Consider the following 144,179-nt stretch of genomic DNA (forward strand, 5'->3'; position numbering starts at 1 on the left):
GAAGGCAAAACTCTGCCTTAAGGGAGAGTTTGGCTCAAAACTCTACCTTAAGGCCTAACTTTGCTACAAAACTCTGCATTGCGTTATTTTATTTTATTTTATTGAGTTGGGGTTCCAAACCCAAACCTTATGGTATTAGGCGAAAGGGATAAAAAATTAAAGACCACCAATTTGGGGGGCAAAAATTAAAGACCAGTGCATTTGAAAGGCACTCCGCACAAAAAAATGGATAAATAATCTCTGTGTAACTGGTAAAGTTGCTGCCATGTGACCAGGAGGTCACGGGTTCGAGCCGTGAAAACAGTCTCTTGCAGAAATGCAAGGTAAGACTGCGTACAATAGACCCTTTTCTCAGACCCCGCGCATAGCGGGAGGTTAGTGCACTGGGCTGCCCTTTTTTTTTTAATCTCTGTGTTTCAATTTATGTGGCACACTTTCTTTTTAGTCTATACAAAAAAGAATGTTTCCTTTCTATATTTAGCAACAATTTAACTTTATGAAATAATTTATAGTCACATAAAAATCTAAGACTTATTTTTTTTTAATTTCTTAAACTTTGTGTCTACTCAAATAGTGCCACGTAAATTGGGACCGGAGGGAGTATTATCCAATTTTTGTACGTATTGAAAAAAATCCTTTTAAATTTTAAAGTCTTATTATCCAAATACTCGTATATCCCCTCGCATTTGAAATAATCGTTAAAGTTGTACTAACAATCTGATGCTCCATGGCTAACCCTTACGCATCAATGATTAATACTATTCTCCGCCGAGTAATAACCCTAATCGTTGCTTCTATAATAATCATCGGAAGAGTTCTCTTCACAATCTCTCTCATTATTTTTCCCGGTATGCCTAATATCCAAGTGGAATCATTCGCTGTTTCACACCTCAATCTTTCAAATTCCCTCATTACTTCCAACTGGGATCTCCATTTTTCTGCTCAAAACCCCAACAAGAAAATCACTCTATACTTGGAAGATATTGTAGCTGCTATTTTCTATGATTCACTCTCACTTTCTGATACTAATGTTCCACTTTTTTAATTTATTTATAAGGGTAATGAGACCACTCAAAAAGTTGGTTTTGCTTCTTCAGGGTCGTATGTGGAGAAATGGGCTTTTGATGCTATGAATAAAGAGATGGATGAAAAGAAAAGTATTGGATTTAATGTGAGAATGGTGGGTAGCGTTTGGTTTTGGAGGACAAGTATGAGTTATTTTTGTGTTTATTGTGGGCTTTTTACTGTTGGGGTTAGTTTAAATCACTCTTCTGGAAACTTGCTTGGAGGGCCAAGGCAGTGTGTTCTTGGGATGTGATAGTGAATTTAGGATTTCTAAAAGATGAGTGCATTATCTAAAAAAAAAGAGGAAAGAAATGCGTTGAGTGGGGATTGATTTTTGAACCTATAGGTAAATAATTTAGCTTTCAATTAAGTGCACCACTAAGCCTTTTGTAGCATGAGTTCCATAAGGTAATACTAGATATAGTTTAAAAATTATATACATAATATACCGAATTTAATCGAATGAGCATGAGTTAACGTGACCTTTTCTTACCACATAAATTCGCCACTGGTTTTGCTTTGAGAGGTGAATTCGGTTGACCTTTAGGTTACTAATTCAGTTCTTTCATTCTAGATCTTTACATTTTTTATAAATTGTATAAGCTAACTTGTTTGGAGGTTGTTATTAGCAATGTAGAGAGGATAATTCTGATTGAACTGGGTTATTGTTAAATGATATATCCAAACTGACCTTGATGGTTTCTTTATTTACATTGGTGTTAAGGTGGTTGTCGCTGTAGTTCCGAGGGAGAATGTGTTTTATAATTATGCGATTCTTGGGTTCAAAATAAGTGTACACTTAGCCTGCAAGTGGGATTCATTGAAACCATGAACAAGATCTTCAATTAAACATTGCAAACTGGAGAAGATTTTCATGTTCCCTAAAGGGCTTGGTCATTTCTAGTACAATGCTGAAGCTAACAATTGTGCTCGGGCTATATCTGCATTTGAAAGTGTCAAATGCAGGCACTGTTTCTGTTCCTAACTCTATGTTCAATATGACAATATTTTAGCTAAGTGGGCGTTTGGCCATAAAAATTATTCACTTTTTTCCGGAGTTGTATTCCGGAATACTAAAAACAAAAAAAAATTGTTTTTCAAATTTTTTTTCACTTTTTTACACTACATTTCATCAAAAACTACAATTTCAAAAATTATGACCAAACACAACTCCAACTTCAAAAATTCCAAAAAAGTGAAAAAGTTTTTGATATTTATGGCCAAACGGCCCTAAGTCATTCAAGACTGATATCATCAATTTTCAGAAACACAAGGAAGGTCTAGCCTGAAGGTGGAATGGTGGTGTATAGTTAGGCATAAAGATCCACTAAACTTCAATCTCTCAGGTGCGTATAATTTCTTTTCTTCCATAAAAGTTATGCATTAAGTTTTACTGCATTAATGTTCATGTCAACTTACCATGGCCATGTCCTGTCGAATGGTGTACATTCAGTCTAGACTTTCCTATAGTTGATGGTCCTTGGTTTCGAAGTAAAAGAAAAATCAAACCTATCCTATCTATAGAAAACTTTTTGTTATTCCCTAAACTTAGAAACAATCTGAGGGGCCCATTTAACCATTAAAACTGAAATAGTACACCTACGTGTCATGTTGATAGATTGTTTTCTTAATAACCGCAGATATGGCACCTTCAATTTGAACCACACTTGAGAGCTTCATATATCGTCTTATTAGGAGCCTTATCGTCTCATCTTTACGTACGAACATATGCAATCACGTCATGACACTGGACTACTGGAGGATAATTTAACCACCCAGTTCAATAATTCCACATAACCCAATATTTCTATTTCGAAGTTGTACAAATAGAGTTAGATATACTCAAAATTCATTGTATATGCCGGAGTTAACACTGCGTTGGTGTGATGTAATCTCACTATGCCCTTCCGCTCCCGGGATAATTTTACAAATAATCATTCAACCTTTTATTTTATTTTATTGCACCAAAGCCGTTAAATTGTAACATAAATATTACCCAATTTTGGCCAAATATCATAAAAAGTCCATAAATTATTTTTTATAACAAAAAAGTAATCAATTTTGCTTGAGTATCATATCAAATGTCTCATTTGTTTCATCATAATGACTTTCTGTGATGCTTAGTCATAGTTGAGTGACATTTTTATTACAGAAAATAGTTTTGTGAGTTTTCTAATGCTTAGATAAAATTGAGTGATTTTTTTTAATTCTGGAAAAATAACTAGTGACTTTGATATAATAAAATGAAATTTGAGAGACCATATGCCGAACGCTCCCCCTCCAGCAGCGCTTCAAACGTTCTGTTTTCATCTCTATTTATTCTTTTCTACTATCACAAACTAATACTATCCTGTAATTTGAAATAAATATTGTTAATGGAAGATATTGCCCTCAAGTACTGGAATATTGTTTTCCATATCGCTAAATTATCGCCTCCCGTTCCAAACTAAATATCTTTACTTCTTTTTAGTCTTGTCTCAAAATAGTACTTTTTAATGTTTTAATTGCGCTCACAGAAAAATTACACAAATTGTTTACTTATGCCTTGCATGTTCTTTTCATGTAACTACTTAAACATCTCATAATCAACTTCAGCATTACTATTCATTTAAAATCTATCTAAATCTTTCAGTTTGAAAAAGCACAGAAGGTGGCCCCTGTTATATTGCCCCAAAAACCAAGAAATTCGGCCCAAAAGCAAAACTAAAGTGTGAGATTATTTACTCCTTGAATATGAGTATACTGGGGTAGCAACAAACAAGGGCGGAGCCACATTGGCTCCAGGGGTCATCCAAACCCCCTCGACGAAAAATTATAGTGTATTTTTAAAGTTAAAATTATTTTATTATGTATATATAGTAGATGTTGAACCCCCTGACTTCTTCGTGTATTTACCTTTTAGAATTTTTGAACCCCCTAGATGAAAATCCTGGCTCCGCCGCTGGCAACAAGATTATTTAATTCTAATCCTTCTGTTTTAATTTATGTAAACCTATTACTATTTGGGGAGTCGACGAGGTGGTTCTTTGATCGCATTTTTCTTACATTTTTTCTTAATTACTTGGATTATAAATTATCATGACTTATAGTACTTTTTATGTAATTTCTAAATATATAAATTTTATTTTTACAAACTTGAAAAATCATTGTCGAAATTTATGGTCAAAATTATAAAGTTTGACCCTCGTACTCCGAAAAGATTCACATAAATTAAAACGGAAGGAGTATTAGAAAAAGTGCTGAAAAGACATCAAAAAAGGCGTGACCCTTTTCATTTTCCATTTTCTACCTAATTAGCAAAGCAACAAACTTGAGTCATTCACACAGAGTTTTCGATCTTCGTCTAATTACGCCAATATTCATGTGAACATGATCAATTTAATAGCAAACTTAGGATTTTCACTAAGCAGAGTTAATATGTGCGGTGTAAATTTTAGACGAGGAGGGGTCAATTGATTTCCCAGATAGCTCTGCCCCGGGACCTGATTAGTTGTGAAAATCTTCCTCTTCATTGTCACAATCTGAAGTTATTTTTCATTCATTTATTAGGGTGTCTCTGTATCCACCGTCCAATATATATCTAGGAACCTTTTCAGAAAGAAGCAAGTAGCTTCTCCTTTTATAAATCAGTAGCCAATAGGAGCAGTCAAATTGAGGTCTAGTAACTAATTACGTGACCATAATTAATACGCCATCATAAGAAAAAAGGGAAGCCTAGATCTGAGTTTAAGATTGAGATCTTAAAAAGGTAGACATTTTAAAGTGACTGCATACATACTAAGTTACAGTGTGTGTAGTATCAAGTGAAAATCTTTTACATGATCATACAACTCATATTAAGCCAAATGAATATGATGAACCATAATTCATCTAATACAGTTAGTGTTGTTAATCATGTTTGTCATGTGATCGATAAAAAGCAGAACGATAAACGACACATAAAAGCAGCTATTTATAACAATGTTAACTTTATTGTGATAATGAAAAATGATTGTGAACTAACAAGGGCTTATAAAGTCAGTAACAAGTTCTGAATGAAAAATTGGTTGCTGAAGATGAAAAAAGTATCTAGATTTAAGAGGCTGATCGAAAACTTATACTAATAGAGATGTAGATATAAACAAGAAAATGAAATTGAGGAAATTATAAACAAATATATAATTAAACATGATCGATGCGATCCTTAAAAGACAAATAATATACTATTGTTGGAGGAAATTGTAAAGAAATACTCCTTCCCTTCACTTTTACTTGTCCACTATACTAAAAATAAATTTTCACTTTAACTTGTTCACTATACTAAAAATAAATTTCACTTTTTTTTATTCTTTTTATTTGAGGAATACGGATAATTATATGACTTACTAAGTAGAGTGCAAAATATTACATTGCATTGTGTCACTTAGGACACTTTGATTGCCCAGACTAGCAAGGAGACTACAAGTGTCAACCTTGACATACTTTGTACATAGTAAACTACCCGAAAGATCAGTACTTAGTTGTCTTAACACAAAAGTAGGTGGTATAGCATATTTCTTAACACGACTAGATTTAGATTTTGAAGCCTCCTTTGCTAACAGGTGAGCAACTTGATTTCCTTCAGGAAAGTGATGTCGAATTTGCACTTGCTTCCCCCGGAGAATAAATCATCTGCAAGATGAAACGAGAATCATAACTCATAAGAATGTCGAGAAAAGGACTAAAATCATCCATAATGTTTGGGTTTGGATTAAAATCATACATATTCTTTCACATGGTGCACTAATAGTACATTATGTTTGCATAAGTGGTGCACTTTTAGTCACAATCCCAAATAAATTTAACGGAAAAGAACAAAAATGCCCCTGAACTTTTAGAAAAGGTATAAAAATACCCTTTATTCATCTATTTTGCTAAAACTACCCCTCAATTCAACTTTTTGGCTCATTTATTCCCTTTGACTAACGGACAACACTAATTTTTTAAAAAAAAAAAAAAAAAAAAAATTGCACATGACATTTTATTACTGAAAAATTGATTTATTCTTTTAAAAAGAAATCTGAAAAATCGTTATTTGTAGAATAAGGAAAAATAATTTTTCAACATCCATTTCTTTAAAAAAACAAATGTAGTAAGCCTTATATATATATATATATATATATATATATATATATATAACAGAATTGGATTTTCATTAAAACATGTGGAATTTTTTTAAGTTTGGAAAAAAAAAAATAACGGGTGGAAACCCCATTTTTTTTTTTAGAAAATTCAATTTTTAAATCTGAAAAACTGATTGTTTTTTTAAGTAAAATGTGCAAAACTAATACTCCATAATTTTCTTCTAGATTTAAAAAAAGATAGTTTTCTGGTTTTTTTTTTTAAACACAGTTTTTCCATAAAAAATTTAATTTTTTCAGATTTTTATAAAAATCCAATTTTTCACATTTTGAAAAGAAAAAAAATTAGTGTTGTCCGTTAGTCAAGGTTTTACTCGTTAAAAAAAAGCTTTCCAAATTTAAAAAAATTCCAAGGTTTCAGATTTCTTTTTAAAAGAATAAATCAATTTTTCAGTAATAAAATGTCATGTGCAATTTTTTTTTATTTTTTTTTTTAAATTAGTGTTGTCCGTTAGTCAAAGGGAATAAATGAGCCAAAAAGTTGAATTGAGGGGTAGTTTTAGCAAAATAGATGAATAAAGGGTATTTTTATACCTTTTCTAAAAGTTCAGGGGCAATTTTGTTCTTTTCCGTTAAATTTATTTGGGATTGTGACTAAAAGTGCACCACTTATGCAAACATAATGTACTATTAGTGCACCATGTGAAAGAATATGTATGATTTTGATCAAAACCCAAACATTATGGATGATTTTGGTCCTTTTCTCTAAGAATGTCCACTTTAGCATAGCAAGAGAAAAATATATATTAATTACTTTCCCCCAAATTATCTCTCAAGACTTAAGATATACACCTATAAATGTGGATATTATGATGAAGAAAATGCAATTTATTGTGAACAAATAAAGATGAATGGAGGGAGTATCTAATTTCATATTCTTGTTGCAATTATAAAAGTCTGCAGTGTGGTTGTTACTATCTTTGACTGTGTAGGGGAATTTTCGTCAAACACAAAACCAATATTCGTTTGTTGTGTTTTAATATGCGCATTTATCATCGTTATGTACGCGTGGGTTTTGGTTTACAAATAGCAATATAAAGACTATACGTAATTTATCACTGTGGTTTCGATGAGAATGTGATTCCCAAGCTCTATGTTTTCTCCTCAACCTTGCAGTCAAAATATCATAAAACCGACATCTTGTGAACTCACACCTACGTAAAAAGAAAATTTCCGAAAAAGATTCATTGAAGAACTATGACTACCAATAAAAAGATTCGTCCCTTTTCACTATTTTCAAATTCTAAAATAAACAAAATTTGACTACTATTTCAATATTTTATTTTTATTCACCATTCGATATTTGAATTGCAACATATAACATTTTCGTGTACCGTTTAACTTTTAACTTTTATATTAATGATGATTAATTAAGTCCAATTTAACTTATTAAATTTGTCGATCCCCTGAGCGAGAACGATATGAATTGAAACAAATAAAGTAAATATTTCGCAGGGACTGCAATCCAAGATATATTTTGTTTCTTTAATAGTAATATGCTTACAAGGTGGTTAAATGACGAAAAGGCATAAAATGCTTGAAAAAACAAATCCACAAAGATTAAATCAAATAGAGTGATATAAAGATAGAATAGCAATAATTACTTTATGGGTTGGTCAATTTAGCGATGATGCACTGAGTTAGGTAACTAGATAAAAATATTTAATGGTAGGGGAATTTAACTCATTTATTGAAAATTTATTAGTAGGGGATAGATTGCTCATTTATTTTGTGTAATTAGATTAGATTATGCAGAGACCAAAGCTGCCTAAAAAATTCAACTTTCATTAATAACCTAGTTTTATCATTCTTCTTTTGAGAGCATGTAATTATAAATAGTACCGTTTTACCATTAGAATCAACGCGGTGTGAGCAAAAGCAAAGAAATTTCCTTCTTAGCACGATTTTGACCCAAACACGCCATTTCGCTCAATTCCAAATTATGTCCATTCAAAAAATTTGTTTAAAGTAGGATCTTTACAAAAATAATTGACCGAGTCTGCTGCATAATATGCACAAATTAAAACTTAAGTTGGAAATATAACAATTGAAAACATATATTAACGAATTGCCTGTCAAAGACAAGACGTACTCAAGGAGATGATTTCAAAATCCCTTTATTTAACGAAGTATCTGGTGTGAATGAGTTGAACTTAAATGAAATATTAAAAATTTATATAATCGACCTCCATTTATTTGGGACTAGACACAGTTATTATTATTGTTATTACATTACGAAACGGAAATATATGAATTATCCCATGTTACATTTTGTGGCCAATTATATATGCCTCTGCCATTAACAAATCATTTCGTACTTACCCTCAATTTTAACAAATTTCCAAATGGATTTAATGTGTCACAATACTTTGTTCTTTTTTTCTCATTTTACTCTTATACATTTAATTATATAATATTAAAATTATTTTTCAGATTGAAGATTTTTCACGGTCAAGAGTAAGTACGAGATAATTTGGTGAGCACGACTATTCTCAAAGTATACTAAAAATGATAAAACTAAAATAATTTAATAGGAGTACTTTTTAATCCCTTTTTCCTATTAAATGGGGATTGAGCTCCTCTCCATTTTTCTTTTCTGCATTTTTCTCCAGTTCTACCTTAGATTAGAGATACATAACATGAGTTAGAATTAATGACTAAGATTTAATTGATTAAAACAAAACTCTAATCAAGATTTATATAATTAATAACTTATCTATAAATATATTAAAATATTTTCTCTCTCTTCCTATTTTAATATTTCATTTTTTTCAATTATGATAACTCTTTAGTGGTGATATTTTTCAGAATATAGACAATTCTTTTAGAAATATACTATTATCGATTGAATAATAGGGTATACATTATGTGAATTAGTAAGCATCATAATTGAAAAAAAATGAAAAATATCACCAATTGAATAATGGGGTCTATTTCTGCGTAGGAAAAAAAAATCAGATAAATCAGAAAAAATATTTTACTGGATAAGAAATGTAATATAGAGAGAGAAAATATTTTAATATATTTATGAATAAATTATTAATTATATAAATCATGATTAGAGACTTATTTTAGTTAATTAATTCTTAACTATTAATTCTAAGTCAGCCCATATGTATCTAATCTAAGGTAGAACTTGAAAAAAAATTGAGAAAAGGAAAATGAGGAGAGCCCCATCCATTAAATGGAAATGCAGCCGACTACGAAGTACAAACTGATAAAAAAGAGGACACATCGACTCTCTGTGTCTAAAACCCCAATTTACCCCTATATATCTACTTGTGGCACCGTGCCCATTATCAACTCCCCACCTCCACTCTCCAATATTCAAGTCAGCAAAGAATAAGCAACAAGAGCAGGACTTGTCAACTGATATATTTTGTTTCTTTAATAGTAATATGCTTACAAGGTAGTTAAATAACGAAAAGGCATAAAAAGCTTGAAAAAACAAATCCACAAGAGTTGATATAAAGATAGAATAGCTATAATTTCTTTAAGGGTTGGTCAATTAGCGATGATGCATTGGGAGTTAGGTAAGTAGGTAAAAATATTTAATGGTAGGGGATAAATTTAACTCATTTATTGAAAATTTATTAGTAGGGGATAGATTGCTCATTTATTTTGTGTAATTAGATTAGATTATGCAGAGGTCAAAGCTGCCTAAAAAAATTCAACTTTCATTAATAATATCATTCTTCTTTTGAGAGCATGTAATTATGAATAGTACCGTTTTACCATTAGAATCAACGCGGTGTGAGCAAAAGCAAAAAAATTTCCTCCTTAGCACAATTTAGACGCAAACACGCCAATCGCTCAATTCCAAATTATGTCCATTCAAAAAATTTGTTTAAGTTAGGATCTCTACAAAAATAATTGACAGAGTCCGCAGCATAATATGCACAAATTAAAACTTAAGTAGGAAATATAAACAATTATATGATCATAAAATTCCTTTATTTAACATAATATCTAGTGTGAATGAGTTGAACTTAAATGGAATATTAAGAATTTATATAATCGACCTAAATTTGATTGGGATTAGATACAGTTATTATTATTGTTACTCCCATGTTTCAATTTGTGGCCAATTATATATATCTCTGTCGTTAACAAATCGTCTCGTACTTACCCTTGATTTTAACAAATTTCTAAATGAATTGAATGGATTTCATGTATCAAAATACTTGGCATTTTTTTTCCCTCATTTTACTCTTCTACATTTAATTATATAATATTAAAATTATTTTTCATATAGAAGTTTTTTCAAGGTCAAGAGTAAGTACGAGATAATTTGGTGAGCACGACTATTCTCAAAGTATACTAAAAATGATAAAACTAAAATAATTTAATAGGATTACTTTTTAATCCTTTTTTCCTATTAAACGGGGATTGAGCTCCTCTCCATTTCTCTTTTCTCTATTTTTTCCAAGTTCTACTTTAGATTAGAGACACATAGTATGAGTTAGAATTAATGACTAAGATTTAATTGACCAAAACAAAACTCTAATCAAGATTTATATAATTAATAACTTATCCATAAATATATTAAAATATTATCTCTCTCTTCCTATTTTAATATTTCATTTTTTTCAATTATGACAACTCTTTAATGGTGATATTTTTCAGAATATAGACAATTCTTTCAGAAATATACTATTACCGATTGAATAATAGGGTATACATTATGTGAATTAGTAAGCATCATAATTGAAAAAAATGAAAAATATCACCAATTGAATAATGGGGTCTATTTCTGCGTAGGGAAAAAAATCGAGTAAATCAAAAAAATATTTTACTGGGTAAGAAAAGTAAAATAAAGAGAGAAAATATTCTAATATATTTATGAATAAGTTATAAATTATGTAAATTAATATTAAAAACTTGATTTAGTTAATTAATTCTTAACTATTAATTCTAAGTCATGCCATATGTGTTTAATCTAAGATGGAACTCGAAAAAATAGGGAGAAAGGAAAATGAAGAGCCCCCATCCATTAAATTGAAATGCAGCCGACTACAAAGTACAAACTGATGAAAAAGAGGACACATCAACTCTCTGTGTCTTAAACCCCAATTTACCCCTATATATCTACTTGTGGTACCTTGCCCATTATCAACCTACCACGTCCACTCTCCAATATTCAACTCAGCAAAGAATAAGCAACAAGAACAGGACTTGTCAACTGATAATTCCGATTCTGTAGACTGATTTTTCTATAACAAACTCAATTCTTCTTTCTTTAGATTAAACCATAGTTAGGCCAAGATGGTGACTGGTAGCTATCATCATTCTCTCTAAGTATATTTGCTCTTAAATCTCTGAAAAATTCTCCAGTTAGGTCAGGTTTCAATTTCTCAACCCACAATTAATTTTTCTTGCAAAAATTTTCAACGTTTGACATGAGTTCGTGTTTTTTTTGACAGGTGTTGTGTCGGTTTCTTGCTCTGCAAAATTCAAAAGTGCTATGAGTTTTCCTTCAAATTTCCTCTGTTTCTTTACTTCAAACTGAATTTTGCACAGTGCTGTTAAGTCCATGGGCAATTTCGAAACTTCTTCTTTCTTTACACCTTTGTGGTTTCTCTAAATATGGATTTTTATTCTAGTTTTGTCTATCAAAAAGCGTTCTTGTTACTTGCTACCCTCTTTGTCTCTGTTTCCATCTATTTGCTTCCTCTGTTCAACTTCATCCCTACATTGTTCCTCAGGTATCAAATTTCATTCTTTTTTGTACTCCCTTCGTCCCATATTATGTGACAGTGGTCGAATTTCAATAGTCGAACTAGTTTTTTAAATATTTTAAATTATTAATTCTTGTGACTTAATAGTACTTTTTATCTAGTTTTTCTATGTAAATTTTATTTCGAAAAATTTAAAGATTATATGTTCACACACGGGTCAAATTCTAAAGTTTGAATCTGAAAAAGCGAAAAATGTCACATAAATTGGGATAAATGAAGTAATTTCTAATTTGTTTGTGATTAAATCACATTCTCAGTTTTTTTTTTCTCCCTTTTTTTTGGAATTACAGATTAAGAAGGGGTCAGGCTCCTTTGAACAATTCAGAATTATTTGAAGTTGTGCCTGAAGAAAAAGACCAGAAAGAATCCGACAATGTGAAGGACAAGGAAGAATTTGAACCAAAGTTTGATGCTTTTAAGGAATTTGTTGAGTCTGTGGATTTGGACAAGAAAGACGATATGCAGAAAACTGAGTTTTGTTTTGAGTTTAAATTCCCAACATATGAGGAATTTAGTAAAAACAAGACACAAACTGGTGAACTTATCACATCTGATTTTGTACAAGGAAAGAGTATTAGCAGCTTAATTCAAGAACCTGAGATTGTAAACCTCAATGTTAAACAAATTGGTTGTGATAGTAAAAAAGAAGGCATTGAGGAAATTGAAGGAATGAAACTTATGAAGGGAGAATCTGATACTGTGTGCAAACAATTTTTGGGTGATTCAGAGAAAGATTCTTCTTCGGGTACGGATTCGGATACTGCATCAATTGGTTTTGATCATATGCGTTCACTTATGAGCAGGTTAGTAAATTCCTACAGTGATGGCTTTTTATCAGATGATGACTTTGGAGGTGGTTTTGAGCTTGATCCTTTGAATACTGATATTGATCCAGAGTTAAAAAATCTTGAAATGTCTGAAGAAAATCTTGAATCTGAGGATTTTGAGGATAGTGATAGTGATTTAGTGGAAGAGTTAGGGAAATTACAACAAAAGGAACAGAAAAATGATTCACAATTTTTATCTCAGAATGATTTTGATGAAGATTTGGGCATGGTTAAAAATGTAGAATTTGTTACAGAAGATGACAAGTTAATAGTAAATGGTCCACAAGAGTCTGAAAATCTCAAGTCAAAAAATACAGCTATTGTTGATTCTTCTGGAGATGCAAACAAATTAGAGTCCCTATGGGAACATCAAGAATTGATTGAACAATTAAAGATGGAAATTCGAAAAGTCAGAGCCACGGGTTTGCCTACTATTTTGGAAGAATCCGAGTCTCCAACTATGGACGAATTACAACCATGGAAGATTGATGAAATGCTTCATCGCGAAGATTGCATGAGCGAACTTCACAAATTTTACAAGACTTATCGAGAGAAAATGCGAAAATTTGATATCTTGACGTATCAGAAGATGTATGCAATAGGTCAGTGACAACTCTAAACTACTACGTAATTTCTTTTTATAAATTGTTGTGAGCGTATAAAAGTTAATTTTTTTTTTTTTGTAGTAGGCGCACCAAGATTAGTGTCCACGGTTATCATCATATTTCATAATCGAGTGAAAATAGAATAAAGTGGCTAACCTTTAATTATTCAAAAAGTTTAATACTGGACCCACAAGATCTTGTTAGCTTGGGCTCCTGAAATTAATAATAATATCAAATTCAATGCATTGGATCCATGATGTAAGAAACAAAGTTGGCCCTAGTGAAAAGGCTTACTACCTCCTATTTTATGTTGTCCATACGAAAAACAAAAGGTTAGATAATGATACACTCATACACATTCGACATTCTTATTTTAATGTTTATTCCATTTGAATATGTCAAAAATGTTGTTGAGGACCATACAGGTGAACAAGAGGAAGATTACGCAACAAAATATCCTTTACTGTACTTTCTAGAAGATCTTGACCTAGAATTCTAATTAAAATATTTTTAGGATTGACTGATTACGTAGCGGATCATAGTTTTCTTCCCTAAAATGCCCACCTAGTTGTCTCGCGGAATAGTTTCTTGTTTCTTTACAGTGTCAGTGTATATAACTTATAATCTTTTTTTAATCTGTTGCTGCTCTAATCCAAAATGAATTACAGGTTATCTGCAGAAAGATCCGCTAAAAGACCCGTTGCAATTACTCTTCAATCAGAAATCTTCAGGTCCAACACTAAAATCCCTTCTCTCACAAAACATTAGGATATTCAAACATAAAAGTCATGACATTGACCCAATGGTAAAGTTTATCAAAGAATTGCAGAGTGATTTGGAAGTGGTATACGTTGGACAGATGTGCCTTTCTTGGGAAATTTTACACTGGCAATATATGAAGGCTTTAAGTTTGTGGGATTCTGACCCACGTCGTATCCGAAGATATAATGAAGTTGCTGGAGAGTTTCAACAGTTTCAAGTGCTAATGCAAAGATTTATAGAAAATGAACCTTTTCAAGGGCCTAGAGTTCAATATTTTATCAAGAGTCGATATGATCTTCGTAATCTTCTACAAGTTCCTGTTATTAGAGGTTAGTATCTGAAATGATACAACTTTCTTATTCCTCTTGTTGCTGATTTTTGTTAGAGGTAAAATCTAGTGTATTAAACTTAAAAGTGACATGCAGATGACAGAGTGAAAGACAGAAACAAGGCAAGAACAAGAGAGAAAGGTGACTATTCAATTACCAGTGACGAGCTAGTGGAGATACTGGAAGAATCAATACGAATATTTTGGCGCTTTGTCAGAGCTGATAAAGATTGCTATAGTGTGATGGCGAAAGGTCAAAAGGGAATTCATCCAGATGTTCAAGAACTGGAGGACTTAGAGCTTTTACAGGAGACTAGAAAAAATCTTGAAAAGGTTAGTTCGTAAATTTTACGCATACTTCATTTTTGTAGCGATTACATATATCGAACTGTGTAACTTTATTATCTTAAAGTTTAAGTTGTTAGGGAGAGCATATTTTTTGTTTTTGATGTCTGGAATGTATAATTACATGGATTGTCTAACTTTATTTTTTTACTGGAATGCAGAAGGAGAAGAAACTGCAGGAAGTTTTGAGAAGTGGAAATTGCATATTGAGGAAGTTCAGGAAGAACAGAGAAGAGGATTCAGATCATGTACTCTATTTTTTCTCTCAAGTAGACATGAAATTAGTCTCTAGGGTCCTCAACATCTCAAGGCTAACCAAAGATCAACTAGTGTGGTGTCACAATAAATTAAGCAGGATTAGTTTTGTACATAGGAAAATACATGTAGAGCCATCTTTTTTGCTCTTCCCTTGTTAATACTAGTCAAATTTTTTTAGGTAGAGTATCAATTATGGCAACAAATTACCTTTTATATTGTTGCCATTTTATGTACCCTAGATTCATTAATTGTCGAATAGTAAATATGGAGCGGAAACATAAAAATAGGTACTATATCTTTTACAATAGGAAGTTTTCCCAACTCCAAAGATTGACTTGGGAAATGAAGGTAACTTCTGATGAACATGAAGTGACATGTTGGGAAAGTCTTGTGTCTCTTGCACGAAGAAACGTGCATTGGACTAACTACATCATTTTCTATAACTTAGTGTAGGCGTTTGGACATGCAAGATGAAATCATCGTTTGGACATGCAATTTCATCTCATGAAATGAAATCTCAAATCATCCAAAAAGGCATAATTTGAGATTTGAAATCATGATTCCAAAAAATATAAATGTAAAATTTGACTCATACGTTTATATTTTATAATAAAAGATTCATAGTTGGTAGATATATTTACCAATCATGTTTACTAACCATTTGTATTAAATATTAATCTGCAAGTTGGTAAAATATATTTACCAATCATGTTTACCATGTGGGAGGATTATATTAAATAGTTACATCACTATTCATGTTAAATTTTTCTTTTTATTGAACTAAAGTTTGATCAATTGATATTGTATTTTTTAAAAAGGCCTTCTAGTAGCGTATTAATTTTATTATGAACTATGATTTACTCATTTTATAAGATTGTATAAGAATTGAATTTTTTTTGATGAGTTTCACAACTTGTGGGGTTTTTATGTTTATAAAAAAAACTGGAACTTAAGAAATCCAAATCGCATATCCAAATATGATTTCATCTCATGAGATGAAATCATGTCCAAACGGCTCCTTAAAGGTGAAAAGAGAGAAAGGGAAAAGAAAGAAGGAACTAGCCTGCTCAATATATTCCTTCTAGTAGTAGTTATACGTGGAGTTCTAACGTAATTAAAGTAAATCACCCAGTTATACGCTATGGGTAATTTATATTCAAAAACTTGGGGTGAACCGCAATCGAGCATGCCACTGACCTCTGTTATTCTGTTAACATAAAACGATCTGTTGATTGAGTAAAATAATGAACAGACGGTGTTTAAAGAGCGAATCGATGGTTACACTTTTCTATTGGGCTATCCAACGGCAAACTCTGCTCAAATTCAACGTCGTTGGTACTTCTGGTTTAATTCATCAACTGTTGGTAAATTTTTTTCACACTATGGTTGAAATAAAGTGGAAACGATTACAGGAATAATACCTTAAAAAAACGTAACAATTGGAATGTCATAAGATCATGAAGCACCATAAGATTCCTCTGCTATGACACCGCTTACACCTTAAACAGGGAATAGTAATGCTTGGCACTTTAATACAGTAAATATGCTGCTTAAAACAGTAGATGACACTGCAAACCGAATTATCAAACATTCCATCACAATAATTCTTTTTCTACATATCAATGTTTCACATGATAAGACTTGATTCTTGTTGGCCACTGAAACATGCACCCCCACCCCACCCCCAAAAAAAGACTGTAGCTCATATGTTTTGAGTTAATTAAACAAATTAAATCCTGCCCTGTGGAAAAAGCTACATGAATACGTGAACTGTACATTGGAGAATCTTACAGCTAACCAGAAAACAAACATGAACTTCCAGTAAGGACAACAGGCATGAAGAGACTTGTTTTAAAGATGGATCAATTCAACTAATCCCATCATATCTCTGTTTCACCTTTGAGTCTGTTCCTCTTCTTTTCTTTTCTCCTTTTGCTTCCCTTTTCGGAGGGGGGCTGTTTGCTTTTATTTGATTTATTCTCCTTGGTGAAGGAGGCAGGCTACTGAGCAAGGTCTGGAGGCGAGATGTCCAGACAGAGGGTCTGGTAAAGGAACATAAGTTCACGTTACTAGAATACAACAAGAATAACGTGAACTTGAACTTAACTTGCACCCATTACTGATTATTTCTCTGAATCAAAAAGGGAAAGAAAAAGGAATCAGAGAAAGCAAGAGAAGTATAACCTTTGGTCATTTGGTGGTGCTCTCCATCTTTGCTCGTACCTGGTCATAAGCATTAAGCAGGTCTGCCTGTTTATTTGCTACTTCTACTAGAGTTTCCAGAGCTGCAAAAGATAAAGCCCCTCATGCTATCAAGATGAGGCACAGAAAGATTGCATAAATAGATAAGCCACAAAGTTGATGCCAGATTTCAGTGAGTTCTCTAGATGGGCTAGAAACACCAATCCTAGAGTAATGCTGTATATTTAGCTAGAGAACAAAGAGACATACGCACACACTGTCTCTCACACACACATCATTTCTATTCAATATTTTGGGTGCTTTTAATTCTCGAAAGTTTGACTTCACCCAGGATTCTTTGTTACTCCAAGCCACATTTATATCCAGTATACCAATGTGAAAAGATACTTCTGACGGTTACTGGAGGGATGAAAGTAAATTACCAGTCTCAAATGATGATTGGGCAGCTCGAAGCTTTGGAGAGACCAGCATCCCAAACATGGATAATGACTTGAGTCGTTCTTTTCGAGCCTAGTAAGGAAATAACAGTACAACTAAATTTAATGCACACAATAATCCTCAATATATTCTAGCCTAACCCTGCCAAATTAATAAAAAGAGAGGTGCCCGAGATAAGAGAATAGTAAGATTGATGTTTCATTGAACAAAAAAGAGACCAGTAAGATTGATATGAGTCCTGAAATTAAAAATTTCTGTAAATGTGAGATATAACAATATTGCCAAAGAAGAATGAAGTCCAGTTAGTTAAATTTATCTATCCGAGCTAAAGTCTGAAAATCCAAACATTTGCAGATTTATACACTTGATCTTAGACAAAAGGCTGGGAAAGGTAAAACTCAAAATGGCAGATTTGCACCCCGCCTATCCAATTTTGGCAACTAGCTCCTAGATAAAAGTAGAGGAGATTTGATGGACTATTTCATTGAAGTTAGTGAAGGATGCTTTGAAATGATGATAGATAACATGACATGTAAAAGAGAAATAGTCCGTTGAGAAGATGTCACATGAAGGACCAAATAATAAACACAATGTTTACTCTTAAAGACGGGGATATTTATCATTTTTGGGAATGGTGCAAGCTAAGTTGAGACATAGAATTTACATTTTGCGTGTCCACAAACTAAATTAGACTAGCGGTTCTTGTAACTAGTACTAGAGGCAAATGGCAATATGGAGCGATTGTAGAAACATAATTAATGTAACATTTTCCTCATTAAAGCAAAATTAAACTAGCTATAGCTTTCATAGTGCTAGATAGAATAAGGAAAAGTTACAGAAACTGGCTCAATTTGATTGGTAAACCCTAAATATTTGTAGTTAATTATTTAGATGATCAGAGAAATTTAAGAGTCGGAAAAATAGGAGGGATGGAGACTTGATTCCGGAGATGCGCAGACATTGTTTACATGAGAAGAGTTAAAACTACCACATAATCAATCTGAGGAATTCTTTAATGCCTGAAATCCTTGCAGCACATTGCTAAAAACACTCGGCTAAATGTACCGTCAAGAACATAGAGATGTAAATGCAAAGGAGGAAAGAGAAGCAGAGAGAGAGAGAGAGAGAGAGATTATTTCTTCATTTCAGTTTTATCAATTTCCCAGAGGAAAATTGCAGGGAACTTGGATAAAGAGAGGGGTCATATTATTGAGGAGATATGTTAGTCGAAACCAAGATTAACGTATAAAAACCTTTTGGTTAACCTTGATCAATGTTAACTTCTAAATCACATCATAAAGAAAATTTGGTAGCAAAACTGAAGTGCAAGGTGATTCAATGATTCTGAACAGAATTATCAGATGATACGGAATTTATTGGGCATGCAGCATTTATATATGTTGTCACTACCTGCATAGTCTATGTACCTAAAGCCTACCCTGGTAAACCAATCTTTTATAACTCTCTCTCATGAAGTTAAACTAAACCAGAGATTGAATATCTTGGAATGCTCGTTTTCATATATTTTTTGGGGGAAGGGGGAGGTACTGCATGGCTGGGGAGATTAACTGAATAATGCATGTATAGGCGCCAGAGGCAAGCATTACCTTATAAAATCATACCACCTGAAAAACACTGCTTGGTTAGAAGTTGTTATGATAATATTCATTGGTGAGTCACTTACTTGATCCTCAAGCGTGCGTGGTGATTCACTAGCTTCTGCCGCTTCTTCCTGAACTTCTTTGCAAAAGCAAAAGAAAGTTATAAATATTTTATCAAAGATGCTCAATTCAGGTAAAGGAGTAGAAGATGCATCCTTTATTTACTTATTTATTTATTTATTTGTATACATATCTGATATCTTATATCAGCTTTTGCTGTAAGTGTAGAAGAAGCATTCCTTAAACTGGACTTCCATGGCACTAACAAACATCGGGTGCAGAACGAAAAAGGTTGGAGATATTGTCATGCAAGTTTGCATGACAAAAATCAAGATAGAGAAGTATTTTCATGCTTTTACCTCAGTAAGGAGTAGTTGAAAATCCAGGTCTATTATCATGTTTGAAACAAGCAGGTGTTTTACTTTATATTAACAGTCTAGTAGCCTATTCTTCTTAAAACTGCTTTTTGAGAAACAGTATGAATGCTAAAAGAGCCAGGAACATGCATCTGTACCAGAATTTAGAGAACCATCCTGATTCAGAACCATTGGGCTATCGGATTTCTTCTGTAACGGTTTATCCTCCCCAAATTTTGCTTCCTCGGAACAGCTTTTTGGACTCTCAGACGATGCCGCCCACTTGCACAAACTGATATGCAATTTCTCCGATTCATGCCCAGCTGCATGACAAAATCAGTATTAGGAATTCTTGAAAAAAAAAATCCACATCATAGCCAATCTAAGAAAAATCACAACGAAAAATATAAGCAAATACAGGTCCATGAGACCACTTTATCCATATAATCAGTTACATGGAGAAAGGAAGAAGAGCTGCGTCCTAAACAGGTAAATGAGGGAAAAGATAATTCACGCATGATGCCACTGTCTTATAAAGGATTCTCCACATAAAAAATTCCATTCACCATAATTTAGGTAGTAAATAGTTACTTAAAATTAGAACCCTTCCACGAGTCCCACGTATCTTTGAAGAACTCAAGCATGTTCTAAGAATAAAAGTCCATGGCAGAAAGAAGATGACACGGGCGATTCGTGTGCAATCAAGTAAAGGCCAGAAATACTGCAAATTACCATCCTGATGATTTAATTGCAATGTAGTGGCAGCAGAATGAGATTTGAGATCGAACAATGCACTATTGATACGTGAAGCACCCATAGAATGCCGAGCACTTGCCAGCTCCAGCCATCCCTGCCATGTAAGCAAATGTAAGGTCAATACTATATCAACCTCTCAGATAAATAGCTGTCACTTGCACGCACTGGCGAATTTATGGGAGAGATTATGGGGCACGTGAACCCATGGTCTCTCTGCAAAATTAGACATTTTACGTTCATATTTCTAAAACTAGTACTCCCTCCTTTCAAAGTGTTTGTCTGGCTTTGACTTGGCACGAAATTTAAGAAAGTAAAGAAGACTTTTAAATATAATTAAAGATGTGTATAATGTACCAAAATGTCATTTAATTTTGTGATCTTAAATAAAAGATGTGTAGAATGTACCAAAATCCCCTCTAATTTTATAGTCTTAAACATGTAAGGGTAAAAGTTGGAATTAAAGAGTTGCCAAAAAAGAAAAGAGGCATTCCCTTTTTTTTTTTTTAAATGGAGTAAAACGGAAAGTAAGATAAACATTTTGAAACGGATTATAATATTAACTGCTGGCACCCATTATTTGCCAAGAGGAATAGGGATCAGTTACCACTTGATACATTTCTCCTCCTTTTTTTCCAGCTGTGCACCCGTGTACTAGAAATCCTAGATTCATCTCTCTGCTTGCACGGATTTGAATACAATTCATTAACCAGTTGATTATGCATTATATCCAGTGGTGGAGCCACATAGAGCCGAGGGGTTCGGGCGGAAAAAAACACTATTTTCACAAGATTAAAATTAGTTTTTTTATATATATAGTAGATGTTGAACCTCCTTAGCTTCTTCGTAGTCTTACTTTTTTATATTTTTGAACCCCTCGGCAGAAATCCTGGCTCCGCCACTGATTATATACACACATATAACACATCACTACAAATCCATTTAAACTAAATTCTGGATCCAATACACTCCAAGTAAAATTAGGGATACTTATCTAGTTCAACATTCGGATGTTTACGCTTGGAGAAAAATATGAGTATAATCACAAAAAAAGGTAAAGAAAGAAAATGGTAACCTGGCGAAGTGATGAAGAGAGAGAATTCATAAGAAGGAGATAGCTGTCCGTCGAATCCATTAACTCTAAAACATTCTTATTATCTTTTTCGTTTTCGGAGCTCTGCATTTGTGCATTTACCTCATTCACCATAATATTCAATCACAATCTGCTATTACTATTCTTTCTGAAAGAAAAGCTACATATATATACTTCACTTTTTCTTTTTGGAAATCCTCAATTTAATTGGAACCCAATTGTAATTCTAATTCACACTTTTAATAGCAATGCCCCGACCCGGTCTTACTACGTCAACCCGTCACTTTTATATTTGATTGACCAACTTACCCTCTCTTGTCAACGGAGGGATAAGGCATTTTTCGGAGCCAAAATTATAATCTTGATTAAAATTTGTTTTTTCGAAAGAGAAAAAAAAAAAAAACCATAAGTTGATAACAGCCCCAATACACATACTCCAATAATCCTTAAAAAAAAAAAAAAAACTTAGAATGGAAATCATGCTGAAAGAAATTGATGATATTATTAACAATGCCTGAAAATCATCTTATAATGTCAATTTTGTATATTTGATTATATGGCATATATGAAAGAAAAAAATAAATTGAAGAAAAATGTCTACGCACATAATTTCTATGCAAACAAAGTAGGGATTATGTTAGAAAAATTATCGAAGTATATGTCATATAGTCCTGCGTCGTTTTTTTTTTTTTTTTTTGGGAGAACAACCTTTCTGTCCCACAAAGGTAGGATAAGGTTTGCGTACATCTTACCCTCCCCAAATTCCACTTATGAGATTATAATGGGTATATTATTGTTTTATTTCCCAGACAATCCTCTGTGTATAGACAAATGAAACTAATAGCTTGTTCTCCTTTAATGTGCATAAAATGAAATTAAATATTGATGACAATATGAAGATCTAGCTAGAGATGATGTTTCCAGATAAATCTTAAAAGATGGTCTAAGAAAAGTGGATATCTAGATATTCAAGTAAGATGTGACTTACTTCAAGCCTCGTAACGAGACTCTTAGTCGTAAAAATATATATATATCAAAGTAGAAGTGAAAACAAACAGCGTACTTGTTGTCAAGCTTATAAAAAAAGAGCAAATGCGATATCATCCTCTTTATGATTATTATTGAAGATTACAAATACTTATTGAAAACCAATAAAGCGAATGACATACAAGTTTGAAGAAATATAAATAAATATGCATTCTTTCTAATAAATGAAGGACAAAAATATGAAGAAGAGCTTCTAAGATTTTTTTTTTTCTCCTAGCACACTTTTTTGTTTTTACCCAAAATTCATCACCATAGTGATGGGGTCACTCCCACTACACTTGAGCTCGTTGTTAGAAGATCTAAGATAAAATAGTCATGGTATTATTTATAATATGTTTGGTTGATATTGTGGGTCATGTATAATTAATATCGGGATCATTTAATACTTCAAAGGGTGTATTATCTTATACCACAACCACACGGATAAGAAACCAAAATGACAAAATTAGCTGTGTTTTGTTCCAAGAAATCTATAAAGGTCAAGCATCCAAGGGCATCAAATAGTATATTTTGTGTTCAATTTAAGTGCAATGAATCAAACGCCCGATAAATCCCTGCACTACTAATTTTTGCATTATTAATCTATATATAACTCGTCTTTGAACCAAACGGCCCCTTAAGAGTTGATTTCTCAGAAGATCACTCAATTATCGCAACTGTAATACAAAAATCACTTAACTTTGTTTTGCAACTGGAAAGTCACTCAACTTTCATCTTTGTAACACAAAAGTCATTCAACTCATTTTAATCAACTTTTGCTGATGTGACATTTTTTTAAAAGTTAAATCCTTATTTAACATACACTCACTCATTTTCACTGAGCCGCCCCACTAACCTGACCAGCTACCCAATGAATTTGGTGTAGGACTTGATGAGGATGTCTGAGAACTGATCAATAGTGTAAATTGTATTCTGAATATATCATAGATGAAAAGAAGAACAAAAGTACAACTAGACTCAGTCGATTTGCATAATATTTTGTGAATAAAATGTATAAATTTCCTTGAAGAACTTTTACTACTTGCAAATAGCTTAGCAGTAGTGTCATAGTAACCAGATGAACTTGAGGCAAAATTTTAAGGCCCGAGCAAAATGGGTGGGTTTATATTAAATAAGAATTTAACTTTTACAAAAATGCCACATCAGCAAAAGTTGACTAAAATGAGTTGAATGACTTTTGTGTTACAAAGATAAAGTTGAGTGACTTTTCAGTTACAAAACAAAGTTAAGTGATTTTTGTGTTATAAAGATGAAAGTTAATGACTTTACAGTTATAAAACAAAATTGAGTGACCTTGTGAGAAATTAACTCGGCCCGCACCTTAATGTACAGAAAAAAAAAAAAAAAAAAAAAAAACTGAACCGATCTGTTTTGTCTTATTTACCCACATGAGAGGTGCTTTTGTAATATTTTCAAAACTAAATGGCTATTTTTGGCACACGGGTAAATTGCAAGGCATGCGGATTTAGGGTTTGCGACAGTACCCCACCATATATATCTCTCTCCTCATAAGTTGTTCACTCTTTTGGTCTATTCTTATCTCCATTGTAGACAACTGTGGCTACTCCAAAAGATGGTTCAAAGACTTACATATCGTAAGCGGCACAGTTATGCCACCAAATCCAATCAACATAGGGTTGTCAAAACTCCCGGTAAATTGCTCCATAAACTTATTATTTTCGGTTTTTTCATTGATTTGTATTTGCCTCAACATTGTGCTAGTTGTTTGATCCAAGTCAGGTTATGAATTTAAATTAGTTTGTATACTTATTAATCAGCCTGGGTATGTTGTTGTTGTATACTTATTAATCATATATGTAAAAGTTTTAAACTATATACATAGCTCGAGTTGAAGATAGTTTTGATTAGTAGTGTTTATGTACATCCGTCACTACAACTTGTTTTATATATGGTTTGCTGAGACAGAACGTATGAATTCATTAATTAAAATGCAACTTGAATTGGACATGGTATATATTACTCGGTCAAATTCCTTTGTTTTCCATAGCATATATATATATAACTACTTCAACTAACATATGGTATTTTGCACTGATTCACACTGTGCGTTTAATGTGATCATTGATGTACTATTATGTTTTTTGTTGAAAACTAGGTGGAAAGCTAATTTACCAGACCACCAAGAAGAGAGCCAGCGGTCCTAAGTGTCCAGTTACTGGGAAGAGAATCCAAGGGGTATTTTTCATGTTTCCCTTTATGTTTTTGTTTTTGTTTTTTTTTATGATTCAGTTCTTTTCAGTATGCCATCTTCCGGGTATTTGGTTTCTATCGTACCTGTGTTCTGTGTTAGCCGTGTCTTATTTGTGGCTGTACACTTCCATGCCACACTAATGCTTTAAGAGTATTATTCCTTTTAATGATGTGATACTAAAACAAGGAAATGTACTCTTTATTCAAGAGAATCTAAACTATCTGGAATTGTTCTCAAGTAGTTAAGTGGGATAGCTAAAATCCTAAAGGCTTTGCAATTAACTTTTTTCTCTGTTTCCCCTTTAGAACTCAGCTAGCGGATAGAGTAAAGCTTGCATAAAGGAAGTAGAACTGTATAATTGTTTTTATGCATTTATCCATAAACAAGATAAGAATCACATTATTCATGCTAAAGGACATAGTTACCAACTACCAAGAATGGAAGACCTTGGAATCTTGCGTGTATAGACAAACATTTCTAGCCCGAGTCTTTTCACATCTTCAGACATGTCTGTAAAATTTGTCGCATTTAGCAAACAAAAGAATGGTGTTTGTATTCTAGTGGTACAGTTCGTGTAGACTCTTATGGAGCTAATTGTTTACAAAACGGATCATTTTAGAATTTTTTCCAGATTAATAGTGAATGTAGTATTGCTTGCCTATGTATCTTTTATCCATTGTTTGGAGTATGGAAGTAATTTTCTTTGAGACTAGAATATCCTATACCTCTATATATCAGATTGTTTAAAATTTTCTGCTTGGACTATTTACATAGGCAACAAAAAGAGAGTGCGAAACGTTACTTAAGGAAAATTGATTTGAGTTATCATGTAAGAAGCTAGACAAAAAAAGTTACCTTATAGAAAAAGGATTATGGTTGTTGGAAGCTGGACGTTTGGTGAGGGAAGAGAGGACACTGGAAAATGGTTCGAAAATATCCATTAGATATCCATGTCCCTCCCTCGTGATTAGGTGAACTCATGTTTATGGGTTTAGCTGTCTTATTTTTACTGCAGTAGGAACCCTTAGAACTTACCAAACGAAAACTAATTTTATTCCCCCTCCTCTTTGTCTCCACGTCTAAGAGAGAACCTTTAAGCAACAACTATTTCTTGATGAGTTTTTCTATCTTGTTTAGATTCCACACTTGAGACCTGCTGAATACAAGAGATCCAGATTGTCAAGAAACCGCAGGACTGTGAATCGTGCTTATGGAGGTGTGCTGTCTGGAAGTGCCGTAAGGGAGAGGTATGATTTTTTTATTTTTTTTTGTGTCCGCAAATTTGCATATATGCTTTTGGATATTTTTTAGCTCGTAGTTTTTCCACACAAGTACATTAATCTGTCCATGATTTCCCTATGTAGAATCATCCGTGCCTTCTTGGTTGAAGAACAAAAAATTGTGAAGAAGGTTTTGAAGATTCAGAAGGCAAAGGAAAAGCTAGCCTCAAAGTAGATAGACTGAAGTTCTATTATGATTTCAGATAACTTAGCTTTGATGACGATGAAGATGTGTGAAAGAACATTTTGGAATGCAAGTACTAGATTTCAAGTAGAATTTAAGCTCTCGTATGGTTTTGTAATCTCCTTATTGAAACTATTGGCTCCTGACTGGAGGAGGTTGTTTCCTCTTTCCAGTTCAATGATATTTTAATGCATGATAACTCAATTTACTTTACGGTTGTGACGCTTATTTGTTTGTTTACTTATTTGTTTTCGCTTGCATGAACTCCCGTTACCCTTTTTGCACTTTGCAGTTCATTTTTGGATGAGATACGGGAGTGGTAGTCATTAGGAAATTACTAGTATTACCTTGAATTGCTAGAGAGCCAGGAGGTTGTCCTTGCAAGCCTCTCAATATGCGATGATACAGAAGATTAAATGTAGATTTTTTTTGTGATTCCCTTTAAAATACTTGATAGTAAAATTACTTATGGAAAAGGGTATCAATTCAGGGTAACAGGAGAGATAGATTGGTAATAGTTGAATCAAATGCTGGTGCAAACATTAAAGAAGAGTTAACTGTGTGGATCCAAACCCAAAGAACAGCTCAAAATATGTTTGTGATAATCTATATTGTGATTTTTAAAGGTCCCAGTTTTCAATTTCCCCCAATGAAGCACGGGAGTTGGTTCAAACTCACGACTGCTTACTTTTACCTCCGCGCATAATTAGCTGGTTCAGATTATGTTTTAGGAGATTGAAGTGATTAGTTCTTCTTTTAACACTTAAATGTGACGAGACCTTGCCAAATCAAGGAGAGAAATCCTGTTCCTAAGGACACTGTATGACAAGTAGACTAGCCAATCTAAAAAATACATGGGTTCATTGTTATATATACTATCAGTGTAAAGCTTTTTAATCTATCATAGCAAGTCAATATTTTTACAATGACAGTATATTATAAAAAGGAATAGGGACAAAACTAAATGCAATTTCTCGGAAGGTGCAAAAATTGTAATGTCAAGAATGGGATTTGAACCCATGCCCTTTCGGACCAGTACCTGAAACTAGGGCTGGGCATAAATACCGAAAATCGAAAAATCGAACCGAACCGAAACTTCAACAAACCGAACCGAACCGAACTAGTTTGGTTTGGTGTTTGGTGTCCACCGTAAAAAAACCGAAACCGAAATAGCCTAATCGAAGTTTGATAAAACCGAACCGAAAAACCGAACGCGCACCGAAATTTAATACATTATCCAAAAAAAAAAAAAAATTAAAATAGTCCAGGCCCATTAAGTTTAAAGCAAAAAAAACCCAATTGTAATAAGTCCTCTTTTGCATTTGTATTCCTAAGTTTCCACTTCAATTGAAACAAATCAAATATCCTTAACAAAGAAAGGTAATTAGGATGTCTCTTTAGGATTAATGTATGTCCTTTATGTGTTTTCTTAATTATTCTTACGGTATGTATATAACACCTAGTAATCCTATGTCATGATTATAGTTTTCTGTTCTTGTTTATCCTGTTTATTTGATTTTGATTTCAATTTATCAGTTTTATGTTTTATTGCTTTTGAGAATATGAATTAGTGTCAATGGAATCTCTTCTAATATTATATCAAAAAAACCGAATTGAAAAAATCGAAACCGAACCGAACTTTAAAAAACCGAAACCGAAAGAACCGAACCGAACTAGTTTGGTTCGGTGTTCGGTGTCCACCTTAAAAAAACCGAAATAGCCAAATCGAAGTTTGATAAAACTGAACCGAAAAACTCAACGCCCACCCCTACCTGAAACTGGCGCCTTAGACCAACTCGGCCATCTTGACTTCTTATTAATTTACATTTCCAGTGATTATTCATCAATTTCAATTTTAGTTTCTATTGTTTCTTGAGTTATTTATCTGTTTGATTGTTTGCTCATAGATGTCAGGGTGGCCGAGTGGTCTAAGGCGCCAGACTCAAGTTCTGGTCCTCGTGAGAGGGCGTGGGTTCAAACTTCAAATCCCACTTCTGACAAATTCTTGCTTTTTTCTCAAAACAAAAATTTTGCTACTTTTCTGGCTATTTGATACAAATGGGATAATTTCTTTTGGCCCAAATTTTCTTGATCAAATGGAAGAAGGTAGGGCAATGAGTGAAGAAAACATACGCCGGGGCAAATCGTTCAGGTGAACGTGTAGTTTTGACGTCATTAATTCAACAAATTGTTTGTCTATATATGTTCTTAAACAAGGTGTCTCTCCCTGGTAATTGAGCACTTGATAGCTTATTTTCATCTTGGTAATTCTATGATAAGGATTACGTTACGTTTGATCCAATCTTATTCTAGTCTGAAGTTTGATCTAACTTGCTATTTATCCAATTCGTATGCGACTTTTTTCAGGTAAAAGCAGCATCTTAAATAAGTAAAAGAAACTACTTTTTCCTTGAAAACAAATAATGTGTTGAGTTTGATGTCTTTGATCCATAAAAAATAATGTAGAATTAGGATCCTTTTTATCAAGTTTGATCCATATATATAAACAGAATTTCAGGTTTAGAGAGTTCACAAACCGTCACTATCTCAACTACTTTAAGTGGTGTTAGCCTGTTAGGCTTTAAACAGTGTCTAATCTGATATTAGAAGTTTGGAAAAAGGAAAATGAAAGATAAAAGTCCAACTTGAGAAAGGGAAAACATGCAATAGAACTTACATAAAGACTAAGAAGGAAACATGAAAATTTTATCCAAACATATCACTTTTAAATTCGAGGAAAGCCGAAAGAGTAAAAATAAAACATAAAGCTGTACAATAACGGTTAACATAATATTGCTGTTTTTCAGCACTATGGCTAGATTCTTTCTTTTTTCTTTTCTTCATAGGTTCCGGTATCTGAAATCGACTGACTCGACTAATTCGGATAAACTAGCTGTAGCCTGTACACAAAGCCAGGAGGTTCTATGTTTGGGTGTAGCATTTGTTTGTTGAGTAAGTGGTGGATATTTCACTAGGACAGGAAGGAGAATCCCATGACAAACTAGGCTTCCATTCATCAGTCAAACTAGTTGTCAAACTGAAAGGAAATCCAACTGATCTGATGTTTTCCCATTGAGTAATATTATCATTTATTGAAGTTTGATTACTCCTTAATCCTGCTTCATCATCTTCCATGCTTATACTTCTTTGCATCTCTTGTGATGAAGAACTAATTGAGAAGCTGTTCAGTTGTTGATTTTGACCTTCAAAATCTATGGTCTCAGAGTTCTTGCTGATATCAGTGATTAAGCCAAGGGATGTGTTGAAAAACATGGAATTTGCATCCATGAAGTTACAGGAAATGTCTGTGTTAGGACTTGAAAGATAAGATGGTCTTGAAACCATAGAATTGATGGCCTTATATGAAGGAACATTTGAGGCTCCTTGTAGTAAGTCATTATTACTAGATAGGTGGAGAACTGATCCATTTTCAGTTATAGAAGAGACATTCTCCGAACCGAAAGTTGCACTTTGATTGAACACCTCTGGAGATGCTACTTCAGATAAAGGATTTATCCATGGGTAAGATAGAGCTCTATTTGCCATTGAGTTGGTTTTCTTGAAGATCCTACAGATGGCCCATGAATCCTGCAAGGACCAAAGACAAAGAATTAGGGATAATTACATTTTTGGACCGCTCAAAAGAATAAGAGCCAGAAAATGTATAGGTTTTGCATATTAAGTGTATATATATATATATATATATATATATATACACACACACACACACATATTGTATACCCAAAATATACATATAATATACATAATTTACTGTGTATTTTGGCTAGCGCCCACAATTAATTGCGGATGATGGGCGAAAAATAAAAAAAGCCCAAGAAATTATATCGGTTTAAACTAAGCTATCAAAGTCTTCAATGGATAATAAGGAGGTTAATTAGGCTGCATAGTGAACCTACATTTGGTGGAAAATTCTTATCCAAGAATTTCTTAGGTGGTGTTGACTCGCTGTTAGTTGTTGGAAGGCGAAACTCGTGCATCATCCAGTCAGTTTTTAAGCCTCGAGCAGCTCTGCCTGTGTAGAACACTAGGGACTTCTTAAGACCAATGCATTTGGTGCTATCAGAGGAATAAATAGGCCTGTCAGTTCCCGTGGCTTTCCAAAAACCAGCTCCTGTTACACGGTTTGGACGAACGCTGTTCCTGTATTTACGGTCCCTTGGACAGTAAAAATACCATTCTTTTTCCCCTGTAGATGCTAGCTCTGGACAAAAAATGGTATGGCAAGGGAATATTAGAGTATGGTTCATAATCAGTAAGTGTGACATGCAAATAAAAATAGTGTCAAATCTTCTGAAAGGAAACAAACATTTAGTTTAAAAAAAGTCTAGTTTTGTAACTTTGTTTCATAACGCCGTAGCTATTCTTAAAACAGATTGATTCATTTTCAGTGACTGCAGCAGATAGCTCCTGAAAAAATTGTCATGAAGTTTTCTGTGGTTCTTTTTGAGTTTAACTCCTATACTTTGACAGTGTAAAAGAATCTTTTTACAATCAGATCACCTAAGTAAGATAACTGTCCATAAAAAGTTAGATCAGTAACATGAGAAGTAAAACAAATTACTTGCTATCACGAAATTAGAAATGGAAAATGAACCTAAAGAGTATCGACATGAGATGTAGAGGAATTATCTTTCTTACTTGGAAGGTCCCATGGATCATATTTATAAATATCCACTTGCTTGATGAGCTCAATAGGAAGAGATCTCTGCTGAATCTTTCTCTTCAGATAGAACCCAACCAGCTCTTCATCTGTCGGATGAAATCGAAAACCAGGTAGCATCACTTCATCAAGCTTTTCCACATCACTTTTGTCATCCATACTCTTTCTAGTAAAAGTCTCAGGGCAAATCAAGAATCCTCTAGCAAAAGTCTCAGGGCAAAGTTTAGATTGTGATAGTAGCTTAGAGCACAGTGACAAAGTTTGTGGAAATATTGTTCCTTAAAAACTGCTACCTTGGGACCAAAGTGAAGTTCACGGAGTTGTTTAAATCCAAATTTGTGATCTCGAAAAGACTAAAAAGTTAGTGTGTATGGAGATATGTTTTTACACCTCCCATGATGTGCTATTGTTTGCTACCCTTTATATTCGTCTGAGTTCGGGCAATCAAAACAAAATGACAAGGCAATCTTCTAAAGAAATTAGTGTACAATATTTTAATATGGAGTTTGACTAGTTTTTTGTTTATGATGCATTCTAACCGTTTGCCAATATTTTGTGTACATCCTCTGATTAAATTATGACTTTAGGTCATTGGATCTAAAAATGGCAGTTTCTATTCTCTGATTAAAGCTTCTATTCTTTCTGTCATCTACGACCACGTGACCTGCCCCAATTTCATATTTTGGAGTTCGTAGATATTAATTAAACAAAATTTTGATTTTTTTTTAGTAAATAACCACCGACCCCTTTCAAATGACTAGAGGACAAAAATGATTTTTTTCTTTAACTCGTACTTGGTGTTTATACCAAATTAACTAACGCAAGATATATGTCATGGTTATATCTTTTAATTGGCATTCCATTTGGAATTAATAGTCTAAAGTTGGATAAGGCAATACTCGTCATAAAATGTTGTCTTAAGTGTTTGTCTTGTCACATTTGTCTTTTCAAAAAATCCATTTATGTGGTCTACTAATTCTCAGTACTTCTTCATATTCCCACTTCGTTACAAAACCATTGAATTCATGTACAATGTGAGATATGAATGCAATTTCAAGATATTTATCAAGAAACCTCTAAAAGTTGAAGTCTTACAGAGGATAAAAGTAATTCTCCATTAAGAAAATCTCAACATGAGACTTGGTTTACCATAAAGTATCTTCTTTTGAAACTGTAAAAGAGGTTAAGATGATAAAAATGTTTAAATTAAGTTGAATAAGAAGATTGATGGATCTGGAAATTTACGTCAGTGCATTGATTTAGGTTGGAATTTGTAGAAGGTTGAGTATATTGCAAGACTAGGTTAACCACATATCGATTTACCAGCGTCTAAGTAGTGAGCATGTGCAACTATGAAGGTAGGGGGTAAATTTTGCAGTTCACCAAACAGCAAGCAACGAGCAGCTCACCTACTAGCTAGAGTTGACTAACTGCTTGACTGATTCTGTAATCTTTTGATCATTATTTCTATTATTGGAAAAAAAATTTGCTAGGAGACATCCAACAAAAAGAAAAAAAACACCACTAGAAAATATGGAATTAGCTACCGAATTTATCGGTGATCCCCAGTTAATCCGATGCTAAATAGCTCCTAGTTAATTGAATTTCTTTGTTTCTTATAATAATGTGCCGTTAATCCGTAGTTAAATAGGATTACCATTGAATTTTGCTTTTAAACGAAGATGTTTTGTTCGTCGCTAATTTATGGTTTTCTAATAGTGAATGACACTGTTTTCTTAAAGAGTCAGGACTGGAAGTAGGTGGTGGATGAATTCCCTTCGTTAAAAAATTGGACCCATGTAAATAGAGCAAACACATTTTTTTTTCGTTATATATAAATTGTTGAATTTCCTTAAGATACGAGAAAATTCTAGTCAATTTTCAAAGGGAGTTCACAAATTGCTTTGGAGGTTGGAAATTTCTCTCACCCCACTCCTCTGCAGTGATGAAAAAGTCACATAAATCCTTCAAAGAATTACATCACACCTTCAAACTATATGCACACTTTAATAAAATAGTAATACTTATACAATTGAAAATGAATCTTATGGTTGCATATGTAAAATGATGGCGTTTGTGTTATAGACTTGTTGCGTAAGGATTTAATCATTTATGGATATACATAAGCCCTTTAACATGACATTTGTGGGGCATTTTCCTGATTTATCAAGTGGGAGAAAAATGCATAGCTTAATTTAGACAATGCTTGGTGGAGTCTTTCCATTAGAGTGCTAACCCCATGTCTGCTGGCTGAAGAGCATATAATTAACAAATAAGCAATCCATAGTAAGTGGGGAAGTTGTTCAATACAACTCTTTTAACGTTTACGGCTCTCGTTAATCTCAATTTCCAATTTAAGGAGCAGGTCAAAGTTCTTTGTAACCAGTGCTAACCACCATCTTTCTGAGTGTCATTAAATTATTACTATTATAAACATATGTTTTAGAAAATTGAATAGTACAATCGTAATTATTGTCGCGGAACTTAGGGGTGGTGTTTTACTTTGTAAATAAGCAAAAAAGCAGAACCTTGCAAGAATTTAATTTAAACTCTTATGAATTCAATCATTAAGATTAACCTATTGTATTTTGAAAATTATAGGTTTTGGATCTAATATTTATATAATTATAATGTTTTCTTTACATAAATTTATGCTCCGTAGATGAACCCGATATATGACCACAACAAAATCATAAAGTTTGGGAAATATTACTTTCCCCTCATGATAACCTGATAACGTTGTGTCGACTGTCGAGTACGTGTTGGTTATTTTGTGAGTGTGTGTGTGTTGGGGTTTTTTTTTTTTGGCGCGGGGGAGTTGTGTGTGGGGGAGGGGGGGGGGGGGGGCGACGGTAAAGGGTGCTTGAGGGATGGTTGTGGACGTTCTAGCTGTAGAAGTAGTAATTGCAGTACTAAATATTTAACATTCACATAATGTGACTAGTGACATTAAAATTTAATCATTATTTGCATTTCTCAGAATCTAATGAAACCATATCTCTAATTTATTTATTGTGAATTTTCAGATGCATTATGCTTCAATTCCTATTCACACGGCAGTTTATATTATATTCGGGAAGAAAATGAACAAGGTGATGGGGCTGATTTATGCTGATATAGTTGATAGGAAAGTTCAGAAGTCTCAATTGAATTATAGTTGTTAAATTTGTAATACTACTATAGTTTGAATTGTGACCTGTTGGACGCTGGAATGTATATTTAGAAAGTGATAAGGCTGTTTGAAAATTTTGTGCATTACTCTAGATTGAAATAGCCTACCAAGACTAGTTGATTGGCTTTCCATAAAACATCGTTCATCGTTGGCAAATCAGTTAACATCAGTAGAAGAAAAAAAATACTATACATATATAATATATTGATGGAATCCTGGGAGAGAAATTATTTTGTTTGTACATTTAGAGACAGTTTTCACGAATAAACTAATGCTCTCATTATGAGACATTACTTAACTATTGTAAGGTTGAAATTCAAAGATATTTGTTTTTTTTTTTTTTTTTTTTGAGATAGAATGGTTGTATTTAATCTACATCTTCTGCACACTAGTTTTCTTCACAAATATTCATTTTCTTCCAATAGTTAAGGCGCGGACCGCGGAGTATATCAATACTGCTGCTAATAGCTAATATGTATATCCATCACTTCAGTGAGTTAATTCCCTCAATGGTCATCTATGTTTTGGGAATTGCCTCATAAAGTCATTTTTGTTTCTTTTAGGATTATATTATCATTGAACTAGCACTATTTTCTTTAAAAAAATATTAAACACCACAAAAGTCTCCTTCTCTCTTAGTTGGCATGCCATGTCATATTAAAACTCTATTTTTTTAATAATAAACTTATTTAACCCATCAAACTCATTTAATCCAACCCAACTCATATCTAATACCCGATTTTAAATCTGATTAAAAGATCCAAAGACGCGATTTTATCAAAAAATTATGCGGACTTTTTAGAGTATGTGCATTTGTATAGTCTGTGATGCTTCTTATTTTATTTTTATCAATTAATTTATTATGAATTTAGTATTAATTGAAAGTATAGTGTATATGTGGAAATAAATATAAGATGATTTAATAACGAAACCATATTACGAACTCAGCTTCTTCATCACTATTAATAAACAACTATTGGCCGATTGAAAAAAAAAATGACAGCACATTCAATAGACAAATGAGATATGACAACAATCAATGATAAGATATATGGAATTTAAGTTATGCATATTCAACGATTATTCAATTAGCTATATAGACAAATGGAAGAAGTCTTGTATAATCGAGAAGAATTTAGGTACAGTAATATAAATCAAGGTCATTATCGGATTGGACGGATTGAAAAATCATCTTAGGATAAAGTGAAGAAAAAGATATTTTGATTAGAGAGGGATTAGAGGGATAAAAAAAAAAAATCCTAAACATTAGGTTAGTCGTATAAGAATTCGCATAATTATAATTAGCGTTTGATTTAAGATAAAGGGTAGAAGAAATATTGGGGAAAACATGCAAGACTTACAGTGTGTTTGGTACAATGAAAAATGTTTTCTTGATAAATCGGTGATTTTTTATTATATTTTGGTGTTTGGTAAGTAAATAAAAAATATCTTCTCAAGAACATTTAAATATAGAGTTTGAGTTTTATATGTTGTTGGTGTAAATAATTTTGGATCTTTCGGGTATTAAATCATCAATATTATTTGGGTATAAAATAGCGTCTTTTCTTTTTTAACCAGATCTAAAATCGGGTATAAGACATGGGTTAGGTTGGATTAATTGATTAAATGGGATTGATGAGTTAAATTAGTTTATTATTTTAAAAAATAGAGTTTTAATGTGGCATGTCATGTCAATTAAGAGGGAAGGAAGTTTTTATGGCGTTTTTTGAAGAAAATAGTAATAGTTAAGTGATATTATAGTCGTAAAAGAAATAAAAGTGATTTTATAAGGCAATTCTCGAAACATAGGTAACCATTCAGGGAATTAACTCTCACTTCAACTTTATCTTCTTTTTTTGGTACTGAAGTGAGTGATATTATAGTCGTAAAAGAAATAAAAGTGATTTTATAAGGCAATTCTCAAAACACAGGTAACTTCATTACAAAAAAGAAGAAGATAAATCTGATATGCTTTATTGAACATAAAGTAATGGCTGCTATTTTGTCACATAATAGTACAAAATTACAGTTACTAGAGGACCCATGTTGGTTATTCAATTTATGGTTTAATCCGTGAAAAGAACAGAATATAACACATCAAATAATTGTAGGGGAAAAACCATATGTTGATGTTAACATGAACAGCATATAACCTCTATTCACATTCACCCCCCTAGAAACTAGCCGCAACATTATCACAAGGCGTCACACACATTATTAACTTCCTTTTCGACGTTTTCATTAGTATACAACGACAATGCAATTTTTTTAAACTACTAATGTAATTTATTAATTAATGCTTATTATACAGTTTTACTTATAACTAATTTATAAGTGATTCAATTGTGTAGATATATTTAAACTGTTAGTGTATAGAACTTAAACTCTCTATTAAGGTTGCAGGAATTATGACAGAAGGCTGAGCACATCGAAAATCTTACATCCTTAAATTGGAGTGTTGGTCATCATATATTCATGACCAATAATCTTGTTTTTTCTTTTTCATTTTCTCAAATGCCTGATAATCCAAGCAGCCAATCATTTAAAAAAATAAAATAAGCGATTAATATCTTATATAATTAATGGGCTATTCTCTTGTTTGTTGCAATGATTGGAAGCATTGAGCTTGAACCAATGCAGGAACTCCAGCTTGTTACGTGAGAATATTTTTATACACTATAATATTAGCGTTCTGATTTAACACCTTTTTTATGAATATATTCATTTACCCCTGTAGTAATTTGGGTTTGATATTTGTGGTTAATTAGTTCTTCATAGTGGATATATGTACATTGAATGAATAAGCTATGACTTCATTAATTTGTGTGAATAAATTACTTAGGTCATGGCACATTTATTCATCTGTCATGTATACAAACCAATTTAAAGAGGTAGTGTGCAATCTTAGCTTCACTCTAGACGATGGCTGCACTTTTAGCAGAATTTTTTCTCCTCCTATCATACAATGAAAGTATGTTTTACAAATTAAATTCAATTTAAATTATATACACTATCAGTATATAAATTCTTTTTACCTATGTGCTCTTCTTTGTACTTTAAGTTACAATGTGTGTTACTTCTATTCTAATTCGTTCTTGAAAAAAAAAAAAAAAGATGTATGATGAAAATGGTAATCGTATAGTTACTAACACCGGTTAGTAATTAGCTTAAACGACAAGAGAAGAAAAGCGAAAACAATATAATGATAAGAATAGGAGTATATACTAACTAACTACTTCCTTCGCTCGCTTTTAGTTGTTCAATTTGAAATATACACCCTTTAACAAATAATAATTAATATGAATATTTTATCTATTTCTATATTAATTGATGTTTAGTTTTAGATCTTGAGAAATAATTTGTGGAGTAAGTAATTAATGCTAAGGGCCAACGTGAAAAAAATATTTTTCTATTGATATGCTAAAAGTAATAAGTAAAAGTGAAAATATTTTTTTTTAGCATAATGAATAAGTAAAAATAAACAGCGGGAGTAGCTAGTTATAAAAACAATCACACAAATGGGGAATGACGACCGAATGAGTAAGAGATACTTAACAAAGAGCATAGACATTTACTTTCATAATATTAGTACATACACAAGTAGGAGAGTAAATTCTGAAGTACAGCAACTATTTATTTTGCACTCATTATTACACTTGAGTAAATATTGCATTCATAAAAGCTTCCTCTCATACTATTTCTTGTACCACAATATCCATGCATGATCCCTAAGGAACGCTGCAAGAAGATTCAAGAAAAAAGAGCATAGTCAGCAACTGGCTGCAGGCATAACTAATGAAGATTGAAGAAGATATACACAAAGCCACAACATAAGCGATCGAAATATAAACATGAACACATTTAACTTCTATACATTAATCAGATCACCTAAAATGTAATTCTGAGTAACTGTCTATAATAAGTGATATCAATAACCTAGAAAATATATAAGATAGATCACTATAAAACAAGAATTAGCTACGAAATTCGTCGCTAATCCTAATCTATCGTTAAATTAAGAGGATTAGTGATGGGCTTTTGTTGTTAAGCGACTTGAGTTGTTTATAGCTAATTCCTTTTATTTTTGGACAACTTGTTGTATCGAAAGTACCAACTGGGTTCAGATGAACGCGATGCTATAAGGTTGTATTCGCTTTTGATTGCAACATGTCGAAAACACAGAGTACTGTAAAATTCCTTACACAGTCAGTATATATAAGTTAAATCTAAGCGTGAATAATTACCTTTTACAGTTAGTAGTAGCAGAGATGGGTATATTGGTAGTAACACCACAGCGTGAAGGGAGATTAGATGCAGCATCTGGCTTAAGATTAGTGTAACGTGCAGCAGCAGCCTTCACACATTCACAAGCATCTTGCCTGTCTTGTTGGGTTGGAGTCATTTGTACAAGGCTTTTCACACCATTACAGCATGGCCCTGATGGATCTCCACCTTGTGTCAGGTAAGAGATACAAGGAGCCAATGTTGCATCAACTTGGCCACAATTGATTGCTTCTCCAAGTTGCACTGCCACAGCTAGGAACATTAAGAAAGTAATCACAATTGCCTTCATATTTTTTTTTCCTTTCTTTTTAGTTTGTTTTCAAGTTTAATTGTGTATTTGATGAGGAAATGGAGTTGAGTATATATAGGAGTTTAATTTGTCGGTGCTTGTGGACAAGATGATGTTTGGAACATGGATAGCGTGTAGGACTTTGTAACGTTTTGCGGGAATTTGGCCTTTTAATTCCTCTTTTGGATGTCGTTTTGTTACTAAATTTAGTTAAAGGAACTCTGTGAGATGAGAAACACGTTCTTTTGTGAAAGTTGTTCACGTGAATACTCACTCATCACTAGTATTTTCAGCATTTGCTACCTTTATGAGTTCCGTGAAGCCATTTGCCCAAAATATTAGTGAACCTCTTACCTAATTCGTTTGATTGGTGAGATAAGGATAATTATCCAGTGACATTTCATGGGATTATTTTATCCCGTCTTTGGTAATGGGTATTATTTAGTTCCAAGATTATTATATCCCACCATCTTAGTATAAATGGTGGGATAAGTTATCCCATAGAAGATGTGATAAAATAACTTCATGGGATATCCTTGCTTATCTCATCCCACCAACCAAACGATCTAGAGTATTGTGAAATCTAAGTTTTCTTTTATACTACACAAATGTGTTTGTTTTGATGTAAATTATTTTTCTTGATTATATTGGTTACTATTATTTGGTTATGTTAAATTGTTGAACCAAAAATAAAGAAGACCAAACTTTGCTAGTGATGAACATGTCATGTTTCTCTTGCATTATTTACGTCAACGAACAATTGAACATTACGGTTAATCTTAACATTCAAAATTATCTTCCGGTTAATACTTACCCGCACCTAGTGTTTACATAATCATGCAGCATTCGCATGTTCTACCTTTTATATAAGTTCATTACCTGATTAGCAATCAAACACGGGTAGAAATGAACCTCAGAATAATTTTCCCCAAGTAGAAACATTTTGCGTCATCCCAAACACACCAAATTAAAATCTTTGCTAAACACGTTGTTCGTGCATACACTACTACCTTGTGTTTAACTACCTCTATCACACGTAAAGTTCTTTCTCACTTCTCATTAAATTTGTCAACCGCAGCTTCATATAATTGCTTAATTGTTCTCTAATATTCTTATCTTTTTCTGCTTTTGGTTAAACTAATATTCTTATCTCAATATCACATGGCATTGGAACTTCTTCAATAACCTCCTAAATTTTGATTATCTTGTTCCGTTCTTTGCTTTAAAGAAAAGACGTCTCATAAGATTATTTACATGTTTTTCCCTTCTCAACTTTATCACATTATTTAGTTCGTTAAAAGGTTAAAATCAGTCTAAAATCTATCAAACCCCGTAAACTGAAAGAATGTGGACCTTTTGACATCAGAAGCACCAAATATGAATAACTTTTTTCTCTCTCACCTTCGCAAAAGATAATAGCATGACCCCTGGGATTATGAATCAGAGCATTCACTCCGAGTTTATAAAGAAACTATTATCATTTCTGGGGTACCTTCAAGTTTGTCAAAACAAGGCAGGAACTACCATTCTACAGCTAGCTAGCTAACTGAGCACGTATAGAATCTATCAATATTATAACCATTTCAGTTCACGTTAGCCATTATTATCTCCAGAATCAGCCATCAAGCAGAAAAAGTAGGCTCGCAGCTCAGCTTATAAGCATGTCTAGTTCAGAAGTCTCTTTGGAACTATGATTACTGTAAACAAGTAGAAAGGAAAATGTAGAAATAAAACCAATGCATTGAACCAACAAAGAACTGTCAGTAAAGCCCATCCCATTTGGGCATCAAGTGACTTGACAAACATTAAACTTACATTTCCACCACTTAAGGCACAACAAAGTCCCGAAAAAATCAAGGTTCAGTGCCTGTGGTTTCTTCAAGCCAGATAACGATACAACTTCCTATCTGTTTTATCTCTCTCCAAGAATTCCCTCTCAATCAAAGACTCAATTCGTTTCTTTATAACAACTGGGTTTGGCAGGAACCGAGACTGCAGCTGTTTCGTTACTTCAGCAACTATATTGTTGTGATCTAGCACCCTCCGAGATTTCATGATTCTAACTATTGCTGCCTCAATCTGTGGTTTTCGGTCCTCCTCCACTCTCTGCCTAGTCTCCTGTTTTTCAGGCTCTGACTCCCTCTGTGCAACAACAGTACCTATCTTTACCTTGTAGAACTTGCTGGTGAATTTATCATTGAAATAAAAAGTATCGTCTTCAGCAATATCCTTGCTCATTGGCTCCTTCCTCAGAACATTCTTCCCCTTGACACATGCAAGAGATTGTAAGCACCTCTTTAAGTCTGAAGCTGGTATTTCTGTAGCCTGTTCAATTTCCTTGTAACTCATTCGATCAGCATTGTTGAACAGCATAAGGATGCACATCTGATAAGTGGAAACATTAAGCTCATGCTTCTGTCCCTTTCCAAATGTAGCTTTCAGATCAGCAGTCCCCATATTTGTCTGCCATGACAACCTCCTACCCGTATGGGTTCCCAGATAGTAATTCTTGAACTTATCACAGACCCCTAAAATTTCTGAAGGAAGATTGCAAGTAGTAACAGACTGTGTTGGCCAGGACCCAGTAGTAAGGACCTGGACAGTGAGTGAAGGACCATCTGCGATCTCAGCACCCACAGCGGCATGAAAACCCTGCATCGTATCCTGTGAGGTCTTCATATCGGTAAACATGCCTTCCAGTTTTGAGGTAAACTGGTACCCACATTCTGTTTTAAGCTTGACTATCAAACTTCTCTCTGCATCATCAGATACCGTCTTCCCTGAGAGTAGCCTCTTTGCCAAGTGCTGCTTGTAGTACTTCTCAAACACATCTTTCTCCTGAAGGTAGCGGAAGAGCATCATCACTTTGTCTAATACGATCTCTACATCCTCCTCAGTAACCCCTTTCAGCCCTTTCCGAAGTTTGTCATCCACAAACAAAGAGATGAACTCAGGTGATCGTGGATTCAGATTAATGAAGTACTCAAATGAGGAATTGAGAGCATTCTGGAATGTTTTATCATTGTTAAATGCTGAACTTATGATCTTATCATGCTTATCCTTCTCATCCAAAAGCCTCTGCACAAAGTCTACAGGATCCTTTAACCTTTCTGGATCAGTGACAAGCTGCTTACCAATTTCTCGAATATGAGAAGTCATGACATCTCTAATCAGTGCGAGTCCAGTTGGCACTCTTCGGAACAAGTTGTACATCCTTCCTAAATCTTCATACTTGTCATTTACGATCATATTCACTAAGCCTGAGTTCTCCATATGAACCAACCTGTGCATATGGCTCTCTATCATCTCTTTTTCCACCACATTAGTAAGCTTGGGTTCACTTTTTGCATCTAAATAGTGGGACACTCTTTCAATCTCTTCGTTGAGACGTTTCTCCGCTTTCTTCAGATAATCCCCACAATCACAGCACTCAATGAACTGTTGAGACTCAACCCGATAAAAATCAGCTGAGACTTCAAGAAAAGGCTTTTCAAAGTCTTCTTGGTATACTGAAGAACCTAAATCCATTAGCATTTTTATTACATTCCTCATCAAACCCCTGTTTATCACTTCACCAGTCCTCTCATGCTGAACAAGTTCAAGAAGAGTGTCCTGGAGCCTTTTGTGAATTTTGATAGAGTGGATGATATGGTCTCTCCATAAATTCAAACCAAGCTCATGAACAGGTGTTTTATGTGTACTGGGAATGAAAGTTCTATCCATATACATCAATATATCTCGAATCATTTGCAGTGCCTTGTTATGCTCTGCCCATTTCCGGTTCAGTTCTTCAAGAAACAAACCTCCCTGGGCAGCTTCAATAGATTTTGCAATTTCCTTCAAATGTGATGTCATAGTTGACACAAGTCCTGAATAGAGCTTCTCTCCAAATTTGTGTAGGACCATGTTATATGCATTTCTGCATATGACAGATACTAAGAACATCAAAGTAATATAGCTGACTATGCCCCAAAAAAAAAAAAATTGTCCAAGACGGATTGAAGAAAATAAAACACGGTCACATTGTTAGGCAAGAAATTTATCAAAATAAAGGTGGCATCTTCTCCTTCAAAAACACAAGAAATAAAGCTTGTAACTATTTTTTTTTTTTTTTTTTTGGTTGAGAAAGGTAACAGTAATTGTCACTAAGTTCAATTACAGAAGAACAAGATTAAAGCAAGTAATTCTATAAACACCTAAACCCCCATTCCCCAAGAAATGGCATGTGAAGTGATATATAGGAAACTATTCGTTCTTGTCAACTGGTAAGCTTAATGGTTTATGAACCAACACATTTGGCAAAGAAGCTATCAAGTTTTGGATACACCTAACAGTTTGAACTTAAAGGACATAGACACACCTAACACTTTGCACTTACAGGACATAGACACACCTAACACTTTGCACTTACAGGACATAGACACAAGCTAACAGTGTGCACTTAAAAGAGAAGCATACATCCGTAGAAATTATCACGGGAGAGAGACCTCTTACAAAAGATATACATTCCACTTATTAAAAGTAAAACCTCTAAGATAAATCTTTAACAATTAACGCTATGCTATGCTTCTTGGCTCTCTCCCTCATATGGCATAATGAGTGGGATTTTTAGTGTGAATCTACAAGGACCCTGGATGTATCCTCCTACACGACAGAATAGTATCTCAATATTTCCCCTAATACGAAAATAGTCGTGCAAACTTAACTAAATCGACTAAACTTGCATATCGGAATGAGGTAATTTTTCCCTCTTCATAAAAATAAGAACACCTCCATTCGCCCAACCAGCCCGACGTATCAGCTTTTATGTTGCATTAATACCCAACCTAACCTTAAGCAACATGCTAATAAACTATGGTCAAAATTGTGACCATAAATCTTTCTCTGCCAACTGTCAGCAGGGAAAGGAACCCGATCATGTGGAACGAAGAGGTATTAAATAGAATGGCACATTCCAAAGTTCAATAATTTGGGGTTATCTAACACTAAAGGTTCTCTAACTTTCTACTGTCCTACACATGGAGTAAATGGACTCCTAGCAATTACTCCCTCCATCCATTTTTACTTGTCCACTATACTAAAAATAGATGTTCACTTTTACTTGTCCAGGTTGGAAAACCAAGACAAAATTACCACTTAGTTACTTATTTAACATTACAATTAACTATAATCATTTCCCGGTGCATTTCCCAAAACATTGAATTTATTATATCAAGGGAGATACAGTAAACTTATCATTTTATTAATTACTTCTTACGGATTGTGCCGAGTCAAATATGGACAAGTACATATGGACGGAGGGAGTAACTAGTTGAAATCTATATACAACTATTGATACTACAGTTTCGAGTCTTTGACACAGTTATTAGAACAAAATTAACCTACATGGGTAAGCAACACCCCGTAACAGGGGAAACCAGAACTAACAAGGGAAAAAACAGCCGAATATGTTCAAATAGAAATCATCCAACACTACAGATAGAATTATATCTGCAACACTTACTCCCTCTGTCCCAATTTTATGTCATACACTTTCCGTTCTAGTCTGTCCCAGAAAAGAACAATACATTTCTATATTTAAAAATAATTTAACTTAAAACTTCCCAGTTTACCCTTAATGAAATGATTTCCGGCCACACAAATATTTATGGATCGTCTTAAACTCCGTGCCAAGTCAAACACCTTTGCAAAAATTGGGACGGAGGAAGTAATAGCTATACCAGTTTTTAACCTGGTATAATACTCAGTTAAGTATATTCCAAGGTGCGTGTTGATTAATTTAGCAGATATTACTTCAATCAATTATCAAAGAGCAACAAAAGAAATAAATAAAGAGGATTAGGAAAAGAAACCTATAGAGCTCTTCAAAACTAAGACCACTGGCGTTATGATTGTAAATCTCATGAATAGCATGTTCAAGGATCTTCCATGTTTTTTCAGCATATTTCGGATCCACAACCACCCGATGTTTAAATGCTTCTATCTGGAAATTCCTCTTCTTTTGTGCACTCATTTCCGATCGCCTTTTTAATCACCGATCTAAAATTTCGGGATTTAGGGTTTCTCTCTGCAAATTGGGGAAAGATAGATAACTTAAGAAACTAGAAAATTTTCAATTAAATTAAAAGGAAGGAGATTGATTGATGAATTATTATTTAAGTAAAAAGCATATAATCGATTAATAACAAGTCAAGATGACGAACCAGAGAGACATTTAGTTGGTTGGTTGAAACTTGAGATTTTGAGAGTCTTTTCTTCTATGTGGCACTGACCACCTATCAATGTCTTTTCTTCTTTTTTTTTGTTTTTTCCTTCTATATTCTTCTCCTTTTCTTTTTATGGATCCTCTCATCTTTCTTATTTATTGGGTTTTGAGTCAATATTTGTGACTTTTAACCCCGGGAAATGGCCCACGAAATTAACATGCAATCAAAACACCCTCTTAATGGAATTTAACTTTCTCCATTACCAATTGTTGTTCCTCCGGAGATACTATCGAGCCGAATTCAGGATTTCGGGAGGATGAATTCACCATTGCTTTTAAGATAAGATATAAAAAAAGTTAAAGGTTGCATACATTTTTTTTTAAAAGACGCAATAGTGCATTTAGTAGGATTTGATCCTCCAACCGAAAAAAATTAAACCCAACACATAACTAGTGGTGCTACACTCGATCCAATTTGACTATGAGTTCCTTCAGTTAATATTAGATATTTTAAGGATTATACAAATAATATACCGAGTTTAGTCGAATCACCATGGGTTCACATGACCCATTTGTTATACATAGATTCGCCCTTGGATACTAGGTGGTTTTTTCAATATATCTATATATAGTTTTGCCTTTATTGATTTTATTCTTTCAGTTGATATTGAGATTAAAATATAAAATTTAATAATTCAAATTGTTAAACATAGGGCAGTAAGATTGATCAAAACAAATAGATAAAGCTAGAAATGTATGTGGGTTTGTTCTGGGATCTTTCCGGTAACAAACGGCAGGAGACAGATGGGTTATTCACTCTGAAATGTAGTGGGCCATAATCCAATTAAGTGAACCTTATCCTATCGTAGGCCCACGCCAATTCTTGGGCTGGTACAATCTCATGTGACTACTGGACTTGTGCCAGTCCCATTTTCATATTACTGTTTCATTATTTGGGTTTGTTATTCAACAATTAGAATTAGAATCCCTGTTACTTGTATTCCTTCCCATTATGCACATTTTGAATCATTCACATCACCAAGTTATGTTTGTTCTGACCCAATTGGATGTTTCATAATCAATCAATGTTGGTGGTCAGCCTACGAAAATATGATGTGTATAATCCGTTTAAGTTTGGACGGATCATTTATTAAATTTGTCCATGTTGATTCATCCAATTCGGCCTAAAGGTTGCGATGACTTGTAGCTCAAATTATTTCTTTAGAAACATTATGAAAATTTATAATTTTTTTATTTAATATGTAATAAAAACTCATAATAAGGAAAACCATTATTAGGTAGTTGAATAAATTATAAGAATTTTTTTTAATTAAAACTTGATAAGAATTACACCGGTTGGGCTATATATGATCCCATTGTTTAAGCCTATTTTGATTTATCCTATTATAACGCAAGTAACCTTCAAGCTGGTTTCATAAACTCAAATTTCTAATTTAGCTCAATTTACCCATTTGACACCCCCTAAATCGATAGAGAAGCTAAGAAGCCTCATCAGCCTTAGGAAATGAAGACGTCATTGGACTATGGTCTACTGCCCGAAGAAAATAAGACGTAAGTTTAATTCAAATTCATAAGTTAGTTATGAGTTGAGAGGTGCTCAATATTATATAGGAAGATACACAGTTTATTCATCAATGTGAAACGCTTAACACCCCGTTTCTTCATATCTGAATTGAACATTTAAAGCATGTACGACATAACACGGTGAGCCAAGATTCAGTAAACCAGAAATTAGGTTAATCTTGCCTTCACAATTCCAGCGAAAAGATGTTCAGCCTTGTGACGTAAAGCCTTAATAGGAACTGTGCTAAGTGCCTTCCCACACTTCCAGTTCTATGAAGTCGAATTCATTTGGCAATCTCATGACGTCATGAAGTGGATAAGGATGACTGTTCCTCTCTGTCCTGAAATCATTGAGTAAATATCTTAAAAGGTTACTCAACTTTGAGAAATTATTTAGCAAAGTCATTGAACTTTGCTACATATAAGCCCGTCAACCGGTTCAAACCGGATCGGACCGGTAACCGGTCACCGGTTCCGGTTTACCGGTTTGAAACCCCAAACCGGAACCGGTCTGGTTCAAACAGTCCAAAACCCTTTTTTTTTTGTTTTTTGTATTTATATATATATATATATATATATATATATATATATATATATATATATATATATATATATATATATATATATATATATATATATTATAGTATTTATTAGTATATTGTAGGTATATTTACATATGTTATATAAGTTTATAAGTAAAGTTTAAATATTTACTGACTAACAGCCTAACAGCAAGTCAGCAATACAGAATATACGTGTATATATATATATATATATATATATATATTAAGTTATATGCTTAAGTTATAGTATTATACTACATATACCTAAAATATAGTAAGAATATACTTATATATATCAATATACTTAGGTTATATAACTTATATATATATGTTTAAGTTATATGTATACTATATATATATGTGTGTGTGTGTGTGTGTTTAAGTATACTATATATACATATATATATAAGTTATATAACCTAAGTATATTGATATATATAAGTATATTCTTACTATATTTTAGGTATATGTAGTATAACACTATAACTTAAGCATATAACTTAATATATATATATATGTGTGTGTGTGTGTGTGTGTGTGTGTTTAAGTATACTATATAGTATATATACTTATAACTTATATATTATAACTTAAGTTATTTATAGCTTAATTTTTTTCTAAGTTTATAAATTCGTATATATACATATACCTAAAATACTTATATACGTATATATATGTTATACATATATCTAAAATATAGTAAGAATATACTTATATATATCAATATACTTAGGTTATATAATTTAATATATATAAATATGTTTAAGTTATATATAACTTATATATATGTATAACTTAATATATATATATATATATATATATATATATATATATATAAGTTATATGTATACTATATATTATAAGTATATTTTAGTTATTTTTCAAGTATATAACTTTCTAGTTTTTAATTTAAGTAGATGTATATCATAAGTATATTCTTAGTATATTTTAGGTATATTCCTAACTTAATATAAGTAAAAATATGAACACAAGTAAATAGAAGAAAGCTCAATGAGCCATATATTTTATTCATTCTTGGATAACATTTATTTGCAAGTTGTAGTTTTTTTTTAACCTGCAAATAATACATGAGTTGTAAAGAAATAGTAGAATAATAAATTCACCAATTCTGAATCATTTCGTTAATTTCCCCCATATCATATTCGGCCATGGAGATATCTTCAAAGTCTTCCATTTGGTCCGATCCACTTGCTATTAAATCTTCAATTTCTTCCTCTTCGCCTTCCTCCGCTTCTGAGTTTTGGTTGCGTCACTCCGATCTAATCCAATCGCGAATGCACACTACTACTTGCAAGCTAAAGCCGGATAATGAATGTCTATGGTCTCCAATTTGCTGTCTTCCTTGGCTAAATGCGCTTTCCGAAGCCACGGTTGATACTTGAACCGTAAGGATATCTCGAGCCATTCTTGAGAGTATCAGATGACATGCCTTGTACTTCTCCCACCATGCTAAGACGTCCAATTCATCCAGTTCCTTGATATCCACATTTGGCTGCATCAAATAAAAGTTATATTCATCAAAGTTTGCATTACAAGAAGAAGTTGGCTGTGAATGTAAAACTTTTAAATGCGACAAAGCCGACAAGCCCTTTTTGCTACTTTGAGAAGTAGTAGGGCGTGGAGCAACGGGTGTAGCACGTTCTTCCAAATTAGAATAATGAGTAAAAACTTTTCTAAACTCGTCATCAATAGCGAGTTCGGCTTCAGCTAAAGATGGTTGAACCCCCTCTTCAATTTCTAAAAATGTATAAATTTGACCAACTAATGCTTTAGTATAAGACACTTTTAAACAAGGATTTAAAAGAAAACCCAAAATAAATAAAGTTAGGATGGGAAAAAAATACTTCTTAAATTTGATTATCATTTCAAAAATAGCCGCTTGATAACCGGGTTTATATTTATACTCTTGTAAAACTCTAGCTATTTCCGCTAAGTAGGCTAAAATTCTGGTTACCGTGGGATAGAATTGTCTAGAAAAAGCAAGAGTTGCATTATAAAAAATTTCTAAGAGTTCAACACATTCTTTAACATCTTCCCAATGCGTAAAATTTAACCAATCATCACTATTAATATTATATTTATTGTGAACTTGTTGTATGGGAAGCCTATACTCATATGCTTGTTGTAGCATAATGTAAGTGTAGTTCCATCTAGTCTCAATTTCTACTTGAATTTTCCTAGGTCTAAGGTTATTTTCCACACAAGCATTCTTAAAATCTCTAAGTCTTGCCATATTAGCATTATAAAAAAGAAACGCAACTGCATCTCTAACTTTTTGAATAGAATCGTCAAAACACACAAGACCATCTTTAACAATTAAATTTAAAATGTGACAACTACATCTTACATGAAAAATATTTCTTAGCGGAGGGTTTATTTCTCTTTTTAAAAGACCAATCGCCTTTGTATTATTAGAAGCATTATCTAAAGCAATACAAACTGTTTTTCTATAAATATTAAAAAATCTCATAATAGTAGACATTGAATCCGCTAAAAAAAATTCATCGTGACGACCTTTTCCTTCATCATATAAAAAAGCTATAATTCTTTTTTGCATAACCTAATTGTCATCAACCCAATGACATGTAATAGCAAAAAAATCTAACTTGTTAAGACTAAGACCCAAATCAGCGGTAAGAGAAACATTACAATTTAAAAAATTAAATACATGGCGCAAATAAAATATATATTTTTTATGCAAATCTATAACATCCGCTCTACAAGTACTTCTAGGAATACCATCAAATAACGGATTATAACAACGTTGAATGTAAGTAACAAACCCCAAACCCGAGGGAAAGGAAAATGGTAAACAATCATAAGCTACCATTTTAGCTATTTCTACACGCTCTTTTTCTTGTCATACTTAAAATTTCTACCAGTTCGTGGGTCTATCGTCATTTGAATACCCCCCACATTTGAACCTGTTTGCTCTCCCCAAACATCCATATGTTTCTTTCTCATATGACCATTTAGTGTATCCGTTCCACCATCCTTTCTAGTTCCTTGCTTAAAAGTAAATACTTGTCCACATAGGGTACATGTAGCTAATTGGTTTTCCCTATCCTTAGTCATAAATTTCCAAATTTTAGCGGTTGGCTTACGAGTTCTAGGCGGTTTGTCTTGTATATGTGATTGTGCAGGACATGTATCTCCTATGGGATTTTTGGGGGGTTGTGTTTCATCATCATCACCATCATCATCAATTTCATTAAAAGTGTCGGTAAAATGTTGTTGCATTACCTCATGACCTAAAAGTGGATTATTTCCACCAACATCAATACCTAAATTGTTTCTTCCACAAATGTTTCCTCATTAAGCCCACCCCTAACAATACCACTACTACTACCAGCACCACGTCTAAATCTCTTTGCCATTATTAAATAGAATTAATTTAAATCACAAGAAAATAAATTGCAACAAATTAAATTGCTAGAATTAAATTGCGAAAAATAAAGATAGAGTTGGAATGAAGGTACCAAATTGCCGGATTAATTTCCAACAAAGTGAAGGCGGCTAGAATTGCAAATCCACCAAAGCTACTTCGGATTGTTGCAAAATCACTAACTCCACCAACAATATTATAATTGCAAAATTAATAATTGAAACTATAATAAGACTTTATAATATTTATTTGAGAGAAATTTAAAGTGGCTAATTATTGCAAAGTAACTATAATTGAGAGAAAGAGAAGAGTGAATTGGTGTGGATTAAAATGAAAATGAAGAAGGGTTTATATCGGGGTGGGGTAAATTTACACCGTGAATGCATTTTGTCTTTGTTACATATCTGGTTTTGCTTCTTTTATTTTATATAATGTAAGTTAGCTTAATAACTGTCTAACTTTCTAAGACCAGAAGTTTTTTAAGCACTTTCCTACAATTCCACGTGTCTTGGTAATACCAATATCTTGGTATTATAGATAGCGATTGTAAAAAATTAAGCCTAATTCTGAAATATTTGAATATTGATTAATAGCTAAAAAAGATGCCACTTGTTTTCCAATTTCCTCGCGCAGAAATCCTTGTAAGACCATTGACCCACCTTAATTGCAAATAACATGCCATTTGGACACCACTTGTAGTTGCATTATTGTACAAAATTTGTCTTCATCAGTTTCTTGATTGCTTGGCAACTCTATTGGGACTGTTCAGATTTGATAGGGGCCTCCCATCCAGTCTTTCAAATCCACCTAGGCCATTTAGAAGATCCTCACATGTTTTTAAACTCAAATATATCGATTAGCTTGCTGAATGTACGTTCCACTAATTGAAAAAATTTAGAGAGAGTATCTATATCTTAATGCAAGATACTCTTTTCATTCCAATCAATATCGGATTGAACTTCGTCCTTTTGAAGATTATAGTGTGTGAATAGATTGCTTCTCTAAATTTGGTCAGATATATTCAAAGTAATAGTTTGAATTATGAATAGATTAAATACTTCTTTCATAAATTAATAAATTGAGTTTGAAACAACATGAGGTAGCATTAGTTTATATCAATTCAAAATGTTTGATTAAGGAACTATATTAGAATAATTTAATTTATTTAAAACAAAATTAAAAGGTCAGGATGAAGTATATCTCAGGTAGTCACGTAATTTAAATTTAAATAAATTCTCGGCGTCAATAGCTTGGACCAGTTATTTATTTATTTATTATAATTTCTATATTCATCGACAAGTGTACGGTATGTGTCTTTTTTAAATATAATTTGTCATTTCATTATATTAATATCTTTATCATTAACTAAATGACACATGACTTGTCAACATGTGAAGTCAACATCTCAACTGAAAATTTTGGCATCCTTACACATGCGACCCGGTAAAAGTCTTCCTCTAAACCTAAAGGCATAGTACATTAGTACACACCAGGTAAATTAGATTAGCTTTTTTGATAGATATAAAACTTATTTGCAATAACATTCACATTAAATGTACACAATGTATTCTGTTCTAATAATATAGTTTTTAATTTAAGTGTAATTTTATATTTAGATGTTGCATAAAATACTAGTAGTAGATTTTAGCGGGCATTTAATCTTAATCATCAACTCACCAAATAGCATATAACTTGTCAACACGTGAAATACACCTCTAATTAAAAAATTAGGCAGGGGGTATACATGTGTCAACCAGGTAAAAAGCCTTTGCATAGCTCCACCTAAAATGCGTATGCGTAACTCAGCAGGTAAGTCATATCCCCACCGGCACACCGAAGCCACGCACATAATATTTATCACTAAACCGTTCATTTGTAATTAACAAGGGACACATGCAACCACTATAAATACTTCCAATATAACATGACAAACACATAGCGGCATACTTTTGTTTCTTTATCATCATCACTTGCTTGCCTCAAATCTTCATCTTACAGACATCCTGAATATATATATAGTTGGATCTATTATTGCAAAAATGATATACTCATCTGAGAACTGTGAGATGGAGGGTCATCAAGAGAGATCAGAGATGGAGTGTCGTTCTAGGATGGAGATGAATGCTTATATTCATAACCAAGTTAAAAGAATTAGAGCTGAGGATTCGCAGCTTGGAGAAGATATAGCGAAGACGCTTAGGGAAAGAGTTGTTGACCAGGATGTTACTTCTGTTTTAATGCTGTCAAGGCCTATGTCACCACTTAGTGGGAAAACCGCAATTAAGTCTGCTCACTGATCACCATCAAGGTGACTTCTCCACCTTCTTCTTGTTTATTTTCTATTTTTTTTTTTTTATTCTTTAACAGATAGAGGTGGATTCAGGATTTGAAACGACTTAGATAGAGGATGCGCGTGTACTCCCTGCTGAACTTCTAACACTTGAGTTTCATTTTTCTTAATTTTTCCTAAAAGATAAAGAAATCCTAATCCTTCTTCTCCTTTGATTTCGATTGATTCATCCTCTCAATTTCGATTGAGTCTGTTTCAAATATCATAATGTTAAAAAACTTTCTCTTTTCTTTCTATTGAAAAATCAAATGTGGATTTTCGGTCGCAAAATTCAAAAATTAAAATTAATAGTCTCCGTTTATTAAAGACTTTGGATGCATGAATGATTCTTTGATAGCGGTCTGGAGTTTTAAATGGACTTCTTTTTCTTTTTTTGACATCCATTGTGTTTATAGCACTGATGTAATGAAGGAGTTCTTGATTCCTCTTCTTTAATAAACGGAGAATATTAAGTACTATACAATTACAAAGTGGTTCAAAAATTGATTTAAGCTGCTAATTTAACTCGTTGTACTTGAGCTGTTATTAGAATTTTTTTACTTCAACACTAATTGATATATGAAAGAAAGAGTAGTATGTATAATTTTTTATGTACCCTGTCTTTAGCTTATGAGAATCTTTGCTTTATAATCAGTGATCAATCTTGTAAAATTAATAATTCGGTTTGATTGAACCAGGAATATTGAAGACGCAACCCACATGAAAGAGTGATGATGAAGGATGAGAAGTGCCTTTCTTTATCACTTCTGTTATGTATTTTGCTGTACAGTAAGTAATACGTAGAAAGTAGTAGGCAGAAGAAGTCAGACGAAATCTCCTCCTCCACCGTGTACCTTAAAATATAGAAAAAGAAAATACGTAGACGAGAGGCAAGGTTAGTGAATAGTGACTACCTACCAGTCAATGAGAAAAAAAAAGAGTTAATGTACACGTGTACTCTGAATGTGTTTGGATATGCTAATAGAAAGTAAATCTACTTGCTCAAAACAAGCAGTTTTGTGGGGCGTTTATACTTATACAAAATTACAAGATTGATCTTTTTGGCAAAGTGATAAAAATTAAAGCTGGGGCTATTATTGAAGTTATACTTGATCCTTAAATTTTTATCCCTCTTAGAGTGTTCTACGATTCTATTAGCATCTAACATTAGACCAGTGCTCGTTAGAAATTGATTACAGCTATCAAAAATTGGTTTTACACTTGTTACTCGAGGTAATTGAAGTTAAGCTTAAATTAAACGTACAAAGAAAGGCCATTGCATTGTTGGAATTAGTATTAGCCAGACCCATCACACTAGAACTTACTAAAATAATAAGAGTACTAGAATTAGTTGGATATTAGTCAAGACACAGGATTAAGAATTTGAAATAAGCAAACCACATATCCAGTTTGTTTAATCAATACATGAACAACCTACTGAACATGAGCTCATTCTAATATTAGCTACCAATGAGACCATTGGCTACATAATCTTCCAAACAAAACATAGAGAAATAAACCTAATACTCTTCATCATCATCATCTTCCCCATCACCAGATTCACATCCAACTTCCTCATAGTCCTTCTCAAGAGCTGCCAAATCTTCCCTAGCCTCAGAGAACTCTCCTTCCTCCATACCTTCACCCACATACCAGTGCACAAAAGCCCTCTTTGCGTACATCAAATCGAACTTATGGTCAATTCTTGAGAACACCTCAGCAACACTTGTAGAGTTTGAAATCATACAAACAGCTCTTTGAACCTTAGCCAAGTCTCCACCGGGAACAACAGTTGGTGGCTGGTAATTAATACCACATTTGAACCCAGTTGGGCACCAGTCCACAAACTGAATAGTCCTCTTGGTCTTAATTGTTGCTACAGCAGCATTCACATCCTTGGGCACAACATCACCTCTGTACATCAAACAACAGGCCATGTACTTTCCATGACGCGGGTCGCACTTGACCATCATAGACGATGGCTCAAAAGCAGTATTAGTAATTTCCGCAACAGAAAGCTGCTCGTGATACGCCTTTTCTGCAGAGATCACAGGTGCATATGAAGAAAGCATGAAATGAATCCTTGGGTATGGAACCAAGTTGGTTTGGAATTCATTTACATCCACATTCAAAGCACCATCAAATCGCAAAGACGCTGTCAAAGATGAGATAACCTACAGAATCAACCAATTAATTAGTCCATCTCTTAAATCAAACAATCAATAACTTTTTGGACCACCCAAGAGAATAATAGCCGGCAATCGTATATGTCTTGTGTATTTAGTATAAATATACATATAATATACATAATCAGTGTATATATTTGGGAAGAACCCGTAACCCCATTTCATAATTGAAGACAACAACACTATGTTAAAACTACAGTACCTGGGAAATGAGCCTGTTAAGATTGGTGTAAGTAGGTCTTTCAATGTCAAGAGATTTACGGCAGATATCATAGATAGCTTCATTGTCCAAAAGGATAGCAACATCAGTGTGCTCGAGAAGCGAGTGAGTCGAGAGCACGGAGTTGTAGGGCTCAACTACAGCAGTAGAGACTTGAGGTGAAGGGTAAATGGTGAATCCAAGCTTGGATTTCTTTCCATAGTCAACAGAAAGCCTCTCAAGAAGCAAAGAACCAAGCCCTGAACCAGTACCACCACCAACAGCATGGAACACCAAAAATCCTTGAAGACCGGTGCAGTTGTCTGCTAACTTCCTTATTCTATCAAGACACAGATCCACAATCTCCTTCCCAACTGTCACACATATTAATCAATTAACACCATATAAAACACAAAACGAAATGGGTAAATGAAACCATCTCTTTATCAAGAATTTTATTTTCCCAGGAGTATTTACTACTCTTTTCGTCCTAATTTATGTAGCAACTTACAAATTTCAAGAGTTAAATATGTCTTATAAAAACTTTGAATTTTCAATTATTGTGACTTATAATACTTTCTACATAGTTTTCAAATATGTAAATTTTATTACATATTTGAAAACCATATAAAACAACCAGCCTTTTACACCTACATGCCATATTTTCAGTTTACATTCTTAGAACCAACTTTTTTTTTCCCAACAGTGCTTATACACACAGTATACAAGATTATACAACATTTTAAAAAACATCATACAGTTACGGTAAACAAGATGTCCACCTTGTATAAAAGTGTTTAATAGTGGGCTAAACCGGGTAATTAAAGGAAAATATTATTTAGCAGTAGACAGAGAGTGCAATTTCAAAAGGGCAAATGAAACTTGCTTTTTATGTAAGAAGATGGAAGTTGAAGTTTAGTGAGTCTTACTTGTATAATGGCCTCTAGCAAAGTTGTTAGCAGCGTCTTCTTTACCACTAATGAGTTGTTCAGGATGGAACAACTGACGGTAAGTTCCGGTTCTGACTTCATCAATGACAGTGGGTTCCAGATCTACAAACACAGCACGAGGTACATGCTTTCCAGCACCCGTTTCACTGAAGAAAGTATTAAAAGCATCGTCTCCTCCTCCAACAGTAACATCTCCAGGCATTTGTCCATCCGGCTAGACAAGATGGTCAATACAAAAAAAAAAAAGGAATTTTTCAGGTGTTTATACAAAAATATTGGCTAAATCAGGTGTTTATACACAAAGTATGGCTGCGTAGTGTAAATATTTTTTTAAAAAAAAAAGACATAGAGTGTAATGTTCCCTGTAAGAAATAACCCATAATAAGTACTAACCAAAATTTGAAGAGAGAAGTAAATGTACTGACCTTAATGCCATGTTCGAGGCAGTAAAGCTCCCAACAGGCGTTTCCGACCTGGATACCAGCTTGACCGATGTGGATGGAAATGCACTCTCTCATTTTCTTTTAGAGATATCGAAGAAATTGGAGTAGTGTATAATGGATGAGAGTTTATGACAAGAGAGAATTGAATAGAGGGCTAGGGTTTGAAATAGAGTGGGGGTTTTATTTAAATAGGAGGAGGGGGAAAGAGGATTTTTGAAATTTGAAATGGTTTCCAGCTGTTTTTGTGACCGTTGCCGCTCCTTTACGTTTTCTGGAATATTTGAATTCCTTGGGCCTCACGATACTGGACTTAGCTCATCAAAACGATAAGGCCCCTCCTAGTTTCCAACTATATCAAATGGGCTCGTTTGTCATGTTTTTTGTGTGGATTGTCCTTCAAAGACACTGGGCTTTAAATTTTGTCCCACAAATTGTGGTCTTTAATTTTTTCCTTCCCCTAATACTCCGAGGTTCTGGGTTCGAACCTGTCACACCCCAACCTTGGGGGGTGTGGCCGGCACCCAGCACCCGAAGGACCGAGCGAACCAACTGTGATATCTAAACTCTGTAACATGAATCATAGGCCGACAAGACCGCTGAATAACAACTGTAAGAAGTATATCATGACAACGTCCAAGCAGAAAAGGCCCAACAATACATATATGCATAACTAGGGCCGACAAGGCCACAACCAGGAAAAAATAACTAGTCAGAAGGCCGGTAAGGCCAAACACAACATTTGTACACTGACTGATAGTCTGTAAGCCTCTAAGAGCACTAATATGCATTAACTGGTGGGGACAGAGCCCCGACGTACCCATAGCCATACTCATAATATATATACATGCAAGAAATACATCTAGGTGCACATCTACGTGCCTGCCCGGCCGACTATAGCGCGGCGCGGTAGTGAAAATAAATACATATATATAAGTGCAATGCAAGACCGACCTCAGAAGGGATATCATAGAAAGAGTCAAAGTGACCTATCGCCGTTATCCTCCGACTATCGTTATTGTCGCTATGTTCATCATTCTTTAATCAATAAGCCAAAGAAATAAAAGTATAGGGAAACATCTTGTTATAAATTATACACAAACCCAAAGTTGGCCAAACTCTTATGAAATATGATCGACACAACTTGTACCATCGGGAGGTTCGTCACCTTTGAGCAATAAACAAGAAGATAAGGATTAACTCAATTAAAGGAAGTACAATCAACTCAACTTTAACGTGAAGAGTACCGTAACGAATATCATTCTTCATTCGATAATCAAGAGGGATATGAAATGCGAAAGGCACTTCAATACAAGTTATTCATGAGAAAAAGGTAAGCTTAACTATTTTGGAACATAATCGACACAAGTTGAACGAAAAGTCTTTTATTCGATAGCCAAAAGGAGATATGGAACGTGGAATATACTTTGGTACAAGTCATAGATGAAGTATAAGTCAGCTCAATTATCATGGAACGCGATCGATCCAAGTTAACGGAACAACTTTTCAATAAAAGGTCATGTTGACACCCAATTTTGTCCCGCCTCTCCTCCGAAATACCTATGTACGCTTCTAATATTTTTGGCAAATTAAAATATATACTTATATTTTTACTATCATAACTCCAAACAATACAACAAACCTAACACAAATAGCTCAACAAGTTAGCCATGCCCATAGAAGCTTCAAGTTTTAACCATAACTTATTCATATGGTATTTTCCCTCCAAATTTCTTAGATTAAATACCTGAAGAATCATAAAGATATGATTAATAGGATAAAATATACCTTAGATTCCCACAATCAATCCAAAATAGAAGTTGCTTCAAGATGACGTTTTCTTCCGAAAAGCGAATTTATGGAGAAATGAAGGTTTCGTGATTGCCACGGTCTTTGTTGTGTTAAGATGGATTGATTAGCTGCTTGATATGTTCATGGATCATGGAGGAATGTTTGAGAGGGTTTGGGAGGTGTATTGGGGTTTGGTCTTAAGAGAAATGTGGTTGAAAATTGTCACGCCCCAAAACCCACCCTAGACATGACCGGCATCCGACGTCATGAACAACATCGGAGGAACCTAAACAACACAATAATAATACTTGAACCCGCCAGGTTCAACATTCGCCTCCAACAGTTTATAAATTAAATGTAACAAATCATGAATACATGAATTAAATCAGCGGAAGTCATTATAACAGTTTGAACCCAGGAATAAAGTGAGTCAGCAACATTAAAGAGTCATCAAAGAACCCAACAATGACAGACGCATTAACTTAACTCCTTACCATTTACCATGCCAAGCATTTCACTTACGAATTCAATATCACCACAAGCCATTCACAGGCAACAAGATACGAAACAAGCCACTCACAGGCAAACTAATCAATCAATCGATACTCCGGGTTAGGAAACCACGGAGGCTAATCGTCCTCTGGACTAGCACAGCAATAGATACTCCGGGCTAGGAAGCAGCGGAGGCTAATCGTCCTCTGGACTAGCACAACAATAGATACTCCGGTCTAGGAAGCAACGGAGGCTAATCGGCCTCTGGACTAGCACAGCAATAGATACTCCGTTCTAGGAAGATACAGAGGCTAATCGTCCTCTGGACTAGCACATCAATACTCGTATCGATACGTTAGGATCCATAACGGCCAATCGTCCTCTGGATTAGCACAGCTTGCCCATACAGGCCCAAACACCAACAAAATACAAATCATGGCATATTACCGAATCATCAATCATGGCTTAGAGCCGGATCTCACTTCTCAAGTTATCATCTCAAAATGGAGGCATTTCAAGTCATAACCGATTTAGAATCTTATTCAAATCTCTTATTCAATTTCAAGTTCAAGAAACCCATTCAACAACAAAACAAGTTTAAGGTCCAACCTTTAGAAGATTAAGTTTAATCATCCAATAATGGGAAAAGCGAGTTTCACAAAGTAGTATAGTTCGTATAAGGTTCGATGCGGGCTTGACCCTACACACGCATGACCTTGTCTAAAAGAAATCATCTTTAATTTCAGAATAAATTCCACCAAACAAGAGTTATAACTTATACAAACAATCAAGGAAGGATTCTAAATACAATTCATGCTTTCACAATATAAGCGTACTTCACAAGTAGACATAGTTGAAAAGATGATTTTTGGAATATAGACATACTTCAAGGAAGATTTTTGGGAAAATCTAGACATACATGAAAAGACGAATTTTGAAATATAGACATACAAAACACCTTCATAGTCAAAAGGATTTTCTTTAAAAGAGACATACAAATTACCTTTATATTCAAAAAGGATTTTATTTTTAAAGAGACATACATTAGGGTTTTGTATGAGAAGTTCGCCCTTTTTATTCAATAAAGAACTTTCGAGAAAAAGACATATATCCATAATAAGGTTTTTAAAAGAGAGACATACCTTAATTCGTTAAACAAGGTTTAACAAATCACTTTTCTAATGAAGAACACCCAAACCCTAGCTCGAATCACTTTGGGAAGAATTATGTTGCAAACTGTAGGTTTTGGTCACAAAAATCATGTTAAGAATCATGGGTTTGATGTTAGAATGAATTAGTAATGTTAAGGATGCCCTTACCTTTGATTTGAAGACTCGGGGGAATGGTTTTCGTCCTTAGGGTTGTTTAGGAAGTGGAGGAATAAACAAAACAAGTGTCCTATTTATATTTTTCTGGTGAAAACGGGCCAAAGGACACCTCTGAAGGACGGACCGTCCTTCGTGTTACGGACCGTCCCTTAGTGGAAATTTCCAGAGAGTTTCTGGAAATTTTTGAGACGTTACGGTTCATGTTACGGCCCGTAACACGTGTTACGGTCCGTAACGTCTCACCGTAACACAGGCAAAATTTTCAGCGAAGATAGGCTTCAGTAAAACGGGCATAACTTTTTGTACGCAGCTTTGTTTGGGCTGGGTGACCTACCGTTGGAAAACTATTTCAAAGAGATACAACTTTCATGAAGGAAGTGTTTCCAAATTCGCAACACATTTTCATGAAAATCACCCAGAAGACAGACTTGCCAAAACTTAGGCGAATTTAAGAGGCCTTAAGAATTTCACTAGTTGGTTTGACTTCAAAACGACCATCTTTCACCCGAATCCATCAAGAATGGATTCATATAGATATAATATCATCTAAATACTAGATTTTTACAAATTCACACTTAGTTCAAGTTTACGGGGTGTTACATATGATTTGGGGCTTTTTATATATATGTTGAGCTAGGCAGCCACCGACTTAGCACACTGGTCCCGCAGCAGTTTGCGTCCTTGGACGAAAATACGAATTTCTATCTACTCCGATATTGTATTGACAAATGGTTAAATGTGCTGGAAACTAAACTAGTACATCTTCGATTTTATAGGAAGACCACCCCGTAACTCCAAGTAGATTGAGAGAAAAGCTCCAAGACATCTGACCCAAATTTCAGTGAAATTTACAAATTTAAATTGCGACGCCTTTTGTCGACTTTCGTATTACAACTCGTTTGACTTCCAAACTTAACAAGAGACTATTATACGATTCAAATACTTCTTATCATTACTTGCTTAGCATGTGAAACACTCCTAATCTCACCCAAAAGTACAAGTTATCGTATTCCCAACTTGCTGACTTTTGATGAAACTCATGCTTCTTTGATTCATTCACCCTCCAAATATTTTTCCATTTACTAATATTATTTATGGACTCTTATAACCATTTATATTAATAAACTCAATCTCTTTTAACCTCAAGATAATTTCTTTTGAACTTGCGTCCACTAACTCATGATACGACTATAATGTTCAAAAAATCCGGGGTGTAACAGAACCCCAGCTCAGTAAAAAAAAAACCTCAAGGCAGATGTTTGTAGCAAAATTAACCCTATTTAGGCAAAAGTTAGGCCTTAAGCCAGAGGTTTGTAAAATTCAAACTAAGTAAAAAAAAAAATTGCCTGAAGGCAAAATTCTGCTTGAAGTAGAGAAGGGGTTCAAACCCGAAATCAAGAGATTTTAGGGAAGGGTAAAAATTAAAGACCACCAATTTGAGGGACAAAAATTAAAGACCAGTGCCTTTGAAGGACAATCGTGTAAATGACCTCGTTTGTTTTCTCTATTGGGCCAATCTTCGTCGATTACCCAGAGATTGTTGACAACTAATTTTCACCTCACAATGAGCGCATTTTAATTCTCGAAATTCCTAAGCCAAGACGGAATAAGGATACGCTTTCAAAATTCTACAATTCAAAAATCCCGAGAAAATTACAGAAATTGACAAAATTGACGATTACAAGAAAATTACGAGTTATTTACTTTCACAAACATGATTTGAATATAAGATACGTATCTCGCTCCATCTAACTCGGAAAAATTGTTAAGTAAAACGTCGTATAAATTACGGCTCATTTTGACCACAATTTTCACATTATTTAAATATTGTCCGGAACTATGTCAATATTGGGCTCGTATTTTTAAACTACGTACTACGAATTTCATTTCGTACAAATGTTATTTTACGAGAGTGTCTTAAGTTATTACGTAGGTTTTGGAACTATGTAAAGAGTATACTACATTTTAAAAGGGGGAGTTTAAGTTTTGATATTTCACTTAAATCCCCCCCCCCCCCCCCCCCCCAACCAAACTGATCATCCCCTCAATCCTTTCCCTTTCCATTTTGGGAAAACCAAAGACAGATGAACCAAACAGACCCTACAAGTAGAAGAACAAAAAAAAAACCAAACGACCCTTACGTACAACCACAACAGCAACCCAAACGATCCCTGTATGATCCTCCTACCAATTTCCAGCTGTTCCAAACAAATTTTGGGGAAAAAATCACAAAATTTGACTTACCCAGCTGTTGTTGTACGATTTCAGCACTATTGGCACTTTTCCCTCATTCTCAACGGTAACATAATCTAACTTTTTATTTTTCCTTTAGTTTTGGTACGAATTCAAGGTTTATCTAGATAAGATTTTTCATTTGGATTTGAATTTCAAATAAATTGAAAGGAGGGGGTATTGTACGGTGGAGGGGGATTTTTTTTTGTTTTGAATTTCAAAGGAATTTAAGAAAAGAGGGGGAAAATTGGAAAGTGAACAATCCCACATCGTTGGAGCTAAAATATTGGGGGTTTCTTACTTTCTATAAATAGAAGCCTTTACCTTTCAACAAAAGAACAATGAACAATAGTGTTGAGACCTAAATTATGGTTTCCACCATAAAAATGGGTTTTTTAACCCTAAGAGATGAGAACACTCAAATTTTGAGGAAGTTCTCACTCTAGTATAATTTTGGGAAATGCACAAAAACACACTTGAACTATGGTTGAATTTACAGTAACACACTTTATCTTTGCGGGGGTCCTATTAGCCCCCTAAACTTATTTAAAGTGGAATTATCACAACCCTAAATGATGATGTGGCCTACACTATGTGTGAAACGCGTGAGATCTAACCTCATAATGCCACGTGTCCATAATTGAAACTTTTTTAATGCCCTTCTCCTAAAATCATAAAATCAGAAATAATAAACTTCACTCTCTTCCTTCCTCTTTAATATTCCACCATTATTTCCACCGGTGAACGGAAGTCAGCCGAGGATGAAATGCAAAAACTTGAGACGATTTGCCCAATTCGTTACTACCAGAGCTAAAGAAGTTTTTCACAACATAAATAATGAACAACTAATTTTAGGCAGTATAAAATGGCGGAGGAGAAGTTGTACAGTGCAATCGGAGATGGAGAAACCGCAGTCTGTTTCTTGTCAAATTCCACCATAGTCACCGTACTCATCACTTCAAAATTCTATCATTTTACAAAATTCCAACAAACTATTTCCTATATTCTGATCCATCTATCTTTCTGGTATATGGACTTGTCTCTCCCTCTTGGTACTGTTGCCGCCGAAGCTCGTTGAAGAAGAGCAAAAGTCGTCGGAAAAGCTTCAAATCTGTGAAGATAAAAGAAACTCGCTGGCAAAATCTCCTCCATTGCCAAAAGCTAGCTATCTACTGCATTCCAAGGAGTTGTGCAAGCCTATTTGCATTGATTGTCCATTGCCACCTTTAGTTGGAGTAATGGTGGATTGGTGGCAACGAAGAAGATGGAAGTGTGTTGGCTCTGAGAGAAAGTGAATGAAATGGTAATACTATAATTTTAAAAAAGGAAAAATGAAAAAATAAAATACACACCAGCGCGTGCACCACAATCTTGTACCAAAAATCTGGTTATAGCATTTTAGGATGGTAATAATTCCGCTTTAAATAAGTCTAGGAGGATAATAGGACCCCCGCAAAGATGGAGTGTGTTATTGCAAATTCAATCATAGTTCAAGTGTGTTTTTGTGCATTTTCCCTATAATTTTTTAAAATCATTTCCGTTCGTCGGATTCGATTAAGGTGAAAGGTAATCTTTGAATCCCTCTCCCTTTTAGTTTCAGTTTGTAGTTTTATATAGTTACTGTGATTACAAAGTAGTTAGTGTTTGTTTGTAAGTAGTTAGCATGTTATAACTTGTCCATTTAGTGTGAAGATACGTTAGTCGTATATATATATATATATGATGGTAAGTTACCTTTTCTATGAGATCATCATCATATTCAGCTGTTGTTGCTGATTCTATGAAGAATGTTAGTTGGAAACCTAGTCAGGGTTAAATAACTAATCCATTTCTCCCTCGTATGTTAAAAAATGATTTACTTGTTTGCTCTTAGTTGACCTGGACTGATTTAAAAATCCATGATGGTGAATAAGGTTAGGGGGAGGATTAAGTTAAATGCTCGAGGATGTAATGTTTGGCATAACTATTGAGTGGTGTTTAACTATGTGACTGTATAGCTGATCTTTTTTGGATTGAATAAGCTAATTGTTGTTTCTTATACAGCTGTCAATTTTTTTTATTTTTTTTTTTATATTAGCGTGACCATGTTCCTATTGTAGTAAGTTTCATTTGATCTTCTTAATCGTCCATGTGTTGCCAAAAGAAAATGAGGGCAGTTTCCGTGATTAGCTTAAAGAATAGATCATTATTTGATATATATCATGTTTGTGTATTCTCACTTGAAACCAAAGTTTGATTTAGTTGAATCAAGATGATTAAGAGACTATCCTAGGCTTCACCAACTAGTAAACATTTTCTTTAAATGAATTAAGGGCTTGACCACAGGGGCGAATTTATGTGTATTTTTTGGGTCACGTGAACACATGGTCACTCGAGTAATCTCGATATATTATGTGTATAATTCCGAAAATATATTTAATATTAACTAAGTGAACATATGGTCCAAATAGACTGAGTGGAGCACTGGTTAGAGCTTATGTTTGTATTCTCAAGGTCGCGGGTTTAATCCCCCACTCGTGCAACTTTTAAAAATTTTGCTATTATTTTTTAAAGTCACCTTTTCTCCTTCCTTTTTATATTATTAGTTATTACAAGTCTTTTTATATTATTAGCTATTAGTACAAGTAAAAAACGTTTTTAATACTTACTTTTCTTTCTTTCAAATTGTACCAAAAAAAACAAAAAAAAAAACTCCATGGATGCACTGGAAGTCTGCAACGATGAACAAGAAACTTAGAAGTTAGCAAGTAGAAATCCATAGCTGATAGCTAAACTGCAAGCTTGCAATGAACCCACCAAAATCCATGTAAGTAAAATTAACGTCCCAAGTTTCAAAAGGCAAAATCTATTCTCCATTCCCATATTTATTCTCTATTATAATATTATTCTCTAATTCAAAACAAAATATCTCAGAACAACAAGGTATTCGGTAAGTCTTGAATTCGAATTTCTAACACCCTTTTGGTCTTTTTATTGATTTTTGAATTTGGGTTTCTGAATTTTATTGATTTTTTTTTGAGTTTTTGAATTTTGGGGTTTATGGGTTTTGACATTTGAAATCTTATTTTCTTGGTTCTATTGAATTTTGGGGTTTATGGGTTTTAAGGAATTTGACAAATTGTTATTTTTAGGTTGAAGTCACCATTTTGTTTCGAAGGAGAAGTACAATTTGCACTGCGGCCGTAAAGTTTTGGAACTCTTAAATTGTATTTGCACTAAATTTCGAGCTCGATAGACGGTAATGAACACTTCTCTATAATTTTGAATGCGAAATGGGTGTGATTCCTCTAATTTATTATAAATAAGAAAGGGTGTGATTCTCTTATATTTGAATGCGAAAGGGGTGTGATTCCTCTATTTTATTATAAATGTGGAAGGGTGTGATTCCCTTACATTTGAATGCGAAAGGGGTGTGATTCTTCTATTTTATTATAAATGTGGAAGGGTGTGATTCACTTATTTTTTAATGCGAAAGGGGTGTGATTCCTCTATTTTATTACAAATTTCGAAGGGTGTGATTCCCTTATTTTTGAATGCGAAAGGGGTGTGATTCCTATATTTTATTACAAATTTCGAAGGGTGTGATTCCCTTATTTTTGAAGGCGAAAGGGGAGTGATTCCTCTATGTTATTACAAATTTAGAAGGGTGTGATACCCTTATATTTTAATGTGAAAGGGGTGTGATTCCCCTATTTTATTATGAATTTGCAAGAGATAAATTTGTGACTAAGTTGAATAGTTATTTTAAATATGTAGGAATCAAAATGGATAAATACGTGACTAAGTTGTACATTGGACAACCAAGTTCTAGTAGCCGTCCATCCCTTAATTCACATATAGCTCCGGAAATTCAAAGAGAGACAATTTCACCCCCTTCTTCAAATGTTGATTGTAGTCTTGAGTTGGGCTCTCTTGAACGTGATCCTAAAGAAAGAAGACCCATTTTTCAGTTTAGTCCTAATATTCGAGATAAAGTGAGGAGATATTATATTAAGATGGGGCCTTATCAACCGGAACTGAAACTATTTCCTAAAACTAAGTTTGGGGACAAGATGCGTCAATTTAATCCTGATTGGTATAAGCCTCTATATTCTGGTTGGTTGGAATATAGCATAAAAGATGCTGCTGCATTTTGTTTGTGTTGTTATTTGTTCAAGAATGAATTTGAAAGTCGTGGTAATGTGGGGAGAGCATTTGCAGACGATGGTTTTAGGAGTTGGAACCATGGTCCGGCGAGACTTAAATCACATGTTGGTGAAGTAAATAGTACTCATAATAAATGTTTCAATAGGATGCTAGATTTGAAAAATCAACGTCAATCAATTCGAGCTTCTTTTTCCAAACTCAATGAGAAAGACGAGTGATTATCGAATTCGCTTAAATGCCTCCATTAATGTGGTAAGGTTTCTACTAAGAAATGGATTATCATTTCATGGTCATGATGAGAGTGAAGATTCCGAATACAAAGGTCTTTCTCTTGAACTTTTGGAATTTCATGGAACAACCATCCGGATGTGGAAAAGGTAATGTTACAACATGCTCCAAAAACGATGTGATGATTTGTTCAACAATTCAAAAGGATATCGTGGATTCTTGTGCTAAATAAACAATTAAAGCTATCATCAAAGACATGGATAGTGATTATTTTGGTAATGTCACGACCCAACCCCGTCGGCCGTGACTAGTGCCCGATCTGGGCACCCGAACCCATCTATCAAATATTATCTCAAATTCTATCAACTCATTCTAGTATATGGCGGAAGCCGACAAGGCTTTATTTCAAATTTAGGTAATTTCCAGAAAAATTTCGACAGAGTTTCCTTTGTTTTACGGACTATCCAATATACCCTGCACGCAGAAAATACCAACAAAAGCCACACAGGGCTAACCAAGTAATATATAAACATACGCGGACCGGCCGCCTCGGCGTATGGGATCGCCCAAACGACATGTACATACATCCATACAGAAAGACCCTAACCCACAAACATGTCCACAGACCTCTAAACAGACCGACAGAATCATATGACGGGACAGGGCCCCGCCATACCCATGAACGAGAATATATATATATACAGTAGTGACAGACTATACCAAAAGATGGGCTCTGGATAAGAGAGCGCTCCAAAATAGGAGAATAAGATCCTAAGCGGACGGCTCAGCAAACCTGTCGTCGGTACCTGCGCGGCATGAAAACGCAGCCCCCGAAGAAAGGGGGTCAGTACGAAATATGTACTGAATATGCAAAGCCTGAATTACAGAAACAAAATCATAACTGGTACAGAACGTACAGAAAGTAAATAGAAAACCCAAAGTATCAGATACATATTTTCAAAACATGCAGAGTGTGTACAAAAACATATGTCACATCAAATCCGGCCCCTGCCAAGGGACTCGGCAGACAGAACGTGGCCACCCTCCCGACGCTGGTGCCACAACACAGAAGAATCAGAACAGGGGCATAACCCCGTAACATAATATGTCATATCAGATGGCCATAGCAAATCATATCAGAACAAGCGTACATGGCACAACATACTCCACAAACCCATGTACGCATATACCTGCCCCCTCACATCGAGGCACGGCGAACAATGCATAGGATCACGCTTGACAACATATCCTGGCCCGGGCTCAGTGGGGGAAACATTGAGGCATCCACGAACGGAGTAGTGAGAAACTAAATGCACTAAAAATACCATATATATATATATATTTCCAGAGACTCAATGAGGCATATCGAATGTCAAATCAAATCAATGAAATCGGACGGAAACATAGTAAGTAAATTTAGATGTCATAACGAGTTACGGAGGCATAATCTATCCGAGATCGTTTTCAAGATTCAAAACAATTTATAAGACTTAATGAAATATTTAAAATAGTTTTTATTTAGTAGATAAAGGAGTAGTTAGAGTATCTCTAACGAAAACGCTCGAAGACAAGTCATAGACACATAAAGGGTAAAATTGGAAATAGTGGGCCCACCTCGGAACCAATGAAGCGGTGGGCTCAAATTACGTATTTTTAAGCTTATGGGGTCACCTACAAAGGTTCTAGGACATTCCATAACTTCCTAAGCAATTTGGGAAATTTTTTCATAATTTTTCATCAAAGCATACTTAAGGAATTCAATTCTATTGAATGAAAAAGCGACGATTTCAAACGCGGATTCCGATGGACAGAATATTCCCCGAGGCGTAAATCCAAGCCTAGTACATCTAGGACATGCCAAGAGAAGAATCGGGATAGCTTTACATACCTTATATGCGTCTTACGTTCGCCAAAACTCAAATCCCGTTTCACTCCGAATCTACAAATGGTCAAAGTTACCAATTAGGAATTACAAGACTTTAAGAATTCACTTAACTTTATATTTGTCTACCGAAATTTCGGCAGCACTTCCCCTATACATATAACATCCCCGAGAATTCAACTCGGCCAAAACAATCAACAACAACCCAACAGCAACATCAACAACAACAATAATCACTATAAACACAATATAACTTAACTTGCCATCTTTCCAACATAATGTCATAACCTTCATTTCAACTTCAATTTCCAAACCAATCTCAATGGTTTCACATTCATCATTAATCTAGATCATCACAATATAATTTAGAAGCATTTCATATCATTTCCACAAAAATATTCATAAGGTATACAAAATATACAAACTTTCCACCAAAGTCATAATTCACCCAAAGCTTCTAATCTTTAGCATACTTATTCATAACATGTTTCCGTCTTCCAAGTTCATCAACAATAATCATGATTTGCACCTTAACAACTTCATTTCCATAATATCATAAAATCATTCTAAAATGACATAACCTTCTACATTCCATTTCAATGCCAACTTAAACCATTTAACCTTCATTTGCCTTATAAGGATCTCAACAACACAACTAACATATTAAACAAAATTAATTCATTTCCATTTCAACTTCACAATATCAAGCTAATATCACCATTCTCATATTCATTCACTAACTCAAGGTTATTCAAACATAATTCAATAACACTCCAATCAATACCCAAGGATTTAAACAATTCCATCAATTCCACCCAACATTCCTACATATGCAACAAAACCATCACAACACATTTTCTACTTACAAATTCATATCCAACAACAATAATCCACACTTTATTAACTTCCTTTCCATAATGTCATAAAATCACATTAAAATGACATAATTTCCTACAACCAATTTCCATGCTAATATGGACTAGCATCCTTCTAAATTCACCAACCAACATAACAATTCACATATAGCTATTTCATAATTTTTGTTTCCGTAATGAAGTCGAAATTAATACTAACAACATCAATAGCAACATCCTCCACATTCTACAAGTTAACTACATTTATTTTCATCCAAAATTCTCTTCAAATCTCATTCCATAATTCACAATACCAACTGACGAATTTATATCGCTATTTTTCCCGTTCTAATCCGTTAAAACTTTAAATAAACTTGTTAGCAATGAAAAAGAACCTACATATTACCTTAAGTAGGCAGCCATCACGTCATCACTCTCCTCTTTGGTTGATTTTTAGCTCAAATTGAAGACAACGTAGCGTACAACACTTTTCCCTTCATGGGCTTCGGGATTCGGGGCTCGGATTTTGGTCAAAATTGTTTTTTTTTCTCTCCAAAGCTCATCTCTCTCTTTCCAGAATTTTCTGGTTGTTCCTGGTGTTAAAATGATGAAGAAGGCCGAAATTGGCACTTATAAGGACATGGGTAATGGGCCTAACCCGGTTGGGCTCGGATTGGGCCTAGCCCACTGACCTTTCTGCCTTAAAACGTCCATATCTCCTTGTACTGACGTCACCTAGGAACCCACGACCTATGGATGGAAAGCTAATTCAATTATCTACAACTTCTATTTCTTGGTACTTTTCCAAATTCCAAACTTATAATATCGTTTTTGCCCCCCAAAGTCAGGTTACCCGAAAACGTTTTCTTAAAAATATTCGTTTGGAGGACTTCCACTTTGATTTGGCCCAAGGGTCCTTCTTGAGTTGTGTTTAACTTCACATATGTGATTCATATAATTTGTCACATGTCCCAAAAAAAATCTTGACGTGTGGGCCCCACCTCAACTTACAATTAATCCGACGTTCAAAAATACGGGATGTAACATCCTCCCCCCCTTTAGAACATTCGTCCTCGAATGTTAAATTAATCTTATAGGGTCTTGTAAGCATTTTGGGGAAAATATATCACATAGTAGAGGCTAGATCTGTTAATACACTTATATTTCGAAAAAGACATTAGTATACCTGTATCCGCGTTTGGTAGCGCCTCCGGGTCCTGTCGACTAGTCAAGGCATAGATGCGGTTCGAAGGACCGCTTGAACTGGGAGCCCCGCCACGACCTCTGCCGCGGCTTGCTGATGTCGACGTACCCTGCCCCGCAGGGCGCATGGCTATCGAAGGAGACGATGACCCAGCGACTGATCCGGTAGGCTGCGCTGGACCTCCCAAATTACCCTTATACGGACACTCTCTCACAGTATGGCCCTGGCGGCCACAAGAATAACAAGCACCTGTAGCACGGTAGCACTCTCCCGGGTGGTATCTCCCACAATAAGAACACTGAGGCCTGGGTGGCCTCGTCTGACCGGAACTCATGTCTACCCGCGAACCTGAAACCCCAGAGCTCTGGCCTGCTCCTAAATACCCTGGGCTATCAAATCTCCTGCCTGAGAACTGCGGAGGTGTGCTCTGTGCCGGCTGGGAAGAATGCCTGCTAGACTGTTGCTGCTGCTGAGGCTGCCCACTCCGAAATTCCTCAAAATACCCAGATGATCTGGCCCTCTTGGGCTGTCTCCGATCCTGACTCCTATCGGGCTGATGACCCCTGTGCCGGTCCTCCATGCCCTGAGCGTGCGCCTGAATCCGGGCAATATCCATATCGGGCTGAGCGGCCAATACCAAGCAACTGTCGACAAAATAACGGTCCAGCCCCATAATATACCTGTGCATCCTGTCAGCCATAGTAGCTACCACAGCAGGTGCATATCGGGCCAATGAGTCGAACTTCATACTGTACTCTCGAACACTGCGGCCCCTCTGTCTCAGCAATAAGAATCTGTCAGCCCTGGCCCGCCGTAACTCCGGAGGCAGAAAATGGCTAAGAAAGGCCTGAGAAAAATCATCCCAAACTGCTGGGGGAGCACCGTCACCTCTCGATAACTACCATGACTCGTACCAATTAGCCGCTACATCATACAACCGGTACGAAGCCAACGTGACTGACTCTGTCGCGGAAGCATTAATCAAATGCAAAGTGCGCCGCATCTTCCTGATAAACTCCTCAGGATCCTCCTCGGGCTTTGTCCCGAAGAACTCTGGAGGATTACAGGTCAGGAACTCACGAGCTCTCGAACTGTCACGTCTGTCTGCACGACCATCCCCAAGTCTGTGCCTATGAACCTGCCCTGCTACCAGTCTGGTCAACAACTGGACCGCAACTCTCATAGCCCGATCCTCAGCCCCTGGCTGTGGAGCTGGAGGCTCAGGTACTGGAACCTCTGGAGCTACTGGTGAAGCCGCCCCCTGATCTATAGTGGCAGCGGCTGCTGCTCCAGACTCCTCCGATGATGATGATGTAGTAGAGTCGGTTGGCCGGGGCGCAGTATCTTGCATAATTTGAGCAAGGGTCCGAGTGACTTTCTGAGCCCGACTAGTCTCTCCGGCTGCTACTGACTTGCCCTTCTGGGCAGCTGTCGCTTTCTTCGGAGGCATGGCTGAAAACAAAACAATTCGTTAGGGAGGAATCATCCTGATAATATCGCTCTATCGCACGATCTAAGATAAGAAGGAAGGGTAGCATCCTAAATGCCCTGTAGCCTCCTGTTTATAGATGTGGTGCACAACACACCGATAAACAAGACTCTACTAGACACGGTCTGTAGACATTCCGAGAACCAAACCGCTCTGATACCACTTCTGTCACGACCCAACCCCGTCGGCCGTGACTAGTGCCCGATCTGGGCACCCGAACCCATCTATCAAATATTATCTCAAATTCTATCAACTCATTCTAGTATATGGCGGAAGCCGACAAGGCTTTATTTCAAATTTAGGTAATTTCCAGAAAAATTTCGACAGAGTTTCCTTTGTTTTACGGACTATCCAATATACCCTGCACGCAGAAAATACCAACAAAAGCCACACAGGGCTAACCAAGTAATATATAAACATACGCGGACCGGCCGCCTCGGCGTATGGGATCGCCCAAACGACATGTACATACATCCATACAGAAAGACCCTAACCCACAAACATGTCCACAGACCTCTAAACAGACCGACAGAATCATATGACGGGACAGGGCCCCGCCATACCCATGAACGAGAATATATATATATACAGTAGTGACAGACTATACCAAAAGATGGGCTCTGGATAAGAGAGCGCTCCAAAATAGGAGAATAAGATCCTAAGCGGACGGCTCAGCAAACCTGTCGTCGGTACCTGCGCGGCATGAAAACGCAGCCCCCGAAGAAAGGGGGTCAGTACGAAATATGTACTGAATATGCAAAGCCTGAATTACAGAAACAAAATCATAACTGGTACAGAACGTACAGAAAGTAAATAGAAAACCCAAAGTATCAGATACATATTTTCAAAACATGCAGAGTGTGTACAAAAACATATGTCACATCAAATCCGGCCCCTGCCAAGGGACTCGGCAGACAGAACGTGGCCACCCTCCCGACGCTGGTGCCACAACACAGAAGAATCAGAACAGGGGCATAACCCCGTAACATAATATGTCATATCAGATGGCCATAGCAAATCATATCAGAACAAGCGTACATGGCACAACATACTCCACAAACCCATGTACGCATATACCTGCCCCCTCACATCGAGGCACGGCGAACAATGCATAGGATCACGCTTGACAACATATCCTGGCCCGGGCTCAGTGGGGGAAACATTGAGGCATCCACGAACGGAGTAGTGAGAAACTAAATGCACTAAAAATACCATATATATATATATATTTCCAGAGACTCAATGAGGCATATCGAATGTCAAATCAAATCAATGAAATCGGACGGAAACATAGTAAGTAAATTTAGATGTCATAACGAGTTACGGAGGCATAATCTATCCGAGATCGTTTTCAAGATTCAAAACAATTTATAAGACTTAATGAAATATTTAAAATAGTTTTTATTTAGTAGATAAAGGAGTAGTTAGAGTATCTCTAACGAAAACGCTCGAAGACAAGTCATAGACACATAAAGGGTAAAATTGGAAATAGTGGGCCCACCTCGGAACCAATGAAGCGGTGGGCTCAAATTACGTATTTTTAAGCTTATGGGGTCACCTACAAAGGTTCTAGGACATTCCATAACTTCCTAAGCAATTTGGGAAATTTTTTCATAATTTTTCATCAAAGCATACTTAAGGAATTCAATTCTATTGAATGAAAAAGCGACGATTTCAAACGCGGATTCCGATGGACAGAATATTCCCCGAGGCGTAAATCCAAGCCTAGTACATCTAGGACATGCCAAGAGAAGAATCGGGATAGCTTTACATACCTTATATGCGTCTTACGTTCGCCAAAACTCAAATCCCGTTTCACTCCGAATCTACAAATGGTCAAAGTTACCAATTAGGAATTACAAGACTTTAAGAATTCACTTAACTTTATATTTGTCTACCGAAATTTCGGCAGCACTTCCCCTATACATATAACATCCCCGAGAATTCAACTCGGCCAAAACAATCAACAACAACCCAACAGCAACATCAACAACAACAATAATCACTATAAACACAATATAACTTAACTTGCCATCTTTCCAACATAATGTCATAACCTTCATTTCAACTTCAATTTCCAAACCAATCTCAATGGTTTCACATTCATCATTAATCTAGATCATCACAATATAATTTAGAAGCATTTCATATCATTTCCACAAAAATATTCATAAGGTATACAAAATATACAAACTTTCCACCAAAGTCATAATTCACCCAAAGCTTCTAATCTTTAGCATACTTATTCATAACATGTTTCCGTCTTCCAAGTTCATCAACAATAATCATGATTTGCACCTTAACAACTTCATTTCCATAATATCATAAAATCATTCTAAAATGACATAACCTTCTACATTCCATTTCAATGCCAACTTAAACCATTTAACCTTCATTTGCCTTATAAGGATCTCAACAACACAACTAACATATTAAACAAAATTAATTCATTTCCATTTCAACTTCACAATATCAAGCTAATATCACCATTCTCATATTCATTCACTAACTCAAGGTTATTCAAACATAATTCAATAACACTCCAATCAATACCCAAGGATTTAAACAATTCCATCAATTCCACCCAACATTCCTACATATGCAACAAAACCATCACAGCACATTTTCTACTTACAAATTCATATCCAACAACAATAATCCACACTTTATTAACTTCCTTTCCATAATGTCATAAAATCACATTAAAATGACATAATTTCCTACAACCAATTTCCATGCTAATATGGACTAGCATCCTTCTAAATTCACCAACCAACATAACAATTCACATATAGCTATTTCATAATTTTTGTTTCCGTAATGAAGTCGAAATTAATACTAACAACATCAATAGCAACATCCTCCACATTCTACAAGTTAACTACATTTATTTTCATCCAAAATTCTCTTCAAATCTCATTCCATAATTCACAATACCAACTGACGAATTTATATCGCTATTTTTCCCGTTCTAATCCGTTAAAACTTTAAATAAACTTGTTAGCAATGAAAAAGAACCTACATATTACCTTAAGTAGGCAGCCATCACGTCATCACTCTCCTCTTTGGTTGATTTTTAGCTCAAATTGAAGACAACGTAGCGTACAACACTTTTCCCTTCATGGGCTTCGGGATTCGGGGCTCGGATTTTGGTCAAAATTGTTTTTTTTTCTCTCCAAAGCTCATCTCTCTCTTTCCAGAATTTTCTGGTTGTTCCTGGTGTTAAAATGATGAAGAAGGCCGAAATTGGCACTTATAAGGACATGGGTAATGGGCCTAACCCGGTTGGGCTCGGATTGGGCCTAGCCCACTGACCTTTCTGCCTTAAAACGTCCATATCTCCTTGTACTGACGTCACCTAGGAACCCACGACCTATGGATGGAAAGCTAATTCAATTATCTACAACTTCTATTTCTTGGTACTTTTCCAAATTCCAAACTTATAATATCGTTTTTGCCCCCCAAAGTCAGGTTACCCGAAAACGTTTTCTTAAAAATATTCGTTTGGAGGACTTCCACTTTGATTTGGCCCAAGGGTCCTTCTTGAGTTGTGTTTAACTTCACATATGTGATTCATATAATTTGTCACATGTCCCAAAAAAAATCTTGACGTGTGGGCCCCACCTCAACTTACAATTAATCCGACGTTCAAAAATACGGGATGTAACAGGTAAGTTGATGAATCAAAGGACATTTCACATAAAGAGCAAATGACACTAGTCTTGCGATACGTTGACAAAAGTGGAGAGTTGATAAAGCGCTTTTTGGGCATTGTCTATGTGAGTGATACATCTGCAAGATCATTACAGAAAGCAATTTATTCTTTACTTGAGGATCACTCGCTATGTTTATTGAAATTATGTGGACAAGGTTACGATGACGCTAGTAATATGCAAGAAGAAAAAAATGGCCTAAAGTCTTTGATTTTGCAAGATGCTCCATCTGCATATTGTATTCACTGTTTTGCTCATCAGTTGCAATTGGCACTTGTCGCTCTTTCTAGAAAACATTCAGATGTGAAAATTTTCTTTTATGTTGTCACTAATGTATTGAATACTATTGGAACATCTTTTAAGCGCAGGGAATTACTTCGACAACACCAAGTGGAGAAGTTGGAAGAATTGCTTAAAGCGGGAGAAATTTTTACTGGGCAAGGATTGAATCAAGAACCTGGTCTCCAACGACTGGGTGATACTCGTTGGAGATCTCATTTTAAGAACTTGGAAAATTTCATGGTTATATTTTCTTCAATTGCTAATGTGCTTAAAGATATGAAAGAATATTATCCACTCAAGCTTGATAGACTTGCAACAGGAAATCTTTTGGATAACATTCAGGAATTTGAATTTGTCTTTATTTTGCATTTGATGTTCAATATTTTGCTTTTTACAAATGAATTGAACAAAGCTTTACAAAAGAAAGATCAAGATTTCGTCAATGCTATGGAGTTCCTTAACCTTGCAAAGATAAGGTTACAAAAAATGAGAGAAAGTGAATTGGAGTCTTTGATGGATGACGTTTATTCATTTTGTGGAAAACATGAAAATGTGATTCCCAAAATGGATGATGACTATCCAAGATCAAAGCGTAAGAGGTCCGGAATTTCATATTTACATCACTTTCATGTGGAAGTATTTTATGCAGTTATTGATTTGCAACTTCAGGAGCTCAATAATCGATTTGATGTTGTGACTAGTGACTTGCTCCTTGGTATGGCTAGTTTGAATCACGTTGATTCATTTCCTAATTTTGGCAAGAACAAGACAATGAAGTTGGCCGGGTATTACAAAAGTGAGTTTGGTGATAACTAACTTCGAGATCTCAGTTACCAGCTTGATAGTTTCATTGTCTATGCTCGACAACGTGATAGCAAGTTTCTCAACTTGAAGGGGATTAAGGATCTTTCTATTGTGATGGCAAAAATAAAATTGGATCAAACTTGGTCTCTTGTTTATTTACTTGTGAAGCTGACATTGATTTTACCTGTTGCTACTGCAAGTGTGGAAAGAGCATTTTCCTCAATGAAGCTCATAAAAAATGATCTACGTAATCGCATTGGTGGAGAATTTCTAAATGGTTGTTTAGTTTGTAAGATAGAGCGTAAGGTATTTGCAACTATAAGCAATGATGCTATTATGGATCGTTTTCAAAGGATGAATCCTCATTGAGTACAATTGTAATAGAAGGGTTGTTTAGTTTTTTTTTGGATTTTATTAGCTCTTTAGTCTTATGATAGGCCCTTGGATTTGTCAGCTCTTTAGACTTATGATAGGTTTTTGTTATCTTTGTATGAGTTGATATTTCCTCTTCTTTTGTAACTATGCATCTCTTTGATGCCATTGTAATTATAAAACAACTTACTTCTCAAAAAAATATAATTAATTATCTTTTGCTCGGGAAGTCGATGTCCCCTTAAAAATTTATATCTTATCTTAAAGCAATGGTGAACCCATCCTCATGAAATCCCGGATTCGCCTCTGCTTGGCCATGCTAAGTATAAATCTGGTGTATGGTAAATGATCTTTCACATTGGATAAGGATTCACTAATCTTATTGGAAGCTTATTTCTCTTTTTAGTCGAGATATATTATAAAGAAACTGATTATGAACAGGCTAAATTAATTTAGTGGATTGCATATCATGAGAACTATAAGTTCCCTGAATATCTATGCCTTGTGTGCTGGTATTTAGATTCAGATTTTAACCTACTAGTTTTGAGGGCAAAGCAACCTAAATATCTGTTACATAAGTTCTCTCCCTCAACTAATATTTTGAGTCAAGTTTAGGTGTTTGAAGTCATAAATTTTTTATCACCGTTTGGGTTTTGTTTTGGCCTTCTGAGGGTAGGATATGTTTCAAGGTTATCTCATTATGTGCTTTGCAAACAATTAAGTTTGAGTGTGTGGCCTCTCAATAGCATGTATCTAGCCTTTCAATAGTGAGTTGCTCTTTGTTAAAATCTGGTTCTGTAATGAGGAAATCTACCTTAAGAATGACTTACTAGCTATGCTACTTACAAGGTTATGTTTTAGCTTAGGTATCTCTTTAAAGAATTATGTTCTCTAGATTCTCAACCTTTTAAAGACTAGCATGTGTTTTATTATGATGATTCATGTAAACTCTTGATTAAGTTATGCGATTGTGTTGATGAAATTATTTATTTTTAAAAGGCCTTAAAACTTGAATCCTCTATCTCCTTGAGTTGTTTTTTTCAACCTAGATTAAGTGGTGATATTTATTAACTAAGAGAAGAATCTTTATGTCATTTGACTATCGTTTGTTGGGAAAACTATTGTGGGATACTCATCCTTTAATCCCCCAACTGCTACACATCTGCTGCACATCTAGAGTTTTGCTGCATTTTACTGAGCCTATACTAGAGTTCCTTGGAGCTTGTTGTATTATCAGATAAGTTTGCTAATCCCTTTAGTCCTTTATATTGATTGCTATCATGACTTATTATTAGATGACAAGTTGAGAGGGAAGTTTCTGCTATCACTGCTACTCCCTCATGTGAATAAATACATCTTGATTCTTGTTGCAAATCCATAGACTGTCTGCTGTTTCAAGAGGTGGCTTTTTGTCACACTGCTTCACTTCTTGAAATGGCATTATGAGGTATAAGAGTCATCCCTTGTAAGGTTGTTTGTTACCATGTCCTTGCATGAACTCTTTGTTGACACCCAATTTTGTCCCGCCTCTCCTCCGAAATACCTATTTACGCTTCTAATATTTTTGGAAAATTAAAATATATATATATATATATATATATATATATATATATATATATATATATATATTATCTTACTATAATTACTAGCCTCTTATCAATACCCACGTTTTATTATTCTATTACAGTTACCTATTATTATTATTATTATTATTTATTATTATTATTATTATTATTATTATTATTATTATTATTCACAATTCTTATCATTTCGGCGTTTTGCCAGCTTACGCACACGCATCACATTTATCTTTGCATAATTAAACAATAGTATTTATTTTACTGTGGATTTTCGAAATATTATTACACAGCTATTACAACGTCATTTTTTTATCTGAGCACTAATAATTGCATATTTCATATTGAGCAATATTTTAACACAAGTTATTTAAATAGGCCTTTTATTTAAATTTAGAAGTCAGGTTATTTCTTTCATTCAGCCCATATTTTTAATTCATCTAACCTAAATCCAAGCCCATAAACATTTTCGGACCAATCTAGCCCACCATTCATTTAAATAAATTCAACCAGCCCACAAAAAACCGGCCCATACCCGCCTAAACCTACCCGACCCGCCCTTTCCGCTTAACAAAGGAAACCCATTAGGGTTTCCTTCATTCCCTCTTCTGCGCCGCTTCCCCCCGCTCCCTTCTCTTCTCCTTCAATCCCTCTCTCTCCCACGTCTCTCCCATACCACTGCTCCCCACTCGTCTTTGCCCCCCACGCTCCTCTGTCACACCCATACCTCTGACACCCCCCACGTTGCCTCTGCGCTCCACTCTCCTTTGTTCCCTCTCCTCTGAAACTCGAACCAAAAATCAGTCTATAAATGTGTTTTCATCATCCATTAGAAAGGGGATTTTTTTTGGGGGTTCACGAAATTACCTCAAGAAGTAGAGGATTTTCTTTGATTGGAAACCCCTCAAGAACCTGAAGGGTTTTCCGATTCAGTCGCTAAAATCCCGGAAAGAAGCACAAGTTCTGGTCAAGCCGCCTAAAATTTCCTAGAAATTGAGTCTTCAGCAGTTTTTAAATATTTCCTGGAGATTTGTTCGAAATAGAAAATCCCAATTGTTTTACTTTTATACTTCGCTACTGTTTTGGGTCCGAGAGGATTCAAGCTCGAATTTTTCAAAGTGTTGCGAGTGTAGATCAAAGATTCGTACCCACTTCGCTGCACCCGAAGAAGGTAATTTCTCCTCCTTTAAGCCATTTTGCTTACAGTCGGGTCTATACGTATGTCTATTCTGTTGGGTGTTTAGACGAGCTCGTTTTAGTTTGTTTGTGTGCGGATGTTATTTCCTGTTTATTATGTGTTGGTTAACATTTGTGATTGATTGTTAAAATTAATGGTTAGTTTAGCATTGTTAGCAGCTTTAACATTATAAGTCTGTTCCGTTTTAGTTTAATATAGTGTCGTTTGCTTATATGTTAGTTTAGTTGCTATTGAATTATTACCTTAATGTAGTCCAGTTTTCAGTTTGGTTTTAGTTTTTTTTGTCGTTATGATTAGTCTTTAAGTATGTGTTAGTTCTTATGTGAGTTTGGATATCACTAAACCATGTGTTTATGGATGCTGTCTAGTACCTTATTTGAATGATGCTCATGTTTAATACATCTTAGTCATGTATTCTCATGCGATCAGGTCATGCTTAAATGATAATTTCCTCACATGCCTACTAGTTTTGAGCCTAAGTTTGCCTGTACATTTAACTGTTTCCACTTGTCATACTACATGTTTGTTAGTATGTTCATTTGCTGATAGTTTTGTATACCCTGTTTGGTACAGTAGCATGCTTAAAGATCAATTCGCTATGTGGTTCTCTCTTGCTTGACCCTTGTTTGAGCTTAAACCATTATAAAGAGTAACTCATTAATCCATTCACCTTGTATGTGATTAAGAGTTTTTTGTCTTATCGAGCATGATACATGTCTACTGCTTTACATAACTTAAAATTGCTTGCATATCACCACTAGCAGACTTTAAAGGAAAATGCATATAAGTTTGTTTGGGGTTTAATACTAAGTATGCACATGATTGATAACTCCCATAGGTTGGATTTTATGTAGCTAAAAGAAATGGAGACAGCTTCATGATAGTTTAAGTAAAAAGGTAATAGACTATTATTGGTGTAGCCTTGTGTTTGCATACAACTGTGTGTTTCCAAGATCACTTTGTTAGCCTGGATTAGAATCTGACTAAGTTGTGTCAAGACGATTATGTGTTGTCTTAGGCTTCAACAATTCTTAAACATCTTAGAAGATGGATAATCTGCAGCTATAACTATATATATGTGTGATCTACATTGATGAAACAGAACTCTTTTGTTTAAATTTGGTGTGCCGCTTAAGGAAGATAATTGTCCAAGTTAGTTCCTCTATTGTTTTCTTTCCCAAATAATGAGTCTTTTCTCAAACATGAACCAAATTCAGCAGGTGTCTCTGTTAAAAGGGCTATGTTTAAGTTAAAAAATCCTCTTTGCTTCATTAGCTATGCAAACAGTTGAATATCAGTTTGTTAACCATGTTCGAATTCAAAAATGATTCTCTCTCCAATTAACTTGCTTGAATGTTTAAATTGTCAAAAGATAAAGGATGTGTTAGAATTTATTATGCCACTGGAGTATTAATATCTTTTTTTTTACAATGCTGGTTCGGATTTTTCAGTTTCCATTGGTTAAATGCCCCAGATTATGTTTTCTCTCCTCTTATCTAGTAGCCACGAGATTCCCCCACCCCATATTATGGGTGTGCTTGTTAAAGTATTCCCAAGCACTGTTTCAGTTAAGTGTTAAGGGATGAACATCACTTAAATTTGGCCCAGAATATGAGTTTGTGCGTTAGTTAGAGGGACGAATAATTCCACGGTTTGTTTGAGCTCTTGTTTGCTTCCTCTTGCTTATTATCTCAAGCCAATGTGTATACATGAAGTATACTTAAAAATACATAGCATATATACAATCTTCCAATTTGTTTTGAGTTTATATTTCATATGTTTAACGTTATTCATTGATCTCATACTAATCCTTTTCCTTTATTTTTATGCATGACCATCGCATGCGAGTCCGAGAGACTCGTCCTCCGCATTCTGTGTTGGGCCAAAAGCCCAACATAATATTCTCGGGTCATCCCCAAGTCAGCCCAGCTTGCAGCAAAATAAAAGAAATGGAAATTCTGGGCTAAGGCCCAATAGCGTGAATAGTCTCTCAGCAGTCTTAAAGTGGGCCGAGCCCATTTTAATATCATTTATTCATTTATTTCATTTTTTCATGTATTTGATTTGTATTTGTGCAACTAACCCTTTATTTGTTTGTTTCCTTAGCCAAACGAACCTTATTAGACTAATATGAGACTTAGCTTTAGTGAAAAGTAGTTAATTTAAGAAAGATAAATTAATTCCATTGGCTTCATCTTTTCTTTCTCTTTTACGTCAAAAACTATCTATAATATCTAGTATTTATTTTATTTAATCAATTTGCGAACGGCGCAATTACATATTTCGAATCAAAGGAATTATTTTTATTAGAAAATTAAACGTCACTAATATATACTTATTAATCCCAGTATATTATAGAAACATTTTAGATTAATTCGATTATGCATATTTTGAGTTAGACACAGTTAAATAAAGTTAACAAGCAAGAGAAGAAATTCTGTCATTTTTTTTGCATATTAGTTACAAAAAATGGTTTCAGATTATTCTGTTATATAATTTTATTCCGAATATAAATTGGCCAGGTTTTCCTTTAAAAGGCTTCTGTCTATATACAAATCATTACATTTTACAAATCTTATTTTTCAAAATAAAATTATTATTTAAAGTTTTAACAGCATTTATAAGTCTCAACATTTCTTTTTGTGAAATTATTATATTTCTCTACAAATTAGTTCAAGCAGCATTATTATATTTTTTTGGAACCTTAGTAATATAAGCAAACTATATTTCTTAAAATTCAAACACTATATTCAATCTGGATTAATTAACCTAAGTTTGGTCGGATAACCGTAAGTTAACGGATTCTAAAGGATGCCTAACCCCTTCCCTTTAGGATAATATAGAGCCCTTACCTAGAATCACACTAGTTAAGCAGACTATTAATTAAGGTTGAGTTTTAACCCTGCCTTAGTTAGCATCTAGGTGTCCTAATTCACCGTTAAATTAATTAGGTGGCGACTCCTTTTAAACAAATAAATAGGAATCTCCAATATGTCATACCCTAAATCAACCCGGTTAAAATGGGGTGTGACACTCTTGATTGTAAAATGAGGCCAAAAAGTGTTTGAACTGCTACTGCTATACTGCAAACTGGTCAGATTAACCCTACATCTTTGAGGTCAAATATGGTTGCTTCTTAAAGGTTGTTTGGTTGTTAAATTCCTTGCTATGCTTGAGTGTAATGCCTTGGTACTGCTATTAATCAATTACTGCTACACCCTATCCTCTGATCCCTACCCTTAAGAACAATTGTTCTTGTCATACAAAGATAAACAAAACAGATCACTACACTTGATTACCCTACTAGATCTGGGGTTGAAATTGTTTACATAAGTTGTATTTTTTGAGAAAAAACTTGACTGCTTGTTGTTGCATCTTGGATAATTTGAGGTTTGAAGTGTTGCACCTTGAATAAACTAATGGTTATCTTGTTGAGATATTAAACCTCTAGCCTACTAATGTTTCCTTAGTATCCTAAATAAGGGTGGTAATTATTGCAACTCTTTAGGCTATTTGTTGGTTTCTTGGATGAAAAATGGCAGTTTCAACAAGGTGTAAAAAAAAATCTCTATTTAAGTGATTCCTTTGCTACTATTGTCATCTTGTTGGTTGCGAGCCAAGGCAAGTTTGAGTTTAGTTTAGCCTCCTCGATAGCCTGCAATGCCTAAGGTTCTAGAAACCTTCGGATCTTGATGCGGCGTCGAAATATGGACGGTGGTAGCCCTTTTACTGTCTTGTCTCTCAAGTTATTAGCTTGACACATGGCTTGGAATCAATTTTGAGATGATACTGCCCTTGGAGTTTCCTTTATTACTATACTTAAATGTCATTGCTTTGATAAAGCTGCTACATTGTTGTCTCTGGTTCACCTGTGGTCCAACCTGTAGCATCATGTGAATTTGGGGAGGTTTTTTAAGGCAAATGGCTATTGGTTCTTTGGCTTTATGCAATTGTATCTTAGGGCATCATACATTCACTGATAGATCTTTAAGTTGTTGGACTAGGGGAATGGTTATCATACCTAGTTAGTTATGCCATTGCACTCTGATGGGTTGAAATTCTGAATAAGCTTGTTGTGTTGCTGAAGTTTAGAGAAAATAGATTATCATACTTGTTCTTTTTTGGGAAAATTGAAGTTGTTACTGTGAGCTGTAGCTTCTGCCTATTATTTTGACCATCACATATTTTTCCTCTGCCTATATTGTGAGTTGAGGTGTTGTTGCACCTTAAGGTGAATGACTGCCCATTTTTTGTTGTTTCCTACCTTATGATGTCTCAAGCTGTTGCTGTTGTTTAGTTTCTATCTCTTTATGTGTGTGAATACACTTTGGGTAAGACTGTGGCCATCTTTCAAAGCAAGACAGTGGCAACACTTGAGGGGAGCATACACTACACTTGTTTTGGATAATTAGTTGTTGCATTCAATCACTTACTGTTGCATTTTTTGCTCTAGTGTTGATATAAATTGCTGCTGCATTTTTCTTCCTTAGCCAGGTTACTGTTGTCCTTTGAAATGAACAACTGCTACTATTTCTGATATCTACTGAAAAGGAAACAAATGCTATACTTTGGCTTTTTTGTTTGTGGAGCTGCTTGATAGAATTGCAGTGTCTTGGATCCCAAAAAATGATCAATGTGGAACTTAAAGTGTTCACTTGATATCACATGTTTGTTGCTGCATTTTGGGTCCTTGCTATGGCCAGTTTTATTGTTGCTATCTGTTGCTACCTTGCTGCTGATGAAAAGCCAAACTAAGGACATATAGGCCTGAACCAATCTGCTATGATGTTTTGAGACCCGTACTGCTGCATTGTGAAAACAAAATGGCAGCTTCATTTTGTCCATTAGCTATAGCATTTTGGCCAAACTGCTTCACTCTCTGGGCATGTGCTACTACTGCTTTTGAGAAATTGTTACATTTGGGAGAACAGATACCGCACCTTGACATGGCTGTTGCCTTTTGCTTAAAAAATAAACATATGCTACAAGAGAAATTTCACCACATTCTTGATTGTGGCTATTCTCTTAAAAGAACATATCACTACATTTGATTGAAATTCACTAATTTGAGCATGTGATACTACACTTGGGTCGATAAAGAGTTGTTTAACTTGAGGCCTCATTTTTAAGAACAAATTTCTATATCCGGTCTTACTGAAAGAACAAATACTACATTTAAGATATTTCATTAAAAAGAATAGATACTACGATTAGATATCTTACTGATTTGAATAGATACTTAACTTGAGAATGCCTAGTCCGGAAAGATTCTATCCCTCGGTGGGCTAGGATGATGGCTCATTGGTGTCGCGAGGTAGGAACCGACATGCGCCTGGCGAGGTGACTAGAATGACCACTAGTTCGCAGTCACACATGCTTCGAGCTCCTTTGCCATATTCGGAACCATGAGTCTGAGCCCTTCATAATCAAAGCTCCCACAGTTTGATGCGAAACGAGGGAAGGGATAATATATATATAAACGTCACCCTATGAGGGTGGCGTATCATTTTACTAATTATTCTCATTTCTAATCTTGCGAGGTACAAATAAACAAGTTCGGGAAGTACTACAAGGACGAATATTGCACAATTGGAGCATACGCATGGAATCTAAACAAACGGAAGGACAAAAGGAGAAGTATCAAAAGACGAGGCGAAGACTTGGGCATTTGGAGATTTCAGGCGTAGAATAAAGGAAGAACAGAATTACAACTAAAGGTCCAAGAAGGCGAGGAGATAGGCTTATCCGATTAACCTTTCTCCACCTTCATTCTCTCCCTCCCTTTAGTTATTTTGAAAATATTTTGTTTACTTGTTTTATTTAAGTATCGTTGGAACTCTTATAGATTAGAACTTAAGATTAATTCTAAATTTAGAGTTGCCAAAACAGATTTTTTAAAGCCTTGTATAAAACAGATATGAAATACGAATTATTCTTAATGAAAGTTTGTTTATTCATAATTTGACTCTAAAATAAGGTTGATGCATTAACTTTAGGAGTTTGAACATAAATGACTTAGATTTAAGAATTAAATTGAATTTAAGGAAGAATAAGGGATTTAAATAGAATAAGGTAAATTGACGGGATTTATAGCAATATGCCTTAATAAAAAGAGACTTTTACTTAAAAAAATAAGAGATTGTCTAAAATACTTTTAAAGGGTGGGCTTATGTGGTGTTCTACTTAAGTTAAGTGCCTTCGGGTCTTAACTTAGGTGTCCAAGTCCGAAACCCGACATGTGATATTTTTGCATGAATGATGACTAACCTTATTGCGGAAATCTAGACTTAAGCAATTTTTATCTAAAAAAAAACTTATAATCATAAGGCACACTATTAGAACCCGAAGGTAAACCGCAATTGAGCGGATCCTTAATACCGGGGTGCCTAACACTTTCCCCGGGGGATCACCAGAACCCTTACCCAGACTTTGGTAGAGTATATTTCTTTTAAATAATAGTTTTAGATGAACCTTTTTCGAATCGGGTTTTCTAATTTCCTAAAAATTAGGTGGCGACTCTAAAATGTATCCTTTAGAGCACCATTAAGTAGTTCGTGGGTTTTTTTGACTTTCTCGGTACGATTAACAACCGTACTTTTCCCGGGACACCTCCCTCCTTTTATGAGACATGTTCGAGTCGTTAAAACTTTAAAATCTCAACGCCCGCTATAGAGATCCCAGCCCAAAACCTTCTAAGGTTGGCCAACCCAACTACTGGGGAATGGGCTCGTTTATTTTTCTCTATTGGGCTAATCTTGTTCATTAGCCAGAGATCCGACCCCAAACCTTCTAAGGTGGCCCAAACCAATCATTGTAGAGTGGTATCCCTCTCTCTCTCTCTAAGTATTGGATGAATTGGCCTTCAAATGGGCTTGTCTTTCATTTTTGTCCTTCAAACTTTCTTTAAGGGCAAAAGTTATGTGTGACATAACTTATAGGATATTATGTTGCGAAAATATAAATTTATGTCTTGCAAAAAAATTATTTGTTATTAGGGCCAAAAAGTAAATGCCAACACAAAATAGGGCCAAAATTCAAATGACCCGTCTCTCTCTCACACACAGTGGACAATTAATCTCTCTCTTTACTTATTGGCGAGCAAAAAGTGCAGAGACATGAGATTGTTCATTTAACATGCTAAAAATTATGGTACACTTGAATCTTGATAATGTGTCACTTCTCGGCATCTTTTACTATTTAATTTAAATGATCAATTGTTCACACTTTGATTGCTTAACCTTATTAAAGAATTTCAATCTAAATAAACAAAAAAACTGAACGCATGTAAAAATGGATTTGGAACAAGGAGATGAGATGCAGTGGAGAGACTAATTTACCCACAAAGAGGATTGGACTTTGTTGAAGTTTTGGTTTACCAGTAAAGGAGTAATGCAGCCAATTAGGCCTATGGACTATGGTTAAAAAAGATACAATACAATTACTTGTAATTCAGCCTAAGCTATTGACATGATTATTCCATGTTAGCTAATTCTGAGATGTTTTTCAGGGATTTCAAAATCCACTATCCATCAAATTCATTATGTGGATTAGGTTCGAAAGTTTACCCCTCTCAATACCCTTTGATAATTTTCAGGATTATTTAATGTATCCTTATAGACCGTAGTCTACATTAGAGCAAAAGCACTTGTGGTCCAAGACACAAAACGAACTAGCTTCACTGTCTATGTTTGTGGTCCAAATGTCTTTCTTTCTGTCTCTAATAATCTTATCTCCCCATTGCAAACTCATATAACCTACGCCTCCCTGCTGTTAGTATTATATATCATTGTTATTATTACTCTCAGCTTCTTATTTTCATTGCTGTTATCATTTATATGATTACTATGAAAGCTCCTTTTGCCTTTTTGGTCTAGTTTTTCCTCCTTTGCTTGGTTGTTCTCCCTATTTCCTAGCTTAATTATTAGCCTAGATTTCAGCAGGGAGTAAAAGGGAATGATATGAATGATCAAACGAACCATAATTACTGTAACCTGATCAACCAAATCACTTCTTAAGATTGCATGCAAAAATTGAGAAGTGGCTTACACCCGGTTTGGCAAAGATTTTGAAAAGCTAAAAGTACTTATTTTAGTAATAGTATATTTATTTAAGAGAGTTGAGGCCTCTGGACAAGTTTTTAGGAAAAATAAGTGTTTTTAAGTAATAGTTGAAACCATCTTGCAGGAGCTGAAAAAAATAGCTCTTCTCTATAAGCACCTTTCGGATCTTGGCCAAGAACATATTGTTGCCATACTACTGGCAAAAATAATATTCAAATTTATTAGCCAAACACAAATTTTACTCTAGAAAATACTTTTTCAAAAGACATTGTTTTGAAATGAACAAACTTTGAAAGTTTGGCCAAATAAGCTATTATAACCCCTTATAATATATCAACTATCTACTTATTAAATTTCGACAGTTATATTTAGCTGGTTTTTAGTTAACTTTTCGATACTTATTTACACCATTATTGTATGAATTGAACTCTTGAAAAAAAATTAGAAAGGGAATTTTGAAGGGACGAGGGATAAGTGGAAATCTTTGCATGGGAGAAGGGACTAGGGAGGATAATATCCAAAAGAATAGCACATGGGTAGTACTCTAGTGGGCATGCTAGCTAATTAGAAGAAGTTTAAACTAGTCTAAATTATTTTACCAAAAAGGATCATATGTCCCCAAAAGTGACAACAACACAACCAAAGCCACTTCATTTGGTTAATAACTCCTTTTGCTCAAATACAAAATGGTTTTTTGTTCCTTATAATAATATATGTTTGTTTAGTATCATTCTGCCCTTGACCCTTTTAGTCAATAATCAGATCTTTTCTGGAGCACCCAAGCTTTTGAAGCCTTAGTTGATGGGGCCATATAAGAACAAACAAGTACATGTAGCACAGGATTATTTATTAGAATACCATAAGTTTATCCCTTCTGATCTGTTAATTAGTTTCATATTTTTAAATTTTAGTAAGCCGTTTATTTAATTATAAATAATTACTTGAACGGCCACCATTGCTGATCTTTTCACACTAATAGTATAAGTTACTATGATGAAGAACAGATCATTCTCATGATTTGATAGTTAACTCTAGTTTACACTATAAGATTATAATATATTAACCCTTGTACTAGAGTTATCAATTTTTCAATAATGAGAAAGGCAACTAAGAATGTGACATAGTTAGTCATAAAGTGGATGAAAATCATAAGAGACTAAGGTTCAAATTCAAGTAGAAATTTAAGTTTGAGTTCCTATAACGATTTCAATGACAATTTTATATATATAAAAGTTATTGTGTTCACGTGAATCTGTAACCTAATCTCTAGATCCGTCTCTATGTAGATGATTTCTTCTCAACGCTTTAATTAAGCTTTGGTGGGTACATAAAATTATCTGGTGACTATGTTGCTGAGAGATAGTAGAACCAGTGAAAAAATTGAGTGCACATAAGATAGCCCTTACAACATTGCTCTAAAAAATGACAATTCAGGATTAGATTTAAGAAAGATGTGAATTTTTCTTAAGTTAGATAGAAAAGCAGCAGCCAGATATTTAAAGCCAGGATTTCATGCTTTAGTAGTTTATAAAGATGATACAGATGACCTAAATGGTCGATCAACAGTGAAGCAAAGGCTAGATGGTGGACACCCTCATTCCTTCTTCCAATTGGGGTATGGGGCAATGCTTTTTTGGAGAAATTGTAATCATTATTCAAAAACAGGTGACATCTTTTATTTTTTCAGTGACCTGGCTGAGGTTGTTTTGAGACATAAAAAACTTTAGAATCGTGTGATGGATATAAATAATACTAGTGTATTTTGAAGATGATCTAATCTTAATATCCAAAAGAAAAAAAACCTTTTTTGGTTGTTCATGTGGGGGATGGGATCAAAGATTTTTGCGAAGACCACCAGGCTCGGAATCATTTTAATTTTAGATTTTAGAATGTACATGTAGCACTGTTTGACACAATAAAAAAGAAAGAAGGAATTAAATGTGACTGGTCATAATTCTCAATCTAAATTGGCACCATTTCCTTGCATTTGTTTTATTTTCATTCTTTTTTCTTTTCTTTTGTGTGGTTTGAAAGAGGAGGCTCTGCATTCACCTAATAAGCCTGTAATTAATTTTTGCATTTGTTCCAATTGTGATCCTTCAGTCAAACTCATTACTTCATTTGATTTAACTCGTCGATTTCATGTTATATTTGTCTAATATAATTCCAAAAGTTCCTCTCGTATGTTCGTTTTATCGAGACATCACTATTAAATTTGATCGTTAATTTCTTATTAGCTTAGCAATTCCAAAAAGTACCATCAATGTGAGGAAGTTATTCAATGCTTGCAACTCTTATGTTTTGTTCCCCCGAGATAACACTTTAGGGTGAGTCCATCAAATTATTAGTACAATATAAGTTTTATTTTTGTTGGAATAAAAAAATCTATATCTGGGTTTGGTTTTCAATTTTTTTTTTTTTTTAAGGCGGTGCAATTTTTAACAAAATAACCAATTGGGCTGGATCTGAGCAGGCTGGAGTGCTCAATAGTAGCCCAGAACCTTTTTTTTTTTTTTTGTGCGGAGTGTCCTTCACCCTTCAAAGGCATTGGTTTTTAATTTTTGCCCCTTAAATTCAAAATCTCTAATTTTTGTCCTTCACTTAAAACTCATGGATTCTGGGTTAGAACCCCTGCTCAGTCAAATATTTTAAAAAAAATTGCAAGGCAGAAGTTTTTAGCAAAGTTAGGCCTATTCAGGCAGAAGTTTGCTTTAATAGGCCTAACTTTTGCCCAAAATTAGGCCTATTCGCGCAAAATTTAGACCTTAAGGCAGAAGTTGTAAAATTCCAACAAAGTTCAAAAAAAAAAAAAAAAATCCTGAAGGGAAACCTCTGCCTTATGCCTGAAGGCAAAACTCTGTCGTGAGAATTCAAACTCTAGCTTGTGATTTTTTTAAAAAAATTTTGACTGAGTGGGAGTTCGAATCCAAAACCAAGATATTTTTAGCGAAAGACAAAAATTAAAGACCACCCAAATGAGGGGAAAAAATTAAAGACCGGTGCCTTTGAAGGACAATCGTTCAAATGACCTGAACCATTTTTTTTTGTGAGGAATGCCCTTCAAAGGCACTGGTCTTGCCCCTTAAATTCGAAATCTTTAATTATTGCCCTTCGCCTAAAACCCATAGATTCAGGGTTCGAACCCCCGCTCAGTCAAATATTAAAAAAAAAAAATTGCAAGGCAGAAGTTTGTAGCAATGTTAGGCCTATTCAGGCAGAAGTTTGCCTTAATATGCGTAACTTTTACCCAAAATTAGGTCTATTCTAGCAAAATTTAAGCCTTAAGGCAGAAGTTGTAAAATTCCAACAAAGTATTTTAAAAAAAAAATTGTCTGAAGGCAAAATTCTACCTTAAGGTAGAGTTTGAAACTCTGCCTGAGATAGAGTCTTGCATGCAAAACTCCGCCGTGTGAAATCAAACTTTACCTTACGATTTTTTAAAATTTTTTGACTGAGTGAGGATTCGAACCCGAAATCAAGAAATTTTTAGCGACGGGCAAAAATTAAAAACCACCAAAATGAGCGACAAAAATTTAAAGACCATTGCCTTCGAAGGATAATCGTGCAAATGACCCTCCCAGAACGACACGTTTGTGGCCTAGAAAGATAGTGCAAAAGATGTTTGAATCCTTCATTTTTCAGCTACACTTGAATGTGACAAAGCCTTAGTGGAATGTCTTTGTAAGCACATGCATTTGTTAATCTTATGATTGGAATTGAGTGAAACAGGAAATAGCCTGAAAACCTTTGAACTGATTTGATTTGAGAAAGTAAAATCGATATCAGAGACTTTGGGTTCAATTCTTTAGAATGAAGATGTGATAGAAAGTCGCTCCTTTTTAATAGGCTAAATGCGGCCCAAATCCAAATTAGTAGGTCAGTTCTGGATATGAATTGTTAAACAATTTATGTTAATACTTTAATTTTTAATAAACTTCATATCTTTAGAAATTAAATAAAAGTGCAAGAATGAAATTATTGATGGATGTGGTATTTTGGGGGATATGGTAGAACAATTAATAGTGAAGACGAAATATATAAAATTTAGTAATAATAGTACCAAGTCACATGAGTAACAAAACTGGGTTGTTTGGTTTGATTGAAAATGGCCCCTCACCTATTCCAAGCATGGCAAAGTTGTATCATCAAATTCGTAGTATGTCTCACTGACTTTATTAGGAAGTTTTTTTTTTCTTACTTTTGCGTATCAAACACTAATAAAATATTCCCCTGTTTTGAATTCCTCATCTACCTTCCAAATATAAGTTCCTAAAATGAATTTCAAAATATATTTTCTGAATTATGAGTGGACTGGATCTCAGTAGACCACTGCCTTTGTTTTTAAAATAAAAGGGTAAAAACGGAAGGTTCTTTCTGATTTATGAATTCTTAGCTTAAGTTAATACTAGTACTAAGCTTAAATATTTTCTTATGTTTTGATTTATTTGGGCATTGCTGTATTTTAGTCACAAATGTTTGTTGTTTCTTGTCGTATTAGAAGGCTTTCAGAATTTTGCATACCAAAAATTGAAAATGATAAAAGAGCATATTATGATGAAAAAAAAGTCTTTCACCGGTGGTTAATGAGATGGCTGGTCTCCTTATATGGACTTGGGCAATCCTCCCCTCATAAGCTAGTTTTTGGGGTACAGTTAGGTCCATGATCCATTTCTTTACATTGTAGGAAATCAATCCGTGATTTGTATTGATGTATGAAAGTCATTATATACAAAGTAAATATCTCCTATCAGAATGATACTAGGCTAAATTATAGGACCTAATTACTATACATAAGGAAGAGAATATTTACAATATTTACATAGACTATTACATAGTCTATCACACCCCCGCAGTCGAAGCGGGAGGTTGTCGTACGCTTAGACTGTCCCTGAAATCATCAAAGAGCACGCGCGGAAGACCTTTAGTGAAGATATATGCGATCTGGTAACGGGATGGGACGTGAAGAACACGAAATTCTCCACGGGCAACTTTCTCACGTACGAAATGTATGTCCATCTCAATATGTTTAGTGTGTTGGTGTTGAACTGGATTACCTGATAGGTATATGACACTAACATTATCACAACAAACCAATGTAGCTGTCCGGATGGGACAACGGAGCTCCAAAAGAAGATTGCGAAGCCAACAGGACTCAGAGACGACATTAGCGACGCCACGGTATTCGGCCTCGGCACTCGACTTAGACATAGTAGGTTGCCGTTTGAATGACCATGAGAGGAGATTATCGCTAAGGAAGACACAGTAACCTGATGTGGATCGGCGAGTGTCTGGACAACCACCCCAATCTGCATCTGTATAAGAAACAAGAGAGGCAATGGAGGATTTGTACAGATGGAGACCAAACTCAATAGTACCTTGAATGTATCGGATTATGCGTTTAAGAGCATGCATATGTGCAACCTTTGGATCATGCACGTGAAAGCATACTTGTTGAACCACATATGAGATGTCTGGTCTTGTGAATGTAAGGTACTGCAACGCGCCGGCCAACTTACGATATTGGGTGGGATCATCGAAAGGAGGCCCGGTCGTGGCACCAAGTTTGGCTTTGGTGTCGACCGGTGTCTGACTTGGCTTACAGGCAGTCATGCCCGCACGCTCTATAATATCTGCTGCATAATTTCTGAGAGAGAAACATGCCGTGTGAAGTCCGAGTAACAGCGATACCCAGAAAATAGCTTAGAGGGCCCAAATCCTTCATAGCAAATTCAGCACTAAGCAGAGACATGATGGATTATCTGAGAGCATCTGAGGAAGCTGTGACAATAATATCATCAACATATAGCAGAATGTAAGCAATATCAGAACATCGACAATAAATAAAGAGAGACTGATCAGATCGGCTGTGTGAAAAACCAATAGTGGAGACATAGTCTGCAAAGCGTTGGAACCATGCACGGGGAGCTTGCTTAAGTCCGTACAACGATTTCTTCAAGAGACAGACATGATGTGGATGCTTTGGATCCTTAAACCCAATAGGCTGATGCATATAAACAGTCTCATTAAGATTACCGTGTAGGAAAGCATTCTTGACGTCCAACTGATGAATGGGCCAAAAGTGTGCAAGTGCAATGCTCAAGACAGCGCGAATAGTAGCTAGTTTGACAACCGGACTGAAAGTCTCATCGCAGTCAACTCCAACCTATTGAGACCTGCCATCACAGACAAGACGGGCTTTGTGCCTCTCAAAAGAACCATCATATTTCTTTTTATGACAAAAAATCCACATAGAACGAATAAGATTCACATCAGTGGGACGTGGAACCAACTCCCACGTCTTATTACTAATTAGAGCATTATATTCATCAACCATGGCAGCTTTTCAATTGTGGTCATTTAGAGCATTGACAGGATTTCGTGGGATAGGCGAGATGGAGGGAGTGCTAGAAGTATTTAAGTTGAACGGTTGTTTGGGCTTAAAAATCCCATGTTGGCTTCTAGTGACCATGCGGGTGGGCTGCTGGGCAGTCACGGGTGGGGCAGTGGGGGGTAGGGGCTATGGGGCAGTAACCGTGGGGTTGGACTGTTGGGCAGTGGGGGGGCCTGCTGGGCAGTCACGGGTGGAGCAGCGGGTCGGAGGGGCTGCTCGGCAGTGGGAGGGAGGGGCTGGACCGAGGGAACGACGGGTGGAGGAGGCTTTGACAGAAAATGCAGGGTATATGGAGAAATCCCATGGTCCAAAAAATCATAAGAAGTTGGGGTTGGTGAGTGTAATTTGGAGAAGGGAAATTGAGTTTCTTCAAAGATGACATGCCTTGAGATGATGATTTTGTTGGTGGATAAATCATAACATTTATATCCTCTATGATTCAACGGATAGCCCAAAAATACACACGGGGTGGATCTTGCTTGTAACTTATGAATAGTTGTAGATGGGAAAAGTGGATAGCATAGACACCCAAAAACCCGGAGATGAGAATATGAGGGGGTTCGTTGATAGAGAACTTGCGTTGGTGATTATACCCAAGGACTTTGGTAGGAAGCACATTAAGGAGGTATGTGGCCATTTGGAGAGCATGATGCCAAAAAGAGGGGGGCATGGAAGAGTGGACAAGAAGAGTGTGCACTATGTTGTTAATGAATTTAATTTTTCTTTCCGCTTTGCCGTTTTGAGGAGAGGTATGGGGGCAAGAAAATCGGAAATTGAAACTATTTGAGGCGCAAAAAGATTGAAAATGCCCATTGGCGAACTCCCGCCCATTATCACATTAAATGTTTTCAATGTCTCTTTCGAATTGAGTCCGTATTAATGCCTTAAAAGATAGAAAAGTGGAATGGACTTGGGACTTGTTAGAGATTGGAAAAGTCCAAAGAAAATTACTATAATCATCAAGAAAGAAAACATAATAGCGGTGCCCATTAGAACTTAAAACGGAAGATGTCCATAAATCACTATGAATGATATCAAACGACATAGTAGTAAATGACAATGAATCATAAAATGGAAATTTAACATCTTTCCCCAAAGGACAAGAGGTATAAAAAGAAGTTCGGGCCCTATTACATTCAATTAAGGCATTACTACAAAGAGAACTAAGGATAGCATTTCCCGGATGGCTGAGTAGGGAATGCCACAAGCTAGGTGATGCGACAATGAAGGTGGATGGTGGAGTGATCTATTTTGTGGCAATGATAGGATACAATTCCCCGGTGCTCTCACATCTCATTAGGCGGCTCCCCGTCGGTAAATCCTTCACAGAAAACCCAAGAGGATCAAACTCAACAGAAACATTATTGTCCTTAGTGAATTTACGTACGGAAATAAGGTTTTTGATGAGTTTTGGAGCATGTAAGACATTTTGGAGACGTAATTGAGGATTAGGTGGGGGTAGGGATATATGAGCCTCGAATTGGAATAGTGCTACCATTACCAACAATGATTCCAGAATTATTGCTCAAATTAAAATAAGACGTGAGAGTACCTGAGTTGGCAGTTATGTGGGAAGTCGCTCCGGTGTCCATGTACCAATTATCATCCGGTTGATGCATGGACAGAGTGTGCATGGCTGCCTCCACGTCTATCGGAGTGTACCCAGAATAGGTCGGACCATGCATAGAATAGGCCTGCTGAGGTCGTGGACCCGCACCGAGAATGCCGCTGCCGGGCCGCGGTGTGGTGGGACGCTGCTGCCAGTGTCTCGTCGGATACGGGCAGGGGGGCATTGGCCACTGCTGGGGCGGCCAGGCAGGCCAGTAGTAGCCCCCTACCGGTGGCTGTCCCGTCGGCCACCGGCCGTTGCTGGTCTATCCGCCGCCGCCACGGCCGGATTTCCCGCGGTTGTTGTTGTTCCCCTTTCCCTTGTTCCTGTTAAAATTCCTGCCATGATTATTATCACGACGGTTAGTTGAATTATTGTTGCCGCCAGGTGGCGGGGAGGGAGTATCATTATCAACAAGTAGAGCCGCGGGACTGGAATCGCGGGCACGTTCCTTGGTTGCTGCGTCTTCGAGCTTGAGTCTGGAGCACACTTCAGAGAAATGAGGGCAGCACATTCTTCTGCTGGATGGTGGTGACAAAGTGTGCATATGTCTCCGGTAAGCCTGCAAGGAGGCGTAAGACCATACGTTGGTCGGACACCAGCGACCCCACGTTGGCAAGCTGATCCGCGAGAGACTTGAGCTTATTATAATAGGCCATAACCGAGCCGAAGTTGGCCATTTTTGTGGTGGTGAATTCAGTTTCAAGGTACGCTGCTCTTGAGTGCTTGTTATCTTGGAAAAGTTGAGCAACTCGATTCCAAGCCTTCTCTGCAACATCATCCGCCACGAGAATAGAGGTAAGAATATCATGGGATACGGTGGCGTATATCCATTGAAGGACCACCGCATCTAGCCGTTTCCAGAGCGGAAGGTTAGCCGCCTTTGTTGCGTTGTACGCGGTGAGTTCAGTGGTGTCAGTTGGTGGTATGATATGTTCAAGTACGGAGTGGACGCGGGCTAGAACTTTGAATAGTGTCGCCCATTCGTGATAATGGCCGGTTTCCATGTCTAGAGTGATTGGGATTAAAGATTTCACATTCGTGATGGTTAAAGCAGAATGAAAATTTTTGTTGTCAGCCATTGAAGAGAGAAGAGAGAGAAGGAAGGGGTGGCGGCTACGACTAGGGTTAGGAGAGAAGAGGGAGGTGGACGGCTAGGGTTTAGGAAGCTAGGATTTTTAGGAGAAACCTAGTCTGATACCATGTAGGAAATCAATCCGTGATTTGTATTGATGTATGAAAGTCATTATATACAAAGTAGGTATCTCCTATCAGAATGATACTAGGCTAAATTATAGGACCTAATTACTATACATAAGGAAGAGAATATTTACATAGACTATTACATAGTCTATCACATCTGTTATTATCCTCACTAGTACGAAGCAGTATGACAATAAATTTTTTTTTTTTTTTTTTTTTTGAAACTTATGGTTTTGAAAAATTAGTGATATTTGTTTAATTAAAAAAAAACTAAAAAAAAAAAAAAACTACGTACTTGAGTGAAACATTGGGTATGCAATTTCCAATTAAGTGGATATGATATTCTTGAAATTTGTTGTGACGTTATATATTATTAAACCTGCAATTTTTTCCTTTGCCTCTCCTTTCCTGCTTAAAAGAAAACTTCAAAAGTAAGGTGCCGTTTGGCCATAAATAAAAAAAAAATTACTTTTTTTGGAATTTTTAAAGTTGGAGTTGTGTTTGACTATAGTTTTTGAAATTGTAATTTTTGGTGAAATGTAATGTAAAAAACTGTGAAAATTTTGAAAAACAAGTTTTTTTTATTTTTGGTATTTCAGAATACAAATCCAGAAAAGAGTGAATAATTTTTATGGCCAAATGCTAAAAGTAAAAAATGTGAAAAAAAAATTGAAAAAAAGTGAATAATTTTTGTGCCAAACGCCCACTAAAATAAAAACTAGTGAGAAGTGTAATAGTACTTTTTTCAACAGCAAAATACTTTGCTGTTTCTTTTCCTTTTTGGTTTAAGAGGTTGGTACTTGCAAGGTATTTATTGAAAATGTGGAAATAAACATGATAAATTAATTGCTCAGTGTCGCAGTCTCGCCATAAGGAAGCACAGAAGTCGAAGTTGCAGAGCAGAGTGAAAAGGACACTAGATTCCGTTGAACTCAGTAAAAACTATGCAAAAATATTTAAACAAAATAAAAATAAAAAACAATTTCAAAAAACCGTACGGTATTTTTCTAATTTTATAACATCAAAAATTAAATTTACCAACATGACCCCATACCCCCCCTTTCCCCAATAAAAGTCCCTCTATGAGTCTCTGATGCTATATATACGTATAGTTTAGTGAAGTGAAAGATGTCTCACTCTCACTTTGCACACACTTTTACGTTATTTTCTCCCATTCCTTTGACTACTGGTCTTACTTTTCTCTCTTTCTCCATTTTTTCTTAGCAGAAAAAACCACTCACTAATTTGAAACAAATTTTGTAACTTCAATCAAGAAATAATTTGTTTTGTTGCACAGATCTCTTTTTCCATCATTCAATGATGGTCATTTTTTCAAGAAACACATGAACTTTCTTGACCCCAATTAATATCCCTATAGGGGGTGTTCAACATAATTTTATTTTTTTTGGGCTAAGAGAGTTGTTAAAGTTCAATGGCTGAGACTACTGAAGTGAAAACAATGCCAGAGGCAGATAAAAAGAAAGAACAAAGTCTTCCTTTTTATCAGTTGTTTTCTTTTGCTGATAAGTTTGATTATCTTCTTATGATATCTGGAAGTATTGGAGCTATTATTCATGGTTCTTCTATGCCTGTTTTCTTTCTCCTTTTTGGTGAGATGGTTAATGGTTTTGGCAAAAACCAAATGGATTTGCATAAAATGACCGCCGAAGTATCAAAGGTTAGTTTTTTCAAATCTTTCTTGTGACTATATTTGTAAATATCTAACAACGGATCTGCAATTTGATTTTTTGGTTATAAATTTGCAGTATGCTCTGTATTTCGTGTACCTTGGGTTGATAGTTTGTGCATCATCCTATGCAGGTGCGCTCACTGATCTATTTTTCTCTTTTATTTTACATATTTAAGTTTAAAAGTTTTATGGGTATTCTGAACAAACTTTGCCTCGAGTAGAGACATTTTGTTTGGATGCAATCATGCAAATAGTATCGATGATATTAAAAAAAAAAAAAAATTAAAAGTGTTTGTATTTATGCTAGTTAACCAGTTCACACTGGATCATTAGGTACAAGATTAGGTCTCGTGGTTGCACGTGGTCCGTGGACCGTCTTCCTGTCCTTTAGCTCTTTTATATAGCTATTCTCAATTTCCTCATGTATTTTCTTATTTTATGTTATCCCCAATCACACGTCTCTATCATGGATCTGTAACATATGTTACTGTTAAATAAAATTTCTCTTTTAAGAAAAGAATATTTAATTTTACAGAGATTGGTTGTTGGATGTACACTGGAGAAAGGCAAGTGAGTGCACTAAGGAAGAAATATTTAGAGGCAGTGTTGAAACAGGACGTTGGGTTTTTTGATACAGATGCAAGAACTGGGGATATTGTTTTCAGTGTTTCAACGGATACTCTACTGGTCCAAGATGCCATCAGTGAGAAGGTCGGGGCGTCATTATTATTTTATCTGTATTACTATTACTTATGAGTTATTAATTACTTCTCCTATATCTTTACTGGTGCTAACCCCATCTTCATTCAATGCCAACACTGTAGTACTTGTAATTTAAGTAAAATTTTCAGAATGGCAACGGTGAAATCTAGTAGCATTCGTAATGGTAAGGATAAACAAGGAAATATGTCACATTTTGTGACTTAAAATATGTGTTCAGTCTTCATTCAGAACGGGTCCCACCAATCAGTGGCCAAATTAGAATTTTTATCTAGGAGTGTTAACACGATACGTAATTTTGGATATTTGAAGGATAAACAAACTACTACATAGTACATACTTGTGAATTATGATGCGTGTTCAGTCTTCATTAGGGTGGGTCCCAGAAACAATTCTTTGCATTTCTTCCTGGCACATGTTAGCAAAAGCTTACTAGCATACGCCATTTCTTGGCTTCTTTGTTTTGTTGTGGAATGCTTGTCTTGTTTTGAACTTTTCCTTATTTTCTGATGATAATCCCAAATTTTTTTTAACTGTTAACTTTTTTCTACTTTAATGATGTTTACTTATGCTAATAATTGATGAAATAACATTTTTGACGTTAAAACTTTAGGTGGGCAATTTCATCCACTACCTTTCGACGTTCTTGGCGGGGTTGGTGGTTGGTTTCGTGTCAGCATGGAGGTTAGCTCTCCTCAGTGTGGCGGTAATTCCTGGAATTGCTTTTGCTGGGGGTCTTTATGCTTATACTCTCACTGGACTCACCTCAAAAAGCAGAGAATCCTATGCCAATGCTGGTATTATTGCTGAGCAGGTAATCCATGATAACTGTCTGTCAGCGTATACTAGTTAAACTCGGTGGATATTATACTTCTTCTGCTTTAGTTAGTGAAATTCTGTTCGATGAGTTATTTTCTGTTAATTTCTTTTTGGTTACTATGAAGCAATTTAAACAATATAAATTAGTCCAGATGAAATGATCCTACTACATGTGCAGCCATGATAAAGTTCCACAATCCCTTTATCGGTTTTTGAGTACCTTTAGCTATTGGTTATCCTTTTTTAGCATGCTGTTCCAGTTATCAAAGCAAAATATTTCTAAAGTGACTTTATGAAAGTTATCTTTCTGATATTATCTAATTATGAAAGTTACCTTTATACTTTTACTGACCAAAAATGTGTTTGTAAAATTACAAGTTCGATTTTGGGTTTCAGCAGTTTTGTTGATCCTTTAATATTCGTCTGTGGTATTTGCGGGATTCTTTGCATAAAGAACCTAACAATTGATCCAGTCTGCTTTATAAAAACTAAAAATGATTTAAAAGTTGTTATAGGAATATATAAAATAAAAGATTTACCAAGTATTATCGCATGTTTTCCAAAACACACACACCTTATCTATCCTTTTCTGTATCACTGTCTCGAAATGTAATGGCATTTTTCTTCATCTTTCCAGTTCTTCTGGTTTATGACTTTTTCACAATCATTGCAGGCAATTGCACAAGTCAGAACAGTCTACTCATACGTGGGCGAGACCAAAGCCCTCAATTCATATTCCGATGCAATTCAGAACACATTGAAGCTCGGATACAAGGCTGGCATGGCTAAAGGTTTGGGTTTGGGATGTACTTACGGAATAGCGTGCATGTCATGGGCCCTTGTATTTTGGTATGCTGGGGTTTTCATTAGGAATGGACAGAGTGATGGTGGAAAGGCATTTACAGCTATTTTCTCAGCCATTGTTGGTGGCATGTAAGACCTTTAAGTACATTGTTTATTATCGCTTCCTTTTTCTTGTTAAGTCAGTGCATGTAACCTGTTATTGGTTGTTGAAACCTTGGCGTTTGCAGGAGTTTGGGTCAGTCATTTTCCAATCTTGGAGCGTTCAGTAAAGGAAAAGCAGCTGGATATAAGTTAATGGAGATCATCAAGCAGAAACCTACGATTATTCAAGATCCTTTAGATGGAAAGTGTTTGTCTGAGGTCTGCGGGAACATTGAATTCAAAAATGTGACCTTCAGCTATCCTTCAAGACCTGATGTAATTATCTTCAGAGATTTCTGCATTTTCTTCCCTGCTGGAAAGACAGTTGCCGTGGTTGGTGGCAGTGGTTCAGGAAAAAGCACTGTTGTCTCGCTGATAGAAAGATTTTATGATCCTAATGATGGTAATCTAAGACTTCTGGCACACTGGTGTTTGAGTTTTTTAAAGCTGGTTACTTAAAAATATGGTTGATCATGCAGGTCAAGTTTTGCTGGACAATGTTGACATAAGAACGTTACAACTTAGATGGTTACGTGATCAGATTGGCCTTGTGAATCAAGAGCCCGCATTATTTGCTACTACCATTCTTGAGAACATACTGTACGGAAAGCCTGATGCAACTATGGCTGAAGTTGAGGCTGCTACCTGTGCTGCCAATGCACATAGCTTTATTACCTTGCTTCCTAACGGATACCAAACCCAGGTTAGTTTGTTTAAGCCTTATCATTGAAATTTCCTAGAGCATTGAACTTGATTGGGTCGACTAAGATGGTTTGCACTTCCTGAGAAACTAATGCTGATGAAGATTTTGTGATGCCAATTCCAGGTGGGAGAGCGGGGTGTCCAACTCTCTGGTGGACAGAAACAGAGAATTGCAATTGCAAGAGCTATGTTAAAGAACCCAAAAATCCTCCTGCTTGATGAGGCCACCAGTGCTCTTGATGCTGGTTCCGAGAGCATTGTCCAGGAAGCTCTGGACCGTCTCATGGTTGGCCGGACTACAGTAGTTGTAGCTCACCGTCTCTCCACAATTAGAAATGTTGATTCAATTGCAGTTATACAGCAAGGGCAGGTAGTTGAGACTGGAACACATGAAGAGCTGATTGCCAAAGCAGGGGCTTACTCTTCTTTAATCAGATTCCAAGAAATGGTTGGGAACAGAGACTTTTCAAATCCATCTACTCGTCGTACACGTTCAACTCGGTTAAGTCATTCATTATCAACAAAGTCTCTAAGCCTTCGGTCTGGCAGTTTAAGGAGTTTGAGCTATTCATACAGCACTGGCCCAGACGGGCGTATAGAAATGATTTCTAATGCTGAAACAGATAGGAAAAATCCTGCACCACAGAATTATTTCTGCCGGCTTATCAAACTGAATGCCCCCGAGTGGCCTTATTCAATCATGGGAGCCGTAGGGTCTGTTCTCTCCGGTTTCATTGGTCCAACTTTTGCTATTGTGATGAGCAACATGATTGAGGTATTCTACTATACAAATCCCACAAGCATGGAAAGAAAAACAAAGGAATATGTCTTCATCTACATCGGAGCAGGTCTTTATGCTGTTGTAGCATATTTGATACAGCATTACTTCTTCAGTATTATGGGAGAAAACCTCACTACCAGGGTTCGCAGGATGATGTTGGCAGGTACTTTAGTATTGCTAAGATTTTGTAATTAGTACTCTTCAAGTTGTTTAACCTAACTAGATGTTGAGCTAAGTTTTTCTGTTTTAACGTGTTCAGCAATTTTAAGGAATGAAGTTGGATGGTTCGATGAGGAGGAGAATAATTCAAGTTTACTAGCAGCTCGCTTAGCTACAGATGCTGCAGATGTTAAATCTGCCATAGCGGAGAGGATCTCCGTTATACTGCAGAATATGACATCTCTTCTCACTTCATTCATAGTCGCATTTATAGTTGAATGGCGTGTCTCGCTGCTCATCCTTGCCACGTTTCCACTTCTCGTCTTGGCCAATTTCGCTCAGGTAAAAATTTCAGAACCCGAGCATTGTACTAAATAGAGGTTTTCCATTGTCAACTACCATCTCGGCCTTCTTTTATCGGCAAAATACTAAAACAAGCATGTCAGATTTCATCCTTTATTTAACATTTTAAATAAAGAAATTATGAAAACGGGAAGGAAGAAAAATAAAATGATTTTTCAGATTAAGTATTGGACTCTGAGCTCCTGTAACTTAATTGATGGTAAATTATTTAAAATACTCTATTAATTAAAAAATCTGAAGTGGTTGCTTGGAATTTCGCTCCAATGTACTTTCTAAAAGCATAGGACAAGAGGGTAAGTAGAACGTGGTACCATGCGGGTGCCTTGCATGTGATTCCTCCAATTCCGCTGCTTTAGTTCTTCAAGACTCACATCTGACCAAATATAAAAAAATACTACTCACAATTAAACACACCTATTTACTGGCCTTTGCAGTAAAAAACTGTAAAGATTCTGTTAACCATCAAAACCAATGTCACTGAGAAGCACTTTCTCTTTTTTTATTTGGACTTACATCTTTAGGTAGTCCGTTTCTCAATTTTTATTTTTAATGGTGGTGCTCGGGACTACTCCTTCTGAATATCTGTTATCTTCCACTAATAAGTCCCGAATAACTTTAACCACATTTCCTTAATGAAGAGAAATTTTCAACCCAATCCATGTGCCTCGTTTTTTTTTTTGTTTTTTGTTTTTTTTTTATTGGTTTTTGCGGTGCAGATAAAATTACATCTAAAAAAAGTGAAAGGGGCAAGAGGGGATGGGGTTGAATAGGAGGTGCAGGGTTAGATTGTTTTTCTGACTTTGGTACTCTCTTTAGCTCCTAGATATTCATGCCGCAGTCTCAGAAGTAGCAGAGATTCTTTACCCGTGATCATCTTGTGTATATGACAAACAGGAGCCATCTTTTTTCTGTTTAAATTTTACTATCGTTTTACTGCTCAATGTGAGTCATTGATGGGAGAATTGTCAGAAATGCCAGTCATGTGCGTAGCAGAGTGGTGCTTGAATCACAGATCTTATACAGCTCAATGACTTAAATAGTGAGTAGCATGTAGAAAAGATAAACAATTTTTTTGGCCTTATGCATGGTTTTCATTCCTTCTTGGTTTTTAACTATTCCCTAATTTTAGAAGCTTCCAAATCATTTCACATTCTTAAATGCAAAATTTTGTGTATTTATCATAAGTTTCATAACCCCTAATCAGTTGATTAATCTGTCCCCTAGGTGAAACTATTGTGATTTACCACTGGAAATAGCTATAAAAATGACTTTTAGTGGGGAACAGAGTTTGTAAATGTGGTCCCATTAGCATATATAAGAGGACAAAGTGAGACGAGTACAAATGTATTTGCATGAGTGTAAAATCTTCTTTTTACTATTAAGAGTGCAGTTCATAAACAATGTTCTAAAGGTTAAGTCGGTTACTTTACATGCATAATACAGCAACTTTCACTGAAAGGATTTGCCGGAGACACGGCCAAGGCGCATGCAAAGACTAGCATGATTGCTGGAGAAGGAGTAAGCAATATTAGAACTGTAGCAGCCTTCAATGCCCAAGAAAAGATCATCTCTTTGTTCTCCCAAGAGCTTCGAGTTCCACAAATGCAAAGTCTTCGACGCAGCCAAATGTCAGGACTCTTATTTGGTATATCACAGCTTGCTCTTTATGGTTCTGAAGCTCTGATTCTTTGGTATGGTGCACACCTTGTTAACAACGGGGTCTCGACTTTCTCTAAGGTGATTAAGGTCTTTGTAGTCCTTGTGATCACGGCTAATTCAGTTGCTGAAACCGTCAGCCTAGCACCCGAGATTATTAGGGGTGGTGAAGCTGTTGGTTCTGTATTTTCCATTCTTGATCGCTCTACCAGGGTCGATCCCGATGACCCTGAAGGTGATCAAGTCGAAACAATTAGAGGGGATATTGAACTCCGTCATGTTGATTTCGCATACCCTTCACGACCAGATGTTTGTGTGTTCAAGGACCTCAATCTACGGATTCGCGCTGGCCAAAGCCAAGCTCTTGTTGGAGCTAGTGGCTCGGGAAAGAGCTCCGTTATAGCCTTAATCGAAAGGTTCTACGATCCAACAGGTGGAAAAGTTATGATTGATGGAAAAGACATTAGGAGATTAAACTTGAAGTCTCTGAGGCTTAAAATTGGTTTGGTGCAACAAGAGCCAGCTCTGTTTGCTGCTAGCATTTTCGATAATATTGCTTATGGTAAAGAGGGTGCAACAGAAGCAGAGGTCACTGAAGCGGCTCGTGCTGCAAATGTACACACTTTCGTAAGTGGTTTGCCCGAAGGTTACAAGACCCCGGTTGGTGAGAGAGGCGTTCAACTCTCAGGAGGACAAAAACAAAGGATTGCAATTGCAAGGGCCGTTCTTAAAGATCCATCAATTCTCCTACTTGATGAGGCTACAAGTGCACTTGATGCTGAATCTGAATGTGTGTTACAAGAAGCACTCGAAAGGTTGATGAGAGGGCGAACCACCGTTCTGGTGGCTCACCGATTATCGACAATTCGGAATGTGGATACTATTGGAGTTGTGCAAGACGGTCGCATTGTTGAACAAGGAAGCCATTCGGAGTTAATCAGCAGGCCGGAAGGTGCATACTCTAGACTACTGCAACTACAACACCACCGCATATGAGAATTATTACAAGAATCGCTTTTTTTCCATTTTTTCTTTTAATTTTTATGGAAGCAAGCAACATGGCCTAGTGTTTTGGCCATTGGGGGGTAGTTAACAATGTTTGGGTCCTAGTTACTGTTGCTTTCATTTGCTTTATTGATTATGATGATGATGCTGATAGTTGTAGATATGGGAAGGTCACGGTCAAATATTATATCATCGGGAAAGCTTCCAACTCTATTCCCTATGGAGAAGAAGTATATGTTACTAAAATATTATTATCCAGGGGGCATTGAATTTTTCTGTATCTGGTTCTCTAGTTGGATTATTCATTACAGCTTGGTTTCCCTTTCTTTCATCTTTTGTAAGTTCTCTTTCAAACACTGAAAAGCAAAAGACCCACACCTTTTTTTTCCAGCTCACCTAAACTTTCATTGCTTTCCACTTTCTCTCAAGCATGTGTTTGTTCTGGTGTTATTTGCAGTTCTAGATAAGCACCTTTTGTTATAAAATCAAGAAAAACAATTGGGGCCTCAGATATGTTGGAGAATCACAATAAGGATCAAACCTTAAGGCGTGTTAGGATTTTGTTCTTAAAGATATTTCGTCAATGTTAGTGTGTGCTACATGATTCAACAAGTTTTTATAGAATAAATTGGGAGTGGAAACAACAAAAGTTGATCAGTAAAAAAACCCGCAGAGGTCTGAACTAAAGGGGTAAAGTTGTAACTAACACTTTTGACATTTAGGAGTAAAAACACAAAAATGTGTAAGAAGGATAAATCCACCACTTCTGGCTTTCAGACTATTTCTAGCGCGCGAGCCCAACACCTTTTACTAGCTCTTTACTCACCGTTTAAAGGATAATTCTTTTCAACAATAAAAACATACTCAGTGTAAGTGGGGTCTGAAAAAGACAGGATGGACGCAGACTTTACCTCTATCTTTGTGGGGTAGAGAATCATATATCCGATAGACCAGGTAGAACATAATTGTTTTTAGCCGATAAGACTTCCCTGTTGAGATACTATTCACATTCTTTCTAGATATACAAAGTAGAACTTGAGACATTCATTTGGTCCAAATGGATTGAATTATTGTTAAAAAGCACAAGTTGTAAAGAAATATTAATGGAAGTATGAAGTCAGAGAAGTTGTGTAGAAGAAGATTGTTTCTCACATTGTGCTTCAAAGTAGTGACCCTACCATGTTTAGATCAACAGTGTCTGCAATAAGGACTATGCACGACTGAGTGGCTAAATTTGAGAAAAAAGTCAGTGGGATGAAATGAAAGTGATAATTGTATTCACAAAAAGGAACTTTGTAGAGGACAACCCATATGCGTACCGTACCTTCTCTGGAACTCTGCAAGCAAACTCAAAAAAGGCTTCCAATCAGTGAATCACTGTTGCTTTAATTTGTGTTTACAGTTCACTAGATATTTCCAACACCAAAGAAGAAAGCATATGACTTATTGTGTGGTTGATCAATGGCAGTAAAGGCAGAGCTGTAATGAGAGTAGAGGTTTAAAATAATTTGGACCCACCATGGATTATTATTTATTAGCTACATCAAGTGAAGTAAATTGTGCCTGCACACTTTTAATTTGCTTCTTGGGGAAGACGGACTCATCTTATAAGATGATATTCAATGTATCATTTTACGCATGATCCCTAACCTAATAATGTCTTCCAACCTCCATGATTTAATAACTTTCAACTACTAGTCTCCAACGTTACAGTAAAATACATATGAACAATTAGGGGTCCTTTTGTTTGAATAAAGTTATCCTAGGATTATAATAGGGAATTTTACATAAATGACTAACATTTAGGGGTTTTAAATTGAGCATAGCTACATTTTAGCTAATTACATTTCGTAGCTACAGTTGATTGTATTCACGCGCTACAGTAGACTGTATTCAAAATTCGGTTGAGTCAGATTTTGCTGTATTCAATTCAGATGTACTCAACTAAGTTGTATTCAAGTAAAATGTATTCAACTCAACTGTATTCATTTGTAGCTACTTTTACGCTATATTCACTTTATTATACTTAAAATCGGTCGTATACAAAAAAAAAATCCTTCAAAACACACCCCCAAACACTGAATTTTGCACAAAAAAATTAACGAATACACTTAAATACTGAATACAAGAAATAAAATTCACTGTATTCATTTGTATACACTTCAAATTTACTATATTCATTTTGTATACAAAAAGATCTCCTTCGAAATACATGCGATAAACACCTTATACAATGTATGTATACACTCCGATTTGAAATACAAAAAAATAAAAAGCTCAGATCTGAGTCGCCACCGGAAAACGATCGGAGGCAGCGACGATGTAGATACAAAAAAAAAAAAGCTTTCTCTCTCTAGAAAAACAATAAAGCTCAGATCTGTTGTTGATGAAGAGGAGGTGGCGACGGCGGTAGCAGCGGTGAACGACGCCAGATCTGAGCACAGCTCCGGCGGGCTTTGAAGCTTTGAAGCCATTAATGTAATTTTGGAGCTTTCTCTCTCTAGAAAAACAAAGAGATTTAAAGATAGAGAAAGAAACAAGGGGACTTCTACTGCACTAGGGTTAGATTTGACAGCGATGGCGGGAGAACTCGCCGGAGATCTCCATGGTGGCAGGCAGCGGCGGAGAGAGAAGAAGCGGCGATGGATCGAAGGAGGCAGTGTGGTGAGAGAGTTAAGGGAGAAAAGAGAGGGTGTTGAGAGAAAATATTGATACGATGAAATAATAGAAGATGGGTTTGAATTAGTTATCTTGTGTAATTGACATACAAAATTTAGCTATGAGATGTAATTTGGGCAAAGTATAGCTACTAAATATAAATAAGTCATAATGTTCTCTATACCATGTAGATTTTTCATTATAATTCCACGGGCAATTTGCAAGATTGCCCTGGGGGTGGTCTTTAATTTTTACCCCTTAAAATGGTGGTCTTTAAATTCAGACAGAATTTGGCCAGCACGGGCACGTGCGAATTCTGCCTTAAGGCAGAAATTCTACCTTCAGGTAGAATTTGCATGGGCAGAAATTCTGCTTGTGCAGCCCAAATTCTGTCTTGCAAATTTTTTATTTTTTAACTGAGCTGGAGTTCGAACCCATAACCTTGGGGTGTTAGGCGAGGGGTAAAATTTAAAGACCACCAATTTGAAGGGCAAAAATTAAAGACCACCCCAAACAAAGGACAATCCGCGCAAAAAAAAAGTAATTCCACATATGAGATTAGATAATATCAAGATTTTGGTAGTATAAAACTTACATTAGTATTAGCTACTATCAATACCTAAACACTGAAAAAATGTAATTCCAAATTTTATACGGAAATGAGTATTGCAGTAACAAAATGACGTTTCGTAGCAAGGATAATGAATCAAGTATAATCTCTAAATAAATGTGAGATCATATGAGAAAATGTTACTGGTTCACTTGAAATGGCTAGCAAAACCCAGCCCAACTGCCCAACCCAGACTTAAACAAGCTTTTTTTATGTTTTGTTCCTTACTTCCTTTAGTTTAGTTTAAAAGGACCAACCAATCAACCAATATTCTGAAGTACGAGTAAAGAAACTCTTCTGTGCCTTGGTTTATTTTAGAGTTCCAATTTTTTATATTTTCTTTTTGTTTAATTAATTGTTTTTTCCTTGTTACTTTAATGTTAGGCCTTACGGACCAGCACAACCTAATCCCATGAAGCCAGAATCTGTTTTTTTGCGCTGATTGTCCTTCATTTGGGGTGGTCTTTAAGTTTTGCCCTTCGCCTAATACCCCGAGGTTGTTGGTTCGAACTCGAACTCAGTAAAAAAAAAACCGCAAGGCAGAATTTGCATGGGTAGAAATTCTGCCTGTGCCCATGCAAATTCTGCCTGAAGGCCAAAAGTTAAAGGCCACAAATTTGAGGGGTAAAAAATAAAGACCAGCCCTAGCGAAGGGCAATCCTGCAAATTGCCCGGCCAGAATCTGACGGGGACTTGCTTGGGCGAAAGATTCAGTTTCTAATGCGTTGGAAACAGGGGCGAATTTAGGTGTTAAAAAAAGTCACTCGATTAAACTCGATATATTAGTGTACAGTCCTTAAAATATATCTAATATTAGCTTTTGGAACACATTTTACAAAAGGCTTAGTGGTGCACTTGGTTGAAAGTTAAGTTATATACTTAGAGATTCAAGGATCAATCCCCACATAATGCATCCTTTTTTAGCAGTGAACCCATCTTTATGACAAGTGAGGGATGGCTCAGTGGTTAAGCACCTCCACCCACGACCGGTAGGTCCTGGGTTCGAGTCACACTGGAGGGGAAGTGTGGAAACACTATAAATCCTCCTAAATGGGTGGGGAGAAAAAAAAAAAAAACCCATCTTTATGTTGTTGTAGCTAAAATACTTATGCTAATCAAGTTTTATGGGTAACTCTCATTTCAATGAAGAGCCAAACAAAGTAAAAAACGTGATGGTTGATACTAATACTATAATTGAAGTTAAAGATAAATGGCCAGACGACCAAAATTTTACCTGGTGACATTTACCAAATTAGACAGTTTGCGCTAAAAGACGAAAAAAAGAGTGGTGAATGGACGAAAATTCAACAAATTGTAGAAAGGGGAATCGGTGCTAGTGTATTTACTACATGCATTTTGGACTATAAGGCAGAAGCATAAATAATAAACTGAAGCTTCTGCTGAGTGGGGTAGAAATTGAAAGACTACACTGTTTTTGTTTCTGTTTTGGGGTCTTGTAGGCGATGGAGATAAGAGTTAAGAGCCTACAAATTTTGACTGTTGGTCTATAAGATAGGTTGCATCACTTTCTTGAGAATCAGAAGAGGGCCCCAAAACCCAATTACTTTCTTCTTCAGTCCTTTTCCAGATCCGTATTCTTTTGTTCTCTTCAACTTACTTTGCTGCTACTACTCTTCTTTATCTTCTGCTAGTGAAAAAGTTAACGCACCTAACATTAGTGTACTTGGTGAAAACCAATTCTCACATGAACACATTCATTTGATTCTGATTCATCATTTACTTCTGGTGGCCCCAATACAGACATGACCTTGATAGTAGGGTGTGAAGGTCGGGTATCATAATAGAGAGTTAGTAGGTTGCCGAGAGTATTTCTTTTCCGTACCAGGAGTATTAGTATTATTTTTACGTTTGCTTATTCTTAGATCTCTAGTACTACTTGTTTCTGTCACTTTGTTTATCTTACTATCTTGTTGTTGTTACCGCTCGTTATTACCGTTTCTTTTTTATATCCCCTTGAGTCTGGAGTTTATTGGAAACAACCTCCCTACCCTCACAAGATAGGATAAAATCTGCGTACACTCTACTCTCACCAGACTTCACCTGTGGCACTATACTGGATATGTTGTTGTTCTTATTATTGTTATCTAATTTTGAATGGAAAACACTAACCAGTACACGATGTTAATAAAATGTGAGTATCTTGTATATATATATTTTTGGTACTTAAGCACAGCTAAATGATATGAGTTCTTGTTTTAATTTGTGAGAAATATGCAATATATACAATCAGAAATCAAGACTGTGTTTGGGAATCGTAATGGCAATATACTCCTCAATCGGCCGTCTCATCAAGAAATGATTGGGCCGGACTGGTGTTTGGTCTAGACTTCATTGACTGTTGGCCCAAACTATATAATTGCCTTACATTCAAGCAGAATACTAATGGGTCCTTAAATTTGTAGCCCAAAAATGTCCAACTCTACTATATCTAGCTCCAACATCTCTGACTTACCTAAACATATGGGCCTAGGCCTTTGAAAAGCCCAGTTCCTTCCCTTCCACAAAACTGAATAATGAAGGAAAAGTTACACAAATACAACTTTGAAAAATGCTAATTAAAAAGATTACAATTACTTTCTGAAAATTACTTAAATAAAACTTATTTAAAATTTTAACTTTTTAATTACACAAATAGAACTTTTTACATTCCAAAAATATCTACATAAAGCCTGTTTGGATGGGCTTAAAAAAAGTAGCTTATAAGCTGGAAACAGCTTATAAGCCAAAAAAAAAAAAAAATTGGGGTAGCCCAACTTATTTTTTTTCAACTTATAAGCTGCTTTAGATAAGCTAAGCCAAACGTGCCCAATTATTTTTTTGGACTTATTTTAAGCACAAAATGGCTTTAAGCTGGCCGACCAAACACTCAAAAAAACTGAAAATAGCTTATAAGCAACTTATAAGCCAATCCAAACGGGCTCATAGAGAAAATACTATATATATGCATATATATATATATATATATATATATATATATATTCTGGTGTATATATGTTTCACAATGTTCATCAAAGGTATTTTTATATTAATGCATTGCATAAAATATATAGTATATCGATGGATTTATATGCTTAACTTAAATAGTATATTGATGCATATATAGTATATAGTATATTATGTTTCATATATGTTATATTAACACTGTCAATGTTTGAAGGCTAAATTCAAAGGAAAAGTGAAAAAATCTTCAAAAGAAAGAAAATGTAGCGTATGAGCAAATCGTAGAGTAGTTGTAACGTCTGTTAGTGGAGTATTTCTAGGGTTTGATGATAATGTTTCCATATTGATAGATAGAAAGGGAGAATTTGTAGGAACTAATTACTTAAATGAAGGAAAAAAATATAACATATCGCATTTAATTACCTCATTTATAGGAAGATTCCACACTTAAAGATTTTCTTCTTTACTCATTTATAGGATATATTTTGTAGATTCTGTAAATTAAAAAATAGTTGTAGATTATAGTATAATTTAATACTTATTTACTAGTAATTGTGTAAGTTTCCCAACAATGAATATCCAAAATTTCAAAATTTCCCATGGGGCAATTTGCACGAGTGCCCTTATTTGGGGGTGGTCTTTAATTTTTGCCACTCAAATTAGTGATCTTTAATTTTTGCTCTTCGCTAAAACCCCTTGGTTCCGGGTTCCAACCCGCTCAGTCAAAAATTAAAAAAAGATTCGTAAGGTAGAGTTTGGATTTGCAAGACAGAGTTTGCAATCAAACTCTACTTGATCAGGCAGAGTTTTGCTTTCAGGCATAAGGCAAACTCTACCTTAAGGCAGTGCTTTGTCTTCAGACATAAGGCAAAACTCTACATTAAGGCATTTTTTTTTTTTTGTTTTATTCAGTTGGAATTTTACAAGACTCTACCTTAAGGCCTAACTTTTTCCCAAATAGGTCTAATTTTGTCACAAAACTATGCCTTGCGATTTTTTATTTTTTTTACTGAGCCGGGGTTCAAACCCCAAACCTCATGGTATTAGGCGAAGGACAAAAAGTAAAGACCAATAATTTAACGGGCAAAAATTAAAGACCAGTGCTTTTGAAGGACAATCTGCACAAAAAAATGCTTCCCATGTAATGAACGACAACATAACAATATATCTTTTATATTAGAGAAATTTACACAGTTAGTCACACTTTAAAAGTTATAAAAATAATTAGCATAACTCTTAAAGTGGAACAAAAATAGCAGCTTTAATTACTTTTAAGTACACTCGCTCACTGTCATTTACTCCAATAAATCAGGGAGGATTAGTAAATCCGTTCCATTAAATTAGGGATCCACATCTACAATTATTATCTTAATATTTTATTTTAATTCTAGTTTTCAATTCATTTTTTCTTTCTTCTTTAATCAATACACCCTATTATCTCAATTTTCCCTTATTTTTGGTGTCCAACTTCATGCTACTGCCCAGTAGTCATTAGGTTGAATCGTAGTTTTTAGATTGAGCAAAATAGATGGGAAAAAAAAAAGATTGAGCAAAATAGATAATTATCTATTTCCATTATCATTATTTCAGATTGGTTATATATGTTATACCATGTATATTTTTATTATATCGCATATATTTTTGTGAAATACCATGTATATTTATGGTATAAATATATTTTTGTGAAAATACTATGCATATTTATGGGATAAATATGCATAGTATGGGATAAATATGCTACATGAAAAATATGTTTCAGTTGAAAAAATACCATGTATATCTATGGTATAAATACTTTTTTTTAATGAAATAACCATGAATATTTATGTTATAAATATATATTTCGCAAAAATACCAAGTATATTTCACTAGTATATGTTATGTATAAATATATATGTTTACGAGTATAATTAGATATATACACAAATGTTGGTCAGTTTTTTTATTTTTCTGCAAAATATACCTTAGAAAAGGAAAGGATAAAAAACTTAAATGATTATTTCAATTATGGAAGATAAATACTCTGTCCAAAAATATAGGAAGGGTTTCGTATTGATCCTCATTCAACTTAATTCAAGGGATTTTTTTGGGAAGTTGCTAATATTTAATTGCTATGAAATGAAAACTAACTAATGTTGCTACGATCCTGAAATTATTTTTCAACTATTGCCTAGTTATGGTTTTTCCCCTTCTTATTATTATTGCTGCTGAGTTTAATTAGAGTTACTTATTGGATCACGTGAAATTTTAGTGGGTCATTTGCACTTTTTCCTATTTTGTGCTAGTTTTTTATTTTTGCCTCTCATAAAATATAAATTTTTATGGAGCATTGGTTTATATTTTCACATCATAATGTCTCACAAATTATGCCCCACATGACTTCAGTTTTTAAAAGAACTTATGTCCCACTAGACGTAAATTTTGTTGTGAGGGGACAAAAATTAAAGACCAGCCATTTGAAGAACTGTTTTTCTTCATTGATCGTTGTTATTGGGCTTTATCAAGTTACTTCATAAATTGGGCTTCCAAGTGATTATGTAGTATGTCCAATTTGAAACAATTCGAAAAATCATAAATCAACCCCTAATTTAATAGGAATCGTGATGAGACAAGCTCGAGCAATGTCATTCATCAAAGAATTGGTTTTGATTTCGATGCATTTAATTTTTCCCCTTTTTCTCATTTCTATATTTATTACTAGCAGTTAAACCGATCATGTTATGTTTTTCTATTCACTAGTATCCGTACCCGCGCGATGCGCGAAAAATATTAAGAAATATAATTATGACAACTTATAAATTTATAATCTGACTTGTTTAAGTACGTTGGATAATATTAGTTTAACAAAATCTCTATGAAATTAAAAAAGACGGATGATATATAGTGCTAGAATATTTTGTTAGTTGCTTAAATAGATATAGAATTTATTTACCTTTTTTAATATTATCTAATCTACTGCTTAAATATGTATCATAGTTTTATGGGTGAAAATTATTTTCTCTCTACAATCCTTTTTACCCTCTAAATTATTATTATTAACATTTTTCTTGTTTTAGTTTTCTAATATTATGATATTCTTTTTCACTTGTTAATATATATATATATATATATATATTATAGACTTGTCTATACCTAGAGAACCAATAAATCTTATTTATAAAGTAAAAATATAAAAATAATTTTCAAACATATATAACTTTGATAATTGAACACAATAACATTTTAGTTGGAATAATTTATTTGTATAAATAATTTTGATAAGAGAAAATGATCTAATTTTCTCCTCTACAATTCAAAAATATTGAAGTTTAATTACCCTCTATTATATTATCAGTCCGCTAGCACCCTTGACGTTATAAAAGTGACTCAAAATTACCCCTGAATCATTAACCCCTCCACTATGGATAACAACATCACACCTGGCCTGTCGTTTGGCTGAGATGGCACCAATATGATATTTGCGTGAGGTGAGCTCAAATTTGATCCTTTTCCCTTTTGATTATAGTAACCAAAACTTAAATTTTATTTACTTAATTGAAAATGAAAGAGAACAAAAACCATTTAAACATATATTTAATGCATATAGTATAAAAAATTATTATTATTATTATTATTATAACTCTTTAATTTATTTTTTATTTATATTATTTTATTTTCAATTTAATTAAAGTATTAGCTACCCTTATAAGTATTATTTATTTTTATTGATTAATATTTTCTTATTGGCTCATTTTCTAAAAAAATTAGCAACCTGATCTTATCCACAATATGAACTTTTTTAATAATGCAAAAATTATTCAAGCACACAAATATAAATTAACCATATCCAGTTAAAGTTCTAATTAAAACATTAACCACAACTGTTCAATTTGTTTTATTAATTAGGTTAAGCTAGCCATTAGAAAAATTAAAAGAAAAGAGAGGAGAACTACTCCAAAAATGCTCAAAAATTTAATAAACTATGCTCGTCGATTGAGTTTGTTAAGGGGTCATAAGTATATTAATCTGATTCAGATTCTTATTTACTTTGATATGCCACTCATTTCATATCCCGAATTCAAACAACTGATTGGCAGTGAGAAAATCTTATGACCTTACAGATAGGTTCAAATCATCTTTATAGAAGCAAATGAACGATTAAATGAGTAAGAATTTACTCTCACCAAACCAAATTGGTTGTGACAAATTTCTTACTGTATCTAACTTTATTTATTTATAACCAATTGGTGTTCAACTATGATTTTTACTCTAGAATAACCATCTGAACAGTTGAGTGAATCAACTTCGACTATATATTCATCTAAGAGTTCTCTTCCAAAACTATTATTATACTCAATATTTGCATGTTGATATCAGTTGGACAACATGATACCTCATTTTTCAAGAAAGTTCAAATCTCCTCTTCATGCTTTTGACATTGCCTTACTTCCTTTAAATTGGATACATCTGTAGTTAAAATACAAATTCGAAAAATAAGAAAAAAATAAAATAAAAGAAACTGGTTAAATATCAGTATTAATTCGTTTTAACGACTATAATGCCTAATAGCCACATTAAATAAGGTCATCAATTATGTTGTAACATACAAATCTCTAGATATCGTACACATGCATTTTATATCAATCATTATAATTTTTTTATATAAAATATCAAATTCGAACCGCATAGTCATTTATTTATTCATAAAAAAAAAAAAAATGAAACAAACAAACTGAATTAGATGAGAGGAAAAAAAAAAGAGAGAACGGCAAAATCAACATCCCTAAACAAATGCCAAAAAGGGGTGTCGTACTATTTCTATTTCTTACTCATATATCATTAAACATATTACGCTAAAAAATAAAAATGATCCCCATTAACTTTATAGATTAGTGATTAATCATCGTTCCTATCCTTAAATTTTGATGGCCAGTTTGATTGTAAACAATTTTCAAAAGTTGAACTATACTCTTACCTTTCGTTGTAGCTAATATGTTCAAGGTATAGTCATCGACATTCATGTAAAAATCAACATTGTAAAGCCTGAAAGTCATGACGAAAATCAAAGTTAATATTTGAAAAAAATCTGTAATTCTTATTGCTATATATTGATCATGAGAAATTTGATAAGCACAAATAGAGTTATAGCCTGTTTGGCCAAGCTTATTTTCCCCCCAAAAGTACTTATTTTTTCAATAAGTACTTATTTGAAAAAAAGTGAGGTGTTTGGCCGAGCTTTTGAGAGAAAATAAGTGCTTCTGGGGAGTAACAGAAACAGTTTTTCAGAAGCTAAAAAAAACAGTTTTTACCCAAAAACACTTTTTTGAAAAGTGCTTTTGGGAAAAATACAAATAGAAGCACTTTTTAAAAGTTTGGCCAAACAATAATTGTTGCTCAAAAGTATTTTTTTAATTAATTGGCCAAACACAAACTGTTTTTTGCTAAAAGTGCTTTTCCGAAAAATACTTTTAAAAAAAGTACTTTTTAAAATAAGCTGATTTTAGAAGTTTGGCCAAACAGGCTATTAACGATCAACAATAAAAAGAGGAGAAGAAAGTCAAATGTTAATTTATGTGTCATTGGAAGAGTATATATAAGAGGTCAAATTTTCATTTTAATTCAAATTAGAAAATCATATCAATTTGTTTTAAACCAAGTAATTATTGAATAGGATTCTAAGATCACTTTTTCCTTATCTTATAATTATAGATAGCTACCGTGCATTATAATGTTACTATAATAAAATTTATAAAATGGTGTAACTTAGTTCAGAAGTTTAGTTGAGTAGGGACTCTTGATCTGTATAATAATAGTCCTAAAAGTAGTTTAGTTCTGAAAGTCCTCGAATATCGGATTTTTTTGTTTATGTTTTTGAAAGTTAATAATCTACTTACTCAAATGGAAATTGAGATTTACGGAAATTTTCAAAGTAATAATAATAATAATAATAATAATAATAATAATAATTAACGCCTTGTATTTTGGTTTTTTTCTTTGTATGGTAAAATGGTATTAACCTTATGGAGGATAGTCATCAATAAATTTTAAAAACATATGTATCTTTCAATTTATATTCAAATTAATCTTATATATGCACATATATCAAAATTCAAATACTTATTTTTTTACTCAAAAATTTTATCCTTAAATTGAATTTGCTTTATTTTCAATTTTAAAAACTTCACCAGGAAGAGTTTATGGATAATGTATTCATATTCATGTTTATCTTTACACTAATTAGTTAGTACTTAGTAGCAGGAATAACAATAGTATCTATGGATAATATTTCCATCTTTATCTTTATAATTAATTTCCATTCATTATTTTTTCCTTTTCGTTCCGTTAATTAACAAAGTAAAAATAAAAATTTCAGGTATGATAATGTGGTGCCGCATATATAACCAATTTGCTTTCATTAATTAGTGGAGGATCACTTTTTCTGATCATGCCGACGTACTAAATTCTAGGTTTAAACTTGAGAATATATTTATTTATATATAGATTAGATTATCAGCTTTCAAAATCATCATTCAAAAGATAATGACTAAAGAAAAGGAGATAATAATCAGATTTATTAATTAGAATCGAGATGAAAACTGAGTTGGTGGATAACTGTCAAACTCTAATTTTTAACAGATTCATTCAAATTTTTAATATTTAATTCAAATTCTAAACTCTTATTTATTACAATTCTTATTGAGTTTGTCCTAAAATTGTTAAGTGGCTTGTTATTAGCTTGTCACTTGGCTTAACCACATTACTTGTACCTCTCCTATTTTATATATATAGATTTTATTCAAATTCTAAACTCTTATTTATTACAATTCTTATTGAGTTTGTCCTAAAATTGTCAAGTGGCTTGTTATTAGTTTGTTACTTGGCTTAACCACATTACTTGTACCTCTCCTATTTTATATATATAGATAGATATAGATATAGATTATTTTATTATTATTATAGAAATGATGATTTGTCAAAAGATCATCATATGAAAAAAAAAAAAAGAGGTAACCAACAGATTTTCGAATTTGAGTAGAGATGGACTCTCCTTGTTGAAACTTTTTTTCTCAAAATCAAAATTTTAGCATCTCATTCAAATTAAAATATTTCAAAGCTGATAACGATAAACTTAGGATAGTTTCTCTTCCACCAAATTAGGCAATTCTCTAGGTTTTAAAGTTTGAACATAGATTTATTATATTTATCTTTTAAACTTCTTTAATGAGTTAATATTTAACTGATTAATTTTATGTTATTACAATTCTCATTAACTTTGTCTTAAAATTGCCAAGTGGCTTGTTATTTAGCTTGTCACTTGGCTTAACCACGTTGCTTGTACCTCTCCTATTTTTTATACTGGCATCCGTACCCGCGCGATGCGCGGAAAGTGTTAAAGGACATAATTATAGAAAATTATAATCTGGCTTGTTGAAGTGGATTAGACCATATTAGTTTTAATAAATAAGTAAATTAAATTGTGATATTGTTTCTTATATTGCAATGTACTTAATAATAAAATCTTTATGAAATTAATGAAACAAATGATGTATAGTGCTAGAATATAATGTTAGTTCCTTAAATAGATATCCAATTTATTTTACACTTTTAATAATATGTTTAATATTATTATTTAATCTATTGCTCAAAATCATAGCTCAATCTTTTATAGGTGAAAATTATTTTTCCCTTTTAAGTTTGCTTTAAAAATCAAACACATCCCCCAACTTTTAACAATTGCACCTCCTCCACACCCCCCCCCCCTCTCTCCCCCAACCCCACCCTCTCCCAATTGAACATGTCAAGTACCTTTTTACCCTCTAAATTATTAACTAATTATTATAAAATAATAAAGCAAGCAAGAACAATATTGTAGACAAAGAGAGAAGAGAAGAATTCTTTTATTTCTCTTGTTAGGGATTCTATACAATGAAGAGAACATCTCTATTTATATGAGAGAGTTAACTCGGTGCCAAAGTCACAAACCCTAAAGTTTCTCCTAAAGATAGACATCCATAATTAAATAATATTTATAACACTCCCCCTTGGATGTCTATTTGGTAGATAATGTGCCTCGTTAAGACCTTACTAAAAAAAAACCCAGTGGGAAAAATTCTAGTGAAGGAAAAAGAGTACACATTTCTAATAATACGCCATTTGGTTGCCTCATTAAAAACCTTACAAGGAAAAACCCAGTGGGACAAAAATCTTGAAAGGGAAAAAGAGTACAACGCGTATTAACTCCCCCTGATGAGAACTTCAATCCTAAAACTTGAATCTTCACATCTCAATCTTGTGCACCATCTTCTCGAAAGTTGCATTTGCTAGAGACTTGGTGAATAAATCAGTCATATTATTGCTCGAACAAATCTCTTGCATGTTGATATCACCATTCTTCTGGAGCTAGTGTGTGAAGAACAACTTTGATGAAACATGCCTTGTGCTTTTATTAATCTGCTCTTTAGTTGGGCTATGTATGCTGCTGCATCTTTAGTTTTTGGATAGAGTTGCATTAGTATATAATATTATTGAAATCACTCAAAGTGCATTCCTGACTTGCTTTATAAACCGATGTTATCTTTATATGATTTGACTATTATGTAAAACAACATCATATGACCATAATCCCTCATAGTCCTAGCAAAATATATAAATACATTAATTGCATATGGCACTTCAGGACCAAAAAATTCTGCAAGTTTCTCATTTCAACTTCTTTCAACAGATAATAAATTGCTTTTGAGAACTCTTCAAGAGTTTTAATAATATTCAAGTAATCAACTTGCACCAACAATATGACAGATTTTGATTTTCACAAAGTCGTAAGGATAAATAAAGTCATTTGTGCCCTTAGTTAGTAAATATTCATTAAGGTGATAAAATCGCGTTCACCTTGCTTAACTTAATTCATATAAGAATTATGAACAAACTTCTACAACTTGTATATGCTTCAGGCATTTAAAATTCTTCAGGAATTTTCGTATAATTTTGTGAAATAATTCATATAGGCCGTGACAACATCTATTTCTATTTATATGTGACATCTTCTGGTGTCTGGACAGCAGGTCCAATAAGTTTTACGCTAATCAAGATGCGTCATTTCACTTGATAATAATTTCTACGTTAGCATGCTTTAATAGACGTAGAATTTAGATCCTCACAATCTTTTACAATATTGCGCTATATTGTACCAAAGATATAGTCGACGATATATCATTTGTATCGGTTCTCAATGTGACATAACTTATTGAGATCTCATCACTTCCATTATTTTTAGTTACCTAAACCTCTCATGAGGTTTCATGAAGTGTTATGTCGTAGGCTCTTCAAGAGCACATTGCCTCCTTAGAATGATCATTAATCATTTGCTCCTCTTTCTTTTCAATGATTATTGTGTTTGGAACCGATTAGTTTACCACGCTTCATGCATGTTGTAGACTCTGTCCTTCAGGGACATGAATTTAATAGGAGCATTTTGCAGCTGAAATTAGAAATTAATTTTGGGTTAACAAACGCTTCTAGCATTTGAGTTGAATTATCCTTTAAATGAGGATCATACTAATGATAATTCATAACATATTCCTTAGCTGCTTATTCTCTCCCCCTTATGTTAGAAAAACTAACATATATCCCATCTTCTTTGGGGGAATCCATCTTTGTGCATCATGGTAGATTAATTAATCATATACCACACATAAAAAACTGTTAGATGGAAATATTTGGTTCCTAACCCTGAACCAATTGTGAGGGGAGAATTTATCATAATTTGTTGGTCTGAAGCATACAAGTGATGTTGTATACAATATATCATATCTCAGACTAGCACATGAAGCTTTGTTCTCATAAACAATGGTTTAGCTTTTTATTGGAGGCATTCAACGCCGAACCAGCTTGTATATAAACTAGTAGTAACAAGATGAATTATCTTGATTACATAATCTGAAAATTGTGATCTCAACTCAATCATTTTGAGCAAGTAACTTTGCATATGTCAAACTGCAGGTTGACAATAAATGTACATGTGACTGTCTTATCGATGCATCTATTTAAGATATCACATAACAGGTGAATGGGCCCATATCCACCTTTTATTTTTTCCATAATTTTGGGAATTCAATCACAATATTAGCTAGTATAATCTACTTATCATGAGAACAAGCAACACAAATAAATTCTTGAAGAATCTTCGAGATCTTCAATATATGTCGAATACTTAATCTGCACATCATATTTGAAATGGGATGGCCGAATCGCTCATGCCAACTGATAAAATTATTTATATTAGTAAACTTCAAGTTTACATGACATGTGCTATTAGTAAACTTCTGGTTTACTATGACATAAATTTTATATCAACATAAACTTATGGTTTATTGTGCATATGATTCATCATGCTTATATTTGTAGTAAAAATTAGGTAACCTTTCATATATATATATATATATATATATATATTTCTTACCCACTATGATTTTAAAGATATATAATTCTCCCATCATCTATTGCTTCAATATGATAGCCATTTACTTTAGTAAACTTGGGGTTTACTACAACTTGTGATTCAATCATAATAACTCCGTATTTTACAATCTAGAACGAATTACAACCTAATATATAAGCTCTTTAAGAGCCTTTAATTTATTCTGCATAATCACATATTATTTGGACACTACTAGTGCCACTATCTTCTAGATAAATAGTTAGCTCTTCTGAAACCCTTAATTGATTTTGTATTATTAAATATTACCTTGACATCACTGGTGTCATGACAAAAAACATTGCAACCAAATGAATAGTTAAAGACATTCTTAAATTCATACATGACAAAAAATAAATATTAAGTAATACAGTCTTTGATACTTCTATCATCAACATCTATGGTAAATATCTCCTTCAGGGAGAATACCCATTATCATATTTATATGATCTACCTCAACAACACTTTAAAGGTCAAGTGCACCTCCACTTTGTACTCCTTTCTTTTGATGGAGGATTTATATAATTTATCAAATTAGGTCGCATGACAACCGCATGTCCCACGACATTTCGTATCACATTGAGGCAAAAGTTACCTTCACCTTTTGAAGGATCATTTTGAGAACCCATAGTGTTCTTCTTTTATAATTACCACAATGATGTCTATTATTTTGTCCCTTGTCACGTCCACGTTCATTCATACGGACACAATAATTATTTTGTCATCTTTTAGACTCATCATATGCTACTACCACATTCACTTCAGGGAATGGAGCAAATTCAGTGTGACGGACTTCATAATTTTTTTCATCAAAAGTATATATTATTTTGCCTCGATTATCATTATATCATCACTATGGTGCATTGAGACTCAAACCCAACGCCATACCCATATAAAGGCGTGTTAGGCCATAATTTATTTGGACTTGAACCCAACATCTTACATCATGGTGCACCAGGACTCGAACTCGATGTCTTATCCTCTTGGTGCAATGGACTTGAATCCACCGTCTTACCTTCAACCAATGACATAATAAACCAAAGTTTACCGAGACTTACCCTTGAGTCTTTTAATAAATTACCACTGGTTGTGATGCATAAATAAATTTTAATTATAACGAGGCTTATAAAACATAATCAGTTATCATGTTCCCCTGAATAGTAGTAATTAGTTCTTTCCCAAAACCTCAAATCTCACAAATTAGGTCTTTTAAAGCAAGCTAAATAATATAATGATAGACATAAGCCTGGATTCACAATTTACCATATATCACCAAGAATAATGAATAGTACCTGGAACCATGCATGAATCTAATTAATCCTTTATATAATTCTAGGATCAACAATTGTTAGCACTTAGAATTCATAATCAAGTATATTAAAGGTCACTTGTTAACGGATGTGAAGAGTTAAGTGTGCCATCTTCTCTGCTTTTTTATAACACACAAGTATAAATCATAAAATTAAAATAGTAAAAGGCTTTCTGGTCATATCCTAATCAAGTTCCAATTTTGATTTTGTAATATTAGATTCACATCTACTGTTTGTGGAATTAAGTTGCAGTAGACCAATCATATATGTAGTTTTACTACTTCTGGAATGGATTTCAGAGTCTTATTATTTCGGGAGTAAAGCTCAAAATTTTAGTACTTCGGGAGTAGAGTTCAATGTTCTCCTACTTCAAGAGTAGAGTTCAAACTTTGCTACTTCGGGACCAAATTTCTGAGTTTACTACTTTGGGAGTAAAGCATAGAATATTTAGAATATTTTTTCTCAATTATCCTACCTCTTCTGGAGGTGAGTCGTGATACCTTCACAACCAAATGCACGTCCGCATGTATAAGCTTTACTGAATACTGTCACAGTCACTTCAGGGAATGTATCTGCATTTATAATATTTATCAAAAGTTCTCATTCTTCAGGAATGGAACATAATAATCTGAACGTTTCTTAACCACGTTAAATTGTGATAGCTTATAACCTCTTTTAAGATGTTGCTACTTCAGGAGCAAATCGAGGCATGCATATAAAAATATTACCACTTCAGATGATTATAGACATAAATATTTAGTCATAACGAGCCTTCCAGAGTAAACCAAAAACAACAGATGGACATTGATTTAAAAATTGCTAAAAGGCTATACCACATGAGAATCAGTACTTAAAACTATGATTGGCAAAAGAAATTTCGAGATGTCGCTCGATAATCATATATCCTTAAGTTACTGCCTTAAATACGGTCATTGTGATTCATTTTACTAACTTGGATAATGGTCCAGATGCCCATGGTCCACTTCAAACATAATAGTGCAACTGCAACCCAATTATCATACTTTGCGGACAACGAACGGTCAGCGTATTTTAAGAGTGGTTATTAGAGATTCGTGCTAATAACGTATTTTAAAATAATAAAACAAGCAAAAAAAATATTGTAGACAAAGAGAGAAGAGAAGAATTCTTTTATTTCTCTTGTTAGGGATTCTATACAATGAAGAGAACATCTCTATTTATAGGAGAAAGTTAACTTGGCGTCAAAGTCACAAACCTTAAATTTTTTCCAAAAGATAGACATACATAATTAAATAATATTTATAACACTAATTTCTTAATGTAATTTTTAATATTACGATTTTTTTTCTCTTTTTAACATATATTATGGACTTATAATCTATACTTATAGAACAAATAATCTTATTTATTAAGTCAAAATGTGAAAAATAATTTTAAGACATTATGATGTTGGAAAAATAAAATGATTGAGCACAATAACATTTTAATTAGAATAATTTATTTGTATAAGTAATTTGATAATAGTAACCAAAACTCAATCTTTTATTTGAGAAAAAAGGAGAAACTTTCCAAACATATATCTAATGCATGTGACATACAAAAATAATTATTGTCAATAACGATATATTTAATAACAATTGCTTAGTGATTCGATATTATACTTTATACGAATTTCATATAAGCAGAAAATAATATATTAGTGGTAATCAAAGCTCTAAAGTTTATATATCACCCTAGTGTGTATCAATCGACTCTTTCAGATTAAAATATTATATCAATTTGTTTGAAATATTTTTGTAATAATATAATTGGTATTCAAAAAGATAAGAATTCTAAGATTGAGATCAATTCAAATTTTTTTATACGAAACATAAATCTAAGATATCCTTATCTTATTAAATTTTTGCTTGAAAATTTTCTTTATTATTTTTACCTTCTGATTTTATCGTTTCTGATTTCAGTCAAATAGTCTTATCCACATGATGCTTTATCTTTTATGTTTTAATAAATCAATATATAAGGAAATTTATTAAAAAGCTTTATTTTTGAAGTTTGATTTGATGTGCTTACATGACTTTTTTTTCGTGATATACATAAGATTGGATAAAAAAGTACTTATCCAATAATTAGTTATCTTTTTCGGTTCCAATAAATAACAAAAGAATTTTTTTTAAAAAAGCGTTTAATTGGACATTTTGCTAGGCAAAATTCAATGTGGCATTTTCTGTGAATAAATTCAAATACACCACCAAAAGTATTAGCATGGTTTTTCCACCCCCCGTAAAACTGGCACTTAGAGTCTATTTTAAGACTTTCACTTTTTTATTAATAACAAAACTTATTTGCTATCCGATAAGATTTTCGTGAGAGGTCATTTAGCAGAGCTGCTTATTAACGAGTCCGGAGCCTAAAGGGTATAAAAATACACGGTATTTACCAAAAGGGCATCATCAAAAATTTATATACCAAAAGGGGTATATCGTGGATCAGCCCACGATATACCCCAATTTTTTTTTTCCATTGTTAGAACCAAATCAACGAAATTTTTTTTAAAAAATAAAAAATTGTATAACGTGGATCAGTCCACGTTATAACAATATATATTTTTTTCCCGTTTTACAAATACTTGGTAAGACGTTGTCTAAATTTAAATCATATTCGGTTATGTTTTTAATAAAAAAAAATTATTGATTTTTTTAATTTTTAAAGCATGATTAACTCAAATAAATATTTTAACACATGCAATAATTAAATGTGTTATATATGCGAACAAAAATAAAAAATAAAATATAAGTTAAATAAACGTCACACATTAACTGAGTAGTAAATGTTAAATTACATACTAACTATTAAACGGCACAAGACATGTTATATATTCTTGGAAGAATACATAAGGAAGCAACAATCGTACAAGTTAAGAAAAAACATAAAAACCAACAAGCAACAACAACTACTGATTTCGGTCGAGGCAGCGATTCTTGTTATGACCTGTTTGCTTGCACGTACTACACTTTCTAGCCATGCGAGCAGGAGCTATATCCATTTCATTCCTCCTTCTAGTTGTACTCCGCGCTCCTGAAGTTCGCTCGTATTCAGTGTTTGCAATTAAACTGAAGGGACAAGGCGGCCAATATGCCTCATCACCCAACGGTGTAAAATTTTCACTGTACGTTTGCTTGTAAAACCTGCAACTGTAGTACTTGCTAACATAGGTCTTTGGTTGAATTCCGCGAATATCACAAAATTTAATTGCATGTGAACATGGCATATGGTAGTTTCTCCACTTTCCACACGAACACTTTTTCCCTTCGGCAGAGACTTTATGGATATTTCCGCCCTTACCTTGGTGTGCAAATGTTAGAATCTCAAAGACCCCTTCAGTTGCATTGTATTGCTGCATATCAGTATGCTTTAGGGACCTCTCCCAGTATTCATCAAACTTCTTTTCAACAGCTCGCGGTGATGAGCCGTGAAATTACGGGATATTCGATGCTAATTCCTTAAGCTTTTGTGACTCTTCAAACACTTTTGTTGTTACTTTTTGTGTGTTGTTTTGTAGGATAAGATGCCCAGAGAGCATAACGGAGCAAAATGGACCAAAATGGAGCAAAATAGAGCAAAACATACGAAGATAGAAGAAGCGTGACCTGCGAGTCTGATAAGTTGATTTTATATGATTTAGAAGTGATCAGAAGAAACCAAGTGAAAATAAAGTCAAAAAGAGGCTAAATTGGACAGATTTGCAAAACTGGACAGTTTTGCAAAAACGGGACAGATTCGCAAAAAACGGGCAGAATTGCAAATCTGAAATCTGGGGCATAAAAGAGAGGCTTAGGGAAAAAACATTTTCATCTTTGGCTCAAAACACAAGTTCTTGGAGGCTAGGGTTGTTCTACACCATTGGAGGCGAAGATTGGAAGCACTTCAATGAGATATTTCTTAATCCTTTCTTCAATTCCTTGTTTTGTATTGAATATTTAAGTGTGTAGTATTTCATTTCTATACTTGAATCTTGTTTATGAAAATATTCTTGATTAAAGTTTGGTTTGAAACTCTTGTTATGCTTATGTATTGAATGATTTTTATTCCTAATGAAGTGGGTTATTGTTTCTTTAATTAATCTCGTTCTTGAATGTTTCCAAAGGGATTAGCTAACCCTAGGACTCACCCATTTACTTAGATTGAGCTCGGAAGAGGAAATCTAGGTTGGGAAAGATTAGTTAACAAGGATTTGGGTCATTAAACCCATCTAATAACTTGAGCTCGGAAGAGGATAGTTACTTGAGGTTAAATTGATTGTGCCTAATATCACACTCTAAGGCTTGGAAAAGCTTAGAGTGAAATTCATTGATTTGGTTGGAAGACTTTCAATGAGATTTTAGAAATCATTATCTATTAACATAAACCCGCTCTTAGTTGTAAAGTTGTAAAATACATTGGATCGTTACTTGAGAGTAATTTCCCTTGTATCCATGCTTGTGGCCATTGATCATTTTACTTGTTTTCTAGGTTAGTTTACATTTTTGCATTAGTTATAATTTTCTCCAAAAACCAAAATATTATCCATCGTTTGGCTTTAGCTTAGTTGGTGAAAGTTCCTTACTTTCTTAATTACGCGGCCAAAACTTTTTATCCGCAATCAACAAATCAGCAAGGGTGCTTCTCTCAACAAACCAATCAACAAGATTTTTAAACGTATAACGGACCATGACAGTAACGGGCAATCCACGAGCTTTCTTCAATAAACCGTTGTAAGACTCGGAGACATTCGTTGCCATAGCCCCCCACCTATGACCGTTGTCCTTATGCAATGTCCATTTTTCCTCCGGAAGAGCTTTTAACCACAGATACGCTGGAGATGACATTTTTTTGATTTGTTCCATCCTCATTTTATACTTCTTCTTCTGGTGCTCTGTAGCCGCCAACCACATTAGCTTCTCAAGGTCACTGCTGAGAACTTTTTATTGAAGTTGCTTTTCAAATGCCGAACGCAAAACCTATGGTGTGTGGATGGTGGTTGTAACCAATCATGTGTTTGGACACATTGCAAGATGCCCTGATGACGGTCAGAAATAAGTCCAATTCCTTGTCTCCCACGAACAATATGTCTCCACAACAACACAAGGAACCACGTCCAGGACTCAAAGCTCCCACGTGCAACAATAGCATATGCAAGTGGAAAAATGTTATTGTTCGCTTCAATTCCAACAGAAATTAGCAGTTTCATCGCATACTTACCGTACAGATGAGTACCGTCTATTGAGATGACAGGCCTGCAACTTTTGAATCCATCGATGCTTGGTTTATAAGCCTAGAACAGAAAATTGAAGATGTGTTCACCTTGCATTGTAGTTGATTGGTGCTCCCACTCAACAACGATCCCCGGATTGAAATATTTTAAGGCAGCCATGTATCGGGGCAATGTCTTGAAAGAGGTTTCAAAATCACCAAATACTATTTCGATAGCTTTCTTACGCCCCTTTTGTGCTTTTCTATAACTAGGAGTAAACAAATGCAATCCTTTTATTTTTTGCTGAACTGACTTAATACTGATGTATGGATCGACCATAATATATGGTATCAACGTAGTAGCAATTAGGTGACTGTTCAAATTGGAATAATCCTTTCTGTAATCATCCGTCTGACAACTGTGGTGGAGATCCGCTTTGCCTGCCTTCCACATACCACTTGAAATTTCTCTAAAACAGATCATCCACTCACACCCCAACATATGACGCTGGCAAATAACCCTCCAAAATTTACCTTTGGACTGATCACAAATGAACTCTTTCTTTTCTTTGAGACAATATTGTCTCACTGCGCCTTTCATTTCCTGCTTGTTCTGAAATAACATACCTAATTGCATAGTACAAGGAAAATTATCAACCGCTTAAAAATGGTCCAACAAATAAAAAGAATATTTATTGCCACCATACTAACCTGATCTGATAAATTCAGGTTTTTTACAATCCCAAAGTGCAAATCGAACTTGACCATCATCTCTCATGAAGGCAAAATCATCCGGGCCTTCTTCTGTGTTGTCCAAATATGGAATCGCATTAGAATGGTAGCTAACGTTACCATCACTTGGAGTAGTAATGTCTTCATAAGAATGACCATTGATAACGTCCAAATACACTCCTCAAAGAGAAAGTGTACACGGTCGTATGCAATATATTTACCCAACTATGAGTCGGGGTCGATCCCACAGGGAACAATATGCTAGGCGATTAAGAAAGTAAGGAACTTTCACCAACTACGCTAAAGCCAAACGATAAATAATATTTTGGGTTTTTGAGAAAATTATAACTAATGCGGAAATGTAAAATTACCTAGAAAGCGAGTAAAATGATCAATGGCCACAAGCATGGATAATAGGATATTACACTCAAGTAACGATCCAATGTATTTCACGATTTTACAACTAAGAACGGGTTTATGTCAATAGATAATGATTTCTAAAATCTCATTGAAAGTCTTCCAACCAAATCAATGAATTTCACTCTAAGCTTTTCCAAGCCTTAGAGTGTGATATTAGGCACAATCAATTTAACCTCAAGTAACTATCCTCTTCCGAGCTCAAGTTATTAGATGAGTTTAATGACCCAAATTCTTGTTAATTAATCTTTCCCAACCTAGATTTCCTTTTCCAAGCTCAATCTAAGTAAATGGGTGAGTCCTAGGGTTAGCTAATCCCTTTGGAAACATTCAAGAACGAGATTAATTAAATCAACAAAGACCCACTTCTATAGCAATAAGAATCATTCAATACATAAGCATAACAAGAGTTTCAAACCAAACTTTAATCAAGAATACTTTCATAAACGAGATTCAAGTCTAGAAATGAAATACTACACACTAAAATATTCAATACAAAACAAGGAGTTGAAGAAAGGTTTAAGAATTATCTCATAAAAGTGCTCCAATCTTCTCCTCCAATGGTGTAGGTGAAAACCCTAGCCTCCAAAACTTGCAAAATGACCAAAGATAGAAAATGTTTTGCCCTAGCCTCTCTTTTGTAGCTCCCCCCAATTTTTCCAAGTCCAAAAAATGTCAAAATCTGCCCCCATATTTCTGTTTTTGCAATTCTGCCCGTTTTTGCAAAACTGTCCACTTTTTGACAGTTTTGCAAATCTGTCCCGTTTTTGCAAAACTGTCCAGTTTTGACAGTTTTGCAAAAATGTCCAGTTTGACCTCTTTTTGACTTTCTTTTCACTTGGTATCTTCCGATCACTCATTTCAGCTACTTGGCTTGTTTTGCTCTATTTTGTTCCATTTTGGTCCATTTTGATCCATTTTGCTCTTTTATGCTCTTCGGGCATCTTTTCCTACAAAACAACATAAAAACACAAAAAGTAACAACAAAAGTGCTTAAGGAGTCACAAAAGCTTAAGGAATTAGCGTCGAATATCGCGTAATTTCACGACTCATCAACACCCCCAACTTAAAGTCTTTGCTTGTCCTCAAGCAAACTAAAACAAAAATCTCAATGAGGATCCATTTTAAGCACAAAAGCATGACTTTGGTTGGTACCAACAATTAGGCTACAAGCATGTGAAGCTTCAACCAAATAACTCCCTCATTCAAAATACAATTTCAAGAATGCAATAGAGATTTAAAATAATCAAGCAACAACACTCAAGTCTCAATAAGTGACTCAAAACCACTAGTTTGCTAGATATGCTCACTTGACTCAACTTGGAATTTTTGAACATCACCACTCTATCGTAATCCATATGCCCTCACAAGAAAGAAAGTCCCAAAATCACAATATTCACAGCAACGACACAAGGGACAAATACACAAAAGTCGCTCACACTCAACAAAGAAGTTCTAGTGCTAACAAATATCACACCATAAGCTTGCCTTTATTTTCGTTTATCACTAACTCAAGAACATTCGGTTGGAGATCACATAGGCGCTTTTTAAGCTTGTAATGTAGGCTTAGGGAAGGGTAGGATAAGTATTTGAGATACAACTGACTACGCCCTCCTTGAACACTACACATACTTTATGTCCACTTTCTTCTTCATTTCGAAATATCACTCCTTCCTTTGCATACCAGTTTCCCCAATTATTCACACTTCCTTTATAAAGTTTCAAAATATAATGTGCTAGCACATTCCACCCCCAACTATAAATATTGCAGTGTCCTCACTGCACATAATCAAAACAAAACAGAGAAAGAAAAAAAAAAAATTTTTTTTTTTTTTTTTTACACACTGGCACGACCTGCGACCCCACATGCGAATCGCATGTCTGAAATGCGAGTCGCAGGTGATGCCACCTGCAAATTTTTTTTTTTTTTTTTTTTTTTTTTTTTTTTTTTTTTTTTTTTAAGATACATTTTTTTGCACAAAAAGTTTGCAACCTTTTTGTATTTTCAAATTTTCTTCTTTTCTTTTGATTTTTTCACAACACCAACCTTCACCACTCTCAAGCAACACTAACACCCCCAACTTAGGCTTTTGGCCTCAAATTCACAATTTCATGTTCAAGGAGGGAAAGGTTCAAAAGAGAGACTTTTCATCGAACAGGGTAAAGACTTGTAATGGGGCAATCAAAGAAAAGGTCATAAGCTCAAATGAGGTTACTAGTGATATTATTTATGCAATGGTAGGCTAGAAAGGCTAAAGAGGCTTTTTCAAAAATCACAAAGATATCCCAAGGTCATCTCTCCAACCAACATAATCAAAATTAGCAATGAACGACTAACCGGGCAAGTTCTAGATGATAAAAGTAAACACAAGAATTATTCGACAAACACTCACACACATGGCATATGAACTAGTCAAGATGGATCAATTTCACTTCCCAAGCAAGAACAACTAGCGCAATATCTCATAATCCAAAGTCAACACACTAGTAGGTAAAGAGTCACAAAATGAGCCAAAAAGTTGTCACAAAAATCATTCTTTCCTATGCACCTTGCTTTTTAACTTTCACAACAATTTGGAGAGGTATTCACATTTCAATTTCACATGCAAGAGACTAACTCTATTAGTACCAAACAAGCCAAGAGTTTTCACATTTTTCCTCAAACGAGAACCTACACCTAAACTTACATGACTAATGAAAGAAGTTAAGAAAGAAAATAAAATAATAAGAGTGACTAATCCACAACATGTCAAAAGAACAAAATTTTCAGAAATTTTGAACAAATTTCAAAATATAATGCGCTACCACGTGCCACCCCCAACTATAAACATTGCAGTGTCCTCGCTGCACATAATCGAAACAAAACATAAAAATAGAAAAGGAAGAAAAAAAAAAATTTTTTTTTTTTTTTTTTTTTTTTACTGGCATGACATGCGACCCCACATGCGATTCGCATGTATGACATGCGAGTCGCATGTGATGTCACCAGAAAAAAAAAGTTTTTTTTTTTTTTTTTTTTTTTTTAGTGTCTGTCACCACATGCGACGCAACATGCGATTCGCATGTATGCGAATCGCATGTTGTGACACCAGAAAATATTTTTTTGCAGCTTTTACTGGTTTTGGGGGCTGTCCGGGTATCCGATATGCTCAAAATAACTCCAAAAGTTCTGAAACTTTGCAGATTAGTCAAAAACCATAAACTAAACTATTCTAAAAAATAAAATTTCAAAAACGATTAAAAACTTTTAAAACGATGGGTTACCTCCCACCAAGCGCTTGATTTAACGTCGCGGCACGACGGTTACCTTTACCACTTTTCCTTCCATTTGGAAGATATGAATTTGCGCCCCAACTTTGAATCAAGATCATGATGACGCTCATGGGGCGGTGGCAGAAAAACGAGGAGGCCAACTCTCGAGTGTCGCATTTTGCACTTCTTGGCCCGTAAGTGAGGCATGCCATTTTGTCTTCTTGGCATAGCAAACTTCAATATGAAAACGCTTTCTTCTTCATCTCCAAAATTCTCCATTGGCTTGGTTAGTTCAACTTCCATATCATCAACCAAGCACAATGTTGAAAAATGGTTAGAATGTGGTCCAGCGCACTCAAATTCCAAATTTGCATGAGTTTTGACATCCTCACCAAAAAATGAACTAGAGTCTTCAAAAATTATATTATGAACTCTTTTATGCAACTCTAGTATCATTTCTTTAACTTCGGCATCATTCACTAATTTTGGGTTGGTAGGTTGGCAATTCGCCATTAGCTCATCAAAATCAATCTTGACCTCTTCTTCATTGGAAACCAACTCAAAACTACAATCCATGGCCCTTTGATATTGAGCATCACATGCCTCAATCTTTGCATTCAATTCGGCCTCCAATTTTTGGATAGTAATTTCAAGTAGCTCCACTTCTTGACTTTGCTCAACATGCATTTTCAGAAATTCTTCCATCATCCGTGAAATGCCTTCACGGTGATTTCCATAGGCTTCAAGTTGTTGAGCTTGATTCATTAGCCAATCTTGGCTCAAAATTTCCATTTTGTCAAGATTTTCTTCATTGTGAGAGTCGTCCAACTCTTGTAAAAATCCATCCATGGTGAGATATACCTTTTGGATAGTTTCATCATCTCCATGTTGAACTTCTTCCCACAATCTGGTCAAGACTTGCCCATAGTTTTTGTTCCTCCCCATTATGCTTTTCAAAATTTCCTCAACTTCTTCTTTTTGAGAATTGGAGATTTCTTCTTCAAGATTTTGCTCTTCTTCTTCAAGTTGAACCACTTCTTCAATTTCACAACTTTCGTTGTGGTCACACGAATTTTCGGGCTCATCTTGTAAACTTGAAATCTCTTCTTCAACCATTTCATTTTGAGGAGTTGACACTTCCATGACAATTGAGGAATTGGCATCCTCCAATGAATCATTCATTCTTTTCATGGCTTCTCCATTTTCTAAAACGGATTGTTGGAGGAGCTTTCGCTCTTCCTCCATTTTAGCTTCTCGATCTAAGTATGTTTGGAGCATTGCCATGATGCCTTCATATCCGGCACTTTGTCCTTCACTTGTCATGTTGTTGGCCCTGTCAAACTCAAAAGCACAGCTCGCATTTTCGTTAGAACAACTTGGGGGAGGGGAAGTAAAATAATTGGGACAATCACCCCAATGTCCACCTTGGCCACCACATACATTACAAATACTCTCATCATAGGATTGAGACGGTGCACACATCTCTCTCCCGGGAGCATATTCACAATCTTGCCAAAAGTGGGGTCCTTCACAATATGGACATGGGTCATCAAAATATGGATTGCAACCATCAAACCCATTTTCGTTTTCATTCCAAGATGCCATGTTTTTTTTTTTTTTTTTTAGAACTGGACAGTTTCTGCAAAAATCAAAAACTGGACAGTTTTGCAATTCTGCAAAACTGGTCAGTTTTTCAGAACTGGACAGTTTCTGCAGAAGCAAAAACTGGACAGTTTTTCAGAACTGGACAGTTTTGCAATTCTGCAAAACTGGTCAGTTTTTTTTTTTTTTTTTATATAAAAATAAAATCAAGCAAAGAAAACAACTACACTAATATTTACGAATTTTGACCAAAGCAAGCAAGCTTAAATCCCAAACTAACCTAAATACGCCAAATTGTTCCCCGGCAACGGCGCCATTTTTGATAACGTCCAAATACACTCCTCAAAGAGAAAGTGTACACGGTCGTATGCAATATATTTACCCAACTATGAGTCGGGGTCGATCCCACAGGGAACAATATGCTAGGCGATTAAGAAAGTAAGGAACTTTCACCAACTACGCTAAAGCCAAACGATAAATAATATTTTGGGTTTTTGAGAAAATTATAACTAATGCGGAAATGTAAAATTACCTAGAAAGCGAGTAAAATGATCAATGGCCACAAGCATGGATAATAGGATATTACACTCAAGTAACGATCCAATGTATTTCACGATTTTACAACTAAGAACGGGTTTATGTCAATAGATAATGATTTCTAAAATCTCATTGAAAGTCTTCCAACCAAATCAATGAATTTCACTCTAAGCTTTTCCAAGCCTTAGAGTGTGATATTAGGCACAATCAATTTAACCTCAAGTAACTATCCTCTTCCGAGCTCAAGTTATTAGATGAGTTTAATGACCCAAATTCTTGTTAATTAATCTTTCCCAACCTAGATTTCCTTTTCCAAGCTCAATCTAAGTAAATGGGTGAGTCCTAGGGTTAGCTAATCCCTTTGGAAACATTCAAGAACGAGATTAATTAAATCAACAAAGACCCACTTCTATAGCAATAAGAATCATTCAATACATAAGCATAACAAGAGTTTCAAACCAAACTTTAATCAAGAATACTTTCATAAACGAGATTCAAGTCTAGAAATGAAATACTACACACTAAAATATTCAATACAAAACAAGGAGTTGAAGAAAGGTTTAAGAATTATCTCATAAAAGTGCTCCAATCTTCTCCTCCAATGGTGTAGGTGAAAACCCTAGCCTCCAAAACTTGCAAAATGACCAAAGATAGAAAATGTTTTGCCCTAGCCTCTCTTTTGTAGCTCCCCCCAATTTTTCCAAGTCCAAAAAATGTCAAAATCTGCCCCCATATTTCTGTTTTTGCAATTCTGCCCGTTTTTGCAAAACTGTCCACTTTTTGACAGTTTTGCAAATCTGTCCCGTTTTTGCAAAACTGTCCAGTTTTGACAGTTTTGCAAAAATGTCCAGTTTGACCTCTTTTTGACTTTCTTTTCACTTGGTATCTTCCGATCACTCATTTCAGCTACTTGGCTTGTTTTGCTCTATTTTGTTCCATTTTGGTCCATTTTGATCCATTTTGCTCTTTTATGCTCTTCGGGCATCTTTTCCTACAAAACAACATAAAAACACAAAAAGTAACAACAAAAGTGCTTAAGGAGTCACAAAAGCTTAAGGAATTAGCGTCGAATATCGCGTAATTTCACGACTCATCAACCATCACCATCAGATGAGTGATCATCGTCTGTTTCTGTGTGATCTAATGGGATATCACTATCTGACTTATCGGAGTGATCATTAGCTACATCGTTGTTGCTCACAATTTGTGTGAGCTGAGTCAATACAGGGTTTTCTTCAAAATCGTTACACCTACATAAATAAATAAAATTAAAATTAAAAAAGATTATATTAATCCCAAGGACAAATTAAAAAATAATCAAAATAACATGCCGATTACAAAATGAAAAATAAAAATAAAGTTATATTATAAAAATAGTACTACTCTAGTAATGACCAAAGCTATAGAGGAAAATCACAAAAAAAAAAAAAAAGAAGAGACAAATGGATTACATTCACTAAATAACATGTTGTATTCTTGTGATGATTAAACGCACAAAGACATTGAATAGAACGTAAATGAAAAAGTTTTCATAAAACATCGTTATATTTACCTTTCTGTAAATGACTCCACTTGAGTAGGGCGATATCGAACTATACTCTCGCCACCTAATTCACTTGTATCTGGAGCACTACTCGGTCCAGGAATCTCACAGCTCTGCATAGTCCAACCAAAGTTATGTGACTGGCTACCAACTCCTACCATTATTTCTTGTTGAAGTGTACCTCTTTGAAGCCCAATACTCATAGCGGGAAGATACGTAGTACCCCGAATATCAAACTCATCGTCAGTGGGTGCTTCAACATTAGTAGAGCGTTCAACAGTTGCATACATGTCAAGTGTGGCTATACTGATATGATTGCTAAATATATCAAGACTTCGAAGAAATAACGATAAGGAGTCATCTTCCGAAATAAGAGTTTCCTCGTAAATGGGAAATCCCCTAGCCGTAATTGATGTTGGATATCGTCCAGTGATAACCACTGGAAGGTTAGGATCAGATATGACCATTTTGCTTATGAAATCACGTTGTAGACGATTGTATTTGAGGGAAATTGGAAACCATTGTACGGCTCCCGGACGACGGTTATATCTCACTGAACCTTGTTCGTACACAACTTCACCACCCCAATATAAATTAACTCTTACAAAATTTTCCGCCATATTATTTTCAACATAATACAAAAGTAAAAATTAATGGAGAGTGCAAGAGAGAAGTTGAGAATTCGTCAAAAATGAAGTCTACAATAGAGAAGTGTAAAATTCAGGGAGACATGCATAATACAAATTTTAACTGGTATATAAAACAAATGATACACGGATTTTACTGTTTGATTTTATGCAAAGCACGCTTTATTTGACGATTGCATGGCAGATTCGACGACTGCATGCATTCTGCGATTTTACACCAAAAATTTTACAAATTATTGATCGTTTTTTACTTTTACAGCTGCATGCGTGATTTGACGACTGCAACGATTCTCTGGCGTAAATTTTTTTTCAAGAATCAATTATTGCACGAATCAATCACCAATCAACAAAATTTTCGTGTTGCAAAACGTTGGCCTGCCAACGTTTTACAACAATTCATATTTTGGAGGAAAAACGTTGGCAGCCAACGTTGCAACAAAATATGAATTGTGTAAAACGTTGGCTGCCAACGTTTTAAAACAAATTAATGACACACATTAAATATGCAAGCAGCCTATATATCAGTGCATTTTGTCCATAATTTCTAATACATATCTTTTTGAAGTCTGTTTATTCTTCATCTTAAATATTGAAAAGGGTCACCATAGTAGCAAAAAGACATTGGCAAATAAAAACAGAAACGTGTCCATCTTTTTCAGAATTGAATAAAGTTTTAAATACTAATACTTCAACATGAAGTTACCCACTATACAATAAAAATTTAATTTTTACAGTGTCCCTTCCCCCCCCGTGCCACTCCGAGTTTGCCGACGCTCTCGTTTTGATTTACGTTGGTGAACCTCCTCTTGTATCACACCTGCATCCTGTAAATGCCATAAAAAAAAATAGAAGTTATTTTTGTATGATAAATTTTCTTAGCAATTACTTTGATTGTCTACGTAAAATCGGGCAGCATCTCTCCTGTAACAAGGAGTTCCTCCAATACCATATACCAACACAAACAACCAAAGAAACCAAGACAAAACACCACATAACAACCACAAGTCTCCAAAAACTTTGAATTAAAAGCTAACCTGTGGCTCTAAAGTTTTTACATCCGGAACAGGAATGTGTGAGGATCCAACATCAAATGCCATGGGAGACTATGAAAAATAAATAATATAGACACATAAGGTAGCCATTACATTAAACAAGATACAAGCTATTTGAGTGGTTAGAATACTCACGTCGGTAAAACTCAGTCTCCTCCCAATTGAAGAGCTCTGTCCAGTGAATGCAGGTAAAGACCCCTCAGTCATCCCATAAGAGCTGCTTGTCTGAACACCAAACTGTTAGGCCATAACTACGAGGCTAATAGGCCCAGACGATGCGAATGCCTGAAAAGGCCCCTCACTTCTGATTACCGCTGGTGATTGAACCTCGGGAGCAGACGTCGATGAGCTGGACATGAAATCTATTATTGGGTGATATGCATCATCATCTGCAGGCATCGTTGAGCTGGGCATATCTTAATCAAAACGAACCTCTTCCTCATCAACCAACTGGTGATCCACGGGACCTCGACCCCATCTGTTACCTGATTGGAGTCCTCTACCACGCGCCGCAGGTCTTGGTACATTAGGACGTTGATGACGAGGCACTTGCACAGTAGGCGGCTCAATATACTCTGCCGGTGGTGTATAATTAGGAGCGAAACTCAACATCGTCCCCAGAGAGGCAGCAGCCATGGACTCTGTATTAATGTGGCTAAACATCTCTGCTATTTCCTTCACTTCATCAGACTTGGTTGGATCTTGGATAGTCTGCTGAGCCAACCTGTACGATTCTTGATGTCCTAAAGCCTAAAAAAAAAATTGCAAGATTTGATAGTGGTCTAAGACACATATAAAGACATCAAACATCTAATGGAATGTAATGTACGTACCAGTGCCTCATGCCTGCCTGCCATGTGTTGGTATCCTCTATCCACTTTATGCGCAGGATTTCCTATGAAAGTGCGCGAGTGACGTCGATACCAACAAAAATACTCTGATAGTGACTCTGGGTCTTGAGTTTCATACTCGGCCAGAATTACCCTTTCTCGATGATTTTCCCACAAAAAGTCTGTTTCTGCAAAATTTTGTTGATCCTCCACTTTTATAGCATACCGCTTGTCACGTTTGTAATGAAAAAGATCAATCTCAGCACATGGACCCGGAATATGTTGCTTCCTACCAAAATGTCTGAGAACGCGGTCTACCATGTGCCACTCTCGATAGATCCCACAAATAAGGGGAACCTGCGCCATCCAAATATCTCGGCCACGCAGACACCACTCAGGGAGTCTATTAATGATGGTCTCTGAATAAGGCTGCCACACAAACTACGATAGAAAGAACATAAAATTACATGATAATAAAATAAATAAATTACACATAAGCGTAACTATTATATCAAAATGCCATTAACAACCATAATTATGATAAAATACCTGGTCATCTATTAGGTTGTCCAATACATCCCTACATATGGGTAAAACATCACGTGCCTCATTTTCGTGGGATTTACGATGAGTCCACCTTCGTGCAAGAGTCGTGTGTGGCGGAAGAGTCCTGCATGGTGGCTGCATCCGTATAATGCGCTCCCAAGCCCAAACCTATATTAAAAATTAAAATAAATACATAAAAACCTTATAACTATCAAATAGGACAACCAAATAAAATTATATAATTTTAAAGGTCACGTACCTGCAATAAGAAAATGAATCCATACACATCCTTGGCTTTCCTCAACGAAGCGCGACATAAACAAGTATACAAATATGACAATGCAGCCGCTCCCCAAGCTTGTCTACTCATTGCTCTAAGGTCACGCATGTCAAGCAAATAGTCTAAATTAAGTGTCACGCCCCAAAACCCACCCTAGACGTGACCGGCATCCGACGTCATGAACAACATCGGAAGAACCTAACAACACAATAATAATACTTGAACCCGCCAGGTTCAACATTCGCCTCCAACATTTTATAAAATAAAGGTAAACAAATCATGCATATAAGAACTAAATCAGCGGAAATCTTTAGTTATCTATACTAGTCAAACATAACAATGTGCCCGAGAGTTAATCAATAACTCAATAACTACCCACAAATGTATACTAGGGAGCTTCTAAGACAAATGAGTAATAGTCTGAATCATCGGGACGCAGCCCGGACAACTAATATAATGAATAAGTAAATCAACAGGGTGTCCCACGAATGAATATGTGGGCTCACCAAATCAGCCGCAATAGCAAGTCCTTCCTAAACGCCTGGAGTATCAAGAACCTGCTCTTCTCCGTTACCTAACATACCATAAAAAAATAATGGTATGCCTGAGTACTTTGTACTCAGTGAGTGCCTCGGGGACAATGAATAATACGAAAATAAAGTAAAATAATACATGAAGAAATCAATCTTGAGAATCATATGAAACCAACGTAAGATCAGTTATTCAGTCTATGTATCTCAATAATAAGTATCAAAACCCATTTATAAAGCCTCTTGTCAAGCTACAACTTCAAATATGCCTTTTTAATCAATTAAGATAGTCATCAACAATTCCATAAGAGAATAAGAATGTCACACATGCCAATACAAGCCCAAGAATCAAGCATTTCGCGCATAGCGCACCACACCAGAACATATAATTCTCGGTGGCTATCCTTCCTCCCGAATAGCTAGGCATAAATCACACCGGACTATGTAGTACGCGGTGGCTATCCTTTCTCCCGAATAGCTAAGCATAAATCACACCCCGGGTAGCGAACCCAGCGGTGGCCACTCTTCCTCCCGAATGACTAGGCAATGACACACTAGGATCTATAGTGGCTACCCTTCCTCCCGAGTAGCTAGGCCAAACACAACCACAAAATTCATAGCGTAGAAGCCGATTCACAATTTGTCTCAAAGTAGTCACACCATCAAATAGCATTAAAGTTCATTATGCCATTACGAAAATCCATAATTTCATAGATAATCTTGAAAACGTTTCCACTTCTTTAAACAAGATTCCTTTGTCATAGTTCCTTCGTAAAATCATCAATACCAAAAATTTACCATCATCACTGATCATCTCTTATAGAAGAAAATAATTCATAATATCACATACATATATAGGGTTCGTTACAATCTAGATTTAATGTGGGCTTGTCCCCTCACGCACATTAACCATTAATCAAAACATGTAATAAATTTCAAGAGTGTAAAACCAATTCATTATATCATTCAAAACATGCTTTTATAAAGAATCAATCTTTCAAGAGAGTTTGCAAAAGAGACATATAAATTACCTTTATATTCAAAAAGGATTTTATCTTTAAAGAGACATACAAATCACAATAAGATTTTTAAAAGGGAGACATACCTTAATTTGTTAAACAAGGTTTAACAATTCACTTTTCTAATGAAGAACACCCAAACCCTAGCTTGAATCACTTTGGAAGGATTTATGTTGCAAACCCTAGTTTTTGGTCACAATAATCATGTTAGAAAGGGATTAGGAAATTGAATTCAACCTAGAATCATGGTAACACTTACCTTGTATGGTTATTGAGGCTTGGGACTTGTTCTTATTGACTTTAGGGTAATTTTTCGTGAATGGGGTGCTGGGAAAATAAACCCCAAACCTTAAATATAACTTAAAACGCGTAAACCCGAGTTTTGACCCGAATCTGACCCGATTCGCGATTGGTCCGCGATACAGGACCATCGCGCAATGTTCTGCAGCTCAATACTCAGACTTGCGCGATCGGCCCGCGATGCGGGTCCATCGCACGCACCCCACGCGCCTGAAAATGCGACGGGTGTCGGTTCTGCACAGTGTTCGGTAAAATGGGCATAACTTCTTGTACGTAGCTCCTTTTGGGCTGGGCGACCTACCATTTGAAAGCTATTTCAAAGATCTACAACTTTCATGAAGGAAGTTTTTCCAAATTCACAACACATTTTCATGAAAATCGCCCAGAAGACAGACCTACGAAAACTTAGGCGAATTTAAGAGGCCTTAAGAACTTCACTAATTGGTTTGACTTCAAAATGACCATCTCCCACCCGAATTCATCAAGAATGGATTCATATAGATATTATATCATCTTAATACTAGATTTTTACACATTCACACCTACTTCAAGTTTACGAGGTGTTACATTAAGTAAGTCACCGGACTTATCCCGAAATATCGTGCCGCCACAAAGCTATAGCAAGTACAACCTAACCCGCTGTTGCACATCAATTTCTGGGGTCTGATCTGTAATGTCATCTAAGCCTCTAATATATTCAATTAATTTATGTACTTCTAACCTACTAACATCATTAAAACAATCGACCGGGTGCCCAACCAGTAAGCTCATGGATCAATTGTTGCCACCCAAAAATATCTATATTTCTAGCATTAAGATTATTCAAGGGATTACCATCAACAACCAAGCCAAACATGACCTCAATATCTTGTAATGTGATGGTCGCCTCACCTGTACGCAGATGAAAGGTGTGCGTCTCAGGACGCCATCTCTCTATAAGTGCAGTGATGATTGCCCAATCATATGATACACATCCTACCTCTACTACTCCCCTAAATCCACACAGGCCAAAGTAGTCAAGGATGCGAGGATGACGCCTCACGTGCTTCCAAAATTCGGTATCCGCGCGGCGAGGAAACAGGCATCCGGTTGGTCCTCTCAAGGAACCATCCCACACAGCCTCTGATCGATGCTTCTCCTGGAGTGTTGACACATCGTACACTTCTGGCCCCGGATGTACGCATACCCGTGGAAACTCCATACGTTATATATAAAAAAAATGAAGTCCAGATCAAACTATTTGGAGTAACTCACTATTAAAAAAAAATATTATTCTAATTTTAGCAGAACAAATATGCACTGGCTAGATAAAACCAACTTCCATACGCCTTATTTAGAAACCACTGATAGTGGACCACATTAATACCGATAAGGTATAGACAAAATAATTGTCCAC

At 34.9% G+C, this 144,179-nt stretch overlaps 11 protein-coding genes, 3 long non-coding RNA genes, 1 other non-coding gene and 1 pseudogene across 20 annotated transcripts; 8 read left to right on the forward strand and 8 right to left on the reverse strand.

Moving 5' to 3' along the window:
• The first annotated feature begins 690 nt into the window (after positions 1-690).
• On the forward strand, positions 691-3,674 carry LOC132625016 (uncharacterized; annotated as a pseudogene).
• Positions 3,675-11,268: 7,594 nt separating this feature from the next.
• Positions 11,269-15,415, forward strand: LOC132621534 (uncharacterized). Of its 2 annotated transcripts, XM_060335848.1 has the most exons (7): positions 11,269-11,562; positions 11,648-11,929; positions 12,253-13,391; positions 14,063-14,125; positions 14,216-14,485; positions 14,582-14,817; positions 14,991-15,415. In XM_060335848.1, the coding sequence occupies exons 2-7, from the start codon at positions 11,811-11,813 to the stop codon at positions 15,243-15,245; spliced, it is 2,082 nt and encodes a 693-aa protein (XP_060191831.1). In that variant the 5' UTR covers positions 11,269-11,562; positions 11,648-11,810; the 3' UTR covers positions 15,246-15,415. The 2 variants fall into 2 exon arrangements, with proteins under 2 accessions (XP_060191831.1, XP_060191830.1); XM_060335847.1 differs by having other exon boundaries at positions 11,271-11,562; positions 14,063-14,485.
• A 1,252-nt stretch (positions 15,416-16,667) lies between these two features.
• On the reverse strand, positions 16,668-21,804 carry LOC132622666 (uncharacterized). 4 transcript variants are annotated; one of them, XM_060337318.1, is made up of 7 exons: positions 21,573-21,804; positions 20,477-20,594; positions 19,903-20,067; positions 19,412-19,467; positions 17,712-17,799; positions 17,311-17,372; positions 16,668-17,218 (listed from the first exon to the last, which is right to left on the reverse strand). In XM_060337318.1, exons 1-7 carry the CDS (start codon positions 21,702-21,704, stop codon positions 17,204-17,206), a joined length of 636 nt encoding a protein of 211 aa, XP_060193301.1. In that variant the 5' UTR covers positions 21,705-21,804; the 3' UTR covers positions 16,668-17,203. The 4 variants fall into 4 exon arrangements, with proteins under 4 accessions (XP_060193301.1, XP_060193299.1, XP_060193298.1 ...); XM_060337316.1 differs by having other exon boundaries at positions 16,668-17,129; positions 17,272-17,372; positions 19,412-19,464; positions 21,573-21,798; XM_060337315.1 differs by having other exon boundaries at positions 16,668-17,129; positions 17,272-17,372; positions 21,573-21,798.
• A 2,326-nt stretch (positions 21,805-24,130) lies between these two features.
• Positions 24,131-26,526, forward strand: LOC132623084 (large ribosomal subunit protein eL34). Its single transcript, XM_060337785.1, has 4 exons — positions 24,131-24,289; positions 24,754-24,833; positions 25,987-26,096; positions 26,214-26,526. Exons 1-4 carry the CDS (start codon positions 24,211-24,213, stop codon positions 26,302-26,304), a joined length of 360 nt encoding a protein of 119 aa, XP_060193768.1. The 5' UTR covers positions 24,131-24,210; the 3' UTR covers positions 26,305-26,526.
• Positions 26,527-28,222: 1,696 nt separating this feature from the next.
• On the forward strand, positions 28,223-28,313 carry TRNAL-CAA (transfer RNA leucine (anticodon CAA)). Its single transcript has one exon. It is a non-coding gene; the product is annotated as a tRNA-Leu (tRNA).
• Positions 28,314-28,958: 645 nt separating this feature from the next.
• On the reverse strand, positions 28,959-31,508 carry LOC132622536 (putative NAC domain-containing protein 94). Its single transcript, XM_060337143.1, has 3 exons — positions 30,973-31,508; positions 30,231-30,535; positions 28,959-29,901 (listed from the first exon to the last, which is right to left on the reverse strand). Exons 1-3 carry the CDS (start codon positions 31,151-31,153, stop codon positions 29,236-29,238), a joined length of 1,152 nt encoding a protein of 383 aa, XP_060193126.1. The 5' UTR covers positions 31,154-31,508; the 3' UTR covers positions 28,959-29,235.
• A 6,206-nt stretch (positions 31,509-37,714) lies between these two features.
• Positions 37,715-38,790, reverse strand: LOC132623290 (non-specific lipid-transfer protein A-like). Its single transcript, XM_060338025.1, has 2 exons — positions 38,411-38,790; positions 37,715-37,904 (listed from the first exon to the last, which is right to left on the reverse strand). Exons 1-2 carry the CDS (start codon positions 38,737-38,739, stop codon positions 37,895-37,897), a joined length of 339 nt encoding a protein of 112 aa, XP_060194008.1. The 5' UTR covers positions 38,740-38,790; the 3' UTR covers positions 37,715-37,894.
• A 1,669-nt stretch (positions 38,791-40,459) lies between these two features.
• Positions 40,460-45,099, reverse strand: LOC132623289 (cullin-3A-like). The gene is made up of 3 exons (XM_060338024.1): positions 44,943-45,099; positions 44,592-44,806; positions 40,460-42,658 (listed from the first exon to the last, which is right to left on the reverse strand). The coding sequence occupies exons 2-3, from the start codon at positions 44,750-44,752 to the stop codon at positions 40,618-40,620; spliced, it is 2,202 nt and encodes a 733-aa protein (XP_060194007.1). The 5' UTR covers positions 44,753-44,806; positions 44,943-45,099; the 3' UTR covers positions 40,460-40,617.
• Positions 45,100-52,258: 7,159 nt separating this feature from the next.
• Positions 52,259-53,775, forward strand: LOC132622213 (uncharacterized). Its single transcript, XR_009575840.1, has 2 exons — positions 52,259-52,805; positions 53,525-53,775. It is a non-coding gene; the product is annotated as an uncharacterized LOC132622213 (long non-coding RNA).
• A 372-nt stretch (positions 53,776-54,147) lies between these two features.
• Positions 54,148-56,773, reverse strand: LOC132622212 (tubulin alpha chain-like). The gene is made up of 4 exons (XM_060336776.1): positions 56,587-56,773; positions 56,141-56,375; positions 55,215-55,585; positions 54,148-55,000 (listed from the first exon to the last, which is right to left on the reverse strand). Exons 1-4 carry the CDS (start codon positions 56,677-56,679, stop codon positions 54,347-54,349), a joined length of 1,353 nt encoding a protein of 450 aa, XP_060192759.1. The 5' UTR covers positions 56,680-56,773; the 3' UTR covers positions 54,148-54,346.
• A 9,435-nt stretch (positions 56,774-66,208) lies between these two features.
• LOC132624745 (uncharacterized) lies at positions 66,209-66,808 on the forward strand. The gene has a single exon (XM_060339474.1). It carries the CDS (start codon positions 66,209-66,211, stop codon positions 66,806-66,808), a length of 600 nt encoding a protein of 199 aa, XP_060195457.1.
• Positions 66,809-67,410: 602 nt separating this feature from the next.
• On the reverse strand, positions 67,411-70,951 carry LOC132623731 (uncharacterized). Of its 2 annotated transcripts, XR_009576363.1 has the most exons (3): positions 70,741-70,951; positions 68,707-68,757; positions 67,411-67,624 (listed from the first exon to the last, which is right to left on the reverse strand). It is a non-coding gene; the product is annotated as an uncharacterized LOC132623731 (long non-coding RNA). The 2 variants fall into 2 exon arrangements; XR_009576364.1 differs by lacking the exon at positions 70,741-70,951 and having other exon boundaries at positions 68,707-68,896.
• Positions 70,952-72,726: 1,775 nt separating this feature from the next.
• LOC132623725 (uncharacterized) lies at positions 72,727-74,212 on the reverse strand. The gene is made up of 2 exons (XR_009576361.1): positions 74,023-74,212; positions 72,727-72,940 (listed from the first exon to the last, which is right to left on the reverse strand). It is a non-coding gene; the product is annotated as an uncharacterized LOC132623725 (long non-coding RNA).
• Positions 74,213-75,957: 1,745 nt separating this feature from the next.
• On the forward strand, positions 75,958-77,415 carry LOC132624746 (uncharacterized). Its single transcript, XM_060339475.1, has 2 exons — positions 75,958-77,027; positions 77,073-77,415. The coding sequence occupies exons 1-2, from the start codon at positions 75,958-75,960 to the stop codon at positions 77,413-77,415; spliced, it is 1,413 nt and encodes a 470-aa protein (XP_060195458.1).
• A 21,166-nt stretch (positions 77,416-98,581) lies between these two features.
• Positions 98,582-106,627, forward strand: LOC132622942 (ABC transporter B family member 19). The gene is made up of 10 exons (XM_060337634.1): positions 98,582-99,134; positions 99,223-99,277; positions 99,682-99,857; positions 100,480-100,680; positions 101,359-101,618; positions 101,717-102,033; positions 102,110-102,333; positions 102,457-103,276; positions 103,373-103,614; positions 105,079-106,627. The coding sequence occupies exons 1-10, from the start codon at positions 98,889-98,891 to the stop codon at positions 106,285-106,287; spliced, it is 3,750 nt and encodes a 1,249-aa protein (XP_060193617.1). The 5' UTR covers positions 98,582-98,888; the 3' UTR covers positions 106,288-106,627.
• A 32,424-nt stretch (positions 106,628-139,051) lies between these two features.
• On the reverse strand, positions 139,052-140,545 carry LOC132624816 (serine/threonine-protein phosphatase 7 long form homolog). The gene is made up of 3 exons (XM_060339536.1): positions 140,112-140,545; positions 139,414-140,028; positions 139,052-139,329 (listed from the first exon to the last, which is right to left on the reverse strand). The coding sequence occupies exons 1-2, from the start codon at positions 140,472-140,474 to the stop codon at positions 139,696-139,698; spliced, it is 696 nt and encodes a 231-aa protein (XP_060195519.1). The 5' UTR covers positions 140,475-140,545; the 3' UTR covers positions 139,052-139,329; positions 139,414-139,695.
• Between the last annotated feature and the right edge of the window lie 3,634 nt (positions 140,546-144,179).

Source organism: Lycium barbarum, chromosome 12, assembly GCF_019175385.1.
Source record: "Lycium barbarum isolate Lr01 chromosome 12, ASM1917538v2, whole genome shotgun sequence".
NCBI lineage: Eukaryota > Viridiplantae > Streptophyta > Magnoliopsida > Solanales > Solanaceae > Lycium > Lycium barbarum.

Coding starts and splice junctions, on each gene's coding strand:
- LOC132622212 (XM_060336776.1), bottom strand. CDS start 56,679: ATGAGAGAGTGCATTTCCATCCACATCGGTCAAGCTGGTATCCAGGTC. Junction 56,376..56,586: donor GCCTCGAACATGGCATTAAG/GTCAGTACATTT, acceptor CATCTTGTCTAG/CCGGATGGACAAATGCCTGG. Junction 55,586..56,140: donor TGCTAGAGGCCATTATACAA/GTAAGACTCACT, acceptor TATGTGTGACAG/TTGGGAAGGAGATTGTGGAT.
- LOC132623290 (XM_060338025.1), bottom strand. CDS start 38,739: ATGAAGGCAATTGTGATTACTTTCTTAATGTTCCTAGCTGTGGCAGTG.
- LOC132624816 (XM_060339536.1), bottom strand. CDS start 140,474: ATGGCGCAGGTTCCCCTTATTTGTGGGATCTATCGAGAGTGGCACATG. Junction 140,029..140,111: donor CAGGCAGGCATGAGGCACTG/GTACGTACATTA, acceptor TTTTTTTTTTAG/GCTTTAGGACATCAAGAATC.
- LOC132621534 (XM_060335847.1), top strand. CDS start 11,811: ATGGATTTTTATTCTAGTTTTGTCTATCAAAAAGCGTTCTTGTTACTT. Junction 11,930..12,252: donor ATCCCTACATTGTTCCTCAG/GTATCAAATTTC, acceptor TTGGAATTACAG/ATTAAGAAGGGGTCAGGCTC. Junction 14,486..14,581: donor ACAAGTTCCTGTTATTAGAG/GTTAGTATCTGA, acceptor AGTGACATGCAG/ATGACAGAGTGAAAGACAGA.
- LOC132624745 (XM_060339474.1), top strand. CDS start 66,209: ATGGATAAATACGTGACTAAGTTGTACATTGGACAACCAAGTTCTAGT.
- LOC132622942 (XM_060337634.1), top strand. CDS start 98,889: ATGGCTGAGACTACTGAAGTGAAAACAATGCCAGAGGCAGATAAAAAG. Junction 100,681..101,358: donor CTGGTATTATTGCTGAGCAG/GTAATCCATGAT, acceptor CAATCATTGCAG/GCAATTGCACAAGTCAGAAC. Junction 101,619..101,716: donor TCAGCCATTGTTGGTGGCAT/GTAAGACCTTTA, acceptor TGGCGTTTGCAG/GAGTTTGGGTCAGTCATTTT.
- LOC132624746 (XM_060339475.1), top strand. CDS start 75,958: ATGACACTAGTCTTGCGATACGTTGACAAAAGTGGAGAGTTGATAAAG. Junction 77,028..77,072: donor AAGACAATGAAGTTGGCCGG/GTATTACAAAAG, acceptor TCGAGATCTCAG/TTACCAGCTTGATAGTTTCA.
- LOC132623084 (XM_060337785.1), top strand. CDS start 24,211: ATGGTTCAAAGACTTACATATCGTAAGCGGCACAGTTATGCCACCAAA. Junction 24,834..25,986: donor CTGGGAAGAGAATCCAAGGG/GTATTTTTCATG, acceptor TATCTTGTTTAG/ATTCCACACTTGAGACCTGC. Junction 26,097..26,213: donor GGAAGTGCCGTAAGGGAGAG/GTATGATTTTTT, acceptor TTCCCTATGTAG/AATCATCCGTGCCTTCTTGG.
- LOC132622666 (XM_060337315.1), bottom strand. CDS start 21,704: ATGGTGAATGAGGTAAATGCACAAATGCAGAGCTCCGAAAACGAAAAA. Junction 20,068..20,476: donor GCAATTAAATCATCAGGATG/GTAATTTGCAGT, acceptor TTTGTCATGCAG/CTGGGCATGAATCGGAGAAA. Junction 17,800..19,411: donor CACGCACGCTTGAGGATCAA/GTAAGTGACTCA, acceptor TTTCCTTACTAG/GCTCGAAAAGAACGACTCAA.
- LOC132623289 (XM_060338024.1), bottom strand. CDS start 44,752: ATGAGTGCACAAAAGAAGAGGAATTTCCAGATAGAAGCATTTAAACAT. Junction 42,659..44,591: donor AGTTTTGAAGAGCTCTATAG/GTTTCTTTTCCT, acceptor TGTCATATGCAG/AAATGCATATAACATGGTCC.
- LOC132622536 (XM_060337143.1), bottom strand. CDS start 31,153: ATGGATGACAAAAGTGATGTGGAAAAGCTTGATGAAGTGATGCTACCT. Junction 30,536..30,972: donor TGATCCATGGGACCTTCCAA/GTAAGAAAGATA, acceptor TTTTTTGTCCAG/AGCTAGCATCTACAGGGGAA. Junction 29,902..30,230: donor ATAAGAATTTTCCACCAAAT/GTAGGTTCACTA, acceptor TGGTCCTTGCAG/GATTCATGGGCCATCTGTAG.